Source organism: Bubalus bubalis, chromosome 6 (assembly GCF_019923935.1).
Source record: "Bubalus bubalis isolate 160015118507 breed Murrah chromosome 6, NDDB_SH_1, whole genome shotgun sequence".
Taxonomy (NCBI): Eukaryota; Metazoa; Chordata; class Mammalia; order Artiodactyla; family Bovidae; genus Bubalus; species Bubalus bubalis.
Genome location: NC_059162.1, coordinates 17,147,940 through 17,291,214, shown reverse-complemented (window position 1 = coordinate 17,291,214; position 143,275 = coordinate 17,147,940). Strand labels below are relative to the sequence as shown.

Here is a 143,275-nt window from a genome sequence, read left to right as displayed (position 1 = left end):
CACGGTAATGTTTCTGCTTTTTAAATATGCTGTCTAGATTGGTCATAACTTTCCTTCTAAGGAGTAAGCATCTTTTAATTTCATGGCTGCAGTCACCATCTGCAGTGATTTTGGAGCCCAAAAAAATAGTGCCACTGTTTCCACTGTTTCCCCATCTATTTCCCATGAAGTGATGGGACCAGATGCCATGATCTTAGTTTTCTGAATGTTGAACTTTAAGCCAACTTTTTCACTCTCCTCTTTCATTTTCATCAAGAGGCTCTTTAGTTCTTCACTTTCTGCCATAAGGGTGGTATCATCTGTATATCTGAGGTTATTGATATTTCTCCCAGCAATCTTGATTCCAGCTTGTGCTTCATCCAGCCCAGCATTTCTCATGATGTACTCTGCATATAAGTTAAATAAGCAGGGTGACAATATACAGCCTTGACGAACTCCTTTCCCGATTCAGAAGCAGTCTGTTGTTCCATGTCCAGTTCGAACTGTTGCTTCCTGATCTGCATGCAGATTTCTCAAGAGGCAGGTCAGGTGCTCTGGTATTCCCATCTCTTTCAGAATTTTCCACAGTTTATTGTGATCCACACAGTCAAAGCCTTTGTCTCCCCTAGGTCCATGAAAAACTTTGCTGACATTTACCCAACTGTCATTATAATTCTTTTTAATTCCATCCATTTTTCTAACCCTAGCTTCTTTACCCATACTTAGTAACTTTAACTATTCTTCTCTTTTAATTGTTTGAACACAGTTCTTAAGCAACCCTTAAATCTTCGCTTGTCCACGCTGGCTGTAGAGGTGGTGAGAATGGGAAGCAGTCGTGACGCAGTGGCAGCGGTGATAAGAAGGGAATGGATGGTGTAGCGGGGGCTGTGGCAATGCTCGTGGTGGAGCTGGGGGTGGGGGTGGGGAATGGCAGCGGTAGTAGCGCTAAAGCTGCTGAATATGATCTAGGCCGTGGCAGTGGAGGTAGTGACGGTGGGGACCATGAAAGTGACCGAGGTGGTGGAAAGGGCGGTGATGGTGAGAATCGGTGGAGCTGGCAGTGGCAGTGCTTACAATTGTGGTGGTGTTGGTGGAAGAGGGGAAGGTGATAGGCGTGACAGAGCTGATGCAGGTAGCAGTGGTGATGGTGAGAATGAGCAGAGGTGCCAGTGATAGTACTGGGGATGTGGGAACATGAAGCTTTTGTAACAGATGGTAACATATAGTATTTGGCGTTTGATGTCCCATGGAAAGGAACAGCGCTATATACATGGTGGCAGTGGGGCTGGAGATAATGAAAAGAGAGGTGTTAGGTTAAAACTAGGCACATTGCAGAAAGCAATCTAGATCTAGGGCTGATTACCTTTGTAGTCAAAGGTAATTGATTACAAAGGAGACCAAAATCCCTCCCCTATTTTTGCTGCAGCCTCTGGCTTAGGACAAGCAGAGGGAAGGGTATGTGAACTGGAATGAGGGCAGCGACTAGGATGATACTTCCCAGACAGGTCTATAGGACTCTATTCATCCCTCCCCAATCACAGCTGTCTGTTCTGGATCTCAGCCTCCCTTGTCTACTGTATTTCTGGTTTGTCCACTATGACAATTTCCCATACGCCTCTGAAAGATAGAAGGATGGGAAGAAAAATAAGGTAAGTCTGCCAAGGTAGGCTCTTAGAGTCTCTTAGCCCACCCTAGGCAAGCCTTGACCAGACCTATGAGAGCCTGGCCCTGCTAGTTGTCATTTCCTACCTGGAGAAGTCAACAAATAGGAGTGTGAGGCCACATTCCAGTGATGGCAGCCAGGCCCCAACAGCCACACCTGTTCAACACCCCCACAGACACTGAGCCCTGCAGAGGAACATTCAGCCTGTTCTACCACAGATAGCAAGGTGCATAATTAGGGTTGGGAATCAGAAACAATATATTTTAAAGAATAACAATCACTGTGCCTATAACAGGGTATCTAAACAGAGCCACCACAGCAGCCATGGAATCTCTGGAGCTCACTGGCATTTCTGACACTCATTCCAGCAAGACAACAATTACGTTGAACTTGAACCAGTTAATTCCATCTGAAGCATCTCTGTTGTCTCACATTTGAGTCACTGGGAGTTTAGGCATAATGAAAAGCATTTTTTTCCTAACAGTTTTTATTTATTGTATTTTTGGCTGCACTGGATCTTCACTGCTTTGCTCGGGCTTTCTCTAGTTGCGGGGAGCGGAGGCTACTCTCGGTTGCTTTGCAAGGGCTTCTCATTGCAGAGCACAGTCTCTAGGTCTGCAGGTTTCAGTAGCTGCAGCTCTAGAGCTCGGGCTCAGTAGTTGTGGCACACAGGCTTAGTTGCTTAAGCAAGGCTCAGGATGAAGTGTGGCTTCCCTATGTTTTTCTGTAGCCAACTCTTAAGCGGTGATGATAATGACGCTGAAGTTAGTGGTGCCCCTAAAGGCTCCCAACCAGCACTGGATGACCTACTCACCAGGACAAGCTCATCTTCTGATGAAATAACATCCTCCTCAGGCCACAAATTGCAAGAATCTCCTAAAATTATTACTCTTTCCTTTTATACTTTATTCTCTCCAAATTCTGATTACCTGCCCCCTGTTGGGTTCAATCACCTTGGTTATGATGTTTCCCTCATTTTATTCAACCCCCCTCTACAGGGCACCACTATATGACAGACACTGGGCTAAGTACTGGAGGTTCAAGGATCAAGTTTCAGTTCTACCCTCAAGGAGATCTTAGTCCAACAAGGGAGACAGATATTAACATATAGTGTAAACACAATACAGAAAATGATTCTTTAAATAATAATCATAAGCTCAGAATATTCTAGGGGTTCAGAAAAGGGGCACCTAGTGTTAGAAGAGGCTTTATTATGGGATGGGCAATATCTGACTTGGCTGAGAACCTCTTTTCCATCCAACCCAAAGCCAGGTTGACTTGGGGTCTGAAATCCCGGACATCCCCTGCTGGAGGGAGCCACAGTGGTTTCCCCTTATCTTATCGTGGAAGCTTAATAAGTCAGCCTGAATTCCAGCTTCTAAAGATACTTGTTTTCTGTGATGCTCAGACATCTTGGCCTGAAAAGAGATTTGTGTATGTGTATTTTGTCCCTGTTCAGAGCAATATGAGACAACTGGACAGCTCTCAGGAAATACTAGCTGATGCTAGATGTTGACGCAGAATTGTGTCACACAGGATGGAAGAGTTTGAAAAACTTGAGTTTTGGAGTCAGACAGACCTGCCTATAATCCTGCTCAGTTACTTCGGAGTGTATGACCTTGAGCAAGGCCTTTATGCTCCTCAGACCTCACTTTTGTCATTAGTAGAATGTGGGTAATAGTCCGTCAGGGTGTGGTGAGGTTTAGATTAATAAACACTCGAGTATTTAACATAGTGTCTGTCACGCAGTATGTGCTCAACAAACAGTAGTTGCTATGATTGGTAATAATGGTGTTCGGTACTAAATGAGTGACTCAGAGCAGAACATGGGAGGGAAGTGGACAAAGGGGCCGGCTACTCAAACCTCCAACCCTAAGGAAGGTAAACCCATGGAGAAAATCTGCTCGGAAAGATTTCCCCAGATCTCTTTTCCACTGTCATCCTCTCAAGGACTCCTGACATTTCACCATAAGAGCTTCATCCTTTCCACTATAATTCTGATCCTAATAAACTGTGTGCCCCAGTGAAGACCCATTTGAACTACTATCAGATGTCTATACTGATTTAAATGAATTGTACAATCTTTTCTTGAATTCAGCAAGCATCTAATCAAACACTATTTTCTAATAGATTTCCAGAATAATAGATATTTTTTAATCCTCACAACATCCACAAAACACAGGCAGAGCAAAACCATGTTACCCATGAGGAGATAGACTGGGAAAGATTCAGTCACATTACGTGTGGTCCCACAGCCAGCTAGTGACAACACTGGGAGGCTGCCTCACATTTCCTGACACTGATTCAGTCCCCAGGGTCTCATCACAACCCACTTTTGAGAATGAACTGAAGGCAGAACAGAAGAAGCTGAGGCACAAGACTTGGGACTAGGGTCCCAGAGGATATGCAGCCTACGTCACGGTGTGTCTGTGTGAAGTGTGTCTTCTCTGGCCTGCCTCCAAAAACAGATGCTCCTGAATCTGCATCTCCCTCAGGTCGAGGAGAGAGAGAGGTGGACTTGCCCTCACACTTCTGACCCTTCCCTCTGTCCTTAACTAAACATGGGGACCAGACTTGTACAGCGCAGTCTGTATAACCCAGGAGGAAGTCTGCTGCTGCTGTTGCTAAGTCGCTTCAGTCGTGTCCGACTCTGTGCGACCCCATAGACGGCAGCCCACCAGGCTCCCCCGTCCCTGGGATTCTCCAGGCAAGAACACTGGCGTGGGTTGCCATTTCCTTCTCCAATGCATGAAAGTGAAAAGTGAAAGTGAAGTCACTCAGTCATGTCCGACTCCTAGCAACCCCATGGACTGCAGCCTACCAGGCTCCTCCTTCCATGGGATTTTCCAGGCAAGAGTACTGGAGTGGGGTGCCATTGCCTTCTCCAAGCAGGAGGATGTCTGGAACCCTCCAAATGGAGACAGTAGGGTCCACATAGTAGTCTAGGGTTTCTGAAACCTCAGTAATTTACATACCTCCTTCATAGGTTTTCCCATATCCATGCATCATCTGTATTATTAATACTTTTCTCTAGGTTGACTCATTGTGTTTACTTAGCCAAATTTATTGGAAAAGGCATATGATTGCATATTACTTTCTCTTTCCTCATTCTAAGCAATAATACCCATTGTTGTTGTTCAGTCGCTCAGTTGTGTCTTACTCCTTGTGACCCCATGGACTGCAGCACACCAGGCTACCCTGTCCTTCACCATCTCCCAGAGCATGCTCAAACTCATGTCCACTGAGTCAGTGATCAGTGATACTATCTAAAAATCTCATCCTTTGCCACCTACTTCTAGTTTTCCACTCAATCTTTTCTTGTGGCATGTGAGATCTAGTTACCTGTCAGTTCAGCTCAGTTGCTCAGTCATGTCCAACTCTTTGCAACCCCATGGACTGCAGCATGCCAGGCTACCCTGTCCTTCACCATCTCCCAGAGTGTGCTCAAACTCATGTCCATTGAGTCAGTGATATTATCTAACAATCTCATCCTTTGCCACCTACTTCTCGTTTTCCACTCAATCTTTTCTTGTGGCATGTGAGATCTAGTTACCTGTCAGTTCAGCTCAGTTGCTCAGTCATGTCCAACTCTGCAACCCCATGGACTGCAGCACACCAGGCTTCCCTGTCCATCACTAACTCCCGGAGTTTACTCAAACTCATGTCCATCAAGTTGGTGATGCCATCGAACCACTTCATCCTCTGTTGTCCCCTTCTTCTCCTGCCCTCAATCTTTCCCAGCATCAGGGTCTTTTCCAATGAGTCAGTTTTTCGCATCAGGTGGCCAAAGTATTGGAGTTTCAGCTTCAGCATCAGTCCTTCCAATGAATATTCAGGACTGATTTCCTTTAGGATTGACTGGTTGGATCTCATTGCAGTCCAAGAGACTCTCAAGAGTCTTCTCCAACACCTCAGTTCAAAAGCATGAATTCTTTGGTGCTCAGTTTTCTTTTTGGTCCAACTCTCACATCCATACATGACTACTGGAAAAAACACAGTTTTGACTATATGGATATCCATAATAATATCCATAAAAGTCATAAATCTGTAGTGCCTGTTCTAATACACATTAAAAGTAGTACATAACTATAAACATTTCTGAAAAATATATCAAGTGTTATAAAATATCACCTTCATGCATTCTATTCATGGCATGAAGAAATGATTAAAATAAAATTTTAGTTTGACAATCTATCCATATTAGCAAATAAGTGAAAATATTAAGTGGAGAGTGAAAAAGTTGGCTTAAAGCTCAACATTCAGAAAACAAAGATCATGGCATCTGGTCCCACCACTTCATGGGAAATAGATGGGGAAACAGTGGAAACAGTGTCAGACTTTATTTTTCTGGGCTCCAAAATCACTACAGATGGTGACTGCAGCCATGAAATTAAAAGACGCTTACTCCTTGGAAGGAAAGTTATGACCAACCTAGATAGCATATTGAAAAGCAGAGACATTACTTTGCCAACAAAGGTTCGTCTAGTCAAGGCTATGGTTTTTCCTGTGGTCATGTATGGATGTGAGAGTTGGACTGTGAAGAAGGCTGAGCGCCGAAGAATTGATGCTTTTGAACTGTGGTGTTGGAGAAGACTCTTGAGAGTCCCTTGGACTGCAAGGAGATCCAACCAGTCCATTCTGAAGGAGATCAGCCCTGGGATTTCTTTGGAAGGAATGATGCTAAAGCTGAAACTCCAGCACTTTGGCCACCTCATGAGAAGAATTGACTCATTGGAAAAGACTCTGATGCTGGGAGGGATTGGGGGCAGGAGGAAAAGGGGACGACAGAGGATGAGATGGCTGGATGGCATCACTGACTCAATGGACGTGAGTCTGAGTGAACTCCGGGAGTTGGTGATGGACAGGGAGGCCTGGCGTGCTGCGATTCATGGGGTCGCAAAGAGTCAGACACGACTGAGCGACTGATCTTATCTGATCTGATCTGAAGATCTTTTTGAAGGTCAGAAATAACATTTAAATGGCATTTTCTTCATTCTCTGCAAATTATCACCCAATTATATATTTACACCTGTATAGTAAATATTTCCTACCTCTTCCCACAATCTTCAACCATAAGTCACTTTTCCAAGAGAGGGATGGGGATAGGGAGGGAAAGTACCTCTTCTCTTGCTTCTCCTTTCCAAGCACTCAGTTGAGTGGTTTATATTCCCAGATTGAATTTCCTAATCCTTCCTCCCAATTAAGAATGTTCACTCTCATATTTCCTGGAGGAAGATAATTCCAAGTGAAATGTACCATTGACCTCAGGGACTCTGAAATTCAGAAACTGGAGGTAAACACCCAACTGTGAATGAAAAAATCTCCTATAGACTTGCATAAGGTACTAGGTATTATATAAAGATCTAAAGAAAAATGTTTATAATTTTAAAAAATAAAAATGCACACAGAATTCTACTCAATACTCTGTAATGGCATACATGGGGAAAGCATCTAAAAAAGAGTGGTTTAGTCACCAAGTCGTATCTGACTCTTGTGACACCATGGACTATAGCCCACCAGACTCCTTTGTCCATGGGATTTTTCCAGGCAAGAATACTGGAGTTGGTTGCTATTTCCTTCTCCACTAAAAGACAGTGGATATATGTATATGTATAACTGGTTTGCTTTGCTGTAAACCTGAAACTAACAGAGCAATGTAAATCAATTAAGTGTATGTATGTATGCTCAGTCATGTTTGACTTTACAACCCTATAAACTGTGGCCCGCCAGGCTCCTCTGTCCATGGGATTTTACCAAGCAAGAATGCTGGAGTGGATTGCCATTTCCTCCTCCAGAGGAGCTTCCCGACCCAGGGATCCAATCCATGTCTCCTGTGTCTGCTGAATTGCAGGCAGATTCTTTACCACTGAGCCACTGAAGAAGGCTAAGTCGATTTTACTCCAATAAAAAGTTTAAAAAATAAAATTCACTCATGGTCTAAGGTTGGAATTTGGCTTTCTCATATGCTAATCCAATAACTGAGGTTGAAATTATTTTACATCTTGTTTTAAGGTAAAATCAAGTGACTTACCTCAAATTCCAAGATTAGTAAGAAAAGAACTCAGTATCCAAACACACAGTCTAGCACAAACTTCAGTGTTTTCCTAAAAGAAAAAAACTAGTGCATAGCTACTAAAATAAAGAGGACACGTGATTCAGCAGTGGCAAGCACACCTCACTGTGTGTAATTCTTCAGTAATCCACATAGGATCCAGTGGGGATTAAGAGGAGTAAAACATCATAATGAATCATAGAGAACAAGTAAATACATGAATAATTTAATCAGATATTAACCAGTCACTTCAGTCGCTCAGTCGTGTCGGAATCTTTGCGACCCCATGAACCTCAGCACACCAGGCCCCCCTGTTCATCACCATCTCCCGGAGTTCACTCCATCTCATCCTCTGTCATCCCCTTTTCCTCCTGCCCCCAATCCCTCCCAGTATCAGAGTCTTTTCCAATGAGTCAACTCTTCACATGAGGTGGCCAAAGTACTGGAGTTTCAGCTTTAGCATCATTCCTTCCAAAGAACACCCAGGGCTGATCTCCTTTAGAATGGACTTATTGGACCTCCTTGTAGTCCAAGGGACTCTCAAGAGTCTTCTCCAACACCACAGTTCAAAAGCATCAATACTTTGGTGCTCAGCTTTCTTCACAGTCCAACTCTCACATCCATACATGACCACTGGAAAAACCATAGCCTTGACTAGACAGACCTTTGTTGGCAAAGTAATGCCTCTGCTTTTGAATATGCTACCTAGGTTGGTCATAAACTTTCTTCCAAGGAGTAAGCATCTTTTAATTTCATGGCTGCAATCACCATCTTCAGTGATTTTGGAGCCCCCCAAAATAAAGTCTGACACTGTTTCCCCTGTTTCCCCATCTATTTCCCAGGAAGTGATGGGACCAGATGCCATGATCTTTGTTTTCTGAATGTTGAGCTTTAAGCCAACTTTTTCACTCTCCTCTTTCACTTTCATCAAGAGGCTTTTGAGTTCCTCTTCACTTTCTGCCATAAAGGTGGTGTCATGTGCATATCTGAGGTTATTGATATTTCTCCCGGCAATCTTGATTCCAGCTTGTGCATCTTCCAGCCCAGCATTTCTCATGATGTACTCTGCATAGAAGTAAAATAAGCAGGGTGACAATATATAGCCTTGACGTACTCCTCTTCCCATTTGGAACCAGTCTGTTGTTCCATGTCCAGTTCTAACTGTTGCTTCCTGACCTGCATACAGATTTCTCAAGAGGCAGGTCAGGTGGTCTGGTAGTCCCATCTCTTTCAGAATTTTCCACAGTTTATTGTGATCCACACAGTCAAAGGTGTTGACATAGTCAATAAGGCAGAAATAGATGTTTTTCTGGAACTCTCTTGCTTTTTCCATGATCCAGCGGATGTTGGCAATTTGATCTCTGGTTCCTCTGCCTTTTCTAAAACCAGCTTGAACATCTGGAAGTTCACGGTTCATGTATTGCTGAAGCCTGGCTTGGAGAATTTTGAGCATTACTTTGCTAGCATGAGAGATGACTGCAATTGTGTGGTAGTTTGAGCATTCTTTGGCATTGCTTTTCTTTGGGATTGGAATGAAAACTGACCTTTTCCAGTCCTGTGGCCACTGCTGAGTTTTCCAAATGTGCTGGCATATTGAGTGCAGCACTTTCACAGCATCATCTTTCAGGATTTGAAATAGCTCAACTGGAATTCCATCACCTCCATTAGCTTTGTTCGCAGTGATGCTTTCTAAGGCCCACTTGACTTCACATTCCAGGATGTCTGGCTCTAGCTGAGTGATCACACCATTGGGATTATCTTGGTCGTGAAGATTTTTTTTGTACAGTTCTTCTGTGTATTCTTGCCACCTCTTCTTAATATCTTCTGCTTCTGTTAGGTCCATACCATTTCTGTCCTTTATCGAGCCCATCTTTGCATGAAATGTTCCCTTGGTATCTCTAATTTTCTTGAAGAGATCTCTAATCTTTCCCATTCTGTTGTTTTCCTCTATTTCTTTGCATTGATCACTGAGGAAGCCTTTCTTATCTCTTCTTGCTATTCTTTGGAACTCTGCATGCAGATGCTTATATCTTTTCTTTTCTCCTTTGTTTTCACTTCTCTTCTTTTCACAGCTATTTGTAAGGCCTCCCCAGACAGCCATTTTTCCTTTTTCATTTCTTTTCCATGGGGATGGTCTTGATCCCTGTCTCCTGTACAATGTCACGAACCTCCATCCATAGTTCATCAGGCACTCTATCTATCAGCTCTAGTCCCTTAAATCTATTTCTCACTTTCACTGTATAATCATAAGGGATTTGATTTAGGTCATACCTGAATGGTCTAGTGGTTTTCCCTACTTTCTTCAATTTAAGTCTGAATTTGGCAATAAGGAGTTCATGGTCTGAGCCACAGTCAGCTCCTGGTCTTGTTTTTGCCGACTGTATAGAGCTTCTCCATCTTTGGCTGCAAAGAATATAATCAATCTGATTTCTGTGTTGATCATCTGGTGATGTCCATGTGTAGAGTCTTCTCTTGTGTTGTTGGAAGAGGGTGTTTGCTATGACCAGTGCGTTCTCTTGGCAAAATTCTATTAGCCTTTGCCCTGCTTCATTCTGTATTCCAAGGCCAAATTTGCCTGTTACTCCAGGTGGTTCTTGACTTCCTACTTTTGCATTCCAGTCCCCTATAATGAAAAGGACATCTTTTTTGGGTGTTAGTTCTAAAAGGTCTTGTAGGTCTTCATAGAACCATTCAACTTCAGCTTCTTCAGCATTACTGGTTGGGTCATAGACTTGGATTACGGTGATATTGAATGGTTTGCCTTAGAAATGAACAGAGATCATTCTGTCGTTTTTGAGATTACATCCAAGTACTGCATTTCGGACTCTTTTGTTGACCATGATGGCTACTCCATTTCTTCTAAGGGATTCCTGCCCAGAGTAGTAGATATAATGGTCATCTGAGTTAAATTCACCCATTTCAGTCCATTTTAGTTCGCTGATTCCTAGAATGTCGACATTCACTTTTGCCATCTCCTGTTTGACCACTTCCAATTTGCTTTGATTCATGGACCTGACATTCCAGGTTCCTATGCAATATTGCTCTTTACAGCATTGGACCTTGCTTCTGTCACCAGTCACATCCACAGCTGGGTATTGTTTTTGCTTTGGCTCCAACCCTTCATTCTTTCTGGAGTTATTTCTCCACTGATCTCCAGTACCATATTGGGCACTTACCGACCCGGGGAGTTGCCCTTTCAGTATCCTATCATTTTGCCTTTTCATACTGTTCATGGGGTTCTCAAGGCAAGAATACTGAAATGGTTTGCCATTCCCTTCTCCAGTGGATCACATTCTCTCAGACCTCTCCACCATGACCCGCCAGTCTTGGGTTGCCCCACAGGGCATGGCTCAGGAGTGCTTCGCTGACAGCTCCCACTGGGAACTGGCAGGGAGTTGATCTGAAACCCCACGTCCAAGGAGCGGTGGCTGCGCAGGCGCAGGAAGGCCTAGAGGAGCTACTCCAAGTTCAAGGTCAGGAGGGGCGGTGATGAGGAGATATCCCTCGTTCAAGGTAAGGAGCAGTGGCTGCGCTTTGCTGGAGTAGCCATGAAGAGATATCCCACGTTCAAGGCAAGAAAAATCCAAGTAAGTCAGTAGATGTTGCAAAAGGGCATCAGAGGGCAGACACACTGAAACCATAATCACAGATATTAATATATATATATAAATATTTTGACAAATTTTATATCATTGATTTTATTTTTTTAATTATTATTTTCTTTTTTTTTTACTTTACAATATTGTATTGGTTTTGCCATACATCAACATGCATCCGCCTTGGGTGTACACGTGTTCCTCATCCTAAACCCCCCTCCCACCTCCTTCCCCATACCATCCCTCTGGGTCATCCCAGTGCACCAGACCCAAGCTTCCTGTATCTTGCATCGAACCTGGACTGGCAATTCATTTCTTATATGATATTATACATTTTTTAATGCCATCCTCCCAAATCATCACACACACCCCCTCCCCACTCTCCCACAGAGTCCAAAAGACTGTTCTATACATCAGTGTCTCTTTTGCCATCTTGCATATAGGGTTGTCATTACCATCTTTCTAAATTCCATATATATGCGTTAGTATACTGTATTGGTGTTTTTCTTTCTGGCTTACTTCACTCTGTATAATAGGCTCCAGTTTCATCCACCTCATTAGAACTGATTCAAATGTATTCTTTTTAATGGCTGAGTAAATAATCTATTGTGTATATGTACCACAGCTTTCTTTATCTGCTGATGGACATCTAGGTTGCTTCCATGGCCTGGCTATTATAAACAGTGCTGCGATGAACATTGGGGTACATGTGTCTCTTTCAATTCTGGTTTCCTTGGTGTGTGTGCCCAGCAATGGGATTGCTGGGTCGTATGGCAGTTCTATTTCCAGTTTTTTAAGGAATCTCCACACTGTTCTCCATAGTGGCTATACTAGTTTGCATTCCCACCAACAGTGTAAGAGCGTTCCCTTTTCTCCACATCCTCTCCAGCATTTATTGCTTGTAGAATTTTAAATACACTCAGTACAAGGTTAATATATTTACATAAAAGTATGTAACTCTTAACTGTAAAACTTAATGAATTATCACAGCATGAACATATTTTTGTATTGTAGCCTATAGATCAAAAAGTAAAATATTACCAACATAACAAAAGCTGCTCTCAGGTTTCCATATCACTATCTCCACCCTATCCATCAAAGAGAAAAACTTTTCCTGCAACATCTTAGTTTAGTCATGCCATGAAAACATACAGAATAGACTTTGGTGTCTGGCTTTGTGAATTCCAATGTTTGTCCCTCAAGCTCTGTGATAAAGCTCAAAGACTGTTCATCTTCTCAGTCTCCTAGCCACCACTTTCTGATCATATTCTCAGCTGGTGCTTTAATTTCTAAAGTTCCCAGTGGAAAAGTGGCACAGCATACAGGACTGACTTTGCTTTCTTTCTATCCATGATCTTGGCTCTAAAATCTTCACTGCCTTGAAAACTCTCCAGTGCCTTCAAACACAAGCCTTTTTATATCTTGGCCAGTTTTTCTAGTTGTTCTCAGCTGATTTCAGTCAGGCTAGTTGTTCAAGCCAATCTCAACATTTTATCCTGTTAACTAACAATAAGCTAATCTTTTCATCAATATAAGCAGAAATCAAGCAAGTATTTTCACATTCTTGAATTATTCTTTTAATTCTATTGGCAAATTTTATGGCACAGAAATTGAGCATTCTTGCTTTGACTCATAATCCTGTTAGAATCTCTTTCTTGTTGGTCTATCTCTCCTTCCCCAGGACACACCTACTTACCACCTCACCTCTTCCCATAGGAAAAATACTACTTTCTTCCACAAAAAGAGATTTTCTTCTGGTGTCTATCTTGCATCCATAATGCCTTCTGTAATCTTGAGTAACATCTCATACTTCAATCAGATGCTCATTATTCTCTCTACCCTGTTTGGAAAGAGGAAGGGAAGAGAAGGAGAAAGAATTTTAACTCTAAGAGAAAAGATGAGTGCTGGTGTTATTGTTCAGTAGCTAAGTAGTGTCCGACTTTTTGCAAAATCATGTCCATTGAGTCAGTGACCCCCTCTAACCATCTCATCCTCTGCTGCTCTCTTCTCCTTTTCCTTCAATCTTTCCCAGCATCAGAATTTTTCCAGTGAGTCGGTTCTTCACATCAAGTGGCCAAAGTATTGGAACTTCAGCTTCAGCAACAGCCTTTCCAATAAATATTTAGGGTTGATTTGTTTCTTTTAGGATTAAAGATTTGATTTCCTTGCAGTCCAAGGGACTTCCAAGAGTCTTCTCCAACACCACAATTTGAAAGCTTCAATTGTTCAGTTCTCAGCCTTCTTTATAGACCAACTCTCACATTCGTACTTATCTCACATCCACACTTGAGTATATTAACCTCTAAGGATGGGTACTTGTAGGTTAATATATATTAACTATATTGATAATGAAATCACATCAGTAATTCAAAAGCCTATCCTGACATTCACTTTAAAACTTCTAAAACTATCTAATCTCAATTATCTCCCCCTTTAGGGGCCTTATGTAATTTCTTGGAGTTGCCAGAATTAGATCAGAGAACTCAAATTTGGATAGAGAGAGAAAGACATTCAGACCAGATACAAACCAGCGTTGTTATAAATCCTGAAACAATCCTGTGGTCCCTTCTTTCTCTCTTTTCCTCCATTCTCTACCTCATTCTTTTTCTTTTTTTTTTTTTTTCCCCTTCTCTTTTCAATAAACACTGACTCAGAGCCTAGTGCATCCATAGGCTCCAGGTTTACTAAGAGCTACAGTGCCATCCCTGACCTGCAGGAGCAAACAGTCCTGTTGGAGAGGTGAAAATAGGACGAAGAGTTAATATCCACCCCACCCAGGCTGAAACAGCTACTATCCAGGTCACTGACAATTCCCAGAGTGGGCAGATGAAGAGCAATTCATTCATTCACCCATCCATTCTACACGCATTTCCCTGTGGACTGTGCCAAACACTATGCTGAATCCTTGATGTGCGGGATAGTGATCAAGATCCAGTAGCCCTTTCAAGAAGACCTCAGTCTAGTGGGAGACAGGGTCCTGTCCTGCAAGGCGAAGTGTTCTCGCCATCAGACTGGGGTGCTGGGGAAGGTTTCCTGGAGGAGTGATATGTAATAGAATGTTGAAAGGAAAATAGAAGCTTGGCACATTGAGGAAAAGGGGCATTCACAGGTGCAGGGAAAATCTCCGGAAAAAATTTAAACACAGCATGGCTCAGCAGAGGAAAGGGTCTGAATCTCTCTGGAGCAAAATGCTTCTCTAGGGGAATAGTCCCCTGGAGGGGGACATGGCAACCCACTCCAGTATTCTTGCAGGGAAAATCCCATGGTCAAGGAGCCTGGAAGGCTACAGTCCATGGGGTTGCAAAGAGTCAGACACGACTGAAGCAACTGAGTTATGAGTATAAGGGGAACAGTCAGAGTTGAGCAGAAACTGAACCACAAAAGACCCTTTGAACTAAGAACCCTAGGCTTCATCCTGATGTGGGGACACTGGAGATTTTGAGCAGAAGAATGACATAATAGAGCAAATCCACTGCCACGGCTAAAGAAACAGGTTGTGATGCAAGATGTGGGTCAGTCTCACGCACACAATACTGTTGTCACGGACACTGAGAGCTGGTTAACAAGTGAGGGTCGAGAGCAATCTCAGGGCCAAGAAGGAGTGCCCACAATCCTGTCCAAGGAGAGAGGGAACAGGTTCTACCAGAAAAAGTTGGGCACAGGGAGAGGAGACAGACACGACACAGACTTATGTACACATATCACACGTACACATACACGTACACATGAAGGCAATACGAGACCCAAAGCCTAAATCTGGGGAAACCTATCTATGGTTTTCACTGCTTTCCAATCCTAACACAAAACTCACCTCTTCCAAGAAGAATTTTCCAGCTGCTTCTTTTCTCTGCCTCCCTTGGCCCCCTCAGGCACTCAGCTCCCATTACACTGGTGACTTTTTTTCCAAATGCATACTCCTCTGCCCTCCCCACAGCCTCCCCTCCCATATCCTCTCTCACACACATTAAAAGAAGTTGCTTCCGATCACATGTTCCCAAGGGAATGGTGACCCAGAAGCCTGTGAAGAGAAGATGACATTGAAGGAGACAAGATGAAAACCTCTGGAGGGAAACAATGATACTGTGGAGCTAGACAGAGTCTAGAAAAACTGAGGCACTGGGTCCTGCACAAGGAGAGTCAGGGGAGATGAGAAGTAGAGGGGGAGGATGGCACTCACACAACAAACCTTTCTTCTCCTCAGCTACTGTGCAGCCATACTACATAGAAAGTCCCACCAGCAGCCCATCAGGGAGACAACCAAGACCCAACAAAATTCAGTAATGAGGTCTCAAGGGTTCAGAGGTTCCAGAATAGCTGGAAGGTCCAAGCGGTAAGACTCAGAATGGGCAGTGGAACACAGCCACTAAAACTAGTGGTTAAGACACCGTGGCAAAGAGCACAGAAACTCTCCCATCTCCCTGGGTGCCAGCCTCGGGCTCAGATCAGAGGTGTTTTAGGAACACGATGGTATGCGCATGATAACAAAGTCACATGGAAAATCAGCACCCCAAACTGAGAGTTTATATAAAAGTGAAGGATAAATGAAAAGAAAAAAGAGGAAGATAAAAATAATCACCAAAACCTTAACACCAGTTCTATCTGAATACTGGAATTATAGATGACTGTTTTTCTTTGCTTTGTTTTCAAATTATTGGTAGTGAGGCTTTTTTCTTTTTTTTTTTTTTTTTCATTTGTATTTTACAGCAGAATAACTCACTACTAGAGGGTAAGAAGGCCAGTTCCACCACCAAGGGATTCACTGCAAAGGAACATTCAGGAGCCAAATTAATCCTTCCTCTGAGACCTAAAAGAATAGATGTTAATTGCAGGAGGTTCTAAAGCATCACAGTGTGTTCACATGCTTTTCTTAATCCAGTGTAATTACATCCACCTTGGGTAATGATACACTGCAAATGTTACTCATAACACAGGCCAACTCTCCTCACCCAGCCCTCCTGCTGTCCCCCTTCCTCCTCCTCCATAGTTAGCTCAGGGGCCGAAATGCTCTTGGGGGAAAAAAGCTCCCAAAATGCCTCTGATTTGAGGAGGAGGCTGGCATCCAGGGAGTATGAGAGTTTCTATGACCAACCTAGATAACATATTGAAAAGCAGAGGCATTACTTTGCCAACAAAGGTCCGCCTAGTCAAGGCTATGGATTTTCCAGTGGTCATGTATGGATGTGAGAGTTGGACTGTGAAGAAAGCTGAGCACCAAAGAATTGATGCTTTTGAACTGTGGTGTTGGAGAAGACTCTTGAGAGTCCCTTGGACTACAAGGAGGTCCAATAAGTCCATTCTAAAGGAGATCGGTTCTGGGTGTTCTTTGGAAGGAATGATGCTAAAGCTGAAACTCCAGTACTTTGGCCACCTCATGTGAAAAGTTGACTCATTGGAAAGGACTCTGATGCTGGGAGGGATTGGGGGCAGGAGGAAAAGGAGACGACAGAGGATGAGATGGCTGGATGGCATCACCGACTCGATGGACGCGAGTTTGAGTGAACTCCGGGAGTTGGTGATGGACAGGGAGGCGTGGTGTGCTGCAGTTCATGGGGTCACAAAGAGTTAGATACGACTGAGCAACTGAACTGAACTGATGCTCTTTTCCAAGAGGCCTGTGTTCTTGTCATTCCATCTAGTTTTTTCCCTATCACTGCCTCTGACCCTCCTCATCGTTCCCTCCTCTCTGTCCAAAGAGTGGACTTGGCCAGGGGCGGGGGAAGGAGAGGTTGCCCAAAAGGAAACCAGTACAGGACTAAGTCAGATTGACCTTATGGATGAAGAAACAGGTCTGGGGGATAGTGCATGGCCCAGACTCACAAGTCACTGGTGGTTAGTCCAGTTTAGAGCACAGGTTCTCCCTGACCCCAAGTCAAGTCACTGGTGGTTGGTCCAGTTTAGAGCACAGGTCCTCCCTGATCCCACGTCCTCAGAAAAGTTTCCGATCCCTATCCTTCAGAACAGAGCAGAGACTGCAAACTTCACAGGTCAACTGGCGTTGCTTCAGGTCCAGCCAGAAAGCTGACCACTGGATCTCAGGTGGTCAGGATCTCTGGAAGTCATAATCCAAGGGAGATTCTGAAAATAAGAAGAAGGAGACAATGGGGCAATGAGGTGCCTTGGAGGGAAGATGGGGGATGGCAAGGGAGAGGCGTTTGCCATGGCCAATTTATATAAGCTACTTTCCATGGAAAAATAAACCAGATTATAATAGCCCTGGGATCATCTTCTTGGTTGATGAAATATTTATCAAATATTCACACTGAGGCCCAGCCTTGTGGAGATCTGGAGATTTAGGAGGATCTAATCTTGCCTGGACGGTGCTCATAGCGCAGAAGGAAAGACGCTGGGAACCTACACAGATGTGAACAATGGTCCTATAGTCTCTCACCTTGGGATTCTCTGAGCACATGGATGAAACAAAAGAAAAATTCACTAGAGACTCTGCAACCAAACTGATCATTTTCTACTCTGTAGGCAGTGAGAAGATTTGCCCCAAGTCATCCACCTAATTTCAACGGGTTCAGCTATTGAAATTAAGAGTATCATTGGAAGAATGAAAATTAAGAATAGCCAGAAAGTCTGAGGAACAAGCTTTCCTGGCCAAGACAGAGACTGGATCTAGATTCTGATCTTCAGTAGTAAATCCTATCAACAGTTTGTGAGTAAGAGAGAAGTTACACCCAAAGCCCAGGGCAGAGGAGGCAATTTCTGAAAGCAGCACATAAGTACCAAAGAGGATTCAAAACCAAAGTGGAGGGAGCACTCACCCTGCCCTGCTTTTCAATGACTCCCAGAAAAGAAGTGCCTTGGCATTGTCACTAAAGCAGCACATGCCTGAAAAACTGGGATTAAATGAGCAAATAAGATGTGGTCCAAATATACAAAGGAATATTTCTCAGACACAAAAAGGAACAAAACTGGGTCATTTGTAGAGACATGGATGGACCTAGAGACCATTATACAGAGTGAAGTAAGTCAGAAAGAGAAAAACATATATCATATATTAAGATATGTATGTGGAATCTAGAAAAATGGCATAGACAATTTTATCTGCAAAGCAGAAACAGAGACACAGAGGTAGAGAATAAATATATGGATGCCAAAGGGTTGGGGGGATTAACTGGAAGATTGGGATTGACTTATATACACTACTGTGTATAAGATAGGTAACTAATGAGAACCTACTGTATAGAAAAGGGAACTCTACTCAGTGTTATGTGTTGACCTAAAAAGGAAGAAAATCCCAAAAAAAGAGGGGATATATATATATATATATATATACATACATACACATACATACATCTGATTCACTTTGCTGTACAGTAAGACACTAACACAACATTGTAAAACAGCTATATTTCAATAAAAAATAATTTAAACAAAGGAAAAAAAACTAGGATTAAACCTTTAGGCCAAAAAGCCTTTAAAGCTATGGATTTGAAATGCTTTTGCTTTTCCCTCTGTGTCATATTGATTTCCAAGATTCCATTTGACTTGGGATTCAGTTAAAACAACCTGGATTATCCACCCACAGACACCAGTGGAGAAGGTGGTCAAAGAGCCAGCACGCTTGGACCTGCTATCACCACCATGTATGAAAGTCCTTAGAGGGGTCAAGTGACATTGCCGATTTCAGGGCAGGAGATCGGGCCCACAAATGCTGCTCACTGCTGCCGTCCATGAGGTTGCGAAGAGTTGGACACGACTGAGCGACTTCACTTTATTTTTTCACTTTCATGCATTAGAGAAGGAAATGGCAACCCACTCCAGTATTCTTGCCTGGAGAATCCCAGGGACTGCGGAGCCTCGTGGGCTGCCATCTATGGGGTCGCACAGAGTCGGACACGACTGAAGTGATGCAGCAGCAGCAGCTGCTCCTCCCTTCTATAAACTTTATGTGTAAGCCCAGGAAGTAGGCCCTGAGCCCTCAGGCTACAGAGCAGCTGCCCACCTGTGAAAGGGCTTCATGACATCAGCAGTTAACTTCCAGGCCCAGAGGCTAGAGCACGCAGGCCCAGCAGCTTCCTTGAGCAAGTCTGCTCAGCTCTGAAAGACTTTTACTGTCATTCTAACAACTCTCTGGTCTCACTGCCGACACCTGGAGGTACTCTTGTCAGGAAAGAGCAGACTGTCACCTCTTGGATCTGCAGTAGGAGTACTGAGCTGGGAGGAGAGACCCAGGTTCTGCTCTTGGCCCTTCTGTGTGGCCTTGGGAAGTGCGTTAGCCTCTCTGGGCTTTGGGTTTGTCGTCTACCTCTACAAATGACAGAAGCTGATTGGGTGACCTCCACTGTCCTTCCAGCTGCTGCCATCCACCAATGCATACAGAGTCCCTGGGGAGCTAGGAGAGCCCATATAAGGTTCCTCTGTCCCCTACTTCCCAGAGGGCACAAACCTGGGCCTGACTTGAAAGGAGAGGGGGTGCAATCCCTTTGTTCTGCCCACATCAATCCAAAAGAAGAGGTATGCAGTGCTTAGAAAGAACACAAGGTTTAGAGTCAAAAGAACTGAATCCAAATCCTGGCTTTGGGAATTTGAGCAATTGCATTGGCCTCCTTGAGGCACTTCCTCAGCTGGAGAATGAAGATAAGATATCCCCGAGCACACAGGACCATTGTGAGAAATGAATAAGACACTTGACAGCAGTCCATAAACCCAAGTGTCTGTCCAGACAGGAAGTCCGTAGGTACGTGGCTCACCCCACATGCTACAAGCTCCCTGGGAATGCAGAACATCTCAGCCACCGTCCTCCTCCTCCCTGCAAGTATGCGCTCCAGGAGCACCTGAGAGAGATACATCTCAAGAGTAAACACATCCTGAGAAGGTCCCAGTGGGCCGTCAAGAACTAAAGGAGACCCTGATCTCAAGCTTTGTCAGTTGTAACTTGACAAAGAGGACAAGGCTTCTGGTTGTGCCACTAGAAGGCTGTAAAGGTACAATCATTCCTTAAGACCTTTGAAAAGGAAAGTGGCAAGAGAGATGGAAACAGTGGTTCGGATGAACCCAGGGAAGCTTCCTGGAGAAGGAATTCCAGCAGCTAGGAGCTGCTATAGTGCTGTCCTTCTGCCTGATCTCTAAGTAACAGAACCTGCTGACCAGGAGGGCTGGAGAGAGGACTCAAATGGCAACCCAGGGGGGTGTCTGGGCCTCTGAGATGCCTCCTGGTCTGTGACTAAGAGAAAACTTTTCCCATTGAATATAAACAACACCAAGGACTTGCAAATTCTATGCCTGACCTGCCAGTGCTCCTGAACCCCTGCCCTGTGTCCATTTTATTCTTTACAAGCCCTTTTTTTCCTCAGGTATGTTGTCAACACTAGTCATGAGAATGCAAATATGAAGATTTAGGTACTTAAAGATGGTGATGAGCAGGCTTCTATCAGATTGAGGGTTCCTCAGTTCAAGAGCTGTGATGTCCCCTCACACTGGGGATTGCCTGGGGACAGGGACCAGGTCCTGCCTCCTGCAGGGCTGTCAGTCAATGAGTCTCAATAATTCCCTTCAATTTACCATCAGTATTTACTGAGCACCTGCTAATGCCTAGCTATGAAAGATTTGCTGTAAGGGCCATCCCCTCTAAGGATACAGTTATAAGCAGGACTCATGACTTCATTTGTGAGGCTACAGAACCCAGATGTACTAACAAGCACATATGCAGATTTAAGTGTCTAAAAGCTACAAATTTTAGAAATCTGACATGCCAAGTCTTGCAAAATTCCAAATACTTAAGTGTTCTAATTCTACAAACTTTCATCATTTCCTCCTTGATAAAGACAATATGTAATCATCAACCACTTGCACACAGATATCCCCCTACTTCTGGTTGAAAGGGATAAAATGGAGAATCCGGTTCATACCTCACACCTGAGGCAAGGTTAACTCAGAGCCATGGGATCCAGCACAGCTCTCAATATCATGTTGCCTCAGCCTCCTCCTCATGTTAAGAAAGTACCAGTTAGAAGATTTTCCTTATTAAACGTCATGCAGAGTAGCAGAGGCAGGCATGGAGTACCCCTCCCCCAAATCTACCAAGGGGATCCATGCACAGCTCTAAAAAACTCCTCTGTACTCCTTAGCACACTGCCCAGTACACTGGTGTTGGTATTAGAGAAATTAAATGGAAGTAGTCTTGTTCAGGCTTCACAGACAAAAAAGCAGAGCAGACCTCTGACCTTGCTTCTGACCTGCCTGGTCAGTGCCATGACTATGTGCCTGCTCATGAGTGCCCCGATTTTTTCTAGTAAAACCAGCAGCAATATAGAAAAGACAGGGAGCAGGTTTTAGAATTCTTGAGCCCTGGAGGAGGTCTAGCCAACCACACCTGGGGCTTAACAAAATCCTCTGACTCACAAGATAAAACAAACAGTATTGTAAAAAAAAGATTAATGTGAAACCAGAGCTGCAATTTGTTCACAAACTGATGACGATATCAGTTTGTGGCCTGGAATTATAAGCGGGACCCCCCAAAATTGCAATTTTGAAGTCTCACCCGTAGGGTGGATGTGTCATCCAGTATCTTTTTCCAACTGAGACTCCAGATTGCTGTTACTGGTGGGGTTGGTGGGGCTTCCCAGCACAGTTTGAATCTGGATGCTACTTGGTCCCAGTTGGGTGATGTATGTGCTATTACATTCCTCTACTGTTTCTATTTCTCTCTTCTTCTAATGATTGCATATTGAAAGTAAGTTAGATAATTCTCTATTAAATATTGAAATTATTTATTTGTGTTTAACAAGTAGTTTCTTTTGTTAACAAATCTTTCAAACCTGAAACGAAAGTTGAAGCTTTCGGCAAAACAGTTGGCTGGATTAATGAATAAAGCATTAGGATATTAAATCTGATAGAAAGAAAATATCATATCTTTCTTATAAGAACATAAATGCTCCAAACTAATACAGGCAATTTCAAGATTATTAGCTCTTTGGAGTCACCTGCACTTGAGGTTCCCAAACTTTAGAATTTCATAAAGAAGTAACATCGCCCTCATAAAAACTGTGATAGCCAAATAATATGATAGCCAAATTCTCATTTTGACAAATAAGGACATGAAAGAAACAACTTGGACCTCTTGTCAACATCACTTTTAAAAGGAACAAAGCCTTAATATACGCCCAAGAAAGGTAGGAGGCTCATGATTTCTGAATTAGACTTTCCTTCTCACAAACCGTCTGCTGACATCTTTTTACTTACATTTTCCTAAGGACTTGGGTACACACAGTAAGGGGCCAACATGGGTCCACAGATCAGTGTGGGAACCTGGTCCACATCTTCTCTTCTCCAGTGAACCCAACAAAATAAAGCTGTCCTTTATTATGTGTCTTTTATTATACCCATAGCTAGTTGGAGTGTTTTTTTCCCCTCCAAAACCTCCACGATGCCTCAGCTTCAAGTTGAAACATGCTTTCTCCAGCAGATCCGGACTTTTCCCTCCTGGGTATTCTCTCAGGAGGGGAGCACCTGGGCTCCTCCTGGGTTCACCTGGATTCATGCTCTCCAAACTAAACTACTGCCACAAGTTTCTGAAGGCCACAGTCTAATCAGATCATGCAGATCATTAAAACGCCACCATAATTAACTGTCAATGTATTATTGGAGCTGTCATTTCAACACGTATCTGGGTGGAACTAACTTCAAATGTGATATCTGAAACAAGAGCAGTTGAGCTCCAATGATGAAAGAAGAGGACAAAATGCTGTTTCTCATACACAGAGTTGATGCTACTGGTCCAGGGTCAGCCAGGAATTTCCAAGTTATTTTCCTAGATAAGAGCTTGCCTCACACCATCTGTGGACTCCCTCATGGCTTCAGTAAAACAACAATTACAGTTATCTGATAGACAAGGTAACTGAGTATCAGAAAGTTTGTTCAATAATCAACAAATGCTTACCAAGTGCCTCCGGTGTGTAGGCACTGCATAAGGTACTGTGACTTTACCCAAGGTTGATACAGCTGGCGAGTAGCACAGGGAGCACCCAAATCCAGCCACCTAATCTCAAGTCCATTCCATTCCATGGCTGCCTCTTACACTGAAGTCAGTGTTACCACACAAGACAAGACCCCAGAGCTGAATGGCCTTGGTGGGAAGAACCACATGGTCTATCTCTTTAGCTTGTTCTTCTACAAGGAAAGTCAATAGTAAAGATCAGTAGTTTTAGACATTCATTGTCTTCAGGAGTAAATCAAAACTGCTACCAGTGCCCCATTACTTATGGCGCTGTCCATGCTGTGCAACCCAGAAGTGGGTGCTAGGTGCTTATACACTCTCTCTAGACAGGAAACAAGACAGGAACATCCCAGTGAGGCACATGTGAAACCCCGGGGGAGAAACTTGGCAAAGAAGAAACAGCACCTCTCTAAAATTCTAAGACGTTCCAAGCAATAGGACCAGGAGCCAAAGAGTGGGATGTGAAAGTTCCTACTTCTTGGACCAAAGACTAAGAACTCCAGTGGGACTCTCTCAGGTTGCTTGAAGAGTCTGAGACCTATTCCTGAAGCACAGCCCTCTGGTGATGGCATGTGCACCATGCCAGGAGTTTTGCAAAAAATGTCTAACATCCACTCTGGCTGACCATCCCTGCTAGCCAGCCTGCTTTACAGTTGCATCAGAGAAGGGGCCAGTCATACAGGAGGCTGCCCATCTCAAGAATGCCAAAATCTTCATGAATGGGTCACCCCATGACTACAATCACAGGGAGGTGGGGTGACAGCCAAAGGTCACGTAACTGAGGCCAAACATGAAAGGCTGGTCCAGATCGATAGCTGATGAGTCAGAACTCAGAGAGAGTATAAAACCTCAGAAGCTCCAGTGCTCCTCACACAGCCAGCATCTCCTCTCCTCACTCATCCTTCCTGGTGCTTTGGGTAAGTGTGAGTTCTACTGGCTCTCATCTCCCAAGTCAGTTTCACCCAGGCTTGCATGGGCTATGTGGACCAGGGGACAGGTGGGCAAGGCCTCTCTCCCCTTTAGAACCTACAGGACCTCTGCTCTTCCAACTGCATCCATGTTCAGAGGGGCTTCAGGCAGGAAAGAGAGCTGAGCTACTGCTGTACAGATGGTGTTTCTGATCTGGCCAAAATGTAAATGCCACAAAGACAAGACTATCTTCCTGTCTCTCTGGCACCCCTATAAGAGACATGACCTGTCCCCGGCATAGAAGTGCATTCTGCAGAGACTGTCCCAGACAGCCTGTGGATGGGCTGGATGGACTTTGTGAATTTGTAAGGAAGAGAGGTTGAGTGTACTTTCAGAGAACAGGAAGAATGATTCAGAGGATGCTGCAGATGGGGAGATTTTAGCAGTCATAAGAACCCATTGCCTGTTTTACACAAGATGTTCTGAGAGGGAAATGACTTGTGAGATGCTGGACACAATTCCTGCTAGTTTGGTCCCCTCAACCCAGCTTGCCTTCTTGGTAAGCATTGCTTGATACCTCCTAGTCAGAGATGTTGGTCCAAAGGATCACTGGGATCCTTTCTCCTGTTTCCAGACAGGACAATGGGGGAGACTGCCTTTCCTGGTAACTGGTGGGTGATCATGGCTGAGGTCAGTGGAACAGACCAAGAGTTTAAACTAATTCTTTTTTGCAAAGAATGGGGTGCAACAGCCCTCTGGCATTGGAACAAACCTCCCTCTGTTGTCCCAGGAGTGGATAAAATCCCCTACCCTAGGTGGAGGTTTGTGGTAATTTTCCATTTGCACTCTGTGTTGGGATCAGAGAGCAAGGAGTGAAATACTCAACCCATCTCATTTTACAGGAAATGAGCAAACAGAAAATGTGTGGGTCATTTGCCGGGAGATCACACAGCAGAGGCCTGAAGCAAAGCTGGGAAAGAAAGAGAAATGGGTACCACTAAGTGGGCTATTTAAAACTTGGTAAAGACTTTCTCAGGAGAAACACAACCCTTTTCTAAAAGCACTAATCCAGGAGTCCCAGCTGAGTGCTCTTCCCAATCCGATCAGAAAGAGCATCAAGCCTGGCCGAGGCAGTGCTGCTCAGAGGATGATGGACGTTTCCATGGATGCAGCTGCCTCTGCCGCCGCATCCTTTTGCAGCTGGCCCACTGATGCTCTCTGCTCTTCTTCCAGGGTTCTGTTCCTCCTTAGACAAGATGTCTCACCAGAAAAAGCAGCCCACCCCTCAGCCCCCAGTGGGCTGTGGGAAAACCTCTGGCGGCGGCGGCGGCGTCTTCTATAGCGGCGGCGGCGGTGGCTCTGGTAGCTGCGGCGGTTCCGGGGGTGGTGGCGGCGGCGGCTGCTCAGGTGAAAGTATCAAGTATTCCGGGGGCGGCGGCAGCTCTGGCTGCGAAGGCTACTCCTCCGGCGGCGGCTCCTCCGGTACCATCTGCTACTCCAGCGGCAGTGGCTCCTCCGGTACCGTCTGCCAGTCCAGCGGCGGCGGCGGTTCCGGGGGCAGCTGCTACTCCAGCGGCGGCGGCTCCTCCGGTACCGTCTGCTACCCCAGTGGCGGCGGCTCTTCCGGTACCGTCTGCCAGTCCGGCGGCGGCGGCGGTTCCGGGGGCGGCTGCTACTCCAGCGGCGGCGGCTCCTCCGGCCAGCAGGTCCAGTGCCAGAGCTACGGAGGCGTCTCTAGTGGGGGCGGCTCTGCCTGCGGCGTCATCTCCTCCGGGGGCGGCTCCAGCTGCGGCGTCATCTCCTCCGGGGGCGGCTCCGGCTGCGGCGGCATCTCCTCCGGGGGTGGCTCTGGATACTTCTCGTCCTCCCAGACCTCCCAGACCCCGTGCTTGCCCCAGCAGAGCTACGGAGAAGGCTCATCCGGCGCCGGCTGCGGCGGCGGTTCCTCCGGGGGCAGCGGCTGCTTTTCCAGCGGTGGGGGCGGCAGTGGATCCGTCTGCCTGGGAGGCTCCTCCGGGGGTGACGGCGGCTGCATCTCTAGCGGTGGGGGCGGCAGCGGTTCCGGCTGCGGCGGCGGCTCCTCCGGGGGTGGTTCCGGGGGCGGCAAGGGCGTCCCAGTCTGCCATCAGACCCAGCAGAAGCAGGCGCCTACCTGGCCTGGCAAGTAAGGCCCCCCCGAGCTCCACGGAGACGAAGAGGCTGGAGGTGTTCTCCGTGGGCGTCGATGGGCTTACCGCTCTCATGATATTGCCCTGAGGTTTCTCAGCCCTTCTATCTGAATCCACCATAAGAAGCCACTGAGCTCTGGAGCTGCGTCTTGTTCTGCAGTTTTCCCTCCCTGGTTTCTATACAACTACCTCCTAATTCCAGTACCTTCTCAGTCAATAAATTTGCAATTCATGAGAATTTCTGCGTTTCCAGGCATCTTTGCAGCTTCTAAGTTCATTCGTTCCGTCCCATTCTCCTTTTATCCATTCCATTCATCCACAGGGACATTCATACAACAATATTTATCTTGTTGGGGGAGAGTGGGTGGTTAGATGAGAGTTAGCAGGGGAGGGGAGAATGGCTGGCAACCAAGGCCCAAAGGCATGAATTATCTGATTTATGGCGTAAAATCATGAGGTGATCCCAAAGCACAAAAATCCTGGGAAGAGACTTCAGTAAACGGTCCCCGGTAGGTTCGGTAGCAATCATGGGTCTCTTCTTTGAGCTCAGTGATTTTTTTTTTTTTTTTTTTTTTTTTGAGACAAGGCTGCCCTATTCCCGAAGCAACTAGAAAAAGAAGAACAACGAAAATCCTAAGATGGTAGAAGGAAAGAAATTATACAGATCAGAGCAGAAATAAATGAAATAAAAACTTAAAAAAAGGAAAGAAAAGATCAATGAAACTAAAAGCTGGTTCTTTGAAAAGAACAAAATTCATAAACCTTTAACCAAACTCACCAAGAAAAAAAAGAGAGAGAGAGAGCCCAAGTCAATAAAATCAGAAATGAAAAAGGAGAAGTTACAACTGACACCACAGAAATACACGACATCACAGGAGGGACTTCCCTAGTGGTCCAGTGGTTAAGACTCTGCCTTGCAATGCAAGGGACTCAGGTCCCATCCCTGGTAGATCCCTCATGCCACATGTGCCACAGCTGAAGACCAAACGCAGCCAAATAAATATATATTTTTTTTAAGTAAGGAAAATTTGGGGGGAAAAGATCATAAGAGACTACTATGGGCAATGATATGCCAATAAAATGGACAACCTCGAGGAAACTGGACAAAGATATAATTTCTGAAGACTGAACCAAGAAGAAGTAGAAAATATCAACAGACCAATTACCAGTACTGAAATTGAATCAGCAATTTTAAAACTCCCAACAAACAGAAGTCCAGGACCAGATATCTTCACAGGTGAATTCTACAAAACATTCAAAGAGTTAACACCTATTCCTCTAAAAAGTGAAAGTCGCTCAGTTGTGTCTGACTTTATGTGACCCCATGGTTTATACAATCCATAGAATTCTCCAGGCCAGAATACTGGAGTGGGCAGCCGTTCCCTTTTCCAGAGGATCTTTCCAACCCAGGGGTCGAACCCAGGTCTCCCACATTGCAGGCAGATTCTTTACCAGCTGAGCCACAAGGGAAGCCCAACTATTCCAAAATATTGCAGAGGAAAGAATACTTCCGAACTAATTCTCTGAGGCCACCATCACCTTAATATCAAAACCAAACAAAGATATCACCAAAAAAAATTGTAGATCAGTATCACTAATGAACATAGATGCAAAACTCCTCAACAAAATACTACCAGACCGACTCCAACAATATATTAAAAGGATCAGATGCCACAATCAAGTGGGATTTATCTCAGGAATGCAAGAATTTTTCAATATCTATAAGTCAAACAATGTGATACACCACATTAACAAATTGAAGAATAAAAACCATATGATCATCTCAATAAATACAGAAAAAGGCTTTTGATAAAATTTAACACGAAAAATCCCATGGACAGAGGAGCCTGGCAGGCCACAGTCCAAAGTGTTGCAAAGAGTTAGCACTATTTACAATAGCTAAGATTTGGAAGCAACCTAAGTGTCCATTGACAGAACAATGGATAAAGAAGATGTAATATATATATATCACATACATATATATATATATATATATATATATATATGATGGACTATTACTCAGCTATAGAAAAGAATAATTCCATTTACAATGAGCATGCACACAATCTACAACAATGGAGGGAAGAATATACAGTGGAGAAGAGACAGTCTCTTCAACAAGTGTGGTGCTGGGAAAACTGGACAGCTACATGTGAAATAAAGAAACTAGAACATTCTCTAACATCATATGCAAAAATAAACTCAAAATTGATTAAAGATCTAAATGTAAGACTGGGTACTCTAAAACTCCTGGGAAAATATAGGCAGATACCTCTTTGACATAAATCACAATGATCTTTTTTTGGAACCGTCTCCTCAGTTCAGTTCAGTCGCTCAGTTGTGTCTGACTCTTTGTGACCCCCATGGACTGCAGCATACCAGGCTTCCCTGTCCATCACCAACTCCCAGAGTTTGCCGAAACTCATGTCCATCAAATCAGTGATGCCATCCAACCATCTCATTCTGTCATCTACTTCTCATCCTGCCTTCAGTCTTTTCAGCATCAGGGTCTTTTCCAGTGAGTCAGTTCTTCGCATCAGGTAGCCAAAGTATTGGAGTTTCAGCTTCAGCATCAGTCCTTCCAATGAATATTCAGGACTTACTTCCTTGAGGATTGACTGGTTGGATCTCCTTGCAGTCCAAGAGACTCTCCAACACCACAGTTCAAAGGTATCAATTCTTTGGCGCTCAGCTTTCTTTATGGTCCAACTCTCACATTCATACATGACTATTGGAAAAACCATAGCTTTGACTAGACAGACCTTCATCAGCAAAGTAATGTCTCTGCTTTTTAATATGCTGTCTAGGTTGGTCATAACTTTTCTCCCAAAGAGCAAGCATCTTTTAATTTCATGGCTGCAGCCACCATCTGCAGTGATTTTTAGAGCCCAAGAAAATAGTCTGTCACTGTTTCCATTGTTTTTCCATCTATTTGCCATGAAGTGATGGGACTGGATGCCATGATCTTAGTTTTTTGAATGTTGAGTTTTAACCATCTCCTAGAGTAATGGAAATAAAAACAAATGTAAACAAATGGGACCTAATTGAACCTAAAAGCTTTTGCACAGCAAAGGAAAGCATAAACAAAACAAAAAATAACCTACAGACTGTGAGGAAGTATTTGTAAACTATGCGACCAACAAGGGATTAATTTCCAAAATGTACAAACAGCTCATACAGCTCAATATCAAAAAAAAAAAAAAAGCCCAATCAAAAATGGGCAGAAGATCTAATCAGACATTTCTCCCAAGCAGGCATACTGATGGTCAACAGGCACATGAAAAGGTGCTCAGCATCACTAATTAGTAAAGAAATACAAATCAAAACTACCAGGAGGTCTCACCTCATACCAGTCAGAAGGGCCATCATCAAAAATTCTACAAATAAATGTTGGGGTCAGTGAAGAAAAATGAACCTTTTTACAGTGTGTGTGGGAATGTAAATTGGTACAGCCACTATGGAGAACAGTATGGAGGCTCCTTTAAAAAGTAAAATTGGAATTACTGCATGATCCAGTGATCCCATTCCTGGGACTATATCCAGAGAAAACTATAATTTGAAAAGATACATGCATCCCAATGTTCATAGCAGCACTATTTACAATAGCTAAGACTTGGAGGAAACCTAAGTATCCCTTGACAGATGAATCCATAAAGAAGATGTGATATATATACTTGTCAGAATATTACTGTCATAAAAAAGAATGAAATAATTCCATTTATAGCAACATGAATGGACCTAGAGATTATCATACTAAGTGAAATAAGCCAGAAAGAGAGAGACAAATATCATATGATATCACCTATATATGGAATCTTTAAAAACGATACAAATGAACTTATTTACAAAACAGAAATAGACTCACAGACACAGAAAACAAACTTATGGTTACCACAGGGGAAAGAGGGAGATAAATCAGGAATTTTGGATTAAAATATACATACATTACAATATATGGAGTAGACAACCAGCAAGGACCTACTGTATAGCACAGGGAACTAGATTCAATATCTTGTAATAACCTATAATGGAAAATAATCTAAGCATGAATGTGTATATATATATACATTTAACTGAATCACTTTGCTATACACCTGAAACTAATACAACATTGTATACAAACTATATCTCAATTAAAAAAAAATTTTACAGACAGGACTGCCCTGAGAAGATGCTATCTCTCATAATCTGTAGCCTAGTCTTCACGGTCTACAAGTAGGTGGCTGCACATTAGAAGCAACTCAAGTCACCCCGATGCACAGCAGAAAAAGCAGCCCTATCAGATATTTATGAGCCTCTACAGTGTAAGACCGTTTACTAAGTACCTGTCGGGGCCGCAGGAAGTAGAGGAGCTATTTCTTGCTCTCATAGAGCTTTAGCCAACTTCAGAAAATATAATGTAAGCATGTGTTACATTATATTAAAATGTTAAATACCAGAGAGATCATGAGGAAACACAGGATGCATTCCCATTAACAAGGAAGAAGCTACTGTTGCTCTGTTAATTGTATAGCCCTCAAAAGAGATGTAAAACATCAGTCTGGTCAGGAACTCTGCAGGCCCCATTTCGTATCCTAAGTCTACCAGCTCAATGCAAAAGCTAACACTGATTTACTCAAAGCAACATATCTGCTGCCTCAAGAAGCCAAGGTATCCTCCCTACCCAGTCACTGCTAAGGACAAAAAGACAGATTATCCCTCTTCAGCTCTTCTATTTATAGAGTCACTGTCATGGTCTTTATAGACCGGGACCTGGGGGCTGGAGTTGACAAGAAGAAGGATGCAGGGGACCCAAGTCTCAAGTGAAACAAAGGTGCTTTATTTGCAGAAATGCATGTTTATATATCTTCATACAAAGCAGCTTTAGGCAGTTAAAAAAAAAAAAAAAACAGCAAAAACAAAGCCAAGCAAATAACAGTCTTCAAAGGGCCAGAAAGCATTCCATATCCTGAGTAAGAGGGGTATAACTGAATAGATTACATTTAAGTAAGGTCACTGAAGGGAGTCATTGAAAGGAATCCAAGCAGGTGCCCTCTCTCATGATTTCAGTCCTGAGAACTGTGTGCAGCTCTGCTCATTCCTATTTTCCAGGAACTGACAAGGAATAGAGAATCCTTGAGAAATAGCACACAAAAGAAAAGAATAACATTGGATCCCTTAAAGCTGAACGTCCCCTGACAAGTCCCCATTTTTTTATTTTTTCACAATTGGGGGTGACTATAGATACTTTTGTGAAGAAGGCCCTCACCAATTTTAGTTTGAACAATTTTAGTTGAAAGGCAGCAGTATACTACAAATATAATCACCAGGACAATTATCAGCATTATAGTTCCAGATCCAATACTATGTGTAATGCTTTGAAACCATCCTCGAGGGTCCAGCCCAGATAATTGATCACTTAGCTGTTCAGCTAAGGTTTCCAAATAGTTGGAAGAGGGTAGGGTCTTAGAGAAGGTTTCAGAACTTTCCTTTTGCAACAATTGTATATTTAAGGAAGTGTTATTATGTATATCTTGCAGATGAAATATGATTTGTTCCGAATTGTAAGCACTATGGTTGAATCGAACAGGAGTGATACAAAATTGAGTAGAATTCCAATCACAATTTAATAATATTTGTTTTTGTAAATCTATTAATTGGTCTCCAACCCACTGGATGTTTTTAATTTCTGAATTTTATCCTGAACTTTATCTATCTGAGCCTGAGTGGCCCACATAGTATGAGCACCTGTAGTCCAATTTTGAATAAAGTTTTGTGTTTGAATTGAAGTTTGTAAAGCAATGCCTGCAACAGCAGCAGTGGTGAAAATGGCTATTAACCCAAAATGCCAAGAATTAACCATCCAACGAATCGCTTAGGTCGTCGGAGTAATTTAGTGAGTAACCGGGAAGCAAGTCCTGCCATGGGACCCTCTTCCCAGGGTCGTTGGAGATTTACTGGTAACCACAGACTACATCGAGATCGAAGGATCAAAAGGATTTGTTTTTTAGAGAAATAGAGGTATTAAGACAAGTATACAATATGCAATCTATACAGGTCACACAACATAAAGTTTATTAAATTGTAAGTTTCCTATGGCTATAACAAAAGGAAGGGGAACACAAGCTTGTATAAAGTATATGATTATAACGGGAGGAATAATTACTATGACTATGACTGGTCTCTCTGAAATATCTAATCCAAGTTCCAAGTTTTTCAGTACGTGCAGCAAGTTTTCAGATGTCCCATTGTTCAGGCCCAATTTGTTTATTGAGAACGATTTGAGGGCGAGAAGGTGCCATTTCACCATCAAGCCAGCCAAGGAGTCTTTTGTCATGGAAGTGTTTCATTGAACTGTTGATAATCTTCTATGCTACTTGAGTAACATAATCACATATAGTACTATTAATATCATCTGAGCAGTTAGATAGCCATATACCATGGGGTCCCCAATCAACAATGGTGTAATTGGCTACAAACATTTATTTCCCTGATTTAGCTTGACATCTATCCCTATAAAGAGGAGTATATTTAAAGTCCTTATAAGTAAACCCCTTACATTCCAACTTTTGTCCTTTTCCTAGAGTTTTGGTAGTATTGACATGGTTCTTATAAATGGACAGGGCAGTAAACAGTCCAAGCAATGTGCAGAAGCTCTTTTTTGGAGGCAGGACAAAAGCCCACGATTGTCGACTAACATTAATACATAATTCTGCTGGGCCCATGCATAAAGGAAGGAGTTCATAGCCTGCTGCTCCTGCTGCTAAGTCGCTTCAGTCGTGTCCGACTCTGTGCGACCGCATAGACGGCAGCCCACCAGGCTCCCCCGTCCCTGGGATTCTCCAGGCAAGAACACTAGAGAAATGTTAGTCTTCCTTCTTCCTCAGGATGAGAGGGCCCCTCCAAGCTCCAAGGAGGGAGCATATGTGTTGAGTCATTAGTGGATACGACCGGTCCTATATCTGTCCATTCTGCAACCTGCAATAAAGGGAGGAGGGGTGGGGATAGGTACATAAGCCCAATAAGTGTGATTAATCAAGTCAGCCTGAGTGGAGTAAGCAAAAGCAAGCAAAGCAAGCATAGCGACAAAAATATTTTCAGGATTCCGAGGCATTCCCTATTGAGAAACCAGATTTTCAGCTTGATTAGTAAGGGTTTTTATCTGTCCCCAAGTAGGGAGATCATAAGGTTGATGATGTCGAGTGTGGCGTTTCTTGGAAATTTTTAAAGCTGCCATGGCTTGTACTGGAAACTCCTCCTCCTGGGGATTTTGCTGTTTCTTCTCTATCTTGAATGTCGCTGGCTCCCCCGGGGCGGATTTTCTGAAGAGGGAGCCAACTGATTTCGTTGGATCCATCCAGAGAAATACAAGCATACCCTTTTCCCTGTAATGTTAATTTTCCAGATTTCCATTGTTTGGTCAACCCATCTTGATACCAAATGGGCAGAGGAAGGGAGGTGTCCTTCAATGCCTCAAAATATTTTTCTGCTTTTGTCAAAATATCTCCTTGTGATAAGTTTAAAAAAATTAAAACAAATAAAGCTGTATTAACAATAGTTAAAGGCTTAAATGGTGACTGCAGCCATGAAATTAAAAGACACTTACTTCTTGGAAGGAAAGTTATGACCAATCTAGATAGCATATTCAAAAGCAAAGACATTACTTTGCCAACAAAGGTCCGTCTAGTCAAGGCTATGGTTTTTCCAGTAGTCATGTATGGATGTGAGAGTTGGACTGTGAAGAAGGCTGAGCGCCGAAGAATTGATGCTTTTGAACTGTGGTGTTGGAGAAGACTCTTGAGAGTCCCTGGGACTGCAAGGAGATCCAACCAGTCCATTCTGAAGGAGATCAGCCCTGGGATTTCTTTGGAAGGAATGATGCTAAAGCTGAAACTCCAGTACTTTGGCCGCCTCATGCGAAGAGTTGACTCATTGGAAAAGACTGATGCTGGGAGGGATTGGGGGCAGGAGGAAAAGGGGACGACAGAGGATGAGATGGCTGGATGGCATCACCGACTCGATGGACATGAGTTTGAGTGAACTCCAGAAGTTGGTGATGGACAGGGAGGCCCCGTGCTGCGATTCATGGGGTCGCAAAGAGTCAGACACGACTGAGCGACTGAACTGAACTGAACTGAACTGATAGGCTTAAAGAATATACTGCGTTGGAATCTAGTAAAGTCTGCTCTGGATAAGGAAGATAGAAGTGTTCCTGTGTATTCCCCCTTTTTTAAATTTTTTTTATTTGTAGTTTCAGTGTGTGATGTGCTTGTTTAACTATGTCTTGTATTTGTGGATTATAAGGAATGTCTGTAATCTAATAGAGAATGAATGTAAAAATTGTTTAATTGCCTAGAAATATAGGCAAGGCCATTGTCTTTTTATAGAATTAGGTGTTCCCATTACTGCAAAGCAAGCTAACAGGTGGGTTATAAAATGTCGTGTAGCTTCTTCACCTCAGAGAGGTGTGGCCCATATAAAAGAAGAATTTGTATCAATCGAGACATGTAAGAAGGAAGAGGAAGAAAGTTCAGAGCAATGAGTTACATCCATTTGCCATAGTTCATTGGGGGGTTGTAATCTTTGAGGATTGATATCTTGTGTAATGGGTCGAAGATGTATGGGCCTATAAGTAGAGCAATTATTAATGTTTTTTTAGCATGTCAGTATGGAATTTTATAAATTTTATATAATGAGCCAACATTATTGTTTAATAGAGCATGTTGTTCTTTAGGAGTAGCGAAAGAGACAAGTTTATCATCTTGTTCATTGCCATGGGCCATAGGGCCAGGAAGAAAAGAATGTGGGTAATATAAATAGGGGAAGTACAGTTCTTAAATAGATTGTAGTTCAAGAAAAAGTTTTTGGATAATAGATTGATTAGAATTTATGGTAGAAGTTTCTATATTTCTTAACACAAAACTGAGTATGAGGAGTCAGAAACTATATCAATAGGATAAGAATGTAGGTAAATAACGTGAATGAGAGGATATAATTTATTTTGTTGAGCAGAGTGAAATTTAGTATAAAAGACTTTATATTCTTTGAGAGACCAGAATGAGGCTTTGGAGTTTTTAGTCCCACCTATATAGAAAATATCAGCTTGAGGTAATGGAGATTGCAGCCATGAAATTAAAAGACGCTTACTCCTTGGAAGGAAATTTATGACCTACCTAGATAGCATATTCAAAAGCAGAGACATTACTTTGCCAACAAAGGTCCGTCTAGTCAAGGCTATGGTTTTTACAGCAGTCATGTATGGATGTAAGAGTTGGACTGTGAAGAAAGCTGAGCACCAAAGAATAGATGCTTTTGAACTGTGGTGTTGGAGAAGACTCTTGAGAGTCCCTGGGACTGCAAGGAGATCCAACCAGTCCATTCTGAAGGAGATCAGCCCTGGGATTTCTTTGGAAGGAATGATGCTAAAGCTGAAACTCCAGTACTTTGGCCACCTCATGTGAAGAGTTGACTCACTGGAAAAGACTGTGATGCTGGGAGGGATTGGGGGCAGGAGGAGAAGGGGACGGCAGAGGATGAGATGGCTGGATGGCATCACCGACTCTATGCACATGAGTTTGGGTGAACTCCAGGAGTTGGTGATGGACAGGGAGGCCTGGCATGCTGTGATTCATGGGGTCGCAAAGAGTTGGACACGACTGAGTGACTGAACTGAACTGAACTGAGGTATAAGTCGTGATGTGACAATGTGAGAGATAATAAATTCAGTATTTTTAAGAAATTCCAGAGTTTGTTAGAAGGATAATGAAATGAAATTTCTCTAAAATATTCCAGAGAGACTATTTGGAAATCGCTAGAAGTTTGTAATGCATTCTCAAATTGAAATTTAATAATAGGTATTGCAATTTTATGAGGATCGGAGCCAGTTAGAGTCTTAGCTCTATTTCTTCCATTGATAATGATTAGAGTGATCAAATCAAATAGGGTGTAAGTGATCTTGTCTCTCTAAAATGGGTATTGATCCATTCTATTGGGTATTCTTGTTGGGTAAGAAGTCCTGTGGGAGAATGGAGAGAGGGGAGTATAAATAACTCTAGAGGTAAATTAAGACTAATATGAGTAAGAAACTGCTTTTGCAATTTATTTTGCACCAGAGTTCTTCTCGTGTCTCTTGTGAAAGTGAACGAAGGCTATTTAAATCGGGATCTCCTTTTAAAATGTTAAATAAATTAGTTAGTTGATAATTTGCAATGTCTAAAGAGGGTCTAATCCAATTTATGTCATCTAAAAGTTTTTGAAAATTATTTAAGGTTGATAATTTATCAACACGAATCTGTGTTAGTTGGGGAGTGATATGTTGTCTATTAACAATAAATCTCAAGTAATGGTAAGGTGTAGAGGTTTGAAACTTTTTAGGGCAATGATTAATCTAGAAGCTCTTAAGCATTGTTGAGCTATGTCAAACATTTGTTGAGTTTCTAAAACAGATAGAGCCAAAAACAGTATATCACCCATGTAATGAATAAAAAGAAAGTCAGGAAATAGCTTTCTCATAGGTTCAAGGGCTTTGGCTATATACTATTGACATATGGAGGGAGAATTCATCATTTTTTGAGGCAACACAGTCTATTGATACCATTTATGAGGCCCGACTGATTAGGATAAGGAAGAGAGAACGAAAATCTCTCTCACTCTAGAGGGTGTAAAGGTATAGTAAAAAAGCAATCTTGTAAATCTATAATAATAATATGTCAGTTTTGAGGAATAGTGGTAGGTGATGGAATTTCTGGTTGTAATGTACCCATAGGTTTCGTAGATGTATGAACTTTTTGAAGATCTGTTAAAAGACGCCATTTGCCACAAAGACAGAAATATAGATCAATGGAACAAAATAGAAAGCCCAGAGATAAATCCACGCACATATGCACACCTTATCTTTGACAAAGGAGGCAAGAATATACAATGGATTAAAGACAATCTCTTTAACAAGTGGTGCTGGGAAAACTGGTCAACCACTTATAAAAGAATGAAACTAGAGCACCTTCTAACACCATACACAAAAATAAACTCAAAATGGATTAAAGATCTAAACATAAGACCAGAAACTATAAAACTCCTAGAGGAGAACATAGGCAAAACACTCTCCGACATACATCACAGCAGGATCCTCTATGACCCACCTCCCAGAATACTGGAAATAAAAGCAAAAATAAACAAATGGGACCTAATTAAACTTAAAAGCTTCTGCACAACAAAGGAAACTATAAGCAAGGTGAAAATACAGCCTTCAGAATGGGAGAAAATAATAGCAAATGAAGCAACTGACAAACAACTAATCTCAAAAATATACAAGCAACTCCTACAGCTCAATTCCAGAAAAATAAATGACCCAATCAAAAAATGGGCCAAAGAACTAAATAGACATTTCTCCAAAGAAGACATACAGATGGCTAACAAACACATGAAAAGATGCTCAACATCATTCATTATCAGAGAAATGCAAATCAAAACCACTATGAGGTACCATTTCACGCCAGTCAGAATGGCTGCAGTCCAAAAGTCTACAAGCAATAAATGCTGGAGAGAGTGTGGAGAAAAGGGAACCCTCTTACACTGTTGGTGGGAATGCAAACTAGTACAGCCACTATGGAGAACAGTGTGGAGATTCCTTAAAAAACTGGAAATAGAACTGCCTTATGATCCAGCAATCCCACTGCTGGGCATACACACCAAGGAAACCAGAATTGAAAGAGACACGTGTACCCCAATGTTCATCGCAGCACTGTTTATAATAGCCAAGACATGGAAGCAACCTAGATGTCCATCAGCAGATGAATGGATAAGAAAGCTGTGGTACATATACACAATGGAGTATTACTCAGCCATTAAAAAGAATACATTTGAATCAGTTCTAATGAGGTGGATGAAACTGGAGCCTATTATACAGAGTGAAGTAAGCCAGAAAGAAAAACACCAATACAGTATACTAATGCATATATATGGAATTTAGAAAGATGGTAACAATAACCCTGTATACGAGACAGCAAAAGAGATACTGATGTATAGAACAGTCTTTTGGACTCTGTAGGAGAGGGAGAGGGTGGGATGATTTGGGAGAATGGCATTGAAATACGTGTAATATCATATATGGAACGAGTCGCCAGTCCAGGTTCGATGCACGATACTGGATGCTTGGGGCTAGTGTACTGGGACGACCCAGAGGGATGGTATGGGGAGGGAGGAGGGAGGAGGGTTCAGGATGGGGAACACATGTATACCTGTGGCAGATTCATTTTGATATTTGGCAAAACCAATACAATATTGTAAAGTTTTAAAATAAAATTTTAAAAAAATAAAAAATAAAAAAAAGATGCCATTTGCTAGATTTCCTTTTTTTTTTATTATTACAAAAATGGGAGAATTTTAAGGGGAATTAGATTTCTCAGTATGTTTTAATTTCAATTGTGTATCTATAAGTTCTTTAGTAGCTTCTAATTTCTCTTTTGTAAGGGGTCACTGCTTTGTCCAAATAGGCTCGTCATTTTTCCAAGTTATTTTAATAATTGTATCATTTGTTAAATGAGCAGTGGCCCCTAGGGAAAATGTGGAGTATATATTTGAGTTTGCCATTGCATAAGTAAATCTCTTCCTATTAAATTAAAGGGTGCATCTATCACGTAAGGTCATAATGTTGCAGGCTGGCCTTCTTGTCCCTCACGTGGATATATTTGGACACTTTGATAAACCTCTTGTACTTTGGTTTGAGAAACTCCTGCAAATTGGCAAGAAATTCTCTGTATAGGCCAAGATTTGGGCCATAAATATTTGGAAATAATAGTAATATCAGATCCAGTATCAAGAAGACCAGAAAATCTTTTGTCATTAATTTTGATATTTATATTTGGTCATGCATATTTAGATACTATTGATGTCCATAAGGATTGTTTTTTATTAGTATTACCAAATCCATCTATTCGTATATCATTAGAGGACTTAATAGAAATGTAAGGTAAAAGAAGTAATTGGGCAATCCTTTTTTAAATGGCTCTTATCCCTACAAACAAAATATCTTTCATTTTTATTTTTAAAGATAGCAGCCATTGCTTCAGCTAACATTTGCCTCTTTTCCCTTCTTTCTGGGCCTCTACATATTTGTTGGCTAATCCCACAGGTCTTAAGCACTCTGTTATGTTTTATTCATTCTCTCTCCTTCATCTATTTCAGTTTGAGTAATTTCTATTGATTTTTTTTTTTTTAGTTACTCAGTCGTGATTACTTTTTGAGACCCCATGGACTATAGCCTGCCAGGCTCCTCTGCCCATGGAATTTCCAAGGCAAGAATACTGGAGTGGTAGCCATTTCCTTCTCCTTCTATTGATCTTTAAGTTCCCTGATTCTCCTGCTGAATTCAGTAAAGCTGATCTGCTGGATTTTTTCATTTAAATATTGTACTTTTTATTTTAGAATGTCCATTTGTTTCTTTTGTAAGGAGTCCATCTTACTGCTGAGAATTTACATCTAATTACCCATTTTGACCATTTTTTCCTATCAATTCTTTATCATATTGTTAACTGCTTTAAAGTCTGCTAACTCTACCTGCTGGTTAATTCTTGATCTACTTTTTTAGGGGGCTGTGCATGGAGCTACGTCTAGTAATGTTGGGACTTTGGGTTTTACTTTCTTTCTCTAGAAGACTGTTAACTTTTGTTCTGGCAGGCAATTACATTATTAGCAGATCACCTTAATTTTATGAAGCTGTTTTCCTTGCATTATAGTTATTTTTGTGGGAAAAATACGTATTTGTGTTTCATTCTTTAAGAATTGTTAAATGTCTCACATATTCGAGGGGTAGTATTGTGTAGTTACAGTCTTAAAGTAATAATGAAACAAAAAGCTCAACAATTAAAATCTACTCAACACACATCTTAAGAAATAGATAATAACCAGTAGTTTGGAAATCTGTTGGGTACCTCTTTCCAGTAACAACCTCTAATTCCACTTCACTTTGAACTTATGAAAATCATTTCAGTAAATATTGACAATATGTGTAATATATACCTAAATCATATGTTTCATTTTGACCACATTTTTATGTTTACATAAATGGATTCATACTTTGTTATCTTCTATGATATGCTTATTTCACTCAATATTAAGTTTTGAGATACACCGATTTTGAAGCATAAAACTAATTTTCATTGATTTTCACTGCTGTATAGTATTCTGTGTTGTGCTGTGCTTAGTCACTCAGTCGTGTCTGACTCTGTGACCGCATGGACTGTAGCCTGTTAGGCTCCTCTGTCCATGGGGATTCTCAAGGCAAGAACACTGGAGTGAGCTGCCATCACTGGACTCCAACACTGGAGTAAGCCCCCTCCTCCAGGGGTTTAGTAGTCTACATTTGGCTATAGCATAGTATATTTTATTTATTCACGGTATTGTTGATGATATTGAATTATTTTCAAGTTTTAGAATGCTACTGTAACATTTTATTATATATTTATTTGTTACATGTGTAAGAGTTTTTCTAGAATTGGCAGAATTGCCAAATTTTAGACTACATACCTCTTCAACTTTATTCTTACCAATGCCATTTGTTCTTCAAAGTGGTTGTTACCATTTAAATCTCCATTACGAGAAGGAAATGGCAACCCACTCCAGTCGTCTTGCCTGGAAAATCCCATGGACGGAGGAGCCTGGTAGGCTACAGTCCATGGGGTCAGGAAGAGTTGGACATGACTGAGCGACTTCACTTTCACTTTTCACTTTTCTCTTTCATGCATTGGAGAAGGCAATGGCAACCCACTCCAGTGTTCTTGCCTGGAGAATCCCAGGGATGGGGGAGCCTGGTGGGCTGTGGTCTATGTGGTTGCACAGAGTTGGACACGACCGAAGCGACTTAGCAGCAGCAGCAGCAGTGCTACGTAAGAGTTCCAGTTCTTCCACGTCCTTATCAGTACTTGATATTGTCAGATATTTTAACTGTTACTAATTCAGGCATGCATGCTAAGTCACTTTAGTCATGTCTGACTGTTTGTAATCCTGTGGACCATGGCCTTCTAAGCTCCTCTGTCCATGGGATTCTCCAGGCAAGAATACTGGAGTGGGTATCCGTGTCCTCCTCCAGGGGATCTTTCCGACCCAGGGATCAAACCTGAGTCTCCTGCAGCTCTTATCTTGGCAGGCAGGCTTCTTTACCACAAGGGCCACCTGGGAAGTCCAATTTATGCATATCTTAAGGTTTTAACTTTAGGTTAATTCTGCTGTTGCTTTTTAGATGTCTCAAATTATATAGTTAGCTGATTATCAGCATAATAACTAATAAGACTAAGTTTCTTCATATATTTATTGGCCTGTGACATTTTCTGTTACAAAATGCCTACTCATATATTTTGCCCATTTTTCTACTAGGTTGACTGCCTTTTTCTAGTTGAATCATAAGAGTTCTCTATATTCATGAACAGGAATTTGTATTCCTGGAGTGAAAATCAGGTTATTGCATATCATTTTTGTGCATTTAGAATACTAATAATTTTCTTTAGCATTTTTGTATCTGTATACACTAAAGAAACTGGCTTGCAATTTTGTTTTATTGCCTATTTCTGGTTTTGATGTCAAGAATAACCTAGCTTTACAAAATGCATTCACATATGGGTCCTTCTTTCAATAAACTATAAGAATTTTTATACATCTGGAAATTTTTGGAACACTAGTAGAACATGCTAATACTAATACTAATACCACACATCTCTTCTGAAGCAATGACCTCTGACTCCATCTATTTTGCCCCCATTCTTTGCTGAAAGGAAAATCTGACTTAATTGACTACAATTAAAAGAGGGTCATGTACACATTCATAATGCCAAAGATTAGCATTTCTGGTCAGTTTCTTTTCTTTTCCAGATTCATCTATTATGAATGATTTTACTTTTTTGGCTACTCTTCTCCTGGTCTTTTGCTCCATATTCAGAGCTCTGATTTCATACGCACAACAATGCAATAACAAAGACAAAATGTACAAAGCACTTCACAGCTATATCCTTCTTTGACTCCTGTGATGTACACAGAGTGGAAACTATTGCCATTTTATAAATGACACTGAAGTCCAAAGTAGTCTAACTCATTTATCTAAGGTCACTCCTCAAGGCTGCATTTGGACCTAGAGCACTGGCTTGGATGACTTAAGATCCAAATCCCAGTGCAAATTCAAGAGAAAGCTGTGTGTGCTTATACAAGTTATTCAGTATCATCTCTGAACTAAATTTCTCAAGCGTAAAAAAGAAGAGATGAACTAGATCTGCACTTCTAACTCTTTGTGTGCACATAAAACTTTGTTGTTCAGTCACTCAGCCATGTCCTACTCTTTGTGACCCCATAGATTGCAGCATGCCAGGCTTCTCTGTCCATCACCATCTCCCATAGTATGCTGAGACTCATGTCCACTGAGTTGGTGATGCCATCCAACTGTCTCATCCTCTGTCATCTCCTTCTCCTCCTGCCTTCAGTCTTTCTCAGCATCAAGGTCTTTTCTAATGAATCAACTCTTCACATCATGTGGCCAAAGTATAGGTGCTTCAGTTTCAGAATCAGTCCTTCCAATGAATTGTTGATTTCATTTAGGACTGATTGGTTGGATCTCCTTGCAGTCCAAGGGACTCTCAAGAGCTTTCTCCAACACCACAGTTCAAAAGCATCAATTCTTTGGCACTCAGCTTTCTTTATGATCCAATTCTCACATCCATACATGACTACTGGAAAAATCATAGCTTTGACTATAAGGACTTTTGTCGGCAAAGTAATGTCTCTGCTTTCTAATATGCTGTCTAGGTTTGTCACAGCTTTTCTTCCAAGGAGCAAGCGTCTTTTGATTTCATGGTTGCAGTTGATTTCACTAGCTGCAGTGATTTTGGAGCCCAAGAAAGTAAAGTCTATCACTGTTTGCATTGTTTCAAAGTCTGTCATCTATTTGCCATGAAGTGATGGTACCAGATGCCATGATCTTCGTTTTTGAATGTTGAGTTTTAAGCCAGCTTTTTCCACTCTCCTCTTTCACGTTCATCAAAACTTAACCACAGTGATAATAATAAATACAGATTTTCAACCTTTACCTCTCAGAGACTCTGGAGTGGAACCTAGGAATTTAAATTTTAAAGATTACCCACAGTATTGCTGATATGTATTGACTTAAATAGAAAGCCAATTATTTGTCCAGGAAAAATTGGTTTATTCAGGATCAGCAAAGAATTGCCATGTGGAGGTTGCAACCACAGCAAGCTACGTGCATGTCCCCACATGGCAAGAAGAGGAAAATGCTTTTCTAGAGGGGGGAAAGGAATTTGGGAGGGCTGTAGCAGAAAAGAATCCATTGGAGGAACTGAGAGTTTAAAATATAGTGACTTTTCATTGGCTAAGCTATGACAGTCTCTCATTGGCTGAACTGTTGCCAGGCAAGAAGAGGAAGTTTTTCTTTTTCCAGTGGGGTGCCACTGTTGCTGTAAGGCCTAGGAGCTCCCGCTTCTGGTCTCATAACTTTATTTTAATTTAAGTTTCTCTGTTAATTTTCACACTCAAGATGATCCAAGGTGCATTCCTTAAAAAAACACAGTTGATTTTACCTCAGAGTGCCTCCATCTCTGACAATGGCTTGTTCTAAGATTTGACCTTCATAGGGCAGGGATGTTGGTTAATCTAGTGTTTTGTATCTTGGTGGCCAAGGGGTGAGACACAGCAAAAAGCATTCTCAATGTGGTGTGAGAGAACTGCACTTAACTTCCCCAAAGCTCCTTTTCAATCACAAAATGCAGATAATCACTCAAACATAGAGGAAACTCCAATATGAAATAATGTAGGTACAAGTGCCCAGCTCATTGTTGGTGCTCAAAAAATATTAATTTATCAAAAGAGTTGAAACGTGTGTTTTCATTTCTATTGTGAGCTATCCCTTCCTTTAATCCCAACTCTTCAGCTTCTCTCAGAAGGCCACCCACACCTTTCACCTGCTTGCCCCATCTCACACTAATCCCACTCACACTCTTTGCTCCCCAATCATGTCAAATGCTACCCATTCCAAGATACTCAATGGTTTTTCTTGATGGTTTCATATGAACCCTTCTCATCCTTCACCTAGTTACTTCCTATTCTTCTAGGTTGACTTTCTCAATGCTCCAATCCCTCACCTATGTTACCTTAGGGCTTCATATACCTCCATGGTAGCACTTACCAGTCTGCATTGCTTGCCTATTGATATGTTTGCTGTATTCAACAGTCACATATTAGTGTTGGATTATCACTTAGAATAACCCTGACTGACAGATTAGTAAGAATCCACACTGACCGATACCAGACTTGCCATGAGTGACAAGTCAATCTTTGTTGTATTAAGACCTGTAATTTGGAGGGCTTTGTTAGCTAGTGAAGTCTATCCTGACTAATTCAATTTCCAACCAACAGCATGGCAGAAAATGTCCAAACGCATATGGTGGAAAGTTCAAATTCATACAAAGAACAGAAGCGAGTTAATATCTGACATCAATTCTGATGTGTGAGTTTTCCAACACCACCAAGTGATTCTGTGACACCAGAGTGTCCTAACAATTCAACTCAATTCTGACACTGTGAGTGTGTGAAAGTCACTCAATTGTGTCCGACTCTTTGCGACCCCATGGACTAAACAGTCCATGGAATTCTCCAGGCCAGAATACTGGAGTGGGTAGCCGTTCCCTTCTCCAGGGGATCTTTCCATCCCAGGGATTGTACCCAGATCTCCCACATTGCAGGCAGATTCTTTACCATCTGAGCCACCAGGGAAGCTTCTGACACCATCTATCGGGAAATAGCATCAGAGCTCACTGGTTAAGAGTCAGTCCTATAAGACTGACATACTACCACCACTTCAGATGCCAGTCACACACGCAGATTGTTGCCTATGCTATAGATTGGAGGTTCCAAAGACCTCCAGTTGGATTCAATTACTAATAATTTGCTAGAGTGGCTCCCAGAACTCAGAGAAGCATTTTATTTACTAGATTACAGGTTGATTCAAAAAGGCGTAACTCAGAAGAGCCAGATAGAGGAGATGCACGGGCAAGGTATGGGGAAAGGGTACAGAACTCCCTTGCCCTCTCCAGGGTGCCACTCTCTGAAATCCCCACATGTTCACCCACCCAGAAGTTCTCCAAAGCCCAGTACTTCTGGGGATTTTATTTTATTGGAGTATAATTGATTTACTTCCCTGATAGCTCAGTGATAAAGAATCTACCTGGCAATGCAGGAGAGATGGATTCAACCCCTGGGTCAGAAAGATGACCTTGAGAAGGAAATGGCAACCCACTCCAGTATTCTTAGAATGAGCAAGACTAGAAATCTCTTCAAGAAAATTAAAGATACCAAGGGAACATTTCATGCAAAGATCGGCACAATAAAGGACAGAAATGGTATGGACCTAACAGAAGCAGAAGATATAAAGAAGAGGTGGCAAGAATACACAGAAGAACTATACAAAAGGATCTTAATGACTCAAATAACCACGATGGTGCAATCACTCACCTACAGCCAGACATCTCAGAGTGCGAAGGCAAGTGGACTTTAGGAAACATCATTATGAACAAAGCTAGTAGAGGTGATGGAATTCCAGTTGAGTATTTAAAATCTTAAAAGATGATGCTGTTAAAGTGCTGTGGTAAATATGTCAGCAAATTTGAAAAACTCATCAGGGACCACAGGACTAGAAAAGGTCAGTTTTCATTCCATCCCAAAGAAGAGCAATGCCAAAAACTGTTTAAACTACCACACAATTGCACTCATTTCACATGCTAGCAAAGTAATGCTCAAAATTCTCCAAGCCAGGCTTCAACAGTATGTGAATGGAAAACTCCTAGATGTTCCAGCTGGATTTATAAAAGGAAAATGGAACCAGAGATCAAATTCCCAACATCTGTTGGCTCATAGAAAAAGCAAGGGAATTCCAGAAAAACATCTACTTCTGCTTCATTGATTATGCCAAAGCCCTTGACTGTGTGGACCACAACAAACTGTGGAAAATTCTCCAAGAGATGGGAATACCAGACCACCTTACCTGGCTCTTGAGAAACCTGTGTGCAGGTCAAGAAACAGCAGTTAGAACCAGACATGGAACAACGGACTGGTTCCAAATTGGGAAAGAAGTACATCAGGGCTGTATATTGTCACCCTGCTTATTTAATTCATATGCAGAGTACATCATGTGAAATTCTGGGCTGGATGAAGCATAAGCTGGAATCAAGATTGCCAGGAGAAATATGAATAACCTCAGATATGCAGATAACACCACCCTTATGGCAGAAAGTGAAGAGAAATTAAATATCCTCTTGATGAAGGTGAAAGAGGAAAGTGAAAAAGCTGGTTCAAAACTCAACATTCAAAAAACAAAGATCATGGTACCTGGTCCTATCACTTCATGGTCAATAGATGGGGAAACAATGGGAACAGTGACAGACTTTATTTTCTTGGACTCCCAAGTAGCTGCAGATGGTGACTGCAGCTATGAAATTAAAAGATGCTTGCTTCTTGGAAGAAAAGCTGTGACAAACCTAGACAGTGCATTAAAAAGCAGAGACATTACTTTGCTGATGATGGTCCACATAGTCAAAGCAATGGTTTTTCCAGTAGTCATGTATGGATGTGAGAGTTGTACCATAAAGAAGGCTGAGCACCAAAAAATTAATGCTTTTGAACTGCGGTGTTGGAGAAGACTCTTGAGAGTACCTTGGACTGCAAGGAGATCCTAAAGGAAATCAACCCTAAATGTTCTTTGGAAGGACTGATGCTGATGCTGAACCTCCAATACTCTGGCCACCGGATGCAAAGAGCCGACTCATTAGAAAAGACCCTGATGCTGAGAAAGATTGAAGGTTGTAGAAGAAGGGGACAACAGAGGATGAGGTGGTTGGGTGGCACCACGGACTCAATAGACATGAGTTTGAGCAAGCTCCAAGAGATGGTGAAGGACAGGGAAACCTGGCGTGCTGCAGTCCATAGGGTTGTAAAGAGTCGGACACGACTGAGCAACTGAACAACGATAACCAGTATACTTCCTAGGAAATCCCATGGACAAAGGAGCCTGCTGGGCTATATAGTACATGGGGTTGCAAAAAAGTCAGACGGGACTTAGCAACTTAAGAACAACAATAGGATTGATTTATAGTGCTGTGGTGGTTTCAGGTGTTCAACAAAGTGATTCAGTTATACATATAGTCATTATTTTTCAGATTCTTTAGCCATGTAGGTTATTATAGAATACTGAGGAGAGTTACCTGTGCTATATAATATGCCCTGGGAGGTTATCTATTTTGTACATAGTGGTGTATGTATGTTAATCTCAAGCTCCTCATTTATTCTTCCCTCTCATGCTTCCCCTTTAGTTCAATTCAGTTCAGTTCAGTCGATCACTCGTGTCCGACTCTTTGCAACCCCATGAATCACAGCACGCCAGGCCTCCCTGTCCATCACCATCTTCCAGAGTTCACTCAGACTCACGTCCATCGAGTCAGTGATGCCATCCAGCCATCTCATCCTCTGTCGTCCCCTTCTCCTCCTGCCTCCAATCCCTCCCAGCATCAGAGTCTTTCCCAATGAGTCAACTCTTCACATGAGGTGGCCAAAGTACTGGAGTTTCAGCTTTAGCATCATTCCTTCCAAAGAAATCCCAGGGCTGATCTCCTTCAGAATGGACTGGTTGGATCTCCTTGCAGTCCAAGGGACTCTCAAGAGTCTTCTCCAACACCACAGTTCAAAAGCATCAATTCTTCTGCACTCAGCCTTCTTCACAGTCCAACTCTCACATCCATACATGACCACAGGAAAAACCATAGCCTTGACTAGACGGACCTTTTTTGGCAAAGTAATGTCTCTGCTTTTGAATATGCTATCTAGGTTGGTCATAACTTTCCTTCCAAGGAGTAAGCATCTTTTTTCCCCTTTATTAACCATAAATTTCTTTTTGTAATCTGTAAGTCTGTTTCTGTTTTGTAAATAAGTTCATCTGTATAATTTTTATTAGATTTCACTCATGAATGATAGCATATGATATTTGTCTTTGACATTTCACTTAGTATGATAATCTCTAATTCTATCCATGTTGCTGAAAATGACATCATTTCATACTATTTTATAGCTAAGTAATATTCCATTATATATATGTACCACATCTTTATCCATTTCTCTGTCAATGGACATTTAAGTTACTTCATATCTTGGCTATTGTAAATAGTGATGTGCATGTATCAGAGTGCACGTATCTTTCTTAATTATGTTTTCTCTGGATATATACTCAGAAGTGAAATCGGTAGATCTTATGGTAGTTCTATTTTTAGAAATATCAAATGTGTAATGGACACTTTATTACACAGGCTTGATTGATTAAACATTGGCCATTGGTGACTGAACTCATTTTCCAGCCCCTCTACCCTCCCTAGAGATGGGGGCAGAACTGAAATTTTTAACTCTCTAATCACATGGTTTGCTCCACTGGCAAGCAAACCCCAAACTTAGGTGCTTTCTGCAAGTCCCCTAATTAATATAGCAAAAACACTTTTAAAGCTCTCATCACAGGAAATTCTGAAGCTTTTAGGAGCTCTGTGTCAGAATCAGAGAGGAAGAACAAACACATATATCTTATAAATCACAATGTTACAGGATATAACTTTATACTAATTGGTATCTGAACAGCTATGGACTTAATTAAGTCCTCCTCCCCAAATTCAAATGTTGAAGCCCTAACTCCTAATGTGACAGTATTTGGAGATGGGACCTTTGGGAAATAATTAAGTTTAGATGAGGTCATGAGGATGGGGCCTTTGTGATGGGATTAGTGCCCTTATAAGAAGCGGTGGGCTCTCTCTCCCTCTCTCTACCATGAGAGGACACAGCAAGAAGGCAGCTGTCTGAAAGCCAGGAAGAGAGTTCTCCCCAGAACCTGATCATGGTGGCACTGTTAGGGGAAGTACACTGACTGAAACCCACCCACCTTGCCCAGGCACAGTAGTAACCATTTGTGTGAGTTATTCTATTACAGGAGGTCCTGGTAAGGAACACAGAACTAATAAGTCATCACTAACCAGAAGAGTTCAGGAAAGGTCAAAGGAGACAGCATGTGTCCAACCACCTCCCAGAATCCTTCTCGCTGGCACCCATCTTGGCTGAGCAATCTGTGCACCACCAGAAAGGACTCTGAGTCAGAATGATTGGTCAAAGATAACCCAGAAACTAATCCCATTACCATAAAACGCAAGGCTGTGAGCCATGTGGCAGAACAGTCCTTCTGAGTTCCTTTACCCTAATGCTCTCCACCTGGGCCCCCTTCCCAATAAAGTCTGTCTCCTTGGACAATTCATTTTTGAGTGTTAGCCCGCTCTTGAGCCCTGGAAGGGGTGCCCCGTCCTGCAACAGCACCACAATCTCAGACTTCCAGCCTCCAAAACTGTGAGAAAAGAAAATCTGTTGGCTAACTCACCCAGTCTGTGCTATTTTTTTATGGCAGCTCAAATTGACTAAGACATGGACTTTGTAACTACTTAGTAAATATCTGAGATTATTTGATAAATGAATAAATAAAACCTTCCATAAATTCTACAGCTTTCAGGAGAAGCAACATCAGAAAGTTCCCTACAAATCTGTTCCATCCGCTACTGAAGAAAGCATTTGGAGGTAATAAGCTCCTGATCACTGGGAATGTCAAATAGGGACACTTCTTTGGTGGATTGGACAGGTAAATGAGTAAGTTGAGTCCGACTCTTTGTGACCCCATGGACTGTAGCCCGCCAGACTCCCCTGTCCATGGGATTTCCCAGGCAAGAATACTGGAGTGGGTTGCCATTTCCTACTTCAGGGGATCTTCCTAACCCAGGGATCAAACCCATATCTCTTTACGTCTCCTACATTAGCAGACCAGTTCTTTACCACCAGCACCACCTGCATGTGGAAATGTCATATACACATTTGTAAAATTGTCAGATCTATCAAAGAGCCAGTATGATGTGCCAGAAACAGCCCAAGATGTGCAGCAAAAATTATTCGATTTGGGGACTCAGGATATGCAAGGCTATGTAACCTATGTGACCTATGCAAGGACAGACCACTCAGCCTATCTCAGTCTCTGTAAAACAGGGCAACAAAGTCCACCAGGGCAACAAAGTCCACCTCACATGGCCCCTGTGGATCTCACAGCTGTGGATCTCGCCTGCCCCCTTCTGGTGAATGGCGGTACTACACATTATCTTCCTCTTGGAGCCTCTGGCGGGCTACAGTCCATGGGGGTCACAAAAGAGCTAGGTCACTAAAGAAGCCCTAGCGACTAAACAACAACCCCAAAGTTTGAGGTCTCCTTCCCACTCTAGCAAGTATTTGCCTCATTCAGTCTCAGGGTTGCACAGGTAGCCTCATGGGTGATTAGCATTCTCTGACAAAGGCTCAGTGGGATCAGTCACATTTTCCACACACATAAAAAAAGGACCTGGGGGTACAGTGTCCCCTACAGTGTACCTAAGACTAGAGGATATTATACTGAGGAAAATGCACTGGCTTTGAAGTCAGCCAGGCTTGAGTCTGCAGATCTGTGCCCTTTCCAGCCGAGCCACTTTGGGTTCTTCACTGGCACTTACTGAGAGCCACTTGGTTACCTACTTTCTGAGGCCACTTGGTCTTTTAAAAAAATATCAAAATATTAAGAGAAATAGGAATACATTAGCTGAGACTTTTGAGTTCAGTGGGAGAAGGAGAGGGTGGGATGATTTGAGAGAATAGCATTGAAAGATACGTTCAGTTCAGTTCCTTCGCTCAGTCGTGTCCGACTCTTCACGACCCCATGAATCACAGCACGCCAGGCCTCCCTGTCCATCATCATCTCCCGGAGTTCACTCAGACTCACATCCATCGAGTCGGTGATGCCATCCAGCCATCTCATCCTCTGTCGTCCCCTTTTCCTCCTGCCCCCAATCCCTCCCAGCATCAGAGTCTTTTCCAATGAGTCAACTCTTCGCATGAGGTGGCCAAAGTACTGGAGTTTCAGCTTTAGCATCATTCCTTCCAAAGAACACCCAGGGCTGATCTCCTTCAGAATGGACTGGTTAGATCTCCTTGCAGTCCAAGGGACTCTCAAGAGTCTTCTCCAACACCACAGTTCAAAAGCATCAATTCTTTGGCATTCAGCTTTCTTCACAGTCCAACTCTCACATCCATACATGACCATAGGAAAAACCATAGCCTTGACTAAACAGACTTTTGTTAAAATAGATAGTTAAGGGGAGTTTGATGTAAGAGCCAGAGCATCCAAACCTGGTGCTCTGTGACGGCCTCTAGGGAGGGAGGTGGGAGGGGGGTTACAGGATGGAGGGGAACCATGTATGCCTATGACTGATTCATACTGATGTATGGCAAAAACCATCACAATATTGTAAAGTAATTATCCTCCAATTCAAATAAATAAATTTTAAATAAATTATATGTGTGTGTGTGTGTGTGTGTGTGTGTGTGTGTGTACTAAGACCAAAAAACAATTTCCTTTTGCTAAGAAGGTTGTCACTCCATCATTGTAGAAAACAGAGCAAATTTCTCACAGCCATCTTATAGACACAAATGAAGTTAAGGCCTGGAGAGATTAGCTAAACTATCTGAAATCACCAGGTTTACTTTTATTTCTATTGATATTGTTGTTTAACTGTGGGCATCACCTTAAACTCAAGGAAAAACCCATAATGTTAGAGGAGGGGATGGTAGGTGCAGAAATAGGAAGCCGAAGGAAAAGCCAGGAAGCTGTTTCCCATAGAAGAAGACAATTCTATTCCAAGGAACCCCCATGAGAGTCACTAGCTAGGGACTAACACAGACTGAGCCCCCACCCACAAAGTATCAGCCAAGCAGTTTTAGTCTGAGGGTAGCCCTGTGTCTTTATCCATGGTGACATTCAGCTCTCATTTTCCCATTCACTCACACAAGCTATTAAGCAACTATGACATTCAGGAACTCAGCTAGACACGGAAGGCACAGAAATGAATGGTGCACAGGTCTTAGCCCTTTCTAAGTTCAACTTCCAGTGGGAATACAATCAAGTCGACCAACAATGCTTTTAGTTCATTAATCATGCTGCAAATGTTTATTGATCCCTTAAAAATTGAGGCTGTATTATGAATTATAACAGAATGTAGTCTGTCCTCAAAAGCTCACAGGGAAATTAGAGAAATAAGTCAAAATCCAACACAACTCAAAAAACAATAGCTCCCAGGGTGTCAGATGAGGGAATTTCTGTCTTGGATGACTGAGGAGGGATGAACAGAGGATGTGATGTTTGTGCTGGGTTTTTAAGAACATTTATGTTACCAGGCAGAAGAGCAACAGGAAGAACGTCCAAAGAGACAGAACAGCACATTCAAAGCACAGTTAAAGGCACTGACCTGAAGGGTCTGGTAAGTTCAGGGAACAGTTACATTGGCTGAGTCAGGAGAGAAACAAGGGAATGAGGAAGGGAGTAGATGCAGACTAGGGGAGCTGAGCGTGCAGAGAGAGGGGCCTGGTGTGCCAGAACAAGAAGTTTTTACTTTATCCTGTGCGTAAAAGGAAACAGCAAGGCCTAACAGAGAGGTTTTTGTTCCTTTGCTTTCCTTTTGTTTTTAAGAAAGGTTATATCATCCGTAGGATGAGAAATGAATAGCCAATAATATGACTCATAAAGTACTTGGGTGAGCAATGATGACATTAACTCAGGCCTTGGCATGAGAAAGAAAGGGAGTAGAATCAGAGTACGTTTCTGAGCTCAAAACCAGAAGACTTCCAGCTCATTGCTTGTAAATAATAGTTCATATTTGCTGAGGCTTCTTATGCTCTTGGTTGATATTAGCACTCCATCTGCATTATCCCATTCAGTCCTCACAGTAGCTTAGAAGTCGTGCACTAGCATATTCTATTTTGCAGATCTGGGAACAGAGGCTTAGACTTGGCTCCAGCTCTGACCAGCGTATAAGTATTGAACCAGTAACAATACTGCCTCCCACAGTGGATGTGGGCGGAAAAGAGGAGGGAAAAGTGATAAGGAGTTTTCCAGCTTGTAAAAGGCTTTTGGGAAGGAAGGTGCATTCACTGTTGGACATAGGAGCACCGGGACAGCGGCCACACCGGCCACTGCATGTGTGACTTAGGCGCACGGGACAGCGGCCACACCGGCCACTGCATGTGTGCACCTGGGGCTCAGCAAAGGATAGTGGCTGGACCCACAGAATTAGGCTTTCTCAATAGATAAGAGATTAAAACTATGACAACAGGTGAGCTGGTCTGTGCACCAAGAGAGGAGACTGACAAGAAGGACAAGGACAGAACTCTGGAGAGTGCTGACACTCCAAGCAGCCGGAGGACAGGGCCCTGTAGGGGAGGATGATCAGAGGCAGTCAGCGAAGCAAGAGGACAGCAGCAGAAGCGCGCCTCCTCACTGGGGCGCCTGTCACTTTGGGTTTTCTCTGCCAAGGAAAGTTTGTTATAATCTGCAAACCTGGATTTCAGAATACAATTCCAACTATCAATCAAGTGAACAAGAAAACACACATGGCCTGTAAGCCCCTTGATGTTTCTCTGTTACTCCCAAGGTAAAATTTCAATGAAAACATTGAAATTACACCATTGTAGGGCTGATCTCTCAGAAATGCCACCTTTCATACCTCCCCTTTCATAAGAGCTTTGATTTCTGTTCTTAGGACCAACCCCTGCAAATGACAAAAAATAAGTCTCCCCCGATGCCACATTGAGCCGTTGGTGTAGAATGCTGTCAATATGTGCTTCAAAGTCAGAAATACAATGTTTCCTTCAAACACAGAGAAAAAAAAAAAAAAAAGGTCTGTGTTCACAAATGGTGGGACTGTCTATGTAGAAAATTCCAAAGAATTGACCCAAGAAAATAAATAAATAAGCATAGCATAGTCACAGGATATAAGGCTAATATACAAAAATTAATTGCTTTCCTATATACCAGAAATGAAATGAAAATTGAATTATACAATTTACAATAGCAGCAAAACTGATAAATCATTTAAGTATAAATCTAACTACATAGGCATAGGATGTACATGCAGAAAACTGCACAACTCTGATGAAATAAATCAAAAAAACAACCTCAATAAATGGAGAGATATTCTGTGTTTGTAGATTAAAATATTGTTAAGATGTCCATTCTTCCCAACTTGATCTATAGATTTAATGCAATTCCAATCAAAATTCAGCAAGCTAGTTTAGAAGTATTGCCAAACTGATTCTAAAGTTTAAACAGAAAAGCAGATGACCCAGAATAGCCAACATAATAGTGAAGATGAATGAAGTTGGAAGACTTATACTACCTAACTTCAAGACTTGTTATAAAGCCACGGCAATCAAGACTGCGGTACTTGCAAATGAATGGATACATAGATCAATAGAACAGAAGAGAGAGCCTGGAAGTAGACCCACACAGGTATAGTCAGCTTACTTTTAACAAAGGAATAAAGACAATTCAATGAACAAGAGACAAGAGATAATCTTTTAAAGAAATTGTGCTGGAACCATTAGATAGCAAAAAAAAAAAAAAAAAACCTAACCTAGACACAGACTTTACAGCTTTCACAAAAATAACTCAATATGAATCCTAGACCTAAATGTAAAATGTGAAGCTATAAACCATCTGGAAGAAAATAAAGAAAACAATCCATGTGACCTTGGGTTTGGCAATTTATTTAGACATGACATCCAAAGCACAATTCACAGAAGGAAAGTTAAAAACTGGACTTCATTAAAATTAAAAATGTCTCCTCTAAGAAATGGGCTTCCCAGGTGGCTCTAGTGGTAAAGAACCTGCTTGCCGGTGCAGGAGACCTAAGGTTCAATCCCTGGGTCGGGAAGATCCCCTCGAGAAAGGCATGGCAACCCACACCAGTTTTCTTGCCTGGAGAATCCCATGGACAGAGAAGCCTGGGGGGCTACAGCCCATACAAAGAATTGAACATGACTGAGTGACTTAGCACTCTGTGAATGACAAGGATAAGAGAATGAAAAGACCAATCCCCCACTAGGAGAAAACATTTGCAAACCATATATCTAATAAAGGACTTGTACCCAAAATAAGCAAAGAACTCTTAAAACTCAACAAGAAAACAAGCAATCCAATTTTTAAATGGGCAAAATACCTAAACAGACATTGCATGCGCTAAAAAAGAGATGCAGGTGATGAATAAGCATATGAAAAGATGCTATCATTTGTCATTAGGGAATGACAAGCTAAAATAATAACAAGATATCACTACACATCTAATGGAATTCCTAGAATTCAAAAAACTAAACTGGTGAGGATGTGGGGCAATGGGAAGTTTCACTCATTGTTCAATGTATTAGGAACACAAAATGATATAGCTCTTCTGGAAGACGGTTTTGCAGTTTCTCTCAAAGTTAAGGCTTCCCTTGTGGCTCAGCTGGTAAAGAATCTGCCTGCAATGCAGGAGAGTTGGGTTTGATCTCTGGGTTGGGAAGATCCCCTGGAGAAGGAAAAGGCCACCCACTCCAGTATTCTGGCCTGGAGAATTCCATGGACTGTGTAGTCCATGGGGTCGCAAAGAGTCGGACATGACTGAGTGACTTTCACTCACTCACTCACAAAGTTAAGCTTGGGCTTATCGTATTTTCTGGCACTTATTCATCTAGGGATCTATCCAACCGATTTGAAAACATATCCAGACAAAAACTTTCATGGAAATATTTATAGCAGTTTTGCTCGTAATCAGCAAAAACTAGAAACAACCAAGATATCCTTCAATAGGTGAATAGTTAAACAAAATGTGGTATGTCCATACAATGGAATATTATTCAGCAATTAAAAGAAATGAGCTATCAAGCCAAGAGAAGACATGAGTGACCCTTAAACGTATATTAATAAGGGAAAGGAGCCAGTGTGCAAGAGCTATATCCTGTATGCTTCCACTCATATGACATTCTGAAAAAGGCAAAACTACAGAGACAGTAAAAAGATCAGTGGTTGCCCTGGGTCCAGGGTTTTGGAAGAGGAGTTGAGTAGGTTAACTACAAAGGATTTTCAGGGAAGTGAAACAACTCTGCATGACTCTGCATTTATAAATTATGACTGTGCATTTGGCAAAATTCATTGAATTGTTCAGCACAAAGAATGATCCTAAATGCATGCAAACCTTTTTTTTTTTTTTTTAATCATTTAGGCACAATTCCAAGATAGAACACATGTATTTTCTTTAACCTAAAGGTGTTCTTTGGAAGGACTGATGCTAAAGCTGAAGCTCCAGTACTTTGGCCACCTCATGCAAAGAGTTGACTCATTGGAAAAGACTCTGATGCTGGGAGGGATTGGGGGCAGGAGGAGAAGGGGACGACAGAGGATGAGATGGCTGGATGGCATCACCGACTCGATGGACGTGAGTTTGAGTGAACTCTGGGAGTTGGTGATGTATAGGGAGGCCTGCTGCTGCTAAGTCGCTTCAGTCGTGTCCGACTCTGTGCGACCCCATAGACGGCAGCCCACCAGGCTCCCCCGTCCCTGGGATTCTCCAGGCAAGAACACTGGAGTGGCCTGGCATGCTGCAATTCATGGGGTCACAAAGAGTCAGACACGACTGAGTGACTGAACTGAATTGAACTGAACTATATCACAAATGTATGAAACAGCCTAAAGTTGGACTATGAAACACTCCTGAAGGGAGTGTCTGCTGGGTGTGAAAGCAGGCGAGCGAGGCTGGAGTGCAGTGAGAAAGGGGAGAAAGAGTAGGAGATGCAGTCAGAGGCAAAACTAGGAGTGAAGTTAAGTAGGACCTTTCAGGTCATAGTAAAAGGACGTTGGCTCTTACTTTAAGTGACATGGGAGAGAAACCATCAGAGGGTCTTGAGTAGAGGAGAGACAGATCTGACCAGGTTGTATCTTAACAGGTTCTCTCTGGCTCCTGTGTTAAGAATAGACTCCAGGGCTAGGGGACGGGCTTCCCCAGTGGCTCAGCAGTAAAGAATCTGCCTGCAGTGCAGGGAACACAGGTTCAATCCCTGGGTTGGGAAGATCCCCTGGAGGAGGGCACAGCAACCCACTCCAGTATTATTGCTGGAGAATCCCATGGACAGGAGAGCCTGGCAGGCTACAGTCTGTAAGTGTTGCAAAGAGTAAGATATGACTGAAGCGACTAAGCATGCATACTGGGGAGCAGCAGGATCAGGGAAACCAATTAGAAGGCTACGATAGCATTTCAAGTGATAGGGGATGCTGACTAGAACCAGAGTGTAAACCAGGGACGTGCTGAGAAGTGGCTGAATTTAGAATTGTAATCCTAAATATATTTTGAAGGGAGAACCAATCAGATGAGGGAAATGAGAGAAAGAAAGGAGTCAGTGATGGCCCCGAGAATCTTCGGCCATGGCAGCTAGAAACAGGACATTGACTTGCTGAGCTGGGGGAGATAGCAGTGGGAACAGTTTCAGAGGAAAGAGCAGAGAGTTCAGATCTAGACATCAAAGTTGTCGATGGTACTAGAGATTCAAGTGGAGATACACACAGTTAGAATTTGAACCTAGTCTTAAGGAAAGGTGTTTAGTCTATAAATTATAAATTCTGGAGTTATAGGTGATGAGTTAAAAGAAGGATTCCAAAAGAGCATTAACAGGAGGAGACAGAGGAGAAGCAGAGAGCTGGATCTTGATAGCAGAGGGGACTCAGCACCTTCTGAGGCTGATGTGAAGGAAGAAAAAATGTGAGGCACAGCAGGTGGGAATGTGGCTGCAAGAACATTTTTTGCGAGGTCACAGGAAGTTGAAAGATGTCTTGCAGGATGGGCCCCAGCTTTCTCTGCTGAGAGTAAGAGGGGACGGAAGCCTGGGGAAGGAAGTGAAACGTGGGAGTATTTGTGACGACAGGGGGAGCAGAAGCTGACCAAGAGCAAGTAAGAAACTGTCTCAAGGCAGTGCTGGAAACCCCTCCAGGAGCTTGGGTGGGGCTCCTCTCCGACCTTCAAGTCTCAGGACATGCTGTCTTGCCACTCCACATCCTGATGTGCCAAGATTGGTCTTAGAACCAGAAGTACCAGGACTCCAACACCCAACACACCTCTGCAGCCAGCACTTGCATTTCCAGCCCTTTTCCCTTCCTTCCTGCACCTGTGCCAGCTGGGCAACCTGCCTCCTCACCCAGCAGGTCCAGACATTCAGCTCTGGCCAAGATGCACCAACTACACATCCACCAGGGACTCCCCATGCCCCAGCCCCAACCAGGGAGTCACCTACTGGCCCAACCAGAGCAGAACTCCAGTTCCCTTCTGTTGCTGTTTCCTCATGCACCTTCCCCCGCCAAGAGCCTCTGGAATTAGAGCCCTTATGGGACCCTTGGACCCCAAAACATCTCAGATCTGGAAAATGCCCAGGTCACCTGATTCAACCCCACAGTCACAAAAAAAGATACTGAGGACATTCATTCAGTCCCCAAGTATTTATTAGGCTACTATTATGTGCCAGGGGTACACCAGGGAGGTCCCTGCCCTCATAAAGCTAACATCCATTGAGGAAGATGGGTATAAATCAAATAACAATAAAATTAAAGATTCAGTTCTGAATCGTGCAGTGCTGGGAAAAGGCAAGTTTCTGAATGAGTGTATAGCTCATGGGGAGCGAGGGTGGGGGAGAGTTTCTCTCTGAAGCCATGATATTTAGACTGGGAACTGAAGGATGAATAGAACTTGATGGAGGGGTGGAATGGAGAGGGCAGGGAGGACATTTCAGACAGCGTTAGGCCCTGAGGTCCATACCCCATGACCACCTCACGTCAGTTCCCTGGTGGGTCTCCTCCCTTACCTTGTTCCCACCTATCTCCTGATGAAGACCTCCCTAAGCTGAGGGTGGGGGTGGCAGGAAGGCAATATTGGTTGCCTTTAGCTTGCTCAGTGTGAGAGATGAGATTAGTCACTAAGTCGTGTCTGACTCTTTTGCAACCCTGTGGACTGTAGCCCACCAGGCTCCTCCGTCCATGGGATTTTCCAGGCAAGAATACTGGAGTGGGTTGCCATTTCCTTCTCCAGGGGATCTTCCTGATCCAGGGATCAAACCTGTGTTTCCTGCATTGCAGGCGGATTCTTTACCACTGGTAAAGAATGGGTATTTTATACTTCAGCTTATGTGTAACATTGCAACTTCTCCCTCTCGTTTTCCTTTAAATACTAATCTAGAAAATTTCATTATTACCTAAACTTGACAGAGTAGAAAACCAAGATGATTAAATAAGTATTGTTGGATTCACAGGAACTAGAATCTAAGCCAAGATTTCCTGTGATTTTTAAGCAACAGCCTGCCTTTAACTTCCTCAAACACTAGAAGCGTACAGATCATGAAGCTCCATCAACCCTCTACATGCCATGCACTCATCAGAAAAGTCCTTGTACATGTCATATTTAGCTTATTACATAAATAAATGCTATGCCCATGTGCCTGCTTCAGTAACAGGCAAGCGTGCCCATAGTTAACTTGAAGAATTAAGGAGCCATGGTACTTGCAATGTGAACCCCATCACATGCACACAAAAGCACTAAGAGAAGGAAGCTAATTAAGAACGGAGTTCAGGCATATGCTTGCCTTGAGTGAAAAACAAGAATAAAAATTCCAAATTTGGGATGCATGAGAATATTGGTGGTTTTTGAAATAATGCCTGTGGGTGCTCAAAAATGAAAATAGGCTAATGATAGCAATGAACAATAGTGTCTGCACACCACACATACACACACACCCCCCACATACACACACATTCACACATTTCAGCCATAATTCCTCTCTCCCTCCAGCAGAGATTGAACGAGAGTATCTGTCATCGTGTTTGTGGTTGTCATAATGAACAGCAGAGACTTGCAGCCAGTGGAGGTGGATTCCTGGAAAGACCATACAAGGCAGGGGTGGTGCATGCAAGTGGGCACTCAGTTTAGTTCTGTTGCAGGAAAGGGGACCCCTTCCAGGGCCTGAAACTGGGCTCTTGTCTAACACTTGGAAAAGAATTGTCCGAGGAGACACGTGCTGACAAAGCAAGAGATTTTATTGGGAAGGGCACCCGGGTGGAGAGCAGTAGGGTAAGGGGACCCAGAAGAACTGCTCTGCCGCATGGCTCAAGTCTCGGGTTTTATGGTAATGGCATTAGTTTTTGGGTGGTCTTTGGCCAGTTACTATAATTCAGAGTCTTTCCTGGTGGTGCACACATCATTCTTGGGGGCGGGGAGGGGGGGGGCGCAGAGTTGTTAGGAGAAGCATACTGATTGAAACCGCCCACCCTGGCCAGGCACCATAGTAACCATCTACATGAGTTGTTTTATGACAGGAGATCCTGATAAGGAATGTGGAACTAATAAGCCACCACCAACCGGAAGAGTTCAGGAAAGGTCTAAAGCAGACACTGCCTGTCCATCCACTTCCCAGAATCCCTCTCGCTAGCATCCATCTTGGCTGAGCGATGCCTGCACCACCAGGAAAGATTCTGAGTTAGAATGATTGGCCAAAGACCACCCGGAAACTAATCCCATCACCATAAAACCGGAGACTGCGAGCCACACGGCAGAGCAGTTCTCCTGGGTCCCCTTACCCTACTGCTCTCCACCCGGGTGCCCTTTCCCAATAAAATCTCTTTCTTTGTCAGCACATGTGTCTCCTTGGAGAATTCATTTCCGAGTCTTAGACAAGAGCCCAGTTTTGGGCCCTGGAAGGGGTCCCCTTTCCTGCAACAGTTCTGGAGCATGTCTTCTCAGTCACTCATCTGTGAAATGGGGATCACAGTGCCCCCCTCACAGGTTCAAATGGGGCACTGTATGTAGGAGGGCCTGGGGCTCATTGCCCAATATATGTGGGTGTTTGGGGAATGATACTGAAGGATTTGAATAAAAATGCTGATGATTAAGAAGTAAGTGATGACTCACGAAGGATGATAACATTAAAATTCAAAAAGATTTCAACAGAATTTTACTATGAAGAAACACTATTAATAACACACTAAATCAAAACAGGCTAGAGTCCTGCATTTAGGTTGAAAAAATGTGCCTGCTGAGGGAATAATGGGGTGAGAGATGGGTTAACAGCAGTTATGATGGAACAACCCACTGGGCCAGTGGGGCTGTCAATGTGACCGAAAGGTAATACAATCTTGGACTGCAATGCTATTATTATTGATGTTGCTACAACATGAATTCAGAACTACATCATTTATATAGTTTTACATGTATCACCTTATTAATTGAAGAATATTGTTAGATCAAGGGAAGTAACTTCTCCAGTGAACCCTGAGTCAAGGGATCCTTGGGTGTTCTGTCCACTTCTAGTCACTAGCTGTAAAAATAGTGTGAGCAACCAGAGGATAGCCTGATTTGTGCAGACAAAGGAACAGAAACTCAGCTCAGCAGCACCATGCATTAGACGTGTAATCTTAAGAAAGTGACAGTCTCTCCAAGCTGAGCCTCAGCTCCTTCAGCTGTCAAATAGGAATGACGGCTCCTATCCTACTAACCTGTCTTGGGGATTAAATGAAATCACGTGTATCAGGTACCTAGCAGAGTCCGGAGAAAGGACCACTGAATGTTACTGAGAACCCAGCCCTCTCTATCAGCCAGGTATGGGTATCTGTTTCCAGGGTCTACTGCAATCTGGTTTGATCCCAGGCAAGTTGTCTCCTGGTCCCTCCATCTTCACACTCTGCATCCCCACCCTGATGTGATGAACCAGTGAGAGCTCAGTGGGGCCTGCGAGAAACCAGCTACACTGGCTACCTGCTGTAAGACAAGTCAATAGACAACCACACCTCCTGTCCCCCCGGACCTTGGGATTCCACATGTCTGCGTGTTTCCTGAGCACCTGTTGCAGGGAGAAAGTCAATTCTGACTCCATGTTGGAAACTGTTTCTTTGACTTGCTTTTATTATTATATTTATACTCAATGGCTTGCCTGGAGGACCCTGCCCCTCTGCTTGACTGTAAACTAAAGTGCCTTTCTTCATCTTATGGACAGATAGTTTGTCCCTGCCCACCTGTGAATAGAAGAGACTAACACACCCCATCTGAAGGCTGGACATTCCCTTGGAGATGTTTTGCAAGACTGAAGACCCTTTCACTTTATTTCCCCACTGCATCTCCCTCTGTATTCTGCCTTTTGACTTTCGTTCCTCTTTGTTTCTATCTCTCTGATCTATAAAAGAAGCTGGCATTCAGATCCCAATAAGATGGTTATTTTGAGGTGCTAGCCTGCCGTCTTCTCAATCTGCCAGCTGCACACTTAAAGTCCCTTCCTTGCCGCAACACCTCGTCTCTCAGATTCATTGCCTATTGTGCGGCAAGCAGAGAGCGCATGGACGTGGTAACACTACTGTGCACCAGGAGCAGACAGACACGGACGCAGTGAGCACGATCTCCACTCTCGCAGCCCTTGTAATCTGGTGGGGAAGAAAGGCAGATAATAAGATATGCACCTACACAAAGAGAAACACATGAAATAAATAAGGACAGAGTGCCAAAGAAGAAGAGAAGAGATTACTAATTTGGGGGCCTCGAGAGATGGACTCTCAGAAGAAGGGACATGTGACCAGAGTGCTGAGGGTGCGTAAGAGATGCCCCAGCTCCCCTCTGTTGACTAAAAAAAATATAGTCACAACGTGAAAGTAGAGAGTTATTTTATTTTGTGGGATGTTTAGGACTCCAATCCTGGGAGACCGCATCTCCGTAGCTCTGAGAAAACTGCTCCAAGGAGGCAGGGGGGAAGTCTGACTATATGTAAGTTTGCTACAAAGGGAGCAGGCAGTCTGAACATCAAATATCAGGTATCAAGTTAAGGAATTTAGCATTCTATATGGAAAGATTCTGTCCTCTGGGCTCACAGAATCCATTCCTTTCATATGCATCTCAGCTATCTGAGGCCAAATCCTGTTTCCTTGTTTACCTTGCTTCCTGAAATCACGGTGGAGGAGATGGGAGTGGGCGGCGTGGCAGCATCTGCCAGATCACAGTTTGGGGAGCTCTCATTCACATTTGAAGGCCAGAAATGGCTAATGGCTATGCCATTTCTTGTTTATTAATATGGCAAGAGATATTTTCATTTCACACCTCTCTGCAGGCAGCTTCATCAACCTTGGGTGCAAAGGCTCTTGGCCGCCCTGAGAGAGAACCCCCAGCTTCCCACCTTGGGGACGCACTTCTTAATCCAGCCCACTGCAGAAAGTCCCCCCAGAGTCCCTGCCACCCCTCTCAGGGTCTCACACCCCCACCCACCACTCCTCCCAGCTAATCACACCTTCCTCACCCTAGCTGGCTCCTCTAATTAAAGCCCTGTCCTAAATCTGCCGCCCCAGCAGAACCTGCTGGGCCAGAAACACACCTGTCCATTCTTTGTGGCTCTAAGCTTCCAAAAAATGTGTGCCTTCCCCAAAGCCACCCCACCCCGGCCTTCCACCCCGACTTCCTCCTCCCCAACAGGGCTGGCAGCCCTGGGACAGAGCCGAGCTTGGTGGAGGGCAGGGTCTACAGTACTCCAGCACCGAGCCCATCATCTCCTCCACGCCGCCACAGCCTAGAGGTTGATGAGAGCAAAAGAGAAAGGGCGAAGACAGAGAGATACAGCAGTAGAATGGTGTCAGAGAGAAAAGGAGAGGCATTGAGAGATGAAGAGGGAGGCAGCATTTGAAAAAGAGAGAGAGGGGAGGCAGGAGGGAGACAGCAGGACACTAGAGAGACACACAAGTGTGGGAAGAAAGAAGCCAGCGACGGAGGAAGAGCCAGGGAGCACAGGAGAGGCTGGGAAGAGACCTCGGGGAGGGAGCCTTTCCTGAAGGGCCAGCTCATGGGGAGCAGCCTCAAGGCCCCCACAGGGAGAAGGTTACAGAAGCCTCCAAGGGCTGGGGGAGCACTGGGGCTGGAGAAACTCTTCCCCCCAGTCTCACACCAGTGGAGAGGCCACGAGAGTGCGGAAGCCACAGAGGGTTGGGAATTAAGATGGAATTAATCTGTGGCCTCTGATGTGTTACAAAAGTGGGCGGGTTCCTGGTAGCAGGCAGACACTGGAATTTTCCACTCTGTGACAAACATCCCAAGACCAGCCCGGGGAAGGGCTGCCGCCCTTCTGGGCTGGGAACGCTGCCTCTGCTTGCCCTGCCCTATACAGATGGGGCTCTTCCCCTTCCAGGCCACAGACAGGCAGGTGCCACACCCCTACCCCAGAGCACCAGCTCTGGGCCAGGAAGGTGCAGGCACAGGCTCAGAAATCCAGGTCAGAAGGGAGAAGAGAGGGGAACAGCAATGAGCCACCAAGAGGAACAGGCAAAGGCCCCGGGCACCCAGTGGAGGGAGATGTCATCTCTGGTCTGCAGAAACAGGAAGCATCTGGAAAACTGGTGGAACTGGGGGAGTCACAAGGAGCGCAGGGACAGGTGGGCAAAGGCCCCAAGGGGGCAATTGCGTGAAGAAAATCTGCAAATTGCCACCTGAGTCTCATTCTGTGCAAAAGGGTAGGTTGGAGTGATCATGGAAAGCCCTAAATGCTGCGCATGCTAAGATGCTTTACTTTATTCTGTCGGAAACCAGAGACGTGCAAGAATGGGGCCGTGCTCAGAATCTGAGGATTCCTAGAACCTCCGTGGTGGTACGGTTGTAGTCACACGTTGCAGGAAACAAACTCGATCAGAAAGACAATGCAGATAGTGGAGTGCACTTTATTACACCAGTGGGCCCAAGGCAGAGTCTTCTCTTAGCCAAGGACGCTGACCGGTCTTTGTGAAAACCTTATATACCCTAAGTGTATAAGGTTCCCTGAAACTAGTCTGAACAAAGGAAAAAGAAAGATACAATCAAAGTTAACCCTGATTCATATGCCTTAAGCCTAGGTAGTTAACAAGACAATTATCAATAGGCTTGTGGTCATACCCCAATAAGCATAATAGAATGTATGATTCTATTCGGTTACACAGATAATTAGGGTATTCTTTTAGGCAATGGAGAGCCCTGAGGCTCTTCCTTCCGGGGGCCTGGTTTTCCAGTTGGTATGTCATTTCCATAGATACTGGGCATATAGTATCTGGGCATAAAGTCCACAGTATGGCCCAAGATGGAGCCTGTTCTGTTTCCTCCTTCAGTACAGGGATTAAGACACCTCCTGATCCCAGTGCAAGGGGCCCAGATTCAATCCCTGGTTAGGCAACTAGATCCCACATGCTGTAACCAAAGATTCTGCATGATGCAGCTAAGACCTGGCACAGCCAAACAAATAATCTCATCCCTTAAAGAAAGATCAATAAAGTTAAAAAAAAAAAAAAAGAATCTGAGGGTTCCTCTTTTATTTAACTCATTGAATGAACTTAAACAAGTCATCTGCCCCTCTTTGGTTTCAGTTTTCTGGAAAATAGGCTTAAATCGAATTAGTATCCCAGAATCAAATAAAAGTTTTTGTGGCATTGTTTTTCTTTCTGAGCTTACAGTTGTGGAAAACAGCTAACAAGATGGGCTTAGAGGCCCTCCAGCCCTGAAAGTCCAGGGTCGTGAAGCCACTGTGTCCCTCCCGTCCCAAGGGCTCCTTCACCTGTGCCCGACCTGTGGGGCTCCTCCCTGCTCTCACCAGCCTTTGCCAACTCCCCAGGAGGCTGAGACTGATGCCCACAAGGGTGTAGCCTTCCTGCCGGAGTCAAACAGCAGTAACAGATTGCAACCACCACCACAAGAGCAAGAAGAACCGTGATACCACCTCAACTTTGGCAGGACCACATTATATCCAACCACGAGTCCGAGGACTCTAAATTCACTTAATCCTCACAGCTAACCTCTGAGGAGGGATGTTAGTATGAACTCCAATTTTTTTTTTTGGGCCACCCCTCATGGCTTACAGGATCTTAGTTCCCTCACCAGGGATCAAACCTGGGCCTCAGCAGTGACAGCTAACCATTAGACCACCGGGGAATTCTTTGAATTCCACTTTAAATAATTAAAGGGGAGCTGGAAAGAATTTCTGCACACAAAGTACTCCCAAGAGCCAACCGAATGGAATTGGCTGCCTCAGGATTGACCTTGAAAAAGCATTTTCCTACTGAGTGCTCTGGTTTCACCTAGATTATGTGTATTTAAGACTAATAAAAGTAAATAATCTTGAAAAGACAATAATTCAGACCCTGCAATAATGCTGATTTGAGGAGGCCTTGATGAGCACTGATGGAGATGGGGGTGTCTGCAACCCACCACCACTCTCACCCCCAGGAAAGCCTGCCTGGGGCAGGGGCTGGGGAGGCTAGTGAGACCCTGAGGCCAGGAATGTGCTTTGAATCAAAGGCCAGAGACCCTCCACTTTGGAGGGTGGTAAGAAAGGCAGAGAAAGCTGGAGGGCAGCTCTTTTCTTGAGATCATTTCTCATCACACATCCACCTTTTTGTCTACTCCCTGTAGGAAGGGCTCTGAAACTCACCCTGGATGTTGTAAGAGAAGGGGAGACACACTGTGGCAAGTTGGGGAAGTTTCACCCCTAAGAAAGGACTGGGTTGACCAGAGCTTCTGGTCCAGTGACTCCCATCCCAAGGGAGTCTCCTCCTAGAGCAGCCTTCCCTCTCCCCCTGGCTCTGTAAATCAGAAAGGGGCATTGAGACCCCCAGGCCTACTCGACTCTCTAGATAAACAATTCCTTCCCCTGCTTCTGTGCCCAGGTGGCCTGAGGATAAAGTGAATCCAGTGAGATTGGGGGACAGTCTTTGAAAAGCACAAACAGCTGTGAAAATGAGACGCTGAACCTGCTTTGTTCTAAGAGCTGTGAAACACTCTAAAAGCAAAGGCTCGTGTGAATACCAAAGGATGGGGTGGGGAGTCCATGTTTCTCCCCATCTTCCTCTTTTCCTTGTTTCCAGATCAGGAAAAACTAATGACTAGCAGGGAGTTTCCAGTTCCTGTGCTTCTAGTAAAGAGCAGTCAGTGTTTCCCCCACCTGAAAGGATGAGGCTTCACTTGGGGCGGGAGGAGACCAGGAAGGGAGGCTGCAGAGCCCCCAAGCTCTGAGTCCCCGCTCAGCTTGATGCCTAGCAGACCAAACCAGGGAAGGACAGAGAGCAGTGCTGTGTGGACACAGCCTCTGCCCTCAGGGAGCTCTGGGAGGATGGGGACACAGAGACACAATAACCATTGCAGTTGGGCAACCAGAACAGCTCTGAGTCTCAGATTGGGAGGCAACAGAACAGAGAGAATGCTGGTAGGATGAGGTATCATCCAGCAAGTCTTCCCCAAAAGGGGGATGATAAGCAAATTGGAAAGGGGAGCAAGGACATGGTCCACTTATTCATTTATTCATCCATTTCTCCAATTGTAGCACCTTCCCTGATAGCTCAGTTGGTAAAGAATCCACCTGCAATGCAGGAGACCCTGGTTCGATCCCTGGGTTGGGAAGATCCCCTGGAGAAGGGAAAGGCTACTCACTCCAATATTCTGGCCTGGAGAATTCCATGAACTGTATAGTTCTTGGGGTTACAAAGAGCAGGACACGACTGAGTGACTTTCACTTTTCAGATACTGCTGAAGAACTGAGGACACAGACACAAATGAAACTGGACAAACTCACAACCCAGTGGAGAGAATTTCTATAAATAATCACTGCCCTGAAACAAGGGCTGCATCCAGATAGGGACAAGGTCATGTGTGAACAGAGAGGAGGGGCTGGGATGTTGACCTGGGTCACATGTGAGGCTGCGGGCTGCCAGGCAGATGGTGAGCGAGGAAAGGAACAGGCCGAGCAGACTCCATCTTGAAAAAGAAGGAAACTCCATCTTCCATTTTCGGTGAGCTTTGGACTATATGCCTGGTAGCCATGGGGATAACATACCTATGGCCAAACTGGCCTCCCGGACTGATAAACACCAGATTCCATACCAAGACTTCCCGTCACCAAAAAGAATGTAATAATCCCCTATGTAGTCAATCACCTTGATCTTTATGGCACCCATTGGTGTAGGCTACAATGCATAACCAGCTGACCCTTCTGATGGTGAATCATGGCTGTAACCTGACTGTATCTCCCTTTAACACTTTACAGGCTAGGTTTAAGGAATCTGGGGGTGTGGACTTGAGTAGTAGACTTAAGGTATATAAGGTTTTCACAAAAGTCGGTCAGCATCCTTGGCTAAGAGGAGACTGTGCCTTGGGCCGGCTGGTGTAATGAACTGCACTCCACTATCTGCATTGTCATTCTGAGTGAGTTTGTTTCCCGGAATACATGGCTACACCATCGGCAGGGGAAGGCACACCAGGAGAGGGGTGTGTACAAAGGGACAAGAAGGCTCAGCTGGGTGAGGAGGTGGGTACTGGGGAGAGGAAGGTGAGGAGGGAAGGGGGCTGGGTGCAGACTCAGAGGGCCGGAATGCCCCACTATGGGGTTTGATCATATGGAACTGATCCTACTAGTTAGGAAATGATCATACTAACCTGAAGCAGAAGAAACAGGATGGGGCTGGCAGGGAGGGGTCTCAGGTATTGAGCCAGGATGGAAGGTGAAGAAGAGGAGGCTCAGAAGCCAGGGTTGGGGAGGGGGTGGTATTGGAAGGAACTGGGGTTCCCTCATTGTCTGAAATGAGGCCAAGTCTTAATGATGTTGTACAAAGCTCGTCCAGGAGACAGAATATTGGTCACATCGCTGTGCCCCACCAACAGGTAGTTGGGGACCAGATGCCCCTTGACCACGGAACAGTGGATCAGGCTCTGAGCTGCCTCCAGCGCTGCAGCATTCGGTGGTTTTTCTGCAAAACACATTTAGCCAAGCAATCACTAGGGTCTCAAGGTTACTTGCTTTGGGCAGGGACAAGCACCTAGCGCAGGCTCCCTCTATCCCCATCACCACCATAGCCAACAAATTCCTGTAAGTTTCCGCAGCCAGGCACATTGGGAAAACAAGGTCATTGTGCTCCCTGATTCTGCCTTCTAGAAAGTTCAAAACCTCTCTGAAAAATAACTGCAGCTCAACACACCACTTCTCAACAGTCACCACAGGGCAGACATGGCAGCATCAGACCGTTCATTGCTTGTCCATAAGGGATAGTGGTGCTCCCCAATGCTGTTGCCATGGCTACCAAGGAAGAAGCTACATTTGCCAACAGTGCTATGAAAACACCAAAGTTTGCAAAAGATTTTTTTTCTCTCTTGCTCCATGCTTGCATTGGGCATGGCTCTAAAGACAGATAGAACCGGGTATTGGTACAGGGGAATGTGGAGGAAATGTTCTGCCTGAGAGGGACTCCTGGGGACCTGCCTCTTGCACTGAGAGTCACACTGACACTGTCGGGCACCACAATGCATCTTATCCCCATTGCTTCCCAGGTATTTCACATAATACTTCATCATCCAGAGTCCCTCTGCTCCATGTTGACCCCTTACCTACAAAGTTGCCTATGAAGGCAATTCCTAGGCCAATGTCGTTGTATCCATATGTGTGAGAGCCTTGGGTATGCCAGCCAACTCCTTCATACACACCACCATCCTGGCCCACCAGGAAGCTAATGTCAGGCAAAGGGAAAAGGAGAAAATTACTCTGGGGAGAACTGGCTTCATTCACTCCTTGAATCATCAATTCATCCTTTCATCCACTTACTATTATTACTATTACCATTACTATTACTCTTACCGTATGTGACAATGTGAACAGACAAAAAGGCAAAAGAAAAAAAAAAAAAATAGTCCCTGAACCTAAGAAATGAAGACAGTGTCAAGCAATGATGAGAGCAGCCTCAGTCCACTGCCACATGGTTACACTAGTAATGAAACGGATTTTTATTCTGATCCTGTTGGCACTAAATTCTTGACGTTTTCTCTTCCCTGGTTCTCCTCCCCTGGGACTCTGGTCTCACACCTTCTCTCTTCTCACTCAACATATTCTCCCTGGACAACCATCCAGTCTGATAACTCCAACTGTTGTTGTTTTTTAGTCGCTTAAGTCATGTCCAACAATTTTGCCCGCTTTTGACTCAAATCCGCTCATGGCCTGTAGCCCCCCAGGCTCCTCTGTCCCTGGGATTCCCCAGCCAAGAATACTGGAGTAGGTTTCCATTTCCTTCTCCAGGGGATCTTCCCAACTCAGGGACTGAACCCGCGTCTCCTGTGTATCCTGCTTGGCTGGCAGATTCTTTACCACTGAGCCAGCTGGGAACCCACAGCTCAATTACAAGCTCTAAAAGCCAACACGTCCAAACAAACCCATCTTCTTCCACAATTTCCTTAGCCAGAAAATTGGGCATCAGACTGAATGCCTCACTCTCCGTCTCCCAGCCCCATCCAATCAACATTCATGGCTTGGCAACCATTTCTCCTGTTTTAAATTTCGCCCCTTACCTCTATGCCGGCAGCTGCTCTGCCGTCCCAGGCCACCATCACCTGTTGTCTGGATTACTGCAAAAGCTGTCTGCCCAGAGTTTAACCTCCTGGCAATCCATGCTTAAAACAGCCCCCAGACTGGTTTTTGCTAAATACAGATCCCATCATAGGGCATGGATTTCCGGTTGCTTTTCAAACAGTCAGCCTGTCAGGACCAATGCCCAGGCCCCTGTGCTGTGGCTCCTGTCAGCCCCCCCAGCCTTCCCTCTCGCCAGTCCCCTCTTTGTAGTCTGTTTTAAGTAGGAGTTAAGCTTCTTTGTTGGAGAAGGCAATGGCACCCCACTCCAGTACTCTTGCCTGGAAAACCCCACGGGCGGAGGAGCCTGGTAGGCCACAGTCCATGGGGTCGCTAAGAGTCGGACATGACTGAGCGACTTAGCAGCAGCAGCAGCAAGCTTCTTTGTGGGCATCCCAGGTGGTGCTAATGGTAAAGAACACACCTGTCAATGCAAGAGATATAAGAGACACGGGTTTGATCCCTGGATCAGGAAGATCCCCTAGAGGAGGCCATGGCAACCCACTCCAGGATCCTTGCCCAGAGAATCCCACCGACACAGGAGCCTGGTAGGCTACAGTCCATAGAGTTGCAAAGAGTCGGACATGACTGGAGCAATTTAGCACACAAGCTTCTTTCATTTGTGCTCTGTATGGACTCCAGGCCCTTGTATATGCTGCTCCCTCTTGCCTGGAACACTCCGTATCCTTCTTTGCCTGACTGACCCCCACTCTGTACCCATGTCCCAGTGTGGATGCCTCTCCCTGCTGAAGCCCTGCTGTGATACCGTTCAGTCCTCCAAAGTCTTGCTAGAGGTCCACCCTGGGCACATTCTGTGACTCATGCATCCCAGTGCCAACACTCACAATCATCAAGACCTGTTTATCCTCTCTCCTCCACAAGGGAAGGAGCCAATTCATCTCGCTGAGCACTAAGCACATAGCGTGCGTACATGCTCAGTTGCTTCAGTTCTGTCTGACACTTTGAGAACCCATGGACTGTAGCCCACCAGTCTCCTCTATCCATGGGTTTTTTCAGGCAGGAATACTGGAGTGCGCTGCCCAGGGATTGTACCTGCATCTCCTGCATTGCAGGCAGATTCTTTATTGCTGAGCCACCAGGGATACCCCAATAAATATTGGTGAAAAAGTAAGAAATGATGAATGGGAGGGCCCTTTGTCCATTCTGAGCACAATTGGTGCCAGAGTGACAGATGCTGTATCCTGAGGCTGCAGTGGGAGTGAGCACCATAACAAGCTTCCAAAGTCAAGGGACAGGAATCAAGCCAGTCCCCAAAGGATGAATGTGAAAGGAAACTAACATTCCCTCAGCTCCTGGCATTTTCCATTTGGAATTTCCACACTTAATTCTTTATTAACTAAGCTTAATAACCATAGCAAGGCTGTGGAAAACCCTATGAAATGCAGCCATAGTTTTCTCCTATTTACAAAGGCTGTTTTTAAAATGGGAGTTCAGAGGAGAAAGGCAGCCGGCCCAGAATGAGACATGTGCTTACTCAGTCATGTCCAACTCTTTGCGACCCCAAGGACTAGAGCCCACCAGGCTCCTCTGTCCATGGGGATTCTCAGACAAGAATATTGGAGTAGGTTGCCATGCCCTCCTCCAGGGGATCTTCCCAACCCAGGGATTGAAGCCAAGTCTCCTTCATTGCAGGTGGGTTCTTTACCATCTGAGCCACCAGGACATATACAAAAGTAAACCCACCTGAGACTTCATAAAATTTGTTGTGATTAAGTCACAGCTTCCCTGCAGCTCAGTGGTAAAGAATCCAGCTGCCAATGCAGGAGACACAGGTTTGACCTTGATTCAGGAAGATCTCACATGCTGTGGAGCAATTAAGCCCATGAGCCATAACCATTGGGCCTGTGCTCCACAACAAGAGAAGCCAGCACAAAGAGAAGCCTGCATCTCAACTAGAGAATAGGCACCCCCTGCTCCCCACAACTAGAGAAAACCAGCACAGCAAGGAAGACCCAGAAAGTGAAGTCACTCAGTCATGTCCAACTCTTTGCGACCCCATGGACTGTAGCCTACCAGGCTCCATGAAATTTTCCAGGCAAGCGTACTGGAGTGGGTTGCCATTTCCTTCTCCAGGGGATCTTCCCAACCCAGGGCTCTAATCCAGGTCTCCCGCACTGCAGGCAGACGCTTTACTGTCTGAGCCACCAAGGAAGCCCATGAAGACCCAGACCAGCCAGTAAATGAATAAATAAATTTTTTTAATTTATTTTTTTATAGGTTATCACTGAATCACTTTGCTGTATACCTGAAACTAACACAACATTGTAAATCAACTAGATGCCAATAAAATTAAAATTAGTACTAATAAAAGTTATCATACTCTAACCCTGAATTTCTTCTATGAAAATTCCAAGGGAATGCCTAAGAAGCTTCCCACTGTTCTACTAGCTTACTATGTTTCTTATTTATAGACTTGGCATTAAAGGAACCAAAAGAGAACATTTTTTTTTAATTTCACTTGGTATTATCAAACAGATAAGGTATTGTTGCCCTACTGCAGAGAGGAGACAAAAGAAGTCCAAAGAAGTTAAAATTTCCTCTGTCTATAAATGGAGTAAGCAATACCAGAGGTATTGCAGGATTCTAACATCAGAGAGAGCAAGTTTGGGGTTGGGCTCAAGAGCAGTAGGGGGTGAACAGGGTCTGGGTTTCTGGCTGGTTGGAAGGGATTACATTTAAAAGGCATGGTCCGTTGACAGCCTCCCATAAGGGTCTCGCACTCTTGGTTTATCACTATTGTTTTAACATCTTCCTTTCAGAGTCTTCCCAACCACTCATGGAGAACATGCCCAGAGGAGATAACTAAACCTTGGCTAGGCTCTGAAGAATGCTCAGGCCAGAATCCTGCACAAATAAAAAGATGATGTCTAATGTAAAGCGCCTGGCACAAAGGAAGACCTTGGTAAACACCGGCTCCCTCCCCAGGCCTTCCTTCCTAAAGCCCTGAAGAAAAGGAGGGTCAAGTGTGTACCAGTCACACTTACTGATATCCGATGTCACAGAAGTCCTTTGTGTCAATGTGGTAAGATTGTATATCTCGGACGCGGATCCGACAGTCCATGGATACATTGCAGGTTGCCCCAGCGGTGTGGATGATGACAACATATTTGGCTGGGAGGCTCATTTTAGGGCAGTGTGTCTGTCTGGCTTCCCAAGCTGACCTTGTGATGATGTTGGGGCAAGCTGTGGTGAGGGGAAAAAACAATGAGATGCGAATTTGCCCGTTCCCACATGTAGACAATCTCACAACTGCAGGCTGGTAACTCCTCAGAATCCCCAACCTGTGTTAGTGGCACCCACTAACACAGCCTAACATGTGAGATTTTGTGGGATTCTGGGAAAGCCTAGATAGGGATTGTCTGGGTCAGGCAGCTGGAGCCAAGGGACAGAGGCAAAAGTCAGGTTCTGATAACAACTATGGAAATCAGCATGTGAGCAGAAGAGAAAAGACTACTGATACCTACATGCTTGAATATGCACTGCAGATAAATGCAGATATGTGTACTTATATGACAAGACCAATGTGCAGAAATCAGCTGACTTTCTGAACTGATCACATGCATATGATAATTTAAAATCTCTAAAGAATTCTACACACGTAAAACTGTTATTAATGAAGACAACACCAGTCTGAAAGCAAGACAAATTTTAAAGATTTGCAACTTGAAAAGCTTAATGAAAAACATTCTTGAGTCCTAGGCAAGACCCACTCTAGCAGAGAGTGTTAAACTATTGAAAGTTCTTGTAATTGTACTGGGTTTAGGTGGCTGCTTGTCTTTCCAAAATAGTGCATGATTTTTATTATCCAACTTCTTGGACTATTCACACTCATGGCAGTGTAATCTGTGAACCCAAGTTTTTCTCAGTGTGTTGTGGTCATGTGAAAGGTTGGCTTGTTTTGCTTTTAGAAGGATGTGTGTGTGTGAGCAAGGGAGAGTATGAGACAGAGATTGTGTGTGTATGTGTATTCATGTAATATACACAAATATATATATATTACCCCACTCCATTTCCATGCTTTATTCTTCTCCATAACCCTGATGTTACATCTAACATCATATACCTTTTACTTATTGATTCTTCATTTTCTATCTTTCTCTACTTAAATGTGAAGTTTCATCGGTTTTGTTTACAGCTGCACCCTCAGTACCTAGAAGAGTGCCTGGTATTCAGTAAACATTCGTTGAGTGAAAACATGTGTACATATATATTTATGTCAAGAATGGTTCCATGGCTATATGGTTCCAGTGGAAAGGAGAGGCCAGAAAGGTGCCCTCTTAGAATTTTCCAGATCTCAGCAAGAGATGTTCTTGGTCTGAGAAACCAATGAATATCAATAAGAAAAGGCATTCCCTACTGTTGCTGGGTGGTAACTGGGAGAAGGATGAGGCAGAACGGAGAGGCTTTACCTTTCCTGGGCATCAGTGGCTGATGAGGGACCAGGCAGCTCTCTGCTTTCAAGAGAAGTGGCTGAATATACCTGGGGGATAGGTGACCATTCTTTATGGCATAGAATATCAGGTCCTCTGCGGCTGATACGGCAGTGGGGCTGGGACTGCTGCCTGAGAGAGGATGACATGGAGCACAGAACTATTAGCAGAAAGTTCCAACCTGGTCTAGATGTAGAGGGAGGATAAGTTGACCCCTTGAGCCTAAATGACTGATGGATGAGAAGAGAAAAAACTGGACCAGTAGCCAGGACAGAGAGGCTAAGAGACAAAGAAGTATTTACACACAGCTTTTAGAAACCAAGTTGGTGACTTCTTCCAAGTGCCTTATTTATTCACTCTATCACTATGTGGAGTCACTCGGAGACAGTGAAAGCTACATGTAGGAGGCCCACCTGACCAAGTCAGAAATGCCTTCGCTTGGAGGAAAAGGTGACTGTATTTATTTAATAGCTTCCACAATCAGACATGAGGCCAAGTGCTCTTCACATCCATTAACTCATGTAATCCTCACAGAAAACCTCTGATATAAATGCTATTACTAGCCCCACTACTTGGAAGATGAGGATCCTGGCAGGTGCCAGTTAGTTGTTGTTGGCTCCTTTTTTTTTAATTGATTTGTTTTAATTGGAGGCTAATGACAATATTGTAGTGGCTTTTGCCATACATTAACATGAATCAGCCATGGCCTACTCTGTGCTCTCCTGTGCTTTGCAGAGGACTAGAAACCTGCAATGGCACCCCACTCCAGTACTCTTACCTGGAAAATCCCATGGATGGAGGAGCCTGGTGGGCTGCAGTCCACGGGGTTGCTAAGAGTCAGACACGACTGAGCAACTTCACTTTCACTTTTCACTTTCACGCACTGGAGAAGGAAATGGCAACCCACTCCAGTATTCTTGCCTGGAGAATCCCAGGGACAGGGGAACCTGATGGGCTGCCGTCTATGGGGTCGCACAGAGTCGGACACGACTGAAGCGACTTAGCAGCAGCAGCAGCAGAAACCTGCAAACTACATTTCCCAGACTTCTTGCTTGCTGGCCACTGGTTGGGCTCTACCAATGGGAGACACTGGAGGCAGAGAGAAGCCATGTTTTTCTGCCTCTGCCAGTTCCTAATTATCAACTTCAGGGCTTCCCTGATAGCTCAGTTGGTAAAGAATCCGCCTGCAATGCAGGAGATCCTGGCTCAATTCCTGGGTCGAGAAGATCCCCTGGAGAAAGGAAGGACCACCCACTCCAGTATTCTGGCCTGGAGACAAAGAGCCGGAGACGACTGAGCGACTTCCACTTTTTTCAGACTCTCAAAGTGATGGCAGTGACTATGAGCTCAAGCAGTATCAGTGGTGGCTTCAGCAGTCTCACGGGAGTACAGACCAGAGAGGAGAAAGGGAACTCCAAAAATGCCCCATCATAGAATCCAAGGGAGGAAAGAACTTCAAGAGAGGGGCCATCATCAGAGAGAACAACATGATGTAGGCTGAAAAGACAAGAGTGGGTGACGGAAGACAGTGTAGACAACTCCTTGGTAGAGGGCCAGAGGGGTGACCATTACCTAGATTATTCCCAAAGAATGCGAGGCCCAGGGAGATGTTGTTGTAGCCCTGGGTGTGCATGCCTTGGATGTTCCAGCCAAGACCTTCATACACCCTGCCATCGTTCCCAACCAGGAAGCTGCCAGGCAAGGAAACATGATTAAATGGCAAATTTCTGTAACAGAAAACTTCTCACCCCTCCTCAGAATGCAAAAAGTTCTAGAGGCTCATATGTTACAATGACATAACAGTGAGACCAAGTGGAATAATGCATTTTAAACTTCCAAGAGATGCAGGAATATGTCTTTAATTTTCCTGTGACTTAGTTTACCTGTGTTTCCCAGAATCTCAATTTAAAAAGACTCATTTGGTTCAAAGTAGAATTCCAATGTGTGACTCTCAAGAACCTGAGAACTTTAGTTCAACATTTTTCAAGGGCACGAGAATCCGTTCGTCATGTTTTTAAATTATAGGACCAAGCACTTGTACATTGAAAACAGTTGACCAGAATTTAGGGATTCCTTTAAGTTAACGTTTTCTTCAGTTTCTCCTTAGGAATCCCTAAGCTCTTTTTTATCACAGAAATTTGGTTAGGATGTTCCTTTTCCCAGTTTAGTTTTTGCAGCCAAAGTGCTTTTTTTTTTCCTTCTACCTCCTCTTTATAACTTTCTCGTCTTCCACATTCCAGTTGCAGTCTTAAAAACTTTTTTTTCACAACTCTTATGTGTTCAGCTTTTAACAGGTCATGAATTTCCACAGCAAACTGAGCGCAGAAAGAACATTTCCCAGAAGTCACCAAAGACCCCGAATGGAGTGGAGCAGACCTCCTAGCCTGCAGTGACATCGCCTGAGAACCAGGTGGGGGCCTCACTGTGTCCACCGTGTCCCTGGCTTTGCCACAGTACCTTCAGGTACGGAGGTACTCTGTCCCCGCAGCCTTTGGTCAGCCCAAAGTGAATAGTCCCTATGGCTACAGCAACTGCATCGTACAAACTAGAGACTGTGCATTATCACCCCAGAAACCTGGCTGCGAGATGCAGTGGCTGAACCAGGCAACCCAGCAGTGCCACAACGGCAGAGCTGCGGGGGCACTCGCGGTAGGCTCAGCAGCCGAGCTGTAGTGAACACGGCGCCCACAGAGGGCAGACGGGAAGACTCCCAACCTCGGCCCTCTGGGGCTCTGGTGACTACAGTGGGGGCTTCCAGCTGCTCTTACTTATTTGCAATCTCAATAAATCAAGGCTAGGACATGGGTTACCCTTTCCAAAGTGGATAATTCAGAAAGCATTTATACTTGTCGTTAGAATTCAGGCAGGAGGAGAAGGGGACGACAGAGGATGAGATGGTTGGATGGCATCACCAACTCAATGGACATGGGTTTGGGTGGACTCCAGGAGTTGGTGAGGGACAGGGAGGCCTGGCGTGCTGGGGTTCGTGGGGTCGCAAAGAGTCAGACATGACTGAGCAACTGAACTGAACTGAACTTAGAATTCAAGGAGGAGAGCACCATTCCCTCTCTCTCTCTCCTTCTATAAAGAAAAAGGGGAAAAGAGGAGGTTGTGGGCATCCACTCCACTGATAATCCTCAGAGAGCATACTCAGTACACAGCACAAGCCTCTCCTCGCCTCACACACTTGCAGGCCCTCCTCCCTGCATCCCCAGTGGTATGTCTCCTGTGGGATCCTAGTCTCACTGTGAGGGGGCCCATCAGGGTACCTGGTAGAAAGCCCTGTCTGTGAGCAGAAGTGGAACAAGGCAGGACTAGCAGGCAGCCTGGGAAGAGTTCTGAGTTCACATTCCTTCTCTGAGTGACTTTCAGCAAATTCTCTAACTTCTCCAGACCACAGCACCCTCACCTGTGACACAGGGGTGGTAATATTTCTCCTGCCCATTCCTCAGGGTGGCAGGGAGAGCCTACTTGAGTAATACTTGTAAAGACCTTCATAAACTGAAATGTTCTTCGAGCATCAAGAGGGAGACTGTACTTATCACACAACCTCCCTCACTTCTTTTCTGGAACTCCTAGCGGCCAAGACCACATCTGAATATGTGGCTCACAGTGGTCCTCCTCATGACCCCTGGGAGACTTGGATTCTGTTTATATTAGCATTTTTTATTCATTAGAAAAGCAACATGAATGGGAAATTAAGAAATGCAGAGAAGGGGGAACAGGAGACCCCCCCCAAAGGGAGAACTCAAACGTGGGCTCCAGGGACCCCACCAGCCTCTTACTTGTAGGCCACATCACACCAGCCTTTGGTGTAGACGGAACGGGACTGCAGGCCCCTCAGCTTTTGACTGCACGAGTTCTGCTCCTCGCATTCCATCCCTGTGATCTGGTCCATGATGACATAGGCCACAGGCCGGGTCAGCTGGGCCCTGCAGGTCAGGGATCTCGCTCCCCACTCCTTGCGGGAGACAATGGTGGGCGCACCTGGAGGGAGGGGAGAGGGGAAATAGGCTGGCATGCTGAGGCCCTGCCATGCCCTCCATAGGCTGTCCAGGCCATCCTGAATCCTCTGTGATGGGAGAGGCGCCAGAAGGAGGCCTGCACCACCTCAGCCTCCCCTTCCCTTCTCCATCTCTTGTTTGAAAGTGAAAGTAAAAGTGTTAGTTACTCAGTCCTGTCCAACTCTTTGCGACCCATGGACTGTAGAGCACCAGGCTCCTGAGAAAAGTTCGGCCACTCTCCTCAAACCAGCAGCTCCCCAACCAGAGCCCACAGGAAGCCCCATGAGCACTGGGGTGGGGGATTCCCTCTTCCAGATGAACATGCATTGTGGGCAAGGCTGTGAGAGCCCCACCCAGGACCCCAGGACCCCCAAGGGTGCCTTCAGTATCCTTACTTGGGAGCTCCCAGGAACGGCCTGAGTGAAGTGGTATCCCTACCCTGAGAGCTAGAGACTGGGATCCTTGTCTTTTTATCCTGGGTTTCCTCTCCCTTCTGGAACCCACCTTTGCCTAAGGACTCAGGACAATCCATGGGAGGAGTTGTGGTTTTACCCTACCCCATCCACCCCACCCAGCCATAGTGATGTTCTAAGAAACACTTCTGTCTCCCTAAAAAGCCCCAGGCAGCCCCCGCAAATGCCTCACCATTGCGACCTGTGTGAATGAGCTGTGAGATGCCAACAAACAGGTCCAGAAGCTCCTGTGACAGCCCCCTGGCTTGGGTCTCATTCCAGGACAACTCCAGGGAATCCCCTGCAAAGGAACACTGCGCTTGGTGCTGGTCCTTGGAAAATACCTGGACCAGCTCAGAGGCACAGGCTCCATGTTCCTCCTGTGACCCCACAGCCCACAGCCTCTCGGTCTCCCCAGATAACTTCCCACCTGACCCACTTGACTTCCTCTAGGAGACAAGAAAGAGGAAAACCACAGATGCATCTGGCCTCATCCTGCCTCTCACATCTGCCCCAGTGAGGCCTTTCCCCTCTCCCACCCTCCCCAGCCTCCCCAAGCCTCCCTTCATTTCCAGTTCAATGCAGTCTCTCTTGTCTTCTCAGCTGGCCAGCTCATTCCCAGTTCACCTGTATATGTATTAATAGACCAGAGGGTCACATACCAAGATGACCATCCTGGTATGTATTCATATGTTAAGCACCTAGTGATCCAGGCAAGGTTCTTGAAATACAGAAATTTACAGATCATTGTGACTGCCTTACCAACTTAATTTTTTTTAAAGATAGGATTAATGGAGGATTAATCACCACAAATGGGCTTCCCAGATGGCTCAGTGAGTAAAGAATTCCCCTGCAATCCAGGAGCCTCAGGTTCGATCCCTGGGTCTGGAATATCCCTGGAGGAGGGCATGGCAACCCCCTCCAGTATTCTTGCCTGGAGAATCCCATGGACAGAGGAGCCTGGTAGGCTACAGTCCATGGGGCAGCAAAGAGTCAGAGCACAACTGAAGCGACTGAGTGCACACACACACAAAATCATCACAAATATGCCTCATTCCCCTCTGTCTGTTCAGTACCAGAGGTCACGGGGGCACTGTCACTGGGACAACAGTGTCACCCACAGACCAGCTCTGTAGTTAACAAAGCATGTTCAAGGGCTCTATCACATTTGTGGCTTAAAAAATCTTTGTGAAAGAAACAAAGCAAATTAACTACTCCCTCTATACAAATGAGAAACTGAGGCTCGGAGAGGTTATTTGTCTAAAGTGCTATGGGTTTTAAGCTGTGGACTTGGATTCCAAGCCAGGCTGTCTGACCCCAGACCCATGATCATAACCACTTGACTCTGCATCCACTCCCAAACTGTCAGATGACCAAGAGCAAGTCACTGCCACAATGGGGCCTGTTGTCCTGTCTACAACACTAAGTTGTTAAGGGTCCCCATCGTGGTCCTGAGAGTCTGTCCTTCTGTGAAATCATCAGGAGCAAATGCCTGACCACGACGCTGACACCAGGCTGTACCGGGCAGGCTGGAGAGGCTGCTGAGGACCGGAGCCCGTCTCAGCTGGGGAGGGGGCACCTGAGCTGGGCTCCAATAGGGAACACAGCTGATGGGGAGGACTTATCCTGGAGAGGATAGTTTACAAACAAAACCAGGCTGGAGCTGATGCCAAAAGCACTTGTGACCTAGTAAAAGAAAACTCACCCCAGGCCGCGAGATCCAAAGCAGACAAGACAAGAAACCATAGCAGCATCCTCATGAGGTCCTAGGTCACCAACAGGGAGAGTATGGATCACAGCCCTGGGAGAGACACTGATAGTCAGACCAATCATCCTCACCCTTCAAACAGAGCACCTACCAGTTGCATGGCCCCCGTCTGTCTCCTTGCCAAACTGAGAACCTCCTAAGGACCAGCACCTGGTGAGGCTTCTCAAGGTCCTCAGGACAAGGCTGACCCTTAGCAGATGCTCAGCAAAGGTGAGCTAACACCTCTGTCTAGCCACCAGCCCACTATTACCCTGAGAAGTCATGGTCCCTCCTAGGAGCCCGGTGCCTCATCTACAGATTTCCAGCATGGATAATAACAATTTCTAAAACTCTTGAGTAGCTATTTGAATAAACTCTGTGTGGACATTTTTACATCTTAGTGCTGCTATTTTATATTTAATTCTTATAAAATTCCATAAGATATTAGTAATCCTATTTTTTAATTTTTTTTTAGTTATGAAAGTATGATAACAGATTTACAGGAGGCTTGGAAAATACAAAACAAGGTTACATATAGTTCCACTATATATTAAATTATTTTTTAAGTAAATAAATTAAGACTTTTAGTTGGAGTTTCAATATCAAACTCTCAAAAATTAACAGACTGAATATACAGAGACAGAGAAGGCTATAATAGGCCTGAAAAGCCCTGTGAATCATTGAACATAATTGAAATTTATACAATTTTCACACAACAGTAGGACACAAATTATATTCAAGTTCTCTTAGACTGTAAGCTAGGAGACATACCCAGGGACATAAACAAGGTGCAAAAATGTCATGGTCTTGAAATCATATGGAGTCTGTTCTCTTATCACTGTGAAATTATCATCAGATCAGATCAGTCGCTCAGTCGTGTCCGACTCTTTGCGACCCCATGAATCGCAGCACGCCAGACCTCCCTGTCCATCACCAACTCCCAGAGTCCACTCAGACTCACGTCCATCGAGTCAGTGATGCCATCCAGCCATCTCATCCTCTGTCATCCCCTTCTCCTCCTGCCCCCAATCCCTCCCGGCATCAGAGTCTTTTCCAATGAGTCAGCTCTTCGCAAGAGGTGGCCAAAGTACTGGAGTTTCAGCTTTAGCATCATTCCTTCCAAAGAAATCCCAGGGCTGATCTCCTTCAGAATGGACTGGTTGGATCTCCTTGCAGTCCAAGGGACTCTCAAGAGTCTTCTCCAATACCACAGTTCAAAAGCATCAATTCTTCGGCGCTCAGCCTTCTTCACAGTCCAACTCTCACATCCATATATGACCACAGGAAAAACCATAGCCTTGACTAGACGAACCTTTGTTGGCAAAGTAATGTCTCTGCTTTTGAATATGCTATTTAGGTTAGTCATAACTTTCCTTCCAAGGAGTGTCTTTTAATTTCATGGCTGCAGTCACCATCTGCAATGACTTTGGAGCCCAGAAAAATAAAGTCTGACACTGTTTCCACTGTTTCCCCATCTATTTCCCATGAAGTGATGGAACAGGATGCCGTGATCTTCGTTTTCTGAATCATTTTTACATGTGAAAACACTGAGGCTCAGAAGAATCAAACTACAGTAGAGGCAGGGGTGGGCTTCATTCGCAAAGATTCCTGACAGACGCTCACCTAACTTCTTCTCAAGTGAGAACGATACTAATAGCAGCATTTGCCAATTACTGATCACATCCTATATTCCAAGTATTTGCTGAGGTAGTGGTGGTAGTTTAATCACTAATTCATGTCCAACTCATGACCCCATGGACTGTACAGCCTGCCAGGCTCCTCTGTCCATGGGCTTTTCCAGACAGGAATACTGGAGTGGGTTTCCATTTCCTTCTCCAGGAGGACTTCACAGTTATTCATTAAGTGACTTCACAGTTATTCATTAAGTATCTTCACAATGACTTATGAGACCTGTACTTATCATCAGGAAACTGGACTTCAGAGAGGTTAAGTCACTAGCCCAAAGTTACCCAGTTAGAAAGGGCAGATCTGTCTGACTTGAAAGCCTCTGCCTGGAACTTCTCCAAAATCTGCTTGAGTTTCTGATGATGGAGATTCACAACAAGGGCCCAGGAGGTTAACCTCCAGGATTATTATGTCCTTTCCATTGCAGAAATATTTTCTGCTGTGTCAGGCAGAAATGAACTGCTTGCTTAAACTCAATCCAAATAAAATATCGACTCCCAGTGATGTCAACCAAAACATCAACAGTTCTCCCAATTATCCTACTAAGAAACTTTAAAGGGAGGTTTGAGATCAAATGGGGTAGATGACTGCCCTCAAGAGATTTTATGTTATCATCAGTAATTCCCAAATGGAAAATGTTTAGAACCCCTGTTTAAAATGAGCATACATGAACTTCCTGGATCAGGACAAGCAACCTCTCAGCCATTAACACCCAGGAATCCGTTCATTCAGGAAAACTGTGTCCTGATGACAAATGAGCCCTCCACAAAGGAAGGCAGTCACCTAATGCGGGAAAGTGTTGAGCTTCCCTCTTTGGTCAAACAAGAGGCAAGGATTCACTTGCCCAAAATGGAAGCCCCATAGGCTGGCCTCCCAGGAAAGAAGCTGGCGTCTTGCAAAACTGCCTAGACACCAGCAATCAATTCTGGTCAAAAGGAGGTCTAGACTCTGGTCACTTGATCATGGTGCTTCCCCAACCATGAATGATAATGTAGCTAATGCTGTCCCAAGTTTGTCACATCACACAGCCAAAGTAGAAAAGCTTGAGCCCAACCCCTGATCATGCCAAGGCAGGGATTTCTGGTGTCTCCCACCCCTACCTCTAACTGCAAACACGGAGCCAGCGGGACAGGCTGCAGCCACAATTCGCCCACCATGGCTCACATTGCTAGGTATTCTCTGTACTTAAAACGAAGATGAAATATTAGAACAGGAGACAAGTGAGATATAATAGATAAGGATTCCAGGCTAGTCAGAAAGGAAATAAATTGGGTAGAGGTGATCCCAGGATCCACAGCCTGGGCAAGAAAGATCCAGGCATGGTGGAACCAAACCCATTTAGAACAATTTAGATAGAGAGTTTTCTTATTTGGAGGAAGAGTTCAAGGGTAGAGATCAGGGGAACTTTCTCCACCATGTTAACTTTGTAACCTGACAGAGTCCAATCCCTCGGATAATAGAGGGGGTTCTCAAGAACACACACACACACACACTCAGAAATACCTGTGGGTCCCTTGCTATCCCAGCTCCACAGTCAAGTTGCAGCCGGCTCACCCCTCATTGGCTGGCAGGGCTTCCTTTCAGACTTGGCCTCTGGCCCTGCCCTCCTCCTCAGCCTTCACCCTCCCAGGCACTAGAGGGCACTCTCTCCCTGGGAACGGAGAATGGGCCCTAGCTTTCCAGAGAGAAGAGAAAGGCCAGGAGCCCTAACAAAAGGAGGAAGGGGAGGAGGAAGAGGAGGGCCAGGCTCTGCTCAGTCCACAGTCTACAGCACGGAGAGTGAATCAGTGAGACCAGACAGGTGCTGACAGCAGGGAACCCGCCCTGTGAATAACCCCAGGTACCTCCTCCCTGGGAAAGGGTGCGGCTGCCCGAGGCTCCCCAGCTGCTTCCTCAGCCCCAGCCTCCAGGAAGCCCTGCCAGTCGGCTATGCTTTGCACTGGCTAGGTGTGTGGAATCCAGAGAGGAAGAAGACAGGGTCGCCACCCTCAAGGAGCTCAAAGTCACAAGTGGGAGGCTAGGCCAGCACACCAACAACCACCCTACAAAGCAGAGGCTGCACCTGACTGCTTGGAGACATGCTTTATTGGGCTTACATATTATTTTTAGTTTTGCATTTCAATTAAGATAGACACTATTATTTTAAAATCTAGAGATTTAAAGTAAAATATTGAAGTATATAGGAGTCTTAGCTCGGGGTGCCATAAAATACCCTAGACTGAATGACTTAGACAGAAATTTATTTTCTCACAATTCTGGAGGCTAGAGTCCACAATCAAGACTCCAGCATGTTCAGTTTGGGGTGAGGGCTCTCTTCCTGGCTTGGAACTGTTAGGGGGAAAACTGGTTGAAACCACCCACCCTAGCCAGGCACCCTAGCAACCCATTTGCATGAGTTATTTTATGACAGGAGGTCCTGGTAAGAAACACAGAACTAACAAGTCATCACCAACCAGAAGAATTTGGGAAAGGTCAAAAGGAGACGCCACGTGTCCTACCAACCTCCCAGAATCCTACTTGCTAGAATCCATCTTGGCTGAACAATGTGTGAGCCACCAGGAAGGACCCTGAGTCAGAATAATTGGCCAGAGACAACCTGGAAACTAATCCCATCACCATAAAACCTGAGACTGTGAGCCACATGGCAGAGCAGTCCTCCTGGCTTCCCTTACCCTCCCACTCTCTGCCCAGGCACCTCTTCCCAATAGAGTCTTTTGCTTTGTCAGCGCATGTGTCTCTTCGGACAATTCATTTCTAACTGTTAGACAAGAGAGCACTCTCGGGCCCTGGGATATTCTCACTGTGTCCTGACCTAGTGAGGGGAAAGAGAGAGCGAGAAAGCTCTCTGATGTCTTTTCTTATAAGGACCCTAATCTCTTCATGAGGGCCCCACCTGCATGATCTCATCTAGCTCTACCTCCCAAAGGTCCTATCTCCAAATACCATCACCTTGGAGGTTAAGGCTTCAACACATGAATTTTCAGGGAGACACAATTCAATCTATTTTGTTGTTCAATTGCTCAGTCGTGTCTGACTCTTTGTGACCCCATGGACTGCAGCACACCAGGCTTCCCTGTCCTTCACCATCTCCTGGAGCTTGCTCAAACTCACGTCCATTGAGTCAGTGATGCATTACAACCATCTTATCCTCTGTCATCCCTTCTCCTCCTGCCTTCAATCTTTCCTAGCATCAGGGTCTTTTTCAATGAGTCCGTTCTACACATCAGGTGGCCAAAGTATTGCAGTTTCAGCTTCAGCATCAGGCCTTCCAGTGAATATTCAGGACTGATTTCCTTTAGGATTGACTGGTTGAATCTCCTTGCAGTCCGACAGACTCTCAAGAGCCTTCTCCAATACCACAGTTCAAAAGCACCAATTCTTTGGCTTTCAGCCTTCCTTATAGTCCAGCTCTCACATCCATACAGACTACTAGAAAAACCAATCTATAGCAAAATTAAATCTATGGTAACTGGAATATGAGGAGATTCTTCTCACAATCCAGAAATCGAGAACATTTATACATTGATTGGTGAAACAAACATTGAGCTACCAGGGTGACCCAGTGCTCCTGACACCATATTAGGAACTGGGGATATGCCAGGGAGAGAAACACACCCTGTGTCTGCCCCATGAGGTATATATCCTAGTGGGAAAGAGAGACACAAAGCAATCGAATGAACACAACATCTCTAATGATGATGGCGCTGTGTGGGAAAAGAGCAGGGCACTGAGCACATTTGTGAGAAAGTGATGCTGGATTGGGATGTAAAAGATGAACAGATGTCTCCCAAAACTAGAGGGGAAGAGTGAGTGCATATGAGCAGACCCTGAGGTTCACAGTTCCATGACTCTTAGAGCACAAACCACCTCCCTCCAGCCCTCTTCTTCTCGCAAGGAAGGATCTCTCCCCTTGAGGAAGGGAGGAACTTGGTGAATCCGTATGTCAGTTCCCTGGCAAGTTCTCCCCACTCCAGAGCACCTACAGATGAAACAACCATGTACTATGTGAAAGCAAGAGCTTCACCTTTAGTCTAAACAGCCTAAAGATATGTGGACATTTGATTCTTTATCTTATTATATCCACAGTGTTCTAAGTTCTTACTTACAATGTAAGTTCCCATCCCTTCTCAACTAGCCTCGCCCAAGGTATTTCAGTATCATCATTATTTGATGTGAAAGTAAAAATAGAACGTATAAATTTGGCCTCACAGTAACTAAGATCTAAGCCGAGCTTCCCCAGCGTTTCTGCAGTGATGGGCATGCTCTGAACTGTCCATAGATCACATATGTATCTTGTATATTTCTTATCCCAGACTTGGAATCAATTATTTCTCCAAGAACCTCTGTCCCCCCATTACAAGTAACAATCACCCAACAGTATCCTTCACAAGTGTCATGTTATAAGGGTAATACTAAAGGAAACACACGCGGCTCAGGAACTGGTTAGTGTCTGACATTACGTTGAGGGCCTTTTCACCAACCACCAGGAAATTCACACTTGACGTGTGAACATCTGGTGAAGTTTGGTGAAGTTTCTCTACCATTTGTTTATTCACTTGTGTTCTTTGTATAGGAAGAGCGGAATGGGGGCTTTTTTCTTTCCCCTTTTTACAGCTTTTCAAATAAATAAGTGGATTCAGGTTTTCCAAAGGTGATCGGTTAGGCATTTTGTATCATTATGAACTTATGAATTTAAATTTAATGAGCTCAGACCCATAGAAATTATTGTTGCTCTCAATGCTCAGCTTGTCCCATTGGGTAGATAGTAGACATTGGAATTCTCCCATTAGGCAGCAGTCTCCCAAGACCTTTTGACCCAAACTGAGAAAACATTTTTTGGCTTCATTGTTATCTGATATGAGAAAATGTTTCACACTTATCTTGCACATTTTCTATCCCCAGACACAAAATCAGTTGTTTCTCCAAGAACTTTTGATTTCTTTTATTGGGATACTGTAATTTCAGCTCACAATCTGGTGCTAACTTATTGCTACTGGCTTGATCAGAGTTTCCAGACATTCACCAGACAGTGGTTAAAAATGTTGAGATGAAACACTTCATGAGTTCATAAGTACCTTGTGAGTTTATCCTTACATTTTCAATTCAAATCCAGGGCTCTGATATATTACTTAACCTCTTCTTTTTCCACCCTGAGAATCTTACTTTCAAAAACACTGGGGATGATGGAATTAGAATATCACATATTTACTCATTTGTTTGATCCCACATCTCACAGTAAACTTTCATGAAAAATAATACAAAGATTAGCACCAACAATATAATTACTGAAATAGCTTAAAAGCAAATTTGCAGACACTCTTCTCATTCCCATCACATTTTTTTTCAGTTCTGTAATCTGCTACATTGTTAGCACTCACAACCATCACATACTATACTCTCACTTTGATAATCTTCATTTAGTCTTAATTTACAAATACACATACATTAATATTCATCTCTGGTCATTATGTTAATGTCTTATTTTGGTTGTTTGAGGTCATTATCTTGTAGACTCCTAAGGAAGGGCTCATGAGACTATATTCCCAGAGTTCTTACATGTTGATGAGAGTGTATCTGTGACCTTTGTATTTGAAGCTCAATTTTATTGACTATAACACCCTTGGATCACATTATCACATTTTTTCCTTACACTTTAAATATATTCTTCCATTTTTTTTCCAGATGAAAATGTTGTCAAAAAGTCTGATGACATTTTTCTCTCTTACTTGTCACATTTTTGGTTTTTATCCTGAATGCCCAAAGGAAATGTTTTATTGAAAACCCATTAGTTTAATACACCCTGTAATTCATCTTTGTGAGTCATTCTTTTTAAGTACAAAGCAAAGTAAAAGCAAATTTTCAAAACTTTTTTTTCAGGAAGGTTTTCTAGAATTACAGTTTTTGTATTTGTCCTATTCCCTTATTTTTGTTTTTATGTTTAGGGACTTCAGTTATACATACCTTGTAACTTCTTTGCTTATCAACTATATTGGTTACTTTCCATATAGTTGTTTTACTCTCATTTTTTATTTATTTTGGATTTTTAATTTTTTTCTTTATTTGATCTTTGTTTTCTTCTAAGGTATTATATGTTGTGTGCATTTACTTTTTATCTTCCTTCTTTTACCTGGTCATTTCTGAAATGGTTATTATATTTCTTACTCTCTCATGAGTTCTATTACCCAATTTCTCATATTTTACACTTCTAGTTAATTTTTCTTTCCTATCTTACATGATTTTCTTGATATTTTTAGCTGGATCTGAAATGCTAGTTTATAAATTTTTATCTATGAGCATCTCCTATGTGGGGAGGTGCTGGGTGGCCTGACACAGCCTAGGCCTGGGTCTGGAGTAGCGCATGGTCCTGTCCTCACAGGGGTATGGGAGGATGGGGACATGGGACCCTTGAGACAAGCAACCAGAGCCAGTTCTGAGCCTCGGACTGGAAAAGAATGGAACAGAGAGAATGCTGGCAGGATGGGGGACTGCCCAAAGTCCAGCAAATCTTGCCCAAAGAGGGTATGTCCAGCAAATTGGAAAGGGGAGCAGGGACTTGGCCCACTCCCCTTTATTCATCCATTTCTCCAATAAATATCTGTCTCATCTTCTGAATTCTAGACACTGCTGAAGAACTGAATACACAGACATAAATGAAACTGGACAACCTCACAGCCCAGTGGAGAGAATGTCTATAAACAATTACTGCCCTGAAATAAGGGCTGCATCCAGATTCAGGCAAGGCAGTGTGTGAACAGAGAGGAGGGGCTGGGACATTGACCTGGGTCACACCTCGTGAGGCTGGGGGCTGCCAGGCAGACGGCAGGGGAAGGCACACCAGGAGAGGGGTGTGCACCAGGGCACAAGAAAGCTCACCTGCTGAAGACACGGGTGGCAGGGAGAGGAAGGTGAGAAAAGAGGAAGACTGGGCCCAGGCTCAGAGGGCTGGGAACATCCAACCACAGGGTTTAAGAGGCTCTGGGAGATGCTGGCAGGAAATGACATACTAACCTGAGGCAGGAGGGACAGGACGGGGCTGGCAAGGAGAGGATACAGGTGCTGAATCAGCATGGAGAGGAAGGGGAGGACCAGTAGGTGGGGTTGGGGAAGGGGATGGGGGTGGGGACGGGAATGGTCTTGGGCGGAAAAGGGGCTCCCTAGTGTCTGAAATGAGGCCAAGTTTTAATGATGTTGTACAAAGCCCGCCCAGGAGACAGAACGTTGGTCACATCACTGTGCCCCACCAGCAGGTAGTCGGGGACCAGGTGCCCCTTGACCACGGAACACTGGATCAGGTTCTGGGCTGCCTCCAGCGCTGCAGCATTGGGCGGGGAACCTGCAAAACACAGCAGACTCATCAGTTATAGGATTCCCGAGCTTGTTCCAGGGCAGGACACACTCCTAGATCCCCCTAACCCACCTTTACCACCAAACTGGTATATTCCACCTTGCAGACAGATAGAAAACAAAGTCAAGACTTTATATTCCTCGGCATCAAAGTTCTTCCTGAGCCAGAAGAGCAGAGCCTGAGATACAATATGCAATCATTCTGGGGCTGTACAAAGCCTTTAGCCTGGTAGTTCTACAGGGGGACAGTCTAAACCCCCAGGGGACATTTGGCAATTTCTAGAAACATGTTTGGTTGTCACAGTGAGGGGAAGGATGTTGTAGGTATCTAGTAGTTAGAGGCCAGGGACGTTGCTAAGTACACTACAGTGCACAGGGCAGCCCCAGTGAATTATCTGACCTGAAATGTTGGTAATGCTGTGCTTGAGCAACCCTGCATTAGCCATGGAGTGTTTTCTTCACCTTCACATGCCCAGCATCATCCCCAGGCGTATTCCTGGCTCACCCCTTCCCCTATCCAAGGCCCGTTTTAGTATTAGCCCCCAGGGACATAGCCTTCTCTTCCCAGAGATTCCACAAAAGGCCCCTGAGCTTAAACAAACTCTGATCAAATCTCTGAGCAATGGCAATTCTCAGTGTGCACTCTGGATGCAGAGACAGGGCTCATCTGTGCGTTTGGCAAATAAGGCAAGTGTCCACATGTGGATGTCACGGTAAAAATTTATCAGAAACATACACAAAAATCTTCTTTCCTTGTCTAATGTGTCTTGGATATCAGAAGAGAGAGGCATTTACTTGGGTGTGAAAGATGTAAATTTAGGGTGGAATTCCGTCTCAGAGGCCACCTCTCACACTGAATTTAGTTCAACATCAGATCTGAAGCTGGGCAAATCCAGCACTGTTGCTGCTGCTGCTAAGTCGCTTCAGTCGTATCCGACTCTGTGCGACCCCATAGATGGTAGCCCACCAGTCTCCTCCGTCCCTGGGATTCTCCAGGCAAGAACACTGGAGTGGGTTGCCATTTAAATCCAGCACACATGGCCACTAAAATGATACCTTTGTCTGACACCACTGTCTTTCATGCCAGACGTTTTCCCTCAAATACCACACAATGACCACTACTGCCAGAAGCATCCACTTACCAGAGAAGGTGCCCATAAAGGCGAGGCCCAGGGCAATGTCATTGTAGCCAGAGGTGTGGGAACCTTGGACACTCCAGCCTACTCCTTCATAGATGATGCCATCCTGGCCCACAAGGAAGCTAGAGGACAGCCAGGGGAGATGGAGAAGGGCATGAAAGAGAGGCACTCTGAGACTGTTCCACTCATTCATTCATTCTTGTCTACTCATCAGACATTGATTAGCTTATCAAGTTTCAAACCCTGTGTAACAAAAAAGGAGTCCTTGCCAGTGTCATGCTGGTCAGCCAGCTCTCATGGGCAAGGGACACGGACCGCAGCCCTGATCTGTAGCTTTTATTGATCTCCCACCACGGTTGATCTCAGCCTACCAATGATTTGACAAAAGTCTTAACAACAATCCTCTCTCATGAGCCCATGGGCCTCAGCACAGCACCTCTGTCGCAGGTAGCTCACAGACTAGGGAGAGTGACAGCTTTCAACCCCTGCAGCCCTACCTCACCAGTGAAACTGCTGCCCCCAGATGACCTACACCTCCCCTCAACTAAGGTCACACAAAGAACACTTCCCCAACCTTGCCTTCCCTGGCCTCTCTGTTCCGGAGGCCCTGCCAATCCCTGCCTCTTCAAACACTCTTAGTTTCTATCGCACTGCACTCTCCCAGTTGCTTCTTCTCTGGTTGTTCCTCATCACCTCATCTTCCAGTGTCCTTCCCTGCACCTGGGGGGTTCCTCGGGATGCGGCCTTAACCCCCCTCTTCTCACTTGACACATTGTCCCAGGACTAACCCATCTACTTCCTTGGCTTCAGCTGCCATCCGGAAAGACCATGAACCCACACCTGGACCCACCTACTCCCCTTGCTGGGCTCCTGATCTTGGTGAGAAATCCCACCATTCCCTCCTCCTACTGGGAATAATTCTGCATAGCAGGGCCCAGCAAAACACATCCTGATGGGTAATAGATGTTGGAGGGAAAGTTTCCTCCTGTCTTGAAAACGATGTTACTACCAGGGATTGGAGAGAGGAGAGGCAGTCAGCCCAGGAGTACATATCAAGCAGTGGTAAATCCATCTAAGGCCGGGTCCCTGCACATAGCTGTCCTGGGCTTGGGGACAAGTAGGGACTAAAATCCAGCTCCACTAGGGCTCCTTTGATTCATGTGCACAAATATGCCATCTGGGTTAGTAGAGACCTACCCTAAGATTTAAAATTCTGTGCAGTTGTTTCTGATAGGACTTGTTGTTGTTTTTCAGATGCTAAGTCCAAGATATTAGATAATATCTAACCCCAAACATCTTATCTTCAGTCTCTGAAAGCATCCTTCAAAAAGTCTCCACTTTTCTGTTAGGTCGGTGTGTTCTTTATAAAAGGATTACAGACTTTGCCATTAGAGAAATCCAAAGGTACTGTCTGGACAGGAGAACACTTCCCCGACCTTGCCTTCCCTCACCTCTCTGTTCCAGAAAGAAAGAAAGTGGAGTTGCTCAGTCGTGTCCGACTCTTTGTGACCGCATGGACTGTAGCCTACCACGCTATTCCATCCATGGGATTTTCCAGACAATAGTACTGGAGTGGGCTGCCATTTCCTTCTCCAGGGATCTTCCCTACCTAGGGATTGAACCTGGGTCTCCCGCATTGTAGACAGACGCTTTACCATCTGAGCCACCAGGGAAGCAGCTATGCTATGCTATGCTAAGTCACTTTAGTCGTGTCCAACTCTGTGTGACCCCATAGATGGCAGACCACCAGGCTCCCCCGTCCCTGAGATTCTCCAGGCAAGAACACTGGAGTGGGTTGCCATTTCCTTCTCCAATGCATGAAAGTGAAAAGTGAAAGTGAAGTCGCTCAGTCGTGTCCAACTCTTAGCGACCCCATGGATTGCAGCCTAACAGGCCCCTCCGTCCATGGGATTTTCCAGGTAAGAGTACTGGAGTGGGGTGCCATTGCCTTCTCCAACCAGGGAAGCAGAGGCCCTGCCAATTCCCACCTCTTCAAACATTCTTAGCTTCCATTGCACCACACTCTCCCAGTTGCTTCTTCTCTGGCTGCTCCCTGCCACCTCATCTTCCTGTGTAAGGAAAGATGTCCTCCCCAAGGAGGCTGATACTTTCCATATGCAAAGGAGAGTCTAACATGAGGGAGACAAACTTCAGGTTGGGGCTGAACTGAGAGACAGAGCCTAAGCTGAGGAGTGGGAGGTGATTATGTGAAAAAGGAATAATCTTTCGATGCTCCTTTCTATGGGTTTTACAATCTTCCCTGCATTTGATGTCCTGTAGTACCTTTTCAGCAGAGCCTTGGTCTCCATCATGTCAATATCTGACCTTTCAAAAGGACACACAGTCACACTACTGTCCATAAAGGAGATAACCAACAACAACCTACTGTATAGCACAGGGAACTATACTTAATATTGTGTGGTCATAACAAACATCCTCTCCAACAACACAAGAGATGACTCTACACATGGACATCACCAGATGGTCAACACCAAGATCAGATTGATGATATTCTTTGCAGCCAAAGACGGAAAAGCTCGGTACAGTCAGCAAAAACAAGGCCAGAAGCTGACTGTGGCTCACACTATGAACTCCTATTGCCAAATTCAGACTTAAATTCCCTACTTCAGAAAGTAGGGAAAACCACTAGAACATTCAGACATGACCTAAATCAAATCCCTTACAATTATACAGTGGAAGTGACAAATAGATTCAAGGGATTAGATTTGCTAGATAGAGTGCCTGAAGAACTAGGGATGGAGGTTTGTGACACTGTACAGGAGGTGGTGATCAAGACCATCCCCAAGAGAAAGAAATACAAAAAAGGCAAAATGGTTGTCTGAGGAGGCCTTACAAATAGCTGGAAAAGAAAAGAAGCTAAAGTCAAAGGAGAAAAGGAAAAATATACTCATCCAAATGCAGAGTTCCAATGAATAGCAAGGAGAGATAAGAAAGCCTTCCTCAGTGATCAGTGCAAAGAAATAGAGGAAAACAATAGAATGGGAAAGACTAGAGATCTCTTCAAGAAAATTAGAGATACCAAGGGAACAATTCATGCAAATATGGGCATAATAAAGGACAGAAATCATATGGACCTAATAGATAGCAGAAGCAGAAGATATTAAGAAGAGGTGGCAAGAATACACAGAAGAACTATACCAAAAAAAGATCTTCACGACCCAAATAACCACGATGGTGTGATCACTCACATAGAGCCAGACATCCTGGAGTCAAAAGTCAAGTGGGCCTTCAGTTCAGTTCAGTCGCTCAGTCATGTCTGACTCTTTGCGACCCCATGAATCGCAGCACACCAGGCCTCCCTGTCCATCACCAACTCCCGGAGTTCACTCAAACTCACGTCCATTGAGTCAGTGATGCCATCCAGCCATCTCATCCTCTGTCGTCCCCTTTTCCTCCTGCCCCCAATCCCTCCCAGCATCAGAGTCTTTTCCAATGAGTCAACTCTTTGCATGAGGTGGCCAAAGTACTGGAGTTTCAGCTTTAGCATCATTCCTTCCAAAGAAATCCCAGGGCTGATCTCCTTCAGAATGGACTGGTTTGATCTCCTTGCAGTCCAAGGGACTCTCAAGAGTCTTCTCCAACACCACAGTTCAAAAGCATCAATTCTTCGGCGCTCAGCTTTCTTCACAGTCCAACTCTCACATCCATACATGACCACTGGAAAAAACCACAGCCTTGACTAGATGGACCTTTGTTGGCAAAGTAATGTCTCTGCTTTTCAATATGCTATCGAGGTTGGTCATAACTTTCCTTCCAAGGAGCAAGCATCTTTTAATTTCATGGCTGCAGTCACCATCTGCAGTGATTTTGGATCCCAAAAAAATAAAGTCTGACACTGTTTCCACTGTTTCCCCATCTATTTCCCATGAAGTGATGGGACCAGATGCCATGATCTTCATTTTCTGAATGTTGAGCTTTAAGCCAACTTTTTCACTCTCCTCTTTCACTCTCATCAAGAGGCTTTTTATTTCCTCTTCACTTTCTGCCATAAGGGTGGTGTCATCTGCATATCTGAGGTTATTGATATTTCTCCCAGCAATCTTGATTCCAGCTTGTGCTTCTTCCAGCCCAGCGTTTCTCATGATATACTCTGCATATAAGTTAAATAGGAAGCATCAATACGAACAAAGCCAGTGGAGGTGATGAAATTCCAGTTGAGCTATTTCAAATCTTAAAAGATGATGCTGTTAAAGTGCTGCAGTAAATATGTCAGCAAATTTGAAAAACTCAGCAGTGGCCACAGGACTGGAAAAGGTCAGTTTTCATTCCAATCCAAAAAAAGGCAATGCCAAAGAATGCTCAGACTACCACACAATTGCACACATCTCATCCATTAGCAAACTGATGCTCAAAATTCCCCAAGCGAGGCGTCAACAATATGTGAACTGAGAACTTCCAGATGTTCAAGCTGGATTTAGAAAAATCGGAGGAACCAGAGATCAAATTGCCAACATCTGTTGGATCACAGAAAAAGCAAGAGAGTTCCAGAAAAATATCTACTTCTGCTTCATTGACTATGCTAAAGCTTTTCACTGTGTGGATTACAACAAACTGGAAAATTCTTACAGAGATGGGAATACCAGACCACGTTGCCTGCCTCCTGAGAAATCTGTATGCAGGTCAAGAAGCAACAGTTAGAACCAGACATGAAAAAATTGACTGGTTCCAAATTGGGAAAGGAGTATATCAAGGCTGTATATTGTCACCCTGCTTATTTAACTTAAATGCAGAGTACATCATGAAAAATGCGAGGCCGGATGAAGCACAAGCTGGAATCAAGATTACTGGGAGAAATATCAGTAGCCTCAGATATGCAGATGACACTACCATTTTGGCAGAAAGCAAACAGGAACTAAAGGCCCTCTTGATGAAAGTGAAAGAGGAGAGTGAAAAAGTTGGCTTAAAACCCAACTTTAAAAAAGCTAAGATCATGGCATCTGGTCCCATCACTTCATGGCAAATAGATGGGGAAACAATGCAAACAGTAGAGACTTTCATCAAAGCTACAGTTTTCCCAGTAGTCACGTATATTTGGGTTGGACCATAAAGAAAGCTGAGCACTGAAGAATTGATGCTTTTGAACTGTGGTTTTGGAGAAGACTCTTGAGAGTCCCTTGGACTGCAAGGAGACCAAACCAGTCAATCTTAAAGGAAATCAGTTCTGAATATTCATTGGAAGGACTGATGCTAAAGCTGAAGCTCCAATCCTTTGGCCACCCAATGTGAAGAACTGACTCATCTGAAAAGACCCTAAAGCTGGGAAAGATTGAAGGCAGGATGAGAAGGGGATGACAGAGGATAGGATGGTTGGATGACATCACCGACTCAATGGATATTAGTTTGACCAAGCTCTGGGAGTTGGTGATGGACAGGGAAGCCTGGCATGCTGCAGTCCATGGGGTCTCAAAGTGTCAGACACAATTGAGTGACTAAACTGAACTGAACTGAATAACTTATAAGGGAAAAGAATCTGAAAAAGAATATATATGTATGTATAAAACTGAATCACTTTGCTGTACACCTGAAACTAACAAAACATTATAAACAGCTATACTTCAATTAAAATAATAAAGACACACATTTTGAGAACGTGCTCAAGGGAGATGACCACCCATTAGCTACATCCTAAATAAGGCCTACCCAGGGCTTGGTGAGGAATCCTTGAGTGAGAAGGACCACCTCTCCTATGCTGCTGCTACTGCTGCTGCTGCTAAGTCGCTTCAGTTGTGTCCGACTCTGTGCGACCCCATAGACGGCAGCCTACCAGGCTCCTCTGTCCATAGGATTTTCCAGACAAGAGTACTGGAGTGGGTTGCCATTGCCTTTTCCGCTCCTATGCTGGGCTCTCAGTAAATATTAGCTCCTCTTCCCACTCCTTTCACAGGCTCCGTATCCATCCCCATGGGAAGAGAAGCCTTCACGACCTCAGGCACACTTACTTGTACCCAATATCACACGACTCCCATCTATCCATGCAGAAGGACTGGATATCTTGGACCAGCACGCGGCATTCATCAGACTTGTTGCAGGTTCGCCCCGCGGTGTGGATAATGATCACGTACTGAGCCGGCTGGTTCATCTTGGGGCAGTGGGCCTCCCTGGCATCCCAAGCAGACCGCTGGACAATAAGTGGACAAGCTGTGGTGGGGCAAAAAATGGATGTGAGGATTCATTGTGCCCGCTCAGGTCACCCACCTCACTACTGAACATCCCGCCCACCCTCTCGGCATCCTGCCCTGACCATGACTATGGACCTGGAGAGCCCAGCAGCTCCTGGTGGCCTATCAGGGAACAGGAATTGCGTTCAAGATGCAGGAGCTAAGAATCACCAGTTACAACCCCAAAAATCAGAACCCAAAGGACAATGGGAATGTTGATCTTGAGGGGACACAGATGCTTTATCCCAAGTGCAAAGTATACTTATTTATCTGAACAACTGTCGTGTGTGTGTATGTATGTGTGTAACAAGGTCTTTTTGGAGAAATCAATTGAATTTTCATCTGAAAACATGTCTTTAAGAATCACTTGTAGTCCACAAAACTCTGTCGGTGTAAGCAATTATTAATACTGACAGATGACACCATCCAAAGGCAGAGACCAAATTCACTCCAAGGTCTAATACAAAATTCCAATTTTCTTTAAAATTCTATTTAAGTCCAAGAAAAGGTGAATAGTGCCTATTAACTATACTGTTTGTTTAGGCCACATCATGTGGCTTGTGGGATCTAAGTTCCCTAACCAGGGATCAAACCGGGACCCCCAGCAGTGAAAGCATAGAGCCCTAACCACTGGACCACCAGGAAACTCCCTTCTAACTGTCCTGGTTTTGATGTTGCTGCTTGTTAAACTCCAAATCTGCTTTTAATCTTCCTTGAATTATGTTAAACTCTTCCTTTAAGTCAATACAAGTAATACCTTAAGCTCTTTGGTCTATTAATGCAGCTCTGTTGATAATTTTTGTATTCAGAAAGGTGTGCATTTGTGCCTTGTGTTTGTATACCCTATCCCTCGCCAGGCTTTTTCTCCCTCATAGCACTTTTCACCACTTCACCATGTATCACACCAACTATTTCACTTGCTTGTGTTCTTATTGTGTTTCTCTACCATCTTGATGGAAACTTCATGAGGGCACTGCTGTTGCGCGTTTGCTCTCTTGATACATCCTCAGTGACGTGCAGGTGCTCAGTAAGTAACTGATGTAGACTATGCAGAGTGCCATGCCTCTATCATTCTAGGAATCTGAGGGGCAAGTAGGTGACCTGGAGGGTCCCTCTCAAGGTTTGCCAGCCCTAATGTTTCAGAGAATTGGGTGACCAGTTGCCTATCAGAGGCCTCCAGTGAAAAAGACAGCTTCTTCAATAAGTGGTGCTGGGAAAACTGGACAGCTACGTGTAAAAGAATGAAATTAGAACACTTCCTAACATCATACACAAAAATAAACTCAAAATGGATTAAAGGCATAAATGCAAGGCCAGAAACTATAACGCTCTTAGAGGAAAACATAGACGGTACACTCTTTGACATAAATGGCAGCAAGATTCTTTCTGACCCACCTCCTAAATTAATGGAAATAAAAACAAAAATAAACAAGAGGAAACTAATAAAACTTAAAAGCTTTTGCACAACAAAGGAAACTAGACAACATGAAAAGATAAACAGCAGAATGGGAGAAAATAATTGCAAACGAAACAACTGACAAAGGGTTCAGTTCAGTTCAGTTCAGTCGCTCACTCGTGTCTGACTCTTTGTGACCACATGGACTGCAGCACTCCAGGCCTCCCTGTCCATCGCCAACTCCCGGAGTTTACTCAAACTCATGTCCATTGAGTTGGTGATGCCATCCAACCATCTCATCCTCTGTTGCCCCTTTCTCCTTCCGCCTTCAATCTTTCCCAGCATCAGGGTCTTTTCAAATGAGTCAGCTCTTCACATCAGGTGGCCAAAGTATTGGAGTTTCAGATTCAACATCAGTCCTTCCAATGAATATTTATTTCCTTTAGGATGGACTGGTTGGATCTCCTTGCAGTCCAAGGGACTCTCAAGAGTCTTCTCCAACACCACAGTTCAAAAGCATCAATTCTTCAGTACTCAGCTTTCTTTATAGTCCAACTCTCACATCCATACATGACTGCTGGAAAAACCATAGCCTTGACTAGATGGACCTTTGTTGGCAAAGTAATGTCTCTGTTTTTTAATATGCTATCTAGGTTGGTCATAAATTTCCTTCCAAGGAGCAAGTTTCTTTTAATTTCATGGCTGCAGTCACCATCTGCAGTGATTTTGGAGCTCCAAAAAATAAAGTCTGACACTGTTTCCACTGTTTCCCCAGACAAAGGGTTAACCTCAAAAATACATAAGCAGCTCATACAGCTCAATATCAGAAAAAGAAGCAACCCAATTAAAAAAAAATGCCAGACATTTCTCCAAAGAAGACAGACAGATGGGAAATAAACACATGAAAAGATGCTCAACATCACTAGTTATGAGAAAAATACAAATCAAAACTCCTGTGATGTATCACTCATACCAGTAAGAATAGCCATCATCACAGAATCTACAAACAGTAAATGCTGGAGAAGGTATGGAGAAAAGGGAACTCTGCTGCACTGTTGGTGGGAATGTAAATAGATACAGCCATTATGGAAGACAAATGGAATAGTATGGAGACTCCTTAAAAATCTAGGAATAAATCTACCATATGACCCAGAAATTCCACTACTGGGCATATACCCCAAGAAAACCACAATTATAAAAGACACAAGTACCCCAATGTTCACTGAAGCAATATTTACAACAGCCAAGACATGGAAGCAACCTAGATGTCCATCAACAGATGAGTTTGTATTAAAAAAATAAAAAAGGTTGTGGTACATTAACACAATGGAATATTATTCAGCCATAACAAGGAATGAATCTGAATCAGTAGCAGTGAGATGGATAAAGCTAGAGCTTCTTATACAGAGTAAAGTAAGTCAGAAAGACAAAAATGGGTATCATATAGTAACATATATATATGGAATCTAGAGGAATGGTACTAATGAACCTAGTAGAGAACAGACTTGTACACACAGCAGAGGACGATGAGGGTGGGACAAATTGAGAGACTAGCATTGATATATATACACCATCATCGGTAAAACAGACAGTGGGAAGTTGCTAAATAACTCAGAGAGCCCAGCCCGGCACATTGTGATGAACTAGAGGGCTGGGGGGTGGGGAGGGATATATATAATTATGACTGATTCACATTATCTTATGGCAGAAACCAACAAAAATTTGTAAAGCAATTTTCCACCAGATAAAAAATAATTTAAAAAAAAAGAACAACTCCAGTGAGAGCCTGACTGAAAAAGTCACATCCAATGACATTTGGAAGTGAGTGGGAGTGAATGGGAGGGAGGTCCAGTAAGACTCAAGGTCTTAGGGACCTCCCTGGGGGTTCAGTGATTAACACTCCATACTTCCAAGGAAGGCAACCTGAGTTTGATCCCTGGTCAGGGAACTAAGATCTCATATGCCTTGCAGCACTGCCCAAAAAAAAAATTTTTTTTTAAGACTGGAAGTCTTACCTTCCTTGAGACTTGCATTCTGCTGAGGGGACAGGCAGCTCTCGCCTTTCACAAGGAGTGGCTGAACATACACGGGTGACAGGTGGCCCTTGCGGACAGCAGAGGAGATCAAACCTTCCATGGCTGACAGGGCGGCAGGGCTAGGGCTGTGGCCTGGAAGAGAGTGATCCTTAGGAAGCCTCAATCTGACCTGAGTTGCAGAGTTGTGGGGGAAGACGAGATGTCCTGCCAGCCCCCGCATAGCTGATGAAGGGGGAGGAAGGGGAACAGGCTCATCCTGAGCGTCGCACAGCTTGGAACTCAAGGGTCTGCCTGGACAGAGCTTTGGTGACTGGAAAGACCTTTCCCAAAGACCCACCGAGACTTCATTCATCTGTCTCCCTGGGAAAGAGCTGAATGGCAGCCCCATGCTCACTAATGCCCCCTGGCTGCATTAGGGTTTCCCATCACTAGGGCCCTTCCAGGCATGTGCCAGCCTCTCTGTCTGCAGTGACCACTGTAATCCTCACATCAAGCCTGTGAGGCAGATGCTATGATGAACCCCACTATTCACAAAGAGGAACTTGAGGTTGCCAAGAAGAACTGAGCTCAAGATCCCACAGCTCACAAGGTAACACCCAGGGGCAAAGAGTGGTCACAGAAACCAACCAAGTTGAACATCAAGACTCCTCTGGCAAACCGGAAGCCGCCCTGGAGCAGAAATGGAAGGGATGAGCTTGTGTTCTGATTCCTCTCCTTACGATCACCTGGGTCACTTTCTCTGAAACTTAAGCTGTACCTACTCTAATAGTAGTCATGAAACTTATGTGGGCCATATCAAAAGATACTGGGAGGGGGCCATGAGAAACTAGACGTGCAGAGGCTTTGCTAAAGTGTTGTTATTTAGTCGCAAAATCATGTCCAGCTCTTTTGAGACCCCATGGACTGTAACCTGCCAGGCTCCTCTGTCCATGGGCAAGAATACTGGAATGGGCTGTCATTCCCTTCTCCAGGAGATATTCCCAACCCAGGAATTGAACCCTCATCTCCTGCATTGCAGGTGAGTTCTTTATCACTGAGTCACCAGGGAAGCCACTTATTAACTGTAAACATTCAGAAATTCAGTGGATGTATGTTGGGATGCAGGTGGGCAGGGTGGCAATAAGACTAGAGGACCGTGAAGGGGACTTGGGTTTGGAATCCCAACATGGCTTTTAAAAATTGCACAGAAAATCTCAGAGAGAGAGAGAGAGATGGAAGGAGGAAGTGGCTGGCCAGAAGCCAGGCCTGATGCTTCAGAAGCATCTGAGCTAGAGAGAAGGTGTTCTAGTCTTTGATGCAAGAGTGAGAGTTGGAGCCCGGATCCTCCCAAGACCAGAGTGGGAGCAGAACTAGGGTGCAGGAGGAAGGATGGAGAGCCTTCCCTGAGGGGTGGCCAGAGGGCGAGGAGGCTGGGAGGAAGCCAGAGCAGGGGGAGGAAGACCGTTCACCAAAGTTAGGGGAGAAAATTCCAGGAGAGGGTGTGAGGAGGGTGGAGAGACAGTGTGAGACAAAGAAGTAGCTAACTCTATGGAGAAGGACAGCGGGGGTGACCATTACCTTTGCTGGTGCCAAAGAAGGCGAGGCCCAGGGAAATATTGTTGTAGCCCTGGGTGTGCACACCTTGGACATTCCAGCCAACACCTTCGTACACCCTGCCATCGTCCCCAACCAGGAAGCTGTGGAGAGGGAAATCCAGGCTTGGTGGCTGGCCCCAGGCACACCCCTGCAAGAGGAACCCCAACCTAGCCTCCTAAGGGAGAAGGGCCAAACCAAGTTCATTAGAGGGAATTTGCGTAGATTCATCCGAGACAATGGATAGACAAAGTGACTTACACTCATCTTTAGAAGGACCACTCCCACGCTCCTCACCCCATCCCCAGTTCAGATGCTGGGTTTTGTATAAATCATCCTGCACACGTGAAAGGGAAGGAGTCCTGGAGCTACCACCCAGAGGCTCCCCCAGACCCAACCAAACAATGTGAGAGTCTTGTCGGCCTCTCCACTTCCTCAAACATGGCTCTCCTCCTGCTTCCAAAATGCTGTGTGTCTGTGGTCTCCACACAGGCTGTTTGTGTGATTTCTCTCGGCTAGGGTAACCTCTTACATAGACTTCCCAGGAGGCAGCACCTCAAACAGGATGTGGACGCAGTCAGTTTATTTGGGAAGAGACCCCAGAAGCCAGACTGAAGGGGCCAGAGGAGTGAGCCAGGAAGAAACACCACAACATGTGAAGAATTGGGTTGGCTTCCCCATGGACGCCTGGGGCTCAGCACCCCGCTCCTTGACATGTGACCTTCCAAGGAGAAAAGTACTTAAAATTGCCCTTTTCAGAGGGCTGGGGACTAAGAAGTTAGCCACAAAGCCTGCCCTCCAGGGGGTGCACCGTCAGGGGCTTGGATGAAAGCGTGAAGCAGAAAAGCAGAGAGATGCAGGTGCTCTTGAGGTGGGAAGCCATTCCCACACACAGGAATCATCCACGATGAACTGACGTCAGAGGTGGGCTGAGGAACTTGGTCCAGGGCACTGGGAGGGCCTGCTAGAGTGACCCTCAGGGGAAGACGTGGATGCCTCCCTCACTGAGGGGAAAGCCCCGACACGCACTGCAGTGGAAGGATCAGAGGGTAAAGGGGCAATCCTGAGTCAGCTTGGGCCATATAACTTAGCAGCAGTGTGACCTTGATCCCCTTCCTTGGTGCCCCCTCCTGTAACATGGAGATGGTGACACCCACCCAGCCAACCTCACACTTTGTCAGGGGGCAAATGCGCCCATGCAGCCACATACGGGGAAGCCAGTCCTAACCTGCGAGGTGCTGTGTGAACCATTAGGAGGCGAACAGGAAGTAGAGTTATCACTTAAAACTTCCTTGCTTCCTTCTAAGAGAGCTCAAAGTCAAGAACCTCACAGACCATTTCCCAGGCTTTGGAATTTTATAGGATATTTTTTCATTGCATTCATTATTAACCAGCTACAACCACAACCCAGAAAATGAGGGAAACAGAGAAGAGAGGGGTGAGGGAGGCACCCTCAGGAGCGCTGGGTCACACGCCCCCAGCCCGGCCTCTTACTTGTAGGCTACGTCACACCAGCCGTTGCGCACGTGATGGCCCTGCAGCTCCCGCAGCCGCTGACTGCACGAGGTCTGGTTTTGACAGGCCAGCCCAGGGACGTGGTGCGTGACAAGGAAGTCCACCGGCAGGGCCAGCTGGGCACTGCAGCCAGTGGCGTCTGCCCCCCACTGCTTGCGAGACACCATGGTGGAGACGCCTGCAGGGAAGCCAGGCGGGTGTCACTTGGCACACCCTGCTCCACTGTTGCCACCTTGGCCCCTGGGCCACACGCACCAGCTGAGGCCAGTTCTGCCCCGTGGTGGCTGCAGAAGAGCCTTCTGTGGTCAGGCGGGCACAGCCTCCTCTCCTTGCCTCCGTGTTTCCATTTCACTACTCACTCCAATGCAGGGACTGCGCCTGCCCAGAGCGGCCTAGGTGCTTGGCCCCCACACCTGGATGACCTTCTCTGGTTGAGGGTCCCTCCCTGCTCTGCTCCAGGAAGCCTTTCGAGTCACCATTGCCCCAGGGAAAGCCCCCAGGGGCCCCTCTCAGTTCCACCCCAGCGCTTCTGCCCTCCATGTGCTCCAAGCTCACTGACAGTTTCTTCTGGGACTCTGCTTCCTTCACCCTGCTCCCAGCGCTCCCAGAGTGGGGACATTTCCTCCTCAACCTGGGGAGCCCTCCAGGCAGGGCCAGTGACTCCCCTTCAGTCTGAGGACTCCTGAGGGCAAAGTGCAAGTCTCCAACCTCAGGCTAGCGGGGCCTGAATGCACAGACTGCACCTCCCCTTCCTGAGTTTCTGGCCCGTCCCAGCAGCACTCCCACTTCCCCTTTCCCCTCTCTTCTCTCCCTGCCAAGGCCTAAGACAACCCACCCAGGTGTTCCTGTGTCTCAGCCCCAACCACCCCATCCCACCATTAAGTGCCTGGTCCCAAGAGAAACCCAGCTGGTCCTCAAACCTCCTCACCACTGAGACCCCGTTTGTCTTTTTCAATGAGCTGGGAGATGTTGCCAAGCAGGTCCTGAAGTCCCTCGGACAGGTGTTTATCTTGTATTTTATCCCAGGAGGAATCACCTGTAAAGGAACATTCCATTTCGCATCAGCCCTCAGTACCAGTCCTTTCCGTGGCAGAGGCTCAGGCTCCTCTCCACAACCCTCTGCCTCCCCAGAACTCTGAGTCCTTTCAGAAAGCCCCTCTGGGGCCAGAGGACCACCTCCAGCAGTACCATGAGGCATGGTTTTCTCCAACACCAGCTCCAGGTAACCTAGGAAGTTAGTTAAACAGACAAGGGCAGGGGGTCGGAAATATTGTCCTTTTCTCATGAGCCACATACAACTGGCAAAATCAACAACAAAAACCACCTGGAAATGCATCCAGGCTCTTCAAAACCACAGTCTTTCCTTGTAAGCATTTTGCCTAATGGAAGCAATGGGACAGATTGTACACAGAAGAGACTGGAATTTCCTGCACAAATCAAGTTAGTTCCTCTGGGATTGATTTTGGGGGCATTTGCTATGCCCATGCTCCTGTGGGAGGGACTTTGGGGATTTCAACAGATTTCTACCCTGAAGGAACTTTCTCTTACTGACAACCATAAACCCCAGTCATGCTGCTGCTGCTGCTAAGTCGCTTCAGTCGTGTCAAACTCTGTGCGACCCCATAGACGGCAGCCCATGAGGCTCCCCCATCCCTGGGATTCTCCAGGCAAGAACACTGGAGTGGCTTGCCATTTCCTTCTCCAATGCATGAAAGTGAAAAGTGAAAGTAAAGTCGCTCAGTTGTGCCCGACTCTTAGCGACCCCATGGACTGCAGCCTACGAGGCCCCTCCGTCCATGGGATTTTCCAGGCAAGAGTACTGGAGTGGGGTGCCATTGTCTTCTCCGAAACCCCAGTCATAGGCTGACAAAATATTGCAAATAGAATCATTGCCCCATTGCTCAAGTGCTAAGTCCTTCCAGTGCATTTTCCCATTCTATTCTCACAATAAATATAGATCATAACCTTATCTCAGGCTTCAGGTGGGAAAATTAAGCTTTCAAGAGGTGACTAACTTGTTTAAAATCATTGCTGGAGGCAGGGCAAGGATTTGCACCCAGGTCTACGGACTCCAAGTGCTGTGCTCTAAATGCAAAGCTGTTCTCCTCCTCCTGCTCTGACTTCCTACCAGCCTCCTAAGGGAGGGCAGGCATTTGAAGATTTCTTGTTATGAGACTGTAGGATGATCCTTCTTAGTTACTCTCTAAGCCAATGAAGAAAACTCACCCCAGGCCCCGAGACCCAGAGTGGAGAAGACAAGAAGCCACCACAGCATCTTCACGTGATTCCAGGACGCGGACAGGAGAGGCCTCGGCTCTACGAAAGACAATGATGGTTACCCCAACTGTGCTCACCCCTCAAACGGGGCACCCACCCTACTGCATGGCCCCATCTGCCCTCCTGAAGGCTAGCACCCGGATAGGCTTCTCTGGGTCCCCAGCACATGTCAGGCGCTCATTAGATGGAGAAACACCCCCATCCTGTTTCCCTGGGCAACCAGATCTCATTGAGTGCCTACCATGTGTGAGGCCTGAGTAGACACTCACACATGCTTTATTTAATCCTCGCACCAAGCCTGCAATCTAGGGTTGCTAACCCCCACTCTTATAGAAGAGGGCTGTAAGGTCCAGGGGTGAAAGTGAAAGTGAAGGTTGCTTAGTCATGTCTGACTCTTTGCGACCCCATGGACTGTAGCCCACCAGGCTCCTCTGTCCATGGAATTCTCCAGGCCAGAATACTGGAGTGAGTAGCCGTTCCCTTCTCCAGGAGATCTTCCCAACCCGGGAATCTAACCAAGGTCTCCTGCATTGCAAGCGGATTCTTTACCAGTTGAGCTACCAGGGACCAGGGGTAGCAGAATGGAAAAATACAAACTCACTTCGATGGGTCTAATGCAGAGAATTTCTTCCCAGCTGGGGGATAGACTGCGATTGGGAAGAGGAGAATATATAAGAGTTGGGGGGGGGGGGTTGGGGGGGTGGGGAGGGAGCGGGCTGGGGGTCCTATTTCCAGAGCAGAGCAAAAATCCTGATCTTTACACTCCATCTGGTGGAGTCCAGTCCTTCTGATAAGAGAGGGCTTCTCAAGAAGAAACACAGCTACACACACACGCACACACACACACACACACACACTCAGAAATACCTGTGGGTCCCTTGCTGTCCCAGCTCCACAGGTCAAGCTGCAGCCGGCTCACCCCTCATTGGCTGGCAGGGCCTCCTTTCAGGCTAGGCCTCTGGCCCTGCCCTCCTCCGCCGCCTTCACCCTCCCAGGCACTAGAGGGCACTCTCGCCCCTGGAACGGAGGCTGGGCCCTGGTTTTTCAGAGAGAAGAGGAAAGCCAGGAGCCCTAACAAAATGGGGAGAGGAGGAGGGCCAGGCTCTGAGCGGCTCCCTCTAACCGAGAAGAATCAAGACCAGACAGGTGCTGAGAGCAGGGACCCGCCCTGTGAATAATCCCAGATACCTCCTCCCTGGGAAAGGGTGCGGCTGCCCGAGGCTCCCAGGAAGCCTGGCGAACCCAGGGGTGCCTGTGGGACCTGGGGTCACATCCTGACCTCTGGGAACTTTCTGCCTGAGAGGACAGATCTGCTCCAGGAGTCTGAAGGTTCTGGATGGAGGTTGCTCCCCAAACCCCACCTCCCACCCCTTTCCGTCAGCCCCACCAGCAGCGGCAGATAAAGTCAAAAAGTGCATCCCAGGAGGTGACGCGCACATGTCCTTATCGCGAGAACTGATTCCCACTCTGTGGCCAAGGGGCCCATTCACCCACCACCCCCACCTCAGCATCAGACTGCCACCCACCCAAGAAGCCTCCCACAAGCCCAGACACTCCAGCCCCTCAGCCGCTCTCAGCCCAGAGCCACACTTATCACCTCACGTGTTCCACGTCTACTCATGGTCTGAGGCTCTGGTCTTGGGAGCCCTTGAGTCTTCGTGGAGGAAACTTCACGTGACACCTTGTGTGCATGCCACAGGACATGTGTCTCCATGGGGACCTGCAGGAGCTCCCTCTGCTCCATGGGTGGAGCAGCCTCCTGAGACCATTGAATGGACCCTTTTGAGGAAACACCTCAAATCTGGACAGGTTGTCCTGAGTGAAGCTATGGAGTCACCCTGAGGCCCGGGGTCCCCAGAAAACCTCCCTTGAAGGGGCCCCTTGAATACCTTGGTTCCATCTACTGTTCTCCCTTGTGGACCCACAAAGGCCCAGGGCTGGGAAGAAGGGCCCTGGGGTGGTGGGCAGCAGAGTGGGGCATTCCTGGTCTCATCTTGGGCCACCGGAGCAAGTGGCAGCAGCCCCAGAGATACACGACGGGGAGGGAGACCTGCAGCCTGGGGACTGACACTGCAGGGCCTGGGGCTTTCCTGAACCTGTGGACTGTCTCCCAGGCCTCCACCTCCCAGGCCTGACCCACAGTGAAGCTCTCAGAGAGGAGGCCTGTGGCCCCCAGAGCACCAAGTTAGGGAGAAGAGAATGGTTCCATTCGGCAGACAGGTTTGGGAGGTGGGAACCCTGAGGAGAGACTGGGTGGGTGGTGGCTGCCTGAGAGAGGAGGGCGAGCAGGTGAGCCCAGGTCCATCCTGAGACCAGCAAATTCTTGGAAACTAACAGGCTGAGGGGCTCCCTGAGGGAAAAACCCTATTCTGGACAGAGGGTGTCAGGAGAGGGAAGAGAGCGGAGTGGGCAGGTCTCTCTAGTTCTGTGCGCTTAGGACCAAAATCCTACCTGGCCTGCTAAGTTGACCAGCCCCACCCTGGTCATCTTCCCCTCTCTCACCCTCCTTGGCCAGAGCAGCTACCTTGCTGAGGGTCCTTGTCTCACTCTTCACCTGGGCCAGGAGGCCCCACATCCAGCCTGGCTTCTTCCAAGAGACCTTCTGTGGAAAAGAAGGAAGGAAAAAGAAAAGCAGACAGATAACACAGGCTGCTTCAAGTAACGTATTGCCTGAGACAGTGGTTCTCAAAGAACGTTGCAAGGAACCTGGGGGTTCCCAAGACCCTGCAGGGGCTCCATGAGGTCATGACTATTTCCAGTCATGATATAACATTGCAGTCCATAATAATATACCCTGAACCACCCACCACAAGAAGCCTCCCACCAACCAAGTATCCCCAGATCCTCCCCTTCCTCGCTGCGCTGATATTTACCCCAGAGACCCTAGAACAACAGTGGGCAGACTATTCGTACGTTAGCGGGAACCGGGGAGACGGCAGCAAACTGCACTAGCAGCCACTGCGTTCCTCATGCTCATTCTTTCCAAACGAAAAGGTAAAGCGATGGAGGCTATTCATTTCATTCAATCTCAACCATGATCGTCTCAAGGAAAAGCACTTGCGTGATTGAAAGGTAAGTTGAACTAGCCACTTTTTTCATAGACACACCATTTTTACTTGAAAGAACAAATAACAGCTTAATTATGGATACTCATGCTACAGTATATAAGGTAGACATCTATCTTGAAAATGAACAGAGTTAAACTTTTACTTCAAGGAAAACCAGCAGGATGTGTTTGTTAGTGTAATAAAACTGGAACTTTCGAGCAAAAATTAGAATTTTAAAAATTTGGCTCTGCTACCATGAGTTTGACAGTCTCTCAAAACGTAAAGATTTTATTGATGAGATCAGTGGTTTTATCAATAAATGTGATTTTTACACATGTCTATATATTAGATAATGAAATGTGCCAGCATTTGGAAGATGTGGATAACCCAGTGAATCAATCTTTTCCAAGTGACCAGTATATTAAGTTACAGAATCATAGGAGACCTATTTATATTTCGTGATAGACCAACGAATTCTAATGTAAAAAAGAATTGATTAATATGGTCTGAGATTCTAGGACAACCCTTTCAAAACGTCTGCTTTTGAGTTTTGGTGAATTATCAAAGAAGAATATTCACAACAAATTTTATTGTAATTATTTATATGAGTGTAGGCTCAGTCATATCTGACTCTTTGCGACCCTATGGACTATAGCCTGCCAGGCTCCTCTGTCCATGGGATTTTGCAGGCAAGAATACTGGAGTGGTTTGCCATTTCAACAACAACTTTTAAAGACTATTAATATATTCTCCTCTTTCCAACTACTTATCTGTGTGAGGCTCGATTGTCTTCAAATCTTCAAACAAAAAAGCAAATATTGTATATTAACACATATATATGGAATCTAGAAAGACGGTGCTGATGAACCTAATTGCAGGGCAGCAATGGAGATGCAGACGCAGAGAGCAGACCTATGGACGTGGGGTGGGGTGGGGTGGGGTGGGGAGGAAGAAGAGGGCGGGATGTATGGAGAGAGAAGCATGGAAGTGTACATGACCATATGTAAAATAGATAGCCAGTGGGAATTTGCTGTATGACTCAGGGAACTCAAACCAGGTCTCTGTGACCACCTAGAGGCCTGGAATGGGGAGGGAGGTGGGAGGGAGGTTTGAGACAGAGGGGACATATGTATACCTATGGCTAATTCATGTTGATATATGGCAGAAACCAATACAATATCGTAAACAACTATCCCTCAATTAAAAATAAATTTTAAAAAAGAAAAATAAAACAATACATACAACAAACTGATTACAGAAGTAGGAAAGTCCATTTGTCTTCATATAAGCCATACATTAAAGAAGTGTGCAAAAATGTAACAAATGATATCATTTTTATCACTAGCCTTTTTTTGAAAATATAATTATGTCTTACTTTAAAAATGTTACTAGATAATGGGCTTACTGATACTATTTTAAGTGAATTAATAAGTATTTTAAATTGTATAATGTTGTATATAATAGAAGATGTAACCCATATAAACAAAAACTCAGATACTCAATAATTTGTCAAGTGTGAAAGGGCCTTGAAAACCGAAAGGTTAAGAATCAGGGCCCAAGAAATGCAGCAGGCCGTCCTGACACAGATAGGCCACAAGGGGGCAGCACGAACTCTGATCATCCCAGGCTACCTACCGTTCACCCGCGGAATCTCCTTTATCTCCATATCTTCTTCACCCCTCCCCACTTCCTTGTTTTCCTTCTCTGCATTTTCCCGAGCTGCACAACTTCTTAATTACAGGAAATGATCATCTTCTCAGCGTAGTTTCTATCAAAGCCATGTCAGTCACATGTTACTCTGCAACCGTTTATCAGATGCCTCTCAGATGACGGTAATCATCCAGGGATGAGTAAAAGGAGTTACTAAGCTAGTGAGGGAGAGGGACCCCAAGGCCAGCCATTAGAACGCCAACGTGGTGATAATGTGACAGCTCTTTATTTCCTGTTTCAGAGGGATTCCCGCAAGGCAGAGGAAGTCAACAGGGACACGCTGAGATATTCATCAGGAATTTCTGGAAGGCTCTGGAACTTCAGGGACGCACTGAGAACAAAAACCAGGTTCCACAAGACATAGGAGAGGAGAAGGACTGGAAAAACGGGAGCCAGGGAACAGAAAATGGGGAAAGAAAATTCCCCAGAAATCACAGAGATTATGAGTGAAGACAGCAAGAAGGAGTCAGGGGAAAGGATTGAGACTTGGGACCCCTCTTGGTCGTGGCCTCAGGGGACCAAGCTCACTGATAGATTGAGAGCTGCTGAGCGTCTGCCTGCTCCCTTGTTTGCTTGTGTGCTTTTAACACAGCTGAGGAAGCCATGCCCACTGTCCAGAACCAAGAAAACTGTCCCAATTCATGCCCACTCAGGCAGCTCTGAATGTCTCTCTAGGAGAAGACCCCACTTCCCACCACCATTTCCTTCCAACCTCTGGCCTTGGTTGGCAGTGAGGAGGCTGGGTGGGATTCGGGCACTTATTGACCAAGCCAGAAATAGCCTGCCCAGGTCACAGCCTCTACAACTCAGCCTCGGCCTTACCCAGTCCTGGGTTAGCCCGGGACCATGAGGTCTGCCAACCAAGGCCTTTTTTTTTTTTTTTTTTTTTCTGCACAGGCTCTGAGTTCTGAGATCTTCGATCTTCATTGGGGCATGTAGTGTCTTTCAGTTGTGGCATGCGAACTCTTAGCTGTGGCATGTGGGATCTAGTTCCCTGACTAGGGATCAAACCCAGGCCCCCTGCATTGGGAGCATGGAGACTTAGCCACTGGACCACCAGGGAAGTCCCCTGCCCCTGCCACCGCCTTCTGTCATGAGGGAACTCACTGCCAAAGCAGGACCCCCAAGTGAGGACTCCCTTCTGTTTCGAAGCCCTGTCCAGCTGCTCACTCCACCAACCACCGACCCTCCTCTCCTCCCACCCATTCACTTCCGTCCTAACCAACACTGCATGGTCCCAGCCAACATCTCTGCAGAAAGTCACAAGGCAACAAACAGACCTGTATGTATTTCACACTCACTCATTTCCCCATTCCTGCATTTATTAATTCAACAACTGTTCATTCTACATTTACCAAGCAGGCTCTTGCTCCATCCTGGAACCACAGAGGTGATTCAGGCCACATCCCTGGTTCAGGGAACCTCAGCAGAGTGGAGGAGAGAGACCTGAAAGACAAGAACTTCAGGTGTTGCCCTGCAACCATGCTTTGTTCAGCGCATACCATGTTTCATAGTTAACATTTTTATTTTCCTTTAAAAGTAGTTGATGAATCTTATAAGCAAGAGTTTTCACAGAAAAAATCAGATTTCCTGAACTTTTGGAAGGTCCGTTAAATGATTCACTCTCTCAAGTGGCTGCCTTCCCCTGAGGTTGAGTAACAGCGGCCCCCTCAAGTGAGGAATGGTCTCCTTTGCCACAGTCCCCACCACTCTCTAGTCTCTCCAACCCGGAGACCCATGTCTGCTGTCACAAGTCACACTACGGATGGTGCTCTTGGTGCTCTTCAGCCCACACTGCTTCACCACTTGGCTCCAGGTCTCTAGCTCCTGTGAGCTTGGGTCTCGGATCCTTGGTCCACAGCGAAACATGCCCTGATAGAGGCAGTAGAGGGCGCTGTGGATGCACACAGAGGGGCACCCAGGCGAACTTGCCCCATAGCCTAAAACAGAGATTCCCTAACTGAGGAGGGAACCGCGCAGGATGGCTGCAGGCTGTCATCTGCACCGCCTCCATCAGCTCAAACAATGGAGGCAGACCCCTCGCCCTCTTAAAAGCCAGAGCCAGACAGGTGCAGGAAGGCTCAGCCATCCTTGTTGGGCTGCCACAGCGGGAGCCAGAGTGGGTTGGCCACCTCAGGGGTCCTCAGCCCACCACCAGCCCCTGGCTATCACAGGTGGGAAGCACAACCTAGGTGGTTGTTGAGAGAGGAGTCCCAGAAGAGAGGCAGCCTGCTTCCCACCTCACTCAGGGGGGACAGGGGTGTGGGGTGGAGGGGAAGTGGACCAAGCAACCAGCTTCCTCCCAAACCCGCTCCAGGCCAGGGCTGGGAATTTCACAAAAAGTCAAAAAGAGCTCTGTGAACACTTCCTGTCCTGGCCCAGCCCCCTTCCTGGCAGTGAAACAGCCCAGCCTGGGCTTACCACATAGGCTCACCTATGAAGCAATCTTCGCACGGGAGGGCTGAGTGTCTCGATCAGTGGTGTATAAAAACTGGGCCCACATCTTGCTGTCAAACCCTTCTGCGAGGCTTCTCGGCTTGGGTAAGTGAGCTGCCAGCTACCCCGGGGCCAGAGCCTGCCCACTGACTCTTCACTCCCCTTCCCCATCTTCCTTTCAAACCTGGACGCCCTCCTTGATTGACTGCTCACTTTAAAGCTTCCTTCCCTTTTTCTTAGGTCATGCTCTGCTGAAGTCTCCTATCCTCAAAGGCTTCTTTTTGGGCATTCCCTAGACATTCTATAAGCCATTCCTCTCATGTCTGGAACTGGGTCATCTCCCAGTTCAGTTGCAGTCCCCAATTTCTTTTCATTCTGTATTTTCCTCTTCATTCCTGTGTGCAGACAGTAGGAGGGTCCAAGGAAGCTTGACAGTCTTCTAAGCACCCAACTCCGTTGCTCAAACAGAAGGCAGGAAAATGGAGGACCAAATGTCACAAATGGAATGCAGCATAGAAACCATCATCAACATCTTCCACCAGTACTCTGTACGGCTAGGGCACCCGGACACCCTGAACCAGAAAGAATTCAAACAGCTGGTGCAAAAAGAGCTTTCAAACTTTCTCAAGGTAAGGCTGGATTCCCGGAAGACCTGACTCAGTCTGGGCTAAGGATGGAGAATGGGGATGCAGTCTGCAACCAGCAAGGAAAATGTTCCTGCCCCTCGACCCAGCCTCCAAAGGCAGTGGGCTCCGTGTTTGGAGCAGGATTTGGACCTTGTCACTAGAGGTGGTCCACAGTAGGTGGTACCAACAGCCTGAGCTTGTGCAGTGTGCTGGGTTCCATCCCAGGCAGGGCACGCAGTGGCCAACAGGGACCCACTGTCTTGAGGGGAGAGACACGTGGCAAATGTGTTGACCAATCAAGAACACAGATAGATCCACTGCCAAAAGAGTGCTGTGGGCAATGTGGACTGGGAAGGAGAGAGGGAACTAGTTAAATACGTGAAGGGTCCCTGCAAGGCGGTGACCTTTGAGCTGAAACCTGAGTGTTGGGAAGGGGCTAGGGGAAGCAAGTGACAACGACCCTTGGAAGGAAGCTAATGAGCCTCCAAGCGTCAGATGAACTTAGAAGACCCAAGAGGACTTTTCTAATCCAAAGGCTCTCAGGTAGGAAACAAATAAACAGCGTGTGGGAAGGGACCCAGCCCAGCACCAGTGTGGACAAAGCGCTCCATAACATGTTAGTTTATTTCCCTGATCTGAAAATGATCTGGCAGCTCTAAGAAAAGGAAGATTCATTCCACTGGATCTTTTTGTTTTCTTTCCAAATTTGGTGACTTGGGGGACACAGATGCTGTGCTCAGAAGGCTGGGACATGTAAGTCCCAGTCTCAGTTCCATTTCTGGAGCAGGATAGCCCAGAATAGGTGGCCAGCCCTGCCTGGGGCCCCTCCCCACCTTTGTAAGGTGGAGAATTGCAGTAGACAGAGTCGGGGTGATGCTGACAGCTCCCCACAGGGGCAGAACTCAGCAAGACAGACTCTGGGTCAGGGGGGACAAGAGACGATACAGCCAAGACGTTGTGTGGGCAAGGTTCTCTGTGTGACCCCTACTCCACCCCATCCACCACCCCCCACATACAGAGCAGATAGGCCAGGAGGGAAAGCCAGGTCCCTGCCCGGGAGCTGCTCAGGAGTGAGGGCTCTGCCAGGACAATGGCAAAGATACAGAAGAGGAGATCATGGTGAAGCATTGCAAGAAGAGACTCAGCAAAAGTGCCCAGCCAGTGGGTGGCAGAGCTGGAGCCCAGGGGGGCCTGGATCCTCCCCTCATGCCCTTCCTTGCACACTTATCACACCACCTCATTTCCTTCAGATGCTTTCCCACCCTACAGGTTGAAATGAGGGGCACTAGCCTGGAAAGGGAGGGGAGGGGAGGCTGTGAGAACGGGACAAGTCCAGGCTCTGGGTCAGATTGTAATGTGGGTGTCCTCCCTTCCACTCCCAAGCCTTGGCAATCTGCACGAGCTAGTTACCCTCTGCAAGACTATTTTTGCAAGTGTTCCTCAGGGAATTCCAAGTCTCTCTATAATTGTCGTAAGAACCCAGTGAGGAGATATTGCTGTACTTACTGCGTGACCTTGGGCGAGTCACTTGACCTTGGATCCTCTCCTGTATAAGGGAGAGAATCGTGGTGCCCGGGTTATGTGTGGAAGGAATTAGAAAGTATCTAATAGATGCTGAAACTGAGGCCCGGAAGCCCAGTGTCCCTATGCCTCTGCCATCGGGTCACTTGCAGTGCTCTTCCCTGTCCCCAGCCCTGACCACACCCAGCCCTGACACCCTGTGTCTCCCACCTGCAGAAGCAGAAGAAGAATGACGATGCCATCAATGAGATCATGGAGGACCTGGACACAAACGTAGACAAGCAGCTGAGCTTTGAGGAGTTCATTATGCTGGTGGCCAGGCTGACGGTAGCCTCCCACGAGGAGATGCACAAAACCGCACCCCCAGGAAAAGGCCACAGTCACGGGCCAGGCTACGGGAAGGGTGGCTCAGGCCCATGCTCTGGCCAGGACCAGGGCGGCCCTGACCAGGGCGGCCACGGCCACAGCCATGGAGGTCACGGCCACAGCCACGGCGGTCATGGCCACAGCCACTAATCAGGAGGCCAGCCACTGCCCACCTAGGGCCTCAGGGCTGCCTTCGCTGTGGGGCAGAGTGATGGGGGTGAAATAAAGTCTAACTCCAAGTCAGTGCTCTGCGTGCTTCTTCCCCTTCCCGCCTCCCAACCTGACCTTCCCAGAAGTCTGGGCATCAGACAGTCCTGGGCCTTAATTGGCCTCAACTTCTTCATGCAGTAATAACAAGAAAGAGAAGCAGAGAAACTGTGAGTCTCTTCTGGGTCCCTTGGGCTCATCTCCTGAACCATCTCCTCCCCAATGACTCCAGACTCCACTGCTCAGGTGCCCCTTACTCACCCCAGCTCAGGACCTCCCAGTGAAGTTGGCCATTGTCACCACAGAGAGAAACAGGTGTCGTACCTTCCCCTCGACCTTCCAGCCATGTCCCAACCCAGCCCTACCCCCTCTTTGCCCAATGCTGCCCACACAGCCCTCTCCTACTAGAACCTTGAGTGTGTGAGTGCTGCGTGCTGTCATGTCTGACCTTTTGTGACCCCATGGACTGTAGCCTGCCAGGCTCCTCTGTCCATGAGCTTTTTCCAGGCAAGAATACTAGAGCCAGTTGCCATTTCCTTCTCCAGGGGATCTTCCCGACCCAGGGGTCGAACCCACATCTTCTGCATTGGCAGATGAATTCTTTAGCACTGAGCCACCTGGGAACCAGAACCTTAGGCCTCTGGAAGTCCTCCAGACGTGCACACAGACAGAGCATGTCTGAGGAAGAATGCTGGAGTCAAGGACAGATGGAGTTCTGAATCCATGGGGGTGTAGGGCATCTCTAGCAGACGCAGCGTCCTTCCTGTGGACACAAGGGAAGGCGTGCACACAGGTGGGGAGCAGGGCCCTGGCCCCAGGAGGATGGGGGCATGAGAAGGGCCCAGCCTATCTGCGAGAAGAAACCAGAGCCATCCCTGGGTCTGCAGCCATGAGGCCGAACCACTGCCATGAGGAGGGACACTGGGTCCGGGGAGCCTCCCGGGCCTGCAGGTTCTGATCCTAAGACTCCAGGTCAAGCTGAGCTGCTGGAGGGGGTGGGAGTTCCTCCGGGCCTCGTCGGTAGCTAAGAGCTCAGGTCAGCAGAAGCCCTGACTACCCTGTGAACCTGCAGCCTGGTCTGGCTCCCAGGTTCCCTGCCTCAGCAGCCTCCAGACCCAGGCGCTCACCTCAGAGACACCCAAGTGACTCCCCTGCCCTCACGGCTTGCCCTGAGCGCAACCTCTCCCAGGTCATCACTGGCCTGGGGTGAGCCTTCCAAACACCAGAGCCCGAATCAGGGTCGTCCTCCTGCACTGTGCTTTCAGCAGAGAGAGAACTCTGGCAGGATTAGGATGGGGCACAGGGCAGGAAAAGATGAACAGCATCTGTCCCCTGGGTTACAAGTAAAGAAAGCGAGGCACAGTGTGCAGAAGGGTCAGACAGTGGTGGTTGGTGAAGATGGCAGAGAGCCTTGAATCCATCTTCTCTGCAGCCTGGAGCTTGCAGCTCCTTCCCCAGTGCTGAGCATGAAGCAAGGAACCAGGCTCAGATTCCAGCTCCCTGCAGCCTGCCTGCCATGGACCTTACAAATCCTGTTTTAAGAGTCTTTGCTATGGCAACAGGGATGTCAGGGATCCTGCTTGAGAGTATGGGGGTGTTTCCAGGAAGCACTCCAGGCTGTGAGCTTGGGCAGCAGAGTTCAGAAGGTCCCAGTCCCTTCCCTGCCTAGGAGACCCCATAAATGGGGAGACATCTCCTGACAGCCATTCTAAGCCACCCTCAAGTCCCTGCTGTGCAGCTTGGTGCAGGAGAAAGAGAGCTGGCCTGGCAGTTGGGAGGTTTTTCCAGTCCCTAAGTCATGTCTGACTCTTTGCAACCTCATGGACTATAGCACGGCAGGCTTCTCTGTCCTTCACCGTCTCCCGGAGTTTGTTCAAATTCATGTCCATTGAGTCAGTGATGCCAACCAACCATCTCATCCTCTGTGACCCCATTTTCCTCCTGCCCTCAATCTTTCCAATGTCAGGGTCTTTTCCAATGAGTCAGGTCTTCACATCAGGTGGCCAAAATATTGGAGCTTGAGCTCCAGCATCAATCCTTCCAATGAATATTCAAGGTTGATTTCTTTTAGGATTGACTGGCTTTATTTCCTTGCTGTCCAAGTGACTCTCAAGAGCCTTCTCCAACACCACAGCCCAAAAGCTCAACTCTTCAGTGCTCAGTCTTCTTTATGATCCAACTCTTACACCCATACATGACTACTGGAAAAACCACAGTCTGGGTACTGGCCCGGACTAGATGCCTCGGATAGAGTAGGCTCCCCCCATCCCGTGCATCCACCATTACCTACTGCAGTGTGCCAGAAGTATGTCTTTGACTTTGCTTCCCCACTGCACTGGGAACTCCACGAGGGCAAGTCATGGCATCTGTATTATTTTCTAGTTTATTCCCAGCACCTGGAGTAGTGACTGATACACAGCAGGTTCTCAAACAATACTGACTGTACAGCTGTCCTAAAATACTCTACACGCTCCACGATCCCTTCCTGGGGGGTAACGTGAAGAAAGGAGGGAGAAGAAGTAGGATTAAAACCAGCAAAATGTCCCCAAAGCCTCGATCACCGGGGGAAAATATTGAAGGTTCTGTATATCATCATGGCATCTCCAACGGGAAGATAAGGGCGGTGAGGGGATGGGACTCTGGAGCCCCTCCCCAGCTTTATTCAGTTCTTACCAGTTCTGCCTTCATCTTCTGCACACTAGAAGCTTCCACCTGAATAAAGGAGTTTGTCCTGAAAAAAGTTTGAACATTACTGGTTTAACCCCACCTGTCCCACCCTCACACTTGAGTGATTCTCTCCCTGCCAAGAAGTTGGCCCCAGCCTGCCCGAACTCCTCCAGGAAAGGGAGTGTCCTCCTTTGGTGCTGACACTAAGAAAGACTTTCTTTACACCAGTCAAAATCCATCTCCTCGTGCCTGCTGAGCATTAACCCTGGTTTCCTCCCACACCACTGGGGGCACAGAATAAATCTAACTCCGTCTATGCACACAGCTACCCAGTCAGTTCTTCAAAACATTTTCCCTAAATCACATCCCGGCTGTCCCCAGGCTCTGCACGATTGCACCAGGAATGCTCTCCTCGCCTTGAGTTCTCTAGTGAGTCCCTTAATGGCCATGAGGGCCTAGAGCCTGTGTCACTGCCCCCCGCCACCGCCACCGCTTTCCTGACCACCCACCTTCCTCAAGCACACGGGGGCTTGTTCCTCCAGGCCCGTAGGACTCTCCAATACGTCTGCATGTGCCATAGGGAATGGTGACCCCTTATCTAGAAGCAGGGGCAGTGGCAACTGCCCCCAGGTGCCAGCATGGAATAAACTCTCAGGAGCACTTTGAATGAGCAAGGGAAGGTATGATGGTCCTAGGGCCCCATGGAGCTGGAGGGTGACGTTGGGGCTGTCTTGGGGAGAGGGTGAGGTGGGGACCGCTTTGGGCATGAGGGGTGTACCAATGGTCTGGCAACCTGAAGGCCAGAGATGGTGGAGCAGCTGGGCTCAGAACAATAAGGGACAGAGCTTCTTAGGCACCAAGGGTTCCACTTTTGCCTTATCTCTTTGTTAGCTCGGTCTGAGAGGGGCAGGCTGCTCTAGATCCCAGGGGGGAAGGTGTTACAGCCTCTCTCGCAGAGCCCTGTGGGATTTTGTTAAAAGAGCTGACCTGATGGAAGGGTGACTTAGCCCTTCCAACTGATTAGCTTCTCCTATTCCAAAAAAGTGATTCTATGGAGTAGAGGGGAGTCATCTTCTTCCCTCAGACAAAGAATGAGAGCATCAGGGTCAAGGTTAAGATTCCCATTCCAGGTGAGAAATGCTGACTACCTCTATGATTGAGTTCTTTCAAGAAACAAACGCTTTGGGGTTTCCCCAGCATTATGCTGATTGAAGAACAGAAAGCCTGTTGTCAGATGCCTGTCCCCCGATTCCTATAAGAGGGAGTTGCCCTCCTTGGCAGAGAAGCCTGAACTTCTGCATACCTTTCTGGGAGGGGTGAGGAAGTACAGGGGCACCCCCCACTGCAGGACACTGCACGGAGGCTTAATGATGCTCAGAATATGCTCTGGGACGTGGGTGGTGCCCAGAGGCTCAACGATGCTCAGAATATGCTCTGGGACCTGGGCGTTGTGAAATGCTTCCAGCACTGGGCATGGAGATTAATTCGTTTGTCACTCACTTGTCTTCTTATTCACTCGAGAGACACTAACTGCAGACTTATTGGATGTCAGGCTCTGTATAAGGCTCTGAGGGGCCCCTGCAATAAATAAGGTTTCACTCTGTCATTTAAGGAACTCCCAGGACTGCAGGGCAGACAAGACAGTCTCTTAAATGAGTCTGATATAGAAAATCAAAGGTCAGAGAGGGAGGAAGTTCTGTGGGGCTTTGATGGGAGGGCTGCCGTTCACCTGGGTGGTCTCCTGGAGGGCTGAGTTAAGCCGGTGGCTACAGGCATCCTCAGATGAAGCTGCAAGTGCTTCAGAAAAAGAACACATGTGCAAAGGCCTGGACGTACAAGAGAAGGAGGTGGGAGATGAAGAGGAGAGCGGGGAGATAGAGGCCAGGGAGCTACACTTTCCAGAAAACAGAGGGCAGGAGCAGCAGTGGAGATTTGGGGAGGGAAATGATATACGCATACTTTGGAAAAGTCTTCTGTGTGGGGATGATTTGGGGCAGAAATGAGACAGGTTTGGAGGCAGCACGATGGTCCACGTGAGGCTAGGAGAGCCCGAGGTGGTGCTTCTCAGAGAAATGATGCTTTCAGCCAGGGTCTCAAACTACCCGGACCATGTCAACAAGGCAAGTGTGTCTCACCACCTCTACAGGAAAAAGAAGAGGATTGTGTGATGTTTCCCAAGACCTTGCTGGGAAGGAAGGCCTCAGCTTTCACCAGCTGGCTGAGGCAATCTTACACAAGCCTGACACAAGCCCTGCCATGAAGTAAACTCCAGAATCCAACCTCAATGCCCTGTCCCCTCCCACAGTTGCTGAAAACCTGTGTTTTAGAAAGCCCTGTGTCATGGATTTTGACACTTCAATTACCAAAGTGACAGCAGGTCTGAAACAATTGGTTGCTCAAGTCCTGCTTCCCCTTGGGACTCGGGCTGAAACAATTCCTCTACCCCCAAGACTCTGGTTAATCCCCTGGCTGAACTAGACCCCTAGCTTCTGTCCTCAGAGGTCCCTGCCTGCACACATTAACCAGGGAAAGTGGTCACCGGGGTAAGGGGAGAGACTGGCCTCCAGTGAGCATTCCTAGGGTTTCCCTGTTCTCTGTGAGTTCCCTCACACTTGCCCATGAACCCAGAATTGTCTCATGTACGGTGAGATTGCACAGTGAGGAGGGGGACTATTGCCAATGTTGCAGGAAAGGGGGATCTCTTCCAGCACCCTAAAGGGAGCCGTTGTCTAACACTCGGAAATGAATTGTCTGAGGAGTCACACGTTCCGACAAAGCAAGAGACTCTACTGGGAAGGGGCACCTGGGTGGAGAGAAGCAGGGTAAGGGGACCCAGGGGAACCACTCTGCCACATGGCTCGAAGTCTCGGGTTTTGTGGTGATGAGGTTCGTTTCTGGGTTGTCTCTGGCCAGTCTCTCTGACTCAGGGTCCTTCCTGGTGGTGCACACATGGCTCAGCCAAAATGTATTCCAATGAGGAGGATTCTCGGAGGTCGGTAGGACGCTCATCTCCTTTTGACCTTTCCTGAAGTCTTCTGATTTGAAGTGGCTTGTTAATTTCATGTTCCTTCCCAGGACCTCCTGTCATACAAGAACTCACAGGAATGATTACCACGGTGCCTGGCCAGGGTGGGCAGTTTCAGCCTGTGTGTTTCCCCTAACACCAAGACTGAGGCAGGCGAGAGGTGAAGCGGAGAGTAGTGGGTGTTTGCACCAGGGTAGCAGGATTCCAGCATGGGGCGCAGGGCAGGGCAGCCCACTTCCATCCATCCCCCTCCTCTCTTCCTTCTCCTCTTGGTCTGCCGTCTCTTTCTCTTCCCTTCCACAATATTCTGAGTCTTTTTCTGAATCTCCTTCACGTGGTGCTTTCTGCCTCTTGATCTCAGGCCTGAAGTGCAGTCTCAAGTAAGTAGGGTATTGTCAGGGAGGGGAATGCCTTTGAGGTATAATCAGGGTCATATCTCACCAGGGATGACGCCTCCTAAACAAAAGATGCTCAGCTTCTGAGATGCCTGTTAACAATGGAAGGAGATTACAATGGGAAACAGTTACAGACAGAGCTGAAGGTATTGAGCCTGGAAAAGAGAAGCTGGAGGGGATTGTGACAACTGCCTGGGAATATTGCCGAGGTCTGAAGAGAGGGGTCCTCTCCACAGTGAGGACTCCAAAGCCCTCTGTGATGAGGTGTACTTGCCATAGGGTCCCCCCACCCTCCCCACCACCGCCACAAGCATCTCACTTTCATTTTATAAAAGCTGTTGTTCCCCTCAGTTAGCAAACAGTAACTTGATTCTACTAAACCAATAGGCATCACTGAATAACGGAAGGGGCAGGACACCGCCACAAGCTCACAAAACACAGCAGGTCCCACAAAACTCGGCTGGAGTTTCTGCTTAGGGAAACTCAGGCAAGAAACAAGCCAAGGAAGAAAGAACAGATCGTTGCAGGTGCTGACGAGTGTCGCAGTAAGAGGAAGACACGCTACAACAACTGCTAACTGGGCTGGGGAACCAGACAGGGCTTCCCAGGAAGGTGACAATGAGAACGAGACCTGGATGACAAGAAGCACTGGACAAAGTCTGCAGGGTCTTCACCAGGTAGTGATGCACCGTGATTTACGTTTGGGCATCACACTGGCTATTGCATGGACGAGGGATTGGGGACCCACAGTAAAGGAGCACAGGAATCAGGCTGGAGGCTGTTATAGGGATTTACTGAGCCTGATGTTTGTGTCAAACACTTTGCAGGTCCCCTGCCTTCAAGGAGCCTTCAACCTAACAGGGGCAAGAGACACCCAAATAGCTATTTTCCATATTAAGTTGTGGCCGTAAAACAAAGGCAATGAGAAGCACAGGGTGCCTGGGAGCACAGAGGAGGTGCTTTTCATTAGTCTTCTTGGTTGGAGCAGGTATGGGGAGGAGGGAGGATTAAGGAAAGATTCCTCAGATTAATGCTGAAAGGGCAAGAACTGAACTTCTGCTTACCCAGGGCTGAGTTAAGTAACAAGGGAAATCAGAGAAGCAGAGGAAGTCGGCTCTTGCCCATCAGATTTTCACAATCTGGTTTGCTTCCTTTTAACATTGAAGACTTTTACATATGGGCCAAGTTAAATGACAAGTCCTAGCCATGCTAGCCCCAGAGGCTCTTGGTGGCCATCTCACTGAATCCAGATTCTTCTCCTGACTTCCAAAGTCCCAGTGTGCAAGTAAGCTTAGCTCACGGTGTGCGGCAGTGTGCCGGCCCAAGACACCCTCCTGAAGGGCAGGGGTGCACTCAGAGCACCTGGAAGGTGCACTTTGTGCACCTTATCTCATAATATGGGCTCAGTCACACAGTCGTGTCCGACTCTCTGTGACCCCATGGACTGTAGCCCACCAGGCTCCTCTGTCCATGGGATTTTCCAGGCAAGAATGCTGGAGTGGGTTGCCATTTCCTTCTCCAGGGTGTCTTCCCAACCCAGGAATTGAACCCATGTCTCCTGCATTGGCAAGTGGCCTTCCCATATAAATTAGTATTTTCCTACTAGTGTTAATACCTACTGAGTGCTTACTTGGCATCAGACGCTGTGCTAAGTGCTTTGCATGTTTTGTTAGGTTATCTAATCCTCACTTCAACTCTGGGAAAGATGCTGCTGTTATTTCTACTTTATTGATGGGGAAACGGGCTTAGAGGTTTTAAGTAACTAGTTCAAGGTCTCACAATTAGTAAAAGGTAAAACTAGGTTCTGAATCCAGAAATATAACTTTAATCCTCATACTTAGACCACTACCATTTCTTTGCCCAAGAATACCCTGCTTCCCATCTTTCTAGATCTTACTTAAAGTTCTCCACCCCATCCAAGAGGCCTGGCGTGCTGCGATTCATGGGGTCGCAAAGAGTCGGACACGACTGAGCGACTGATCTGATCTGATCTGATCCCATCCAAGTATCTCAGAACATTAAAGTTGAATTATACCTGAGTGTCCACCTAGTCTGAACTCTTCAAATGAATTTCCAAAACTCCTTTGAATTCTTCAAATATGAAGAAGACAGAGATCCAGAGAAGCAAAGTGATTTTCCCAAGGTCAGTCAGCAAATGAGGGCTTTCCCTGAGTGGTCCTCCTTTCTCATTCAGTGATGGAAGCCTTCATTCCAAGACCGCCTTCTCTGGCTCCTGAATTCCTTCATCTTCTGCCAATCCCACTCCATCCCCATCTTCATCCTCTGCCCTGGCCTCATCCCCAGGAGAGGTCTCCATAGGTTCCTACTTTCCACAACCCCCTCCAGCCTCAACTTTGCCTCAGATCCACATCACAGACAGAGTGGTTTCCTCTGATAGACAGTCCATCGAACCTCCAACCCTGGGGCCTCTGGGGCCAGGACTTATCACTTCCTGGCCTCAGTACTGAATCCCAGCTTTCTACACATCATCTCTGCCCGGCTTTGCACCAAAATACAAACCCACCCCTGCCCCAATGTGAAGTTTCTCTTCTCACTTTTCCTCATATCTGTCATACCTGGGCTCCAGCAAGTTATCTAATCTTTTTAAATGGTGTCATAAACTCTGCCCTCCTGGCCTGTTCCTGCTACTGAAGAGGAAGCAGGTGTGTCTGTCAGAGCCTAAGGCTGTGCCCTGGATGCTGCTTTCATGGTATCCCAGCCTGCTAAGGCTGCTATAACAAATGCCCTAGACCAGAGGTCCCCAAACTTTTTAGCACCAGGGACCGGTTTCATGGAAGACAATTTTTCCATGGACAGGGTGTGGAGATGGTTTTAGGTTGATTCAAGCATATAACATCTGTTGTGCACTTTATTTTTAATCTAATTCTGCCACTGATCTGACAGGAGGTACCAGTTTGCAGCCTGAAGGTTGGGGAGCCTTGCCATAAACTGGATGGCTTAAACAACAGACATTTAATCTCCCAGTTCTAGAGGCTGGAAGCCTCTAGATCAGGCTGCCAAGTAGAGCTGGGGGTGTGGTGAGGGCTCTCTTCCAGTCTTGTAGACTTGCTGTGTGCTCAGATGACCTCCTCTCCATGTGTGCTCATAGAGAGAGAGAAATCTTTATTCTTCTTCTTATAAGGGCACTAATCCCACCATGAAGGTCCCACCCTCATAACTAATCTAATTACCTCCCAACGGGCCCATCTCCAAACACCAACACACTAGGGGTTAGAGCTTCAACAAATGAATTTGGGAGGGTACACGTACCCATAATATGCGGGTATTCTGACCACTTAACAAAATGGACCTCTTGACATCTGGACTAAAGGGGCATGCCATCTATCCCAGACCTGACTCAGCACTCGACAGGGGATGGTGGACAGGGAGGCCCCCACTAACTTTTTCCCATTCAGATGGAATGCACTTTTCACTAGGGGACCCGACACTTGGCCCCTAGGGAGATTACTCCATGCTCCTTCCTGTTTTCCCCTGGACCTTTTATAGGGGATCAAATCAGTAGCCTATTAATTTCCATGAGTTTTGAGCTAACTCCCAGAGATAGTGAAGGACAGGGAAGCCTAGTGCACTGCAGTCCATGGGGTCAGAAAGAGTTGGACATGGCTGAGTGACTGAACAACAACGATCTCCATTCATTCATTCATTTTTTTTTTAACTGCACTAGGTATTTGTTTCAGGATGAGGGCTTTTTGTTGTGAGCCCTGTTGTGAGACCCAGGATGGTACCTGAGTCCCCTGCCTGCAATGGAAGGCAGATTCTTAGCCACTGGACCACCAGGTAAGTCCCCATACGTTCACTTCTATAAAAGATATTTCTGAAATAACTGCTGCATGCCAAGCACAGTGCTGATGACAGAGATGCTGCACCTACGTGCACACACCCCCGTCAATGCAGGAGACAGACATTAAACAAATAAGCACCCCAGTGGATACAGACTCTCAGTAGGAGAGAAGAGCCCGGCAGGAGAGCAGCACAGTCCTAGGGGAACATGTCACGAAGAACCTGGCCTAGATCAGCGTGGGGAGGGAGTCTAGCCTGAGAAGTCTTCCCTCCCCCGTACCTCATGCTTGCCTCCTGCTCCGGTCTCCCTTTTCCCCACACTTTTAATCATGCCCCAGGTTTCATGATCCATACAGGAAGCATAAGTGAAATCAACTCACTCGCTTGCTCAAAACCGCCTGTGACTCCTTAGCACACTTGGCACCAAGTCCAAGGTCCTCCCCACAGACTGTAAGCCCCTGCTCCCTACACCTGCTTCCTGCAGGCGCTCATCTCCCACCAGCCCCGCCTCGGCTCTGCACCCGCCATCGTACTGGCCATCAGGCAGGTCAGGCTTGAGCCTGTCTCAGGGCCTCAACCTCTCTCTACAGGACTCTGGACCCCCAGATGTCTGCAAGCTGCAGATCTTTTACAGCTTTTGCATCTTTTGCATCCTTTGCAGATCTCTGCCCAAATGCATCCCTCGGTCAACATATTTAAACCAGGAACCCTGTCCTTCCCTCTACCCTATATTCCTTTGCTTTAAGTTTCTACATATCTCTTTTCATTACCTACCAGTGTATCACAGGATGCACTGGCCTGCTAATACTTAGTCGTTTGTTGGTTGGTTCATTTTCAATTCCTTCCCTATTAGAATGAAAACCCCAGAAGGATGAGGACTTCATGTCTTTGATCTCTGGCTATTATAGATGCTCACTAAATATTTGTTAAATAAATGAATAAATGAACAAATTAGAGAGATTTAATAAATTGTTGGTGAACAAATGAGCAGACAGAGAAGCGGGTCTCGGAGGTCTAAATGGGGCTTGTCAGAACAGCAGGGGTGAGGAAGGATCAAGTTTGGTAAAAGAAAAAAAAGGACACAGACTCTGCTAAGAACTTTGCCAAAGTATGTTTATTAATTCTCTCTTCCCTCAGGTAAGGCAGCCTCAGGGAGGAGAAGGGAAAGTCTTCTTGGGGACATTGCTGGAAAGAGCTTCCTACTCTTTGTGGATATCCTCGTGGGCTGTCTTCAGCACCCTGGACACCAGGACTAAGAATTCCTCAAAGCTGACCTGTCCGTCTTTATTGGCATCCAGGTCTTGGAATATTTTGTCAATGGTAGGTTGATCTTTGGTGTTCTGGGAGAAGAGAAAGCAGGGTCAGTGAGTTCCCCTTTCTTCAGGCCTCGCATCCCTCAGAACTCAGCCCAGGGCAGCCAGGGAACATTAACTCATGATCCAAAACTATGTGGGAGAATCCAATGTGAGCAAATGAAAGGCAGACAGAAGCAGCTGTCTTAAGCCATCCTAGAACCAAGTCTTAACCTAGAAGATGTTGTATAGCTCAGTAATCCAACCCCGCCCGGCCCTGCCTCTCTCCACTTTACAGAGAGAGGAAGGCATGAAGCCTAAGGTGATGGAGAGAGCCATTCAGAGAGAGCAGTGGGCCCCTGTACCGCAGCTGGGAGGGGCTGGGGAACATCCTTGGGAGCGCAAACTGGGGTGAACCCACCCCAGTCCTTGCCCCCACCATCATCCTTCAGACCACCGCCCTCAGCACAAGGGGGTGGGAAACTGCCAAGAGAGGGGCCTCCCATACCTTGAGAGTGTTGGGAAGTTCCTTTGTGATCAGCTGCTTCAGCTCACGCTTGATGAGGGTGTCGTAATGCCCCAGCCGAACGGAGTACTGGTGGAAGATGTTGATGATCCCCTCCAGGTGATCTTCCAGCTTAGTCATTTTACCAAACTACGTTCACCTTCAGGAGACAAGGGAGGTCTAGAGCAGTGCCTCCCCAGCCCCGCGCTTCCACTGTCTCCTCCTTCCTCATTAATGGTTTAGACAAGGGCTACTATCCTGGGTCTGCTGCTCTGTTTGACCCACGGTGAATGGTCTTATTTGTGGATAGAATAGGGGAGAAGGACATAGGATACCACCTAAAGTATCAAAGAATCAGCCCTAACTGCCACCTGTTCCATGGGCCCCCGTCTCCTGGGGAGTATAATTCAGAGAGTGCTGGTCACTCAGGCTCACCTGGGAAGGGTTCTGTGGTTGCCCAGGCTGTTTCCTTTCCCCAAGTGATGGTACTTTAGGGCCCTTACACATGCCGGCCACCCCACCCACCTTGGCCATTCCCAAGTCCTGAGACTGGGTCTTCCTATCAGAGCAAGAGCTGGCGGCACCCTTGGTCCCAAAGTGCAGTCAGCCAGAGGGGGTTCAGATGGCAGGGATTTGTGGCTCCCACCATCCTGCCAAGTGGCCCCCGAAGGCTGAGTCAAGGAAAGGACACTTACCCCTCTGCACAGAAGTGTGGAATGCCAGGTGAGTGCACAGCAGTGATGAGGAGCCCTGGGTTAGGGAGGTTTTTATAAATCAGGCTGCACCTTTGACCTCTGGTGAAGAAACATCTCTGATTCATCTTGGGGTGAGCCCTGGTTGATACTCTGTTGCTCAAGAGAAGCTTCAGACCTGTGGCTTTGACTGCAATGAAGGCAGCTCAGATTGCACCCATGGCACATGCCACCTGCCACCCCCCGCTCACCCTGAAACAGAACACCCATCCCTGCCACACCCACACTTCCCCCACCCCATCCCCCCAACACACACACACACGTGCCCACCATGTTTCTCAGCCCTGGGGCAGGACGCAGCCTGCAGGTTGAGCTCTGTTTCCTGCTTCTTGTTAAGAGGCTAAGAAAACAAGTTTCAACACCTGCATAGCTCCTACCCAGAAAGGGAAGGGCTGGGGAGAGGTGTTTGCTAAGTATCTGTACAACAAAAATGAGAATGGTAATAAAAAACAATCAAAGTGGATGTGTAACCCTGAAACAGGAAAAGGACACTGGTTTAAAACTAAAGAAATCTATCCCAAGGGTCAGGCAGGTTGGGCTGTGGGAGCAACAGCTGCCCGAGCAGGAGGGCGCACAGCTGTGTGTGCCTCGGGCGTGGACGCTCCACTCTCCTCCCCTATCGGCGGCCCCCTTGTGCTGCTTCCGCAGAGCAGGAACCCTGGCCCAGGCTGGCTGCCGAAGGCCCAGCACTGGGAAGAGTACATACAGAGTTATGTCCTCTTCGTTGTGTGCTGTTTAGTTTGCGCTGCTTTTGACAGTTTTATTTTTGATGCCCCCTTTTGGCCGTGTAAACTATTTCTGGTAATTATATATTTTTATTTATGAATAAAGAATGCCATTTCTCATACCAAAAAAAAAAAACTAAAGAAATCTGAATATAAAGCTTAGAACTCAGTTGATAATAAAGCGTCAAGAGTGATTGATTAATTGTAACATATGTACCACACTATGTAAGATGCTAACAATAGGGAAGGCTATGCAGGACTATGGGAACAACTAAAGCTGTTTGTTTTAAAGTCCAAAGTCTTTGTTTTTGTTTTTTGGCCATGCTGCCCGACTTCCGGGATCTTAGTTCCCCAACTAGAGGTTGGATCCAGGCCGCAGCAGTTGACAGACCAAGTCCTAACCACTGGACCACCAGGGAAATCCCCTCCTTTTAAAAGTGGGCATGTGTTGGCCATTCACGTCATGCCAGGCACCGCCTTACACAAACCCTGATTCTCCAAACAGCCTTCACTCCAACAGTGTGGTGAGTGCTAATGGTTTGCTCATTTGAAGATGAAGAAAAGGATTTTGGAGAGGTTAAGGAACTTTTCTAAGTGCCAAATTCAAGATTGTTTGCTTTCAAAACCTTTGCCGTTTTGTAACTGTTCCTTAAAATGAGAATGGTTGTTTTTTTCTTTTAAAAATAATACATGCTCATACCTTTTATAGAAAAAAAAACTAATTTTGGGAAAATGATGCCATCTTGTATCAGACTGATCTTTTTCTTCCATTTTTTTTAACACAGTCAATTCTTGATTAGCCTTTTTAAAAATCCTTTCTTCTGCGCTCCTCCACAACCCCCAACTCACTGTGCCAGACCTGGCCACACCAATTCCGTGGTTGCCTTCCAGGAATTTGGAGTCTGATGGGTTCAGACACCTTCCTGAATCATAACACACACAGTTCACCGCACATGGAGGTTGGAGATTTCTGAGCACTAATCAGGGCAAGACTAGTGGCTTGGATTCCACACTGGAATGGGGCCTGCACCCCTCTATGAAGTTAGTCAAAATACCACGACAACAGTGGGAACCCAGCACATTAAAGAAAATGTTAACTAACAAAAACGTGAATTCTTTCTAACTCTTCTAACCTCAGTGAGAAATAAATACATGCTCTAAAGTAGAAGATAGACCTTCAAGAGAATTAAACTGAGTGTGATCATGTAAACACCTTGACAGTGTATATTCTCTAAATTTTTATAATGCAAAGAAACAGTGAATTAAGCTGATAAATCTGAGTAAAGCATATATGGGAATTTCTTATACTGCACCTGTAATTTCTCTGTGAGTTTGGAATTATCAAAGTAAATTACATCAAACTGAAATTATATCCAAGTTTAAAATTACCCACAAAGTACTCAGAGCAGCTGAAATGACTTTGTTAGTCACACTCAAGACATGGGGAGGGGCACACACAGAGCTGAAGGTGAGGCAGGGTGATCAGAAGGGGCAGGTTGCAGCCCACCAAGATGGGATCACCCTCCAAGTTATCCCAGAGCCAGCTCTGGGTAGAGACAATAAATATGAGTGCCTGCCCTTACAGAGGCACCCTCTCTAAAAGATGCTTCTCTGGGAGGGAAACGCACTCCCTAAGCAAGGAGAGGGGAAAAAAGAGGATGACGTCGCTTTAAGGCAGTGGTCCCCAACCTTTCTGCCATCAGGAGTCGGTTTTGTAGAAGACAATTTTGCCATAGACCAGGGTAGGGGGATGGTTTCAGAATGATTCAAGCTCATTACATCTATTGTGCAATTTATTTCTATTATTATTACATCAGCTCCACCTCAGATCATCAGGCATTAGGTTCCAAAGGTTGAGGACCCCTGCTGTAAAGGATGGGAAGTTCTGGGTCTCAAGGAATTCCATTCCTGGAGATGTGGAAGCAGGCTCAGATCAACTCTAACCTCTGAGCAGTGGTGAGCAGAAGGGCAGCCTGGGTTCCTTCACCTGGCAAACACCTCCTAGCCCTTCATATCTGCTGGTCACTGCTGGACAGGCACTGGGAGAAGCAGCCACGAACAGAACAGACATGAACCTGCCCTCACTGAACAGCCTAGGGAGTTCTAGGATAGGAAAGGCTCTCTGACAAGGTGATGACGGAGCTAAAAAGGGCAGGGAAGCAATTGCTTCTTGTTGTTTGAACAAAATAAATTATCAGCCTTATCTTCAGTTTTGGCAAGTGGACAAAAATCTTTTCTGTCTGTAAGGGAAGGGAGACCTCTCCCTCAGTTTTTTCTAGAATGCAAAGCTAATCACTGGGGCATTTTTCAGAAAGGATCCAAGGGTTTTCAGGAACTGAGACACCAATCCCTCTATGCCTTCCCCACACTTTACCATCACAATTCCCGAATTTGGCCGTTAGAGAAGCTGTCAAGTTGGGCTATGATGACCAGGATCAAAGCCCCAAGGTAGAAAGAGGTTATCAAGGACTCTGAAATAAAATATTTTTGAAATCTAGCCTAGTGATCTCCATTCAGTACTCTAGACTCCACTACATGCTTTGTAGTAACATGGTTACCATGGCAACAGGTACTGTCTAAATAAGGACCCAGACCACCCCTGTAGCGCATCTCTGCAGTAGTGGGCTAGCAATTTGTCCCTAAAACTGCCCAGACCAGGAGGTTTCAGTGGCCACACCTTACAACCACAAGAAGCAACTGCTTCGGTGGGACAACTAGTGAGACCCTAGCTCCCTATCTCCTTGGCTTGTGGAGGCAGAACAGATCCTACCAACGGAGTAAGAAAGCCACTGGAGTGTTTGGGCATTTCAGGAATGGGGAGGCTGCAGAAGGAAGAGAAACTAGACGGGTAGGAGCATGAAATGGCAAGAAAATAAGAGACTTGTAGTGCTGTGTTCATCCTGAACTGAGCAAATCATGTCACAACTCTATTTTGAAATCACATCCAGATTACTCAGTGTCATGGGCTACTTTACCCCTTCTGAATTAGACAACCGATGTTGATACAAGGCTGTGATTCTGTTAGGAAATTGGGTGTGGCAGAGCCTGTCCAAAGTCACTGCTCCCTTTCTTTTTACTTTTTCTGGTGAAATTAACTCTATTTTTTAAACAGCTTTATTGAGGCATAGCTGATATACAAAAATTGCACATATTTAATGTGTAAAACTTAATGAATTTAGACATTTTCAAACACCCATGATACCATCACCACAATCGAGGTCAAAAGCACATCCATTACCCCTGAAAACGTCCTTGAGTGCCTTTGGCTTTGTTTTTGGTTTTTGTGGTAAGAACACTTAGGGTGAGATTACCATCTTAACACACACTTGAGTGCACAATATCGTTGTTGTTCAGTCACTAAGTCGTGTCCAGCTCTTATTGACCCCATGAACTGCAGCACACTAGGCTTCCCTGTCCTTCACTATCTCCTGGAGTTTGCTCAGACTTGTGTCCATTGGGTCGGTGATATTATCTAAGCATCTCATCCTCTACTGCCCTTTTCTCCTTTTATCTTTCCCACCATCAGGGTCTTTTTCAATGAGTCAGCTCTTTACATCTGGTGGCCAAAGTATTGGAGTTTCAGTAACAGTACTTCCAATGAATATTCAGGGTTGATTTCCTTTAGAATTGACTAATTTTATCTCCTTGGAGTCCAAAGGACTCTCAAGAGTCTTCTCCATCACCACAATTCAAAAGCATAAATTTTCTGGTGTTTAGCCTTCTTTATGGTCCAACTCTCACATCCATATATGACTACTGGAAAAACCAGAGCTTTGATTACATGGGCCTTTGACTATACCACCAAAGTGATGTCTCTGCATTTTAATATGCTGTCTAGGTTTGTCATAGCTTTCTTTCTAAGGAGCAAACATCTTTTAATTTCATGGCTACAGTCACTGTCCACAGTAATTTTGGAGCCCAAGAAAATAAAATATGCCACTACTTTTTCCTTTCTATTTGCCATGAATTAATGAGACCAAATGCCATATTCTTAGTTTTTTGAATGTTGAGTTTCAAGCCAGCTTTTCACTCTCCTCTTTCGTCCTCATTAAAAGGCTCTTTAGTTCCTCTTTACTTTCTACTTTCTGCCTTTACAGTGATATCAGTTGCATATCTGAGGTTGTTGATATTTCTCCCAGGAATCTTGCTTGATTCCAGCTTGTGAGTCAGTGCATGATGCCATATCCTTAACCGTAGGCACTATGTAGGCACTGAAGCTGAAGCTCCAATCCTTTGGCCACCTGATGAGAAGAACTGACTCATTGGAAAAGACCCTGATGCTGGGAAAGATTGAAGGCAGGAGGAGAACGAGATGACAGAGAATGAGTTGGTTGGATGGCATCACTGACTCAATGGACATTAGTTTGAGTAAACTCTGGGAGTTGGTGATGGACAGGGAGGCCTGGCATGCTGCAGTCCATGGGGTCGCAAAGAGTCAGACACAACTGGGTGACTGACCTGAACTGACTGTGTTGTACAGCAGATCCCTAGGTCTTTTTCATCTCCCAGGACTGTAACTTTATACCACTGAACAGTAGTAGTCACTGCTGCCCAGGAGGATACAGCTCGAAGGGGTGAGACTGCTTGAAGAACTCCAGATGAGCACTTCTTTTTTGTTTTTGTTCCCCCGCTTACTACTGCATTCCATATCATTTTGAGACATGCAAAAGACTATATATAGCATATAAGTTCATTACAAGGCAAAATAAAGCAGCAAATACCTGTGAATCTATAGGAAGCCTTTAGTACTCCGGACAGAAACCGAGTGATTGGTAAAGTATTCCAGAAAGCAGAGAAGGAAGAAACTAAATAACTTTTTTGTTTGCTGAAAAATGTAATTCTCTGAGAGTCGCCAGACAGGCTAGCAGAGTAGCCAAGTATGCTTTAAGAATGATTGTTACTAGCCATGTCCATGGACAGATGAGTGGATAAAGAAGATGTGATATGTGCATACAATGGAATACTTCTCAACCATGAAAATGAATGAAATAATGTCATTTGCAGTGACATGGATGGAACTAGAGATTTTCATATTAAGTGAAGTAAGTCAGAAAGAGAAAGACCAATACCATATTGTATCACTTATATGTGGCGTTTAAACTGTGACACAAATGAACCTACCTACGAAACAGAAACAGACTCTCAGAGGTAGGAATAGACTTGTTGCCAAGGGCAAGGGGGTGGGGGAGGGGCGGGCTGAGAGTTTGGGATTAGCAGATGCAAACTTATGACATAAACAACAAGGCCCTACCGTATAGCACAGGGAACTGTATTCAGTATCCTGAGAAAAATCATAATGGGGGGGAAGAGAATATGTGTGTGTGTGTGTGTGTGGCTGAATCACTTAGCTGTACAATTGAAACTGATACAACATTGTGAATCAACCATACATCAATTTAATCAAATAAAATGCCTTTTAATGAAAAAAAAAGTGATTTGCTCCTACAAAAAAAAATCCGTAATTTTTAAATTTTTTTATTTATTATTTTGGCTGCCCCGGATCTTTGTTGCTATACAAGGGCTTTCTCTAGGTTGTGGCAAGCAGGGGTCACTCTCCAGCTGCGGCTTCTCATGGTCATGCCTTCTCTTGCTGCAGAGTGTGGGCTCTCAGAGCATGGGCTCAGTTTAGTTGTGGCACATGGGCTTAGTTGCCCAGCAGCATGTGGAATTTTCCAAGACCAGGGATCAGACCCACGTTCTCCACATTGGCGGGCAGATTCTTAACCACTGGACCACTAGGGAAATCCAAAATTATTTTAAATAAAGCAAATACTACATATTGTGCTGGGTAGCGGGTGGGGGAGAATGATTTGTTAGCTTTTCTACCTCAGACTGAATTTCTTAAGACTCTGAGCCCCTTCCTAGAAGGGGGCAGGCCCACATTGCTTGGATCAGTGGGTTCTGGGAATGAGGCTGCACTGAGGCTCTGACCCAACCTAGAGCGATTGGTGGAGCCAGTTCGTTGTGAAGAGGGAGTGTGGTTGATGAAAGCTGACATTACAGTCTCAGGGGAGCAGGCATTCCAGGCAGGACTGGGAACCTGGCTGAAAACTGTAAGAGAAAAAAAAAGAGATGAAGGAGGTCAAGAGGCTCTGCAAGAACCATATGGGCTTCATGTAGAAAAAGCATCCGTAACTGTGGTGGAGAAGCAGAGGCCACAAAAGGTGTACTTGGAGCTGTGAAGAGTTACATGGCCCCAGTGGGATTTCCCAGAAACATGAGAAGTGACTGTTGTTGCTAGACCCTGCGCTCCAGAAACTGCCGGAGGAGGCATCAGGGCCCAAGGGTGCACCAGACAGGCTCGACCTGTTCGAGTCAGGGGAAATGGGGACACCTGTCACAAAAGTCTCTGGGCTGAGGCTCTCCAGACTGACTGGTGTCCCAGAGGTGGGGTGGGTGGGGGAGCAGGCAGTAGTCTCTGGTCCATAGAAGGAGGGAAAAGAGAGACAGACACATCTCACTGGAGAAAGCAGCTAAGGGCCCCATACAGGCCAAGGCACCTGACTGGGACTTTGAATTCCACTCAGGGCATCAGCCAATGGGAAATTCCAAAGCTCTGAAGGTAGGTCTGAAAAGGAGCTTTTTCTGAGACAACCTCTAAAAACCTTGAGAAAATGAAAATGGCCATCCTCTCACCTATCTGTGAATAAGATGGCTGTTTTCTGGTGACCTGATCCCATACGGTGAATCTGTCTATAGTGTCCCAGAAGCTGAGGCTGACATACATGGGAGATGAGGCCTCTTGAGAAGTTTTCAGCCCCACAGGATTCAGTTCAGTAATCACCAGGGCCTTTTCCTACCCCAGTGCAGAAACACCAGAGGAAAACAATAAAAACTCAGGTCGGGGAAAGGCAGACATTCAAAAGAAATTCAGGAGAGGTCTCTGCTTCCTCCAGCTGCATCCCCCATCAGAGAACAAGAGAGGAAGCGAGAGGGAGCAAGTGCCACTCTTTCCCAGCCTGGAGCGCCCTAGAACTAGAGAAGTCCGCAACCCTGCAGGTGAGAACGGCATGAGTGATGGATCAGCCACAAGTGTCCAATACAGATGGATTAAAGCCTGAAACAGGAGCTGTTTACCTGTTTTCAGAATAGGGAAAACAGAGAGCTATCTTGAAGCAGTTCTGCTTTGCTCCGTGGGGCAATGGCACTGAGATACCTGCCCTCTGACCCTCCCCCACCCCCGCCCCAGTATGCAGTCAGACAACATCACTGCTGGCCCAACTGGGGAAGAGAAATCTCCTAGAGATATGAGACAAGAGAGACATTTGGCCCCAGTCAGATCCACAGGCAGGAAACTTTCCTGAAACCAAATTAATATGGTGAGCAAAAGGGGAGATCATGCCAGCGACAAAGGAAACACAAGAACAATAAAACTGATGGAAACTCTTCCAAACCCAACCTTCCCATGTGCTTTGGGTGACAGTGTCCTCTATAGAGGCCGCAGTGCCTGGCCTTTATAGAGGGCTTCCCAGCAGCTTGCTAGAAATGCATCATCCACAGAATTGTGCAGACTGGCCTTCAACATCAGCTTTTATAACAAATAGAAGCAAACACAAGAGACTACTGCTGTTCATGAGAGCAGAAATGATCCTCAGACTCCCCACTGGCCTGAGTGAGCCCCAGGCTCAAGGAGATACCAGACACCCTCTTAGTATGATTTGTGAAAACTTGAGCAGTTAACTGGGAAAATAAAAACAGTTAACTGGGAAAATAAAAATAGTTGTAAATGATCATACTTATTGCATTTGGAAGTTCCTTGGAAGATCCTCATCTGCCTTGTGGATCAATTGATTTTCCTGGAATTTGGAGCCAGTTGCTTTTTGAAACAGTAGCTGGAATTGTGTCAGAAGTCTGGTTGATGGGGCAGATGTGATGTTGACTGTCAACTGTCTATGCTGGAATTGGCTGAGTTTGAAGGATTTGTACAGGATACCTCCAAACCCTTCAACAGCATGGAATAGTTGGCAAAATATTTCTGGAGTAAAAAGAAGGCAGATTAAAGCATTTTTTAAAAATTATTGAAAAGGTTAATTCTCTGTGAGACCCAGAATAGGTAACTAAAGAGGGGAGTACATCAGAAATGATTTCTGAGGTCCCTACTTCAGATTGCAAATTTCTAAATTTCTGAAACTTTTCCTAGAGGAGGGGATTCAGGATTAATATCTGATGACCTCTGGAATCCCAGAGTATAGCACCCTCTATTCTGTGAGTTTGAGTGAACTCCGGGAGATGGTGATGGACAGGGAGGCCTGGCGTGCTGCAATTCATGGAGTGGCAAAGAGTCGGACACGACTGAGCAACTCAACTGAACTGAACTGATTCTGCTCCAAGCCTGGGTGTTCCAGATGCAGGCTTCAGAAAAAGCCCTTCAGCCTCCAGAGAAAACTAATAAACACCAGCTAATCAGTATGTTTTCCAGTAATAACATTAATAGCCTCAAGGGAAGAACTAAGTCCAGCTTGGCTGGACACATTCCTGAAAAAATATACAAGAGTAGCAGTTATTCAGAAGGAGAAACAGAGGAGGTAATGAAATGCAGAGACAAGAGTGCCCCGTGGGGTATTGGTTTGCTCCACAAGCTCAGTGTCTCCAGATCTCCCATTACTTCTCATTTAGTTTTTCTTGTCTCATAGCATTGGCTAGGGCCCCACAATACTAATAATATTAGATAGAAGTGGTAATGGAGGCATCCTTGTGTTTTTCCTGTTATTAAAAATTAATGTCTGTGGAAACAGCCTAAACGTCCATCAAAAGGTGAATGGATAAGGAAGGCGTGGTACATATTTATATATATTGTGAAATACTACTTGGCCATGAAAAAGAATGAAATGGTGCCATTTACATCAACATGGAGGGATCTAGAGATTATCATACTAACTGAAATATATCAGACAGAGGAAGACAAATATATGATATTACTTATCTGTGGGCTTTTTAAAAAAGGATACTAATAACTTTATTTATGAAACAGAAATAGACCCACAGACATAGAAAACAAACTCATGGTTACCAAAGGGGAAGTAGAGGGGAGGGATAAATTGGAAGTTTGGGATTAACATATACACACAACTATATAGATGACCAATGAGGACTTACTATATAGCACATAGGAACTATACTCAATATTTTGTAATATCCATTGGGGGAAAGGAAAATAATATATATGTATGTATAACTGAATCACTGTGCTATACACCTGAAACTAACACACCATTGTAAATTAACTATACTTCAAAAAAAAAATAAATGTCTAATGTTTTTCCATTAAGTATGGCATTTATGATGGGGTCTTAATGAATTACATTATAGTGGAGAGTTCTAGGACCAAAGCAGGAAAGAAATCCAGAGCATTTTATTTGTGTTTGATATTTTGCTCTGGAAACCACAGAAGGGAAATGTGCCATAACAAAGCAAGATGCTGAGCAAGCTGAACTGAATGGAGGCCTTACTGGGCTAGGCTGATGAAGAATCTCTGACTCTGGATGCAGGATATAGTTCTATGCTTTCTGCTGCTAATGAGGTCCCTTTAGGAGGAAGAAGAAACTTCTGCCCACTGAAAGAGCAATGGGTACAGATCATTTGAAAGAGTTGCTAAAAGTCTATGTCCTGACCTAAGCAGCCAGTTCAGACCATGATTTTGCAAACAAGACAATTATTCACATGGAAATTTCCACCACTCCTAAAACTAGAAGGAAGACTCCCCAACCCAAGAGGAGGGACAGTCCCTAAGAGCTTATGGAACTCAAAATGTTAATCCCCAGTTCTACAGTCATTGTCTGGAGGATTACTCATACCAGGAAAAAAAAATAACCACAGTAATTCAGGCCCAAGTGAGGGTGAGGACCTGGAGACAGAAGAAAGAAGTCCAAAAGAGAAAGTTCGTCCCAGTAACTGCAGGGGGCAAGGACAAAGAGACCAAGAGGGGCAGAAGAGGAAGGGCGGGCCTTCTGCAAACACAGGTTGGAAATCAACTAGAAGAAAAGCACTTGCATGTCTGAACCAAGGTTTCCTGCCTGGAGACACCCGCAGATCTAATCCTAGTTTGCCATTTGCCAGATTAATAAATTTTGCTGAGTTTCTTAACTTCTCTGAACCTCCTTATGTGCAAAATGGAAATAGCAAGTATCAGTCTTATAGGGGTGTTATAAGAAACAAAAGAGATAAGCTATCACAAAGTCTATTGCTTAAAAGCAAAATTATCAACAAATATAGTGAGCCTGTGTCAAAATTCTTGTTTTAGTTCATTAATGAGAGAATCAGCAAAGATTTTTAAAAGCTGGTTTGAAGAATATTTGAGAATATATAAAGACATTCAGGAAAGGAATGACTAAGATTTTTAAATATGACTCAACGTTTAATAGGGAGATAAAAATCAAAGCAACAACCTCAAATGTGAATGTCTTGATTTTATTTTTATGATGACTGTATCTATAACAGTTCCTGTTTCCAAAGCTAAACACTGGAATAATACTGAATTGTCACTTAATTTAAGATAAGTAATTGCTTCTAATGACTATTTTGTTTCAGTGTCATGTATATATTTGAGTTTTTCTCTTTTGCATAATATTATTTGAACAAATGTAGATAGTTTATATGGGGCTTCCCAGGTGGTACGAGTGGTAAAGAACCCGCCTGCCAATGCAGGAGACGTAAGAGACACAGGTTCAATCCCTGGGTCAGGAAGATCCCCTGGAGAAGGGCATGGCAACCCACTCCAGTATTCTTGCCTGGAGAATCCCATGGACAGAGGGGCCTGGTGGGCTACAATCCATGGAGTCGCAAAGAATCGGACATGACTGAGCGACTAAGCACACACACACACACAGAGTTCATATGCTGCCTTTTTCAGTTCAACTTTGCATGGCCTCAAAGTCGGCTATGGAGTGTGTCTCATGTGGAAATACATAGAGGTTTAACATCTCTGCCAAGCTGTAGAATCATATTACCCCACCAAGCAGATGTGAACCACCTACTTCTTTATCCATTGTGATCTGTTAACCAAACACACTGTGCTGACCATGTTACACTTCCCAAAGTGCCAGATGATGGAAGGTTAACAAGCAGCGAAGACTTGCTTCTACTCAGGCAAACTCTAGCCTGAGATCAAAGATTTAAGCAATCACCATTTTGTCTTTCTCCAGGTTCGAGATGATTTTTTTTTTTCCTTTCACACTGCCTTCCAGAAGGATAGCACCTTCCCTCCCCTTCTGGACTTCCCTTGTGGCTCAATGGTAAAGAATCCACCTGCCAATGCAGGAGACGAGGGTTCTGTCCCTGGGTTGGGAAGATCCCCTAGAGAAGGGAATGGCTACCCACTCCAGTATTCTTGCCTGGAGAGTTCCATGAACAGAGGGGTCACAGAGAGGTGACACAACTGAGCAAATAACACTTTTTCCCCCCTTCTCAGCCCATCTGAATTTAGGCTGAATTCCCTAGGTCAGGAGGCCAGAATCCAGGCTGATATCTGGACCCAACCAGAATCACTGTGGCTCCCAAGTAGAAGGATGTACAAGGAAGTCTTCTCCTCTGGAATAAGCTGTCTGTTCAGCTCCTAGACACCAGTTGCCCAATTCCAGATACTCCCCGTGCTCTTTAATAATTCTGTCACAACCGCAAGGCACTTGGCTGAAGTCAGGAGTCTTGGGTCTTGGGTGGGGAGCCTGGGTGGAGAAGTGGGATTTCAGACAGGTCATCCTTTAAGGCCAGATCTGCCTCAACTGGTGAGCCAAGTTCTTTGTGGGTTCAAAATGACATGAGGCTTCCTACTAAACCACCCATTTCTCAACTTTCCACCACCTTGTTCTTCTTTTGCTGCTGCAGCAACAGGAAACTGAAACACCTTGCTCTGGGCTACAAGCCCTGCCTGACTCTGCCCAGTAGGTCCTGTAATGGGCACAGCCTTGTTTATACATGACAGTCTGCAAGCCTGCCTCCTCCACAGACCTTCCAAAGATGGCTTCACTCATCGCCACCTCATTCTTCAGGTGGCCAGTGCCAGCTGGTCTACCTCCCACATTCAACCATGAACTTGGGTATCAACCATTTGACATCTCAGGGTCAATACAATTCTTCACAATCACTGGCCCATCACTTATGGTGAAACTCCAGAGGGCATTCTGGACTGCATTCCCCATGGTCCTCTTAGAGGACTCAGAGAAAGTGGACTCATTGGACTTTCAACCAGCAGAGCACAGTTAACAATGGTAAAGCCCCCACCATCATCCCACCCAAAAGAATCCATTAGCAACCTTCTATACAAACCTTTTTTTCTACTTTTAGATAGAAATGTCTACTTTTTCAGCAGTTCTGTGAATTGAATTAAAGAGCAGAGTGACTGTAGATTTGGAATGGCTGGTTTCCTTGGGAATGTATTATAAGGATTTTACGGCAGTGCTGGAAAACGACAGGGAAATGGCAGGGGTGGAGCTCATCAAATTTTTTACGTGTTCAGCAGAGCCTTCAGCGACAGTGTTTGTTTTCCAATCAAGCAAAGATATCTCCTACTGGAACATCTCAGCTTCGGCAGTGAAGAAAACCCCTGTGATATAGTTCAGCTCTTTAGTTTTTCTATTGGAGAAAATCATTTAAATGACCCTTTTGTTCACGGCTCTCCTTAATGACTGAGTGAACAGTTAGTATCTGTATATTTGACTAAACCTTTTCCTAAGCTCTCAAAAAAAAAATAATAATAATAATAATCCATTAGCAACAAGTCTAACGTGCATTTTCAAGGAGAGTGAAAGGCACTGGGATATGTTGCCCCTCACCCCCACTCAGACACATACAAATATCCACACAAATACACACACACACACACATACACACAACCACCACCAATGTGGATAACTGAGGCAGAATGGGGCTGCCCTCTCCTTTTGTGCATTCACCCATTATGTTCCCTAAATATTGAATGAGGCCTGGGATGCTTCTTGGTGAACCATGACAACCTTTCCCATCTTTTTTGCCCTGGGCCACATTTGGACCAGCTGCTCACATTTAAAGGTGCCTCTCAGAACTGCAATGAGAGCCTCCTCCATGTACAGAGTGTGTTCACACTCCTGAGTTAGGTGAGAGTCAGACACGGCTGACCGACTGAGCACGCACGCACTTGGCTTTGGGGAATAGATAAAGAGATCCTCCAGGAAAACTGAGAAGGAAGAACTTTTGTCCCAACCTTCCCACGCCTGCACAGAGGGAGCCCACCCCCATATTTAGTGACTAGATCCCCCATCCCATTCTATGCCCCAGTCTCAGTTCTCTGCTGACTGCCAACCGTTTTCACTAATACATTAGCTGATAATAAAGTTAGCTGGTAATTAAAGCCTTGCTCTGTGAATAAGAGTTTAAGCTGTAATCTTTCCCTGTTCATTTGCATTTCTGTATGAGTAAACCCTACCACAAAGGAAAAGCCCAGTGATCTGGGGTGAGTAATCTTCAGCACTGGGACCCAGTTCATCTGAGTGGCATTTTCTTAGGTGAGGGAGAAACTTGCTTCTCCTGAAATCCAGGGGGTGGGGGGAAGGGGGGTGGATTGGCCAACTCCTTTTCTCCTCCTGGGGTTGAAGCACTTCTGCCTTCACCAAGGGTCCCCTCCTTCCCCCACCTTCACCCTCACAGAGTTGGGTTCCTCTACAGCCCAGGCTCCTGGAGTTAGAGGCACACAATCATCCCAGAGAGGGTGGAAGGCTCCCTGCTGTTTATGCAGTGATTCAGTGCCTGATGCACACAGAGGGACTCCAAGCCAGCATCCATATCCTGGGACACAGTGC

At 45.6% G+C, this 143,275-nt stretch overlaps 5 protein-coding genes across 6 annotated transcripts; 2 read left to right on the top strand and 3 right to left on the bottom strand.

The window, feature by feature from the left end:
• Positions 1 to 24,074: 24,074 nt before the first annotated feature.
• On the top strand, positions 24,075 to 26,549 carry LORICRIN (loricrin cornified envelope precursor protein). The gene is made up of 2 exons (XM_006051687.4): positions 24,075 to 24,151; positions 25,377 to 26,549. The coding sequence occupies exon 2, from the start codon at positions 25,400 to 25,402 to the stop codon at positions 26,309 to 26,311; it is 912 nt and encodes a 303-aa protein (XP_006051749.4). The 5' UTR covers positions 24,075 to 24,151; positions 25,377 to 25,399; the 3' UTR covers positions 26,312 to 26,549.
• Positions 26,550 to 65,214: 38,665 nt separating this feature from the next.
• Positions 65,215 to 84,763, bottom strand: LOC102396537 (peptidoglycan recognition protein 3). 2 transcript variants are annotated; one of them, XM_025287817.3, is made up of 9 exons: positions 84,477 to 84,763; positions 81,246 to 81,341; positions 79,734 to 79,841; positions 78,870 to 79,071; positions 76,657 to 76,775; positions 75,064 to 75,216; positions 73,639 to 73,837; positions 69,625 to 69,743; positions 65,215 to 68,990 (listed from the first exon to the last, which is right to left on the bottom strand). In XM_025287817.3, the coding sequence occupies exons 2-9, from the start codon at positions 81,298 to 81,300 to the stop codon at positions 68,812 to 68,814; spliced, it is 1,134 nt and encodes a 377-aa protein (XP_025143602.3). In that variant the 5' UTR covers positions 81,301 to 81,341; positions 84,477 to 84,763; the 3' UTR covers positions 65,215 to 68,811. The 2 variants fall into 2 exon arrangements, with proteins under 2 accessions (XP_025143602.3, XP_025143603.3); XM_025287818.3 differs by lacking the exon at positions 79,734 to 79,841.
• A 2,958-nt stretch (positions 84,764 to 87,721) lies between these two features.
• Positions 87,722 to 112,071, bottom strand: PGLYRP4 (peptidoglycan recognition protein 4). Its single transcript, XM_006051690.4, has 10 exons — positions 111,114 to 112,071; positions 107,299 to 109,033; positions 106,381 to 106,470; positions 105,083 to 105,190; positions 104,134 to 104,332; positions 102,625 to 102,743; positions 101,047 to 101,199; positions 97,417 to 97,615; positions 91,460 to 91,578; positions 87,722 to 90,306 (listed from the first exon to the last, which is right to left on the bottom strand). The coding sequence occupies exons 3-10, from the start codon at positions 106,427 to 106,429 to the stop codon at positions 90,128 to 90,130; spliced, it is 1,125 nt and encodes a 374-aa protein (XP_006051752.2). The 5' UTR covers positions 106,430 to 106,470; positions 107,299 to 109,033; positions 111,114 to 112,071; the 3' UTR covers positions 87,722 to 90,127.
• A 1,497-nt stretch (positions 112,072 to 113,568) lies between these two features.
• On the top strand, positions 113,569 to 116,380 carry S100A9 (S100 calcium binding protein A9). The gene is made up of 3 exons (XM_006051692.3): positions 113,569 to 113,729; positions 114,030 to 114,253; positions 115,988 to 116,380. Exons 2-3 carry the CDS (start codon positions 114,104 to 114,106, stop codon positions 116,285 to 116,287), a joined length of 450 nt encoding a protein of 149 aa, XP_006051754.1. The 5' UTR covers positions 113,569 to 113,729; positions 114,030 to 114,103; the 3' UTR covers positions 116,288 to 116,380.
• Positions 116,381 to 127,328: 10,948 nt separating this feature from the next.
• LOC102397920 (protein S100-A12) lies at positions 127,329 to 128,880 on the bottom strand. Its single transcript, XM_006051693.4, has 3 exons — positions 128,725 to 128,880; positions 128,033 to 128,189; positions 127,329 to 127,572 (listed from the first exon to the last, which is right to left on the bottom strand). Exons 2-3 carry the CDS (start codon positions 128,168 to 128,170, stop codon positions 127,432 to 127,434), a joined length of 279 nt encoding a protein of 92 aa, XP_006051755.1. The 5' UTR covers positions 128,171 to 128,189; positions 128,725 to 128,880; the 3' UTR covers positions 127,329 to 127,431.
• Between the last annotated feature and the right edge of the window lie 14,395 nt (positions 128,881 to 143,275).

What these genes read in the sequence shown, in the direction of transcription:
- LORICRIN (XM_006051687.4), top strand. Translation starts at nt 25,400, where the DNA reads ATGTCTCACCAGAAAAAGCAGCCCACCCCTCAGCCCCCAGTGGGCTGT.
- LOC102396537 (XM_025287817.3), bottom strand. Translation starts at nt 81,300, where the DNA reads ATGAGGATGCTGCTATGGTTTCTTGTCTTGTCTGCTTTGGATCTCGCG. An exon ending in TTTGGATCTCGCGGCCTGGG is followed by an intron (nt 79,842 to 81,245) that starts GTGAGTTTTCTT and finishes GTTCCTTTGCAG; the next exon opens with GGGATTCCCTGGAGTTGTCC. An exon ending in CTTCATAGGCAACTTTGTAG is followed by an intron (nt 68,991 to 69,624) that starts GTAAGGGGTCAA and finishes TGTGTTTTGCAG; the next exon opens with AAAAACCACCGAATGCTGCA.
- PGLYRP4 (XM_006051690.4), bottom strand. Translation starts at nt 106,429, where the DNA reads ATGCTGTGGTGGCTTCTTGTCTTCTCCACTCTGGGTCTCGGGGCCTGG. An exon ending in CTTCTTTGGCACCAGCAAAG is followed by an intron (nt 101,200 to 102,624) that starts GTAATGGTCACC and finishes ACTCTCTTCCAG; the next exon opens with GCCACAGCCCTAGCCCTGCC. An exon ending in TCGTGTGATATTGGGTACAA is followed by an intron (nt 91,579 to 97,416) that starts GTAAGTGTGCCT and finishes GCTGTCCTCTAG; the next exon opens with CTTCCTTGTGGGCCAGGATG.
- S100A9 (XM_006051692.3), top strand. Translation starts at nt 114,104, where the DNA reads ATGGAGGACCAAATGTCACAAATGGAATGCAGCATAGAAACCATCATC. An exon ending in AGCTTTCAAACTTTCTCAAG is followed by an intron (nt 114,254 to 115,987) that starts GTAAGGCTGGAT and finishes TCCCACCTGCAG; the next exon opens with AAGCAGAAGAAGAATGACGA.
- LOC102397920 (XM_006051693.4), bottom strand. Translation starts at nt 128,170, where the DNA reads ATGACTAAGCTGGAAGATCACCTGGAGGGGATCATCAACATCTTCCAC. An exon ending in AACTTCCCAACACTCTCAAG is followed by an intron (nt 127,573 to 128,032) that starts GTATGGGAGGCC and finishes CTCTTCTCCCAG; the next exon opens with AACACCAAAGATCAACCTAC.